The sequence below is a fragment of the Calypte anna genome, chromosome 3 (genome assembly GCF_003957555.1).
Source record: "Calypte anna isolate BGI_N300 chromosome 3, bCalAnn1_v1.p, whole genome shotgun sequence".
NCBI lineage: Eukaryota > Metazoa > Chordata > Aves > Apodiformes > Trochilidae > Calypte > Calypte anna.
The window spans coordinates 53,932,971-54,077,149 of record NC_044246.1 but is presented as its reverse complement, the minus strand read 5'-3'; the positions used below and the strand labels follow the sequence as shown (position 1 = coordinate 54,077,149).

The 144,179-nt window shown below is 41.7% G+C and overlaps 4 protein-coding genes across 5 annotated transcripts in view; 1 reads left to right on the top strand and 3 right to left on the bottom strand.

The window, feature by feature from the left end:
* ACBD3 (acyl-CoA binding domain containing 3) overlaps nucleotides 1-15,687 on the bottom strand; it is an 18,772-nt gene extending 3,085 nt beyond the window's left edge. The window contains exons 1-7 of the mRNA XM_030447790.1: nucleotides 15,659-15,687; nucleotides 15,279-15,553; nucleotides 7,070-7,211; nucleotides 6,282-6,422; nucleotides 5,456-5,614; nucleotides 3,183-3,357; nucleotides 843-1,035 (exon numbers count right to left, since the gene is read on the bottom strand). Of these exons, the coding sequence (XP_030303650.1) occupies nucleotides 843-1,035; nucleotides 3,183-3,357; nucleotides 5,456-5,614; nucleotides 6,282-6,422; nucleotides 7,070-7,211; nucleotides 15,279-15,537 (1,069 nt within the window). The 5' untranslated portion in view covers nucleotides 15,538-15,553; nucleotides 15,659-15,687. The remainder of the gene's footprint in view (nucleotides 1-842; nucleotides 1,036-3,182; nucleotides 3,358-5,455; nucleotides 5,615-6,281; nucleotides 6,423-7,069; nucleotides 7,212-15,278; nucleotides 15,554-15,658) is intronic.
* Nucleotides 15,688-40,373: 24,686 nt separating this feature from the next.
* MIXL1 (Mix paired-like homeobox) lies at nucleotides 40,374-41,329 on the top strand. The gene is made up of 2 exons (XM_030447791.1): nucleotides 40,374-40,687; nucleotides 40,769-41,329. Exons 1-2 carry the CDS (start codon nucleotides 40,382-40,384, stop codon nucleotides 41,207-41,209), a joined length of 747 nt encoding a protein of 248 aa, XP_030303651.1. The 5' UTR covers nucleotides 40,374-40,381; the 3' UTR covers nucleotides 41,210-41,329.
* Nucleotides 41,330-44,056: 2,727 nt separating this feature from the next.
* LIN9 (lin-9 DREAM MuvB core complex component) lies at nucleotides 44,057-91,046 on the bottom strand. Its single transcript, XM_008501137.2, has 15 exons — nucleotides 90,953-91,046; nucleotides 81,093-81,125; nucleotides 79,357-79,451; nucleotides 75,897-76,001; nucleotides 73,912-74,045; nucleotides 71,344-71,469; nucleotides 61,534-61,691; nucleotides 59,736-59,869; nucleotides 58,676-58,795; nucleotides 58,404-58,505; nucleotides 50,780-50,860; nucleotides 47,883-48,008; nucleotides 47,345-47,527; nucleotides 47,142-47,239; nucleotides 44,057-45,203 (listed from the first exon to the last, which is right to left on the bottom strand). The coding sequence occupies exons 1-15, from the start codon at nucleotides 91,029-91,031 to the stop codon at nucleotides 45,098-45,100; spliced, it is 1,680 nt and encodes a 559-aa protein (XP_008499359.1). The 5' UTR covers nucleotides 91,032-91,046; the 3' UTR covers nucleotides 44,057-45,097.
* Nucleotides 91,047-96,591: 5,545 nt separating this feature from the next.
* On the bottom strand, nucleotides 96,592-136,638 carry PARP1 (poly(ADP-ribose) polymerase 1). Of its 2 annotated transcripts, XM_030447057.1 has the most exons (23): nucleotides 136,387-136,638; nucleotides 132,394-132,556; nucleotides 131,409-131,527; nucleotides 130,215-130,429; nucleotides 124,497-124,587; nucleotides 122,754-122,870; nucleotides 121,667-121,843; nucleotides 117,387-117,528; nucleotides 114,920-115,060; nucleotides 113,977-114,219; nucleotides 112,895-112,963; nucleotides 112,019-112,151; nucleotides 110,423-110,618; nucleotides 108,985-109,113; nucleotides 104,655-104,738; nucleotides 103,781-103,903; nucleotides 103,251-103,379; nucleotides 102,409-102,507; nucleotides 101,708-101,860; nucleotides 101,384-101,511; nucleotides 100,885-100,946; nucleotides 98,924-99,038; nucleotides 96,592-97,428 (listed from the first exon to the last, which is right to left on the bottom strand). In XM_030447057.1, exons 1-23 carry the CDS (start codon nucleotides 136,627-136,629, stop codon nucleotides 97,347-97,349), a joined length of 3,153 nt encoding a protein of 1,050 aa, XP_030302917.1. In that variant the 5' UTR covers nucleotides 136,630-136,638; the 3' UTR covers nucleotides 96,592-97,346. The 2 variants fall into 2 exon arrangements, with proteins under 2 accessions (XP_030302917.1, XP_030302919.1); XM_030447059.1 differs by lacking the exon at nucleotides 131,409-131,527 and having other exon boundaries at nucleotides 97,057-97,428; nucleotides 136,387-136,559.
* Nucleotides 136,639-144,179: the final 7,541 nt, after the last annotated feature.

Genomic DNA, 144,179 nt, shown 5'->3' with positions numbered 1-144,179 from the left:
TTGAAATGCAGTGCAACTTTAGATACTGCACTCTTAAATCCTAGCACTTCATCCATCTGCCACATTTAGGCCAACAGTGCTTATGCAGAAAAGATTCAGAAGACAGATATACAGGTGAAAGGGTTACATTGCACAGAATCTTTAACTGAAAGGATCTGTAACATGACAGAACTAGAGGTTTTAAATTAGTCTAGAAATTGTCAAGTATTGACAAAAATTCTGAACACCTCATGCCGACAGGGACCGTACTAGTGGTGGTTACATACATGGATCCAAGCAAGTGTTTTGATGACTACTGATTGTGGATAAAAGTATAGAGGAAACAGCCAGAAACACCATCAAGGAGAGCTGCTGGGAAGTTAGTTTTACTGATCCACTTCCACAGCTTCCTAGAAGCTGTCTGAGGAAGTCCAGGCTGCATATAAGAGAGGACTAAGCCACAGATAGGGCAGCATTCAGAAAGACTAAGAAGAATTTGGCTTTATCTTAAGCTGCAAGTTTTTACCTGAATTCAGATAAGACTGGACATATTTCTACACAAAACAGCTTTCTGCAGGAGCTTTTATGCTCCTTTCCTTTAAGTCAAGAACGAAAGATAATTCTGGATTCCACCCACTTTGCCTGAAATGCTTTTGCTGCTTCCTCTCTTCCTCCCCTCAAAGCTGCATTTTGCCTGTGCAATGTCATACTCCCTTGAAAGAAACTGGACCCAGGAATCAAATCTAGCTCTTGCATAGCTCAGTGAATCCAAGGAAAGAGCCACATAACCTTATTTAAGACAGCTGAATCCTAAAAAAAATTCCTTAATTAAAAATAAACAGTGAAAGCCTAGCTAGTCCTACCTTTTGGTCCATTCTCCAGTGCTTCTTCCAAAGCTTCTGGATCCAGCTCTTTTTCAGGGCTGTCTGCATGGGCACTGGCCTGCCCATTAATGGAGACGTTGTCCCCTGGGGCAGGTACGTTCACCTTTGATGCAGTAGTCGGAGGTGTCCCTGTTGCTGCCACAGTAACCTCCTGTTGTTTTTGTAAGGCTGCCTAAAAAGACAGAAATCAAGCCAAGTAAACCCAAAACCTTCCAAGATATCTCCTTCTTTCAGCAAAAGATATATGCTTTAAAGGAAAAAAAAAAATCCTCTCCCCCCTGCACCCTATAAGGAGGCTTGACACAAAAGACCAGAAGCAGTGAACATTAACAAGTGAGAATTACATGTACTTCACAACAGGGGAAATGTAGGCACTTGGTTCTAGGTTGGTGGATACAACCTGAACAAAATGATTAAATTTACAAGTTAGTTAGGGCAGGTCCAAACTTTTGCTCTTAACTACAGGAGTTCTGCATTTCAGTAATCCTTGTAACATTTTTTTAAAAACTGAAAGTAATGACTTGTTTGTTGGTGTTTACTAGTGGGCTGAAAGTGTTCTAGCTTGAGTTCATCCAGGTCTAAAAAGAGCTGGAAGTACCTCAGGTCTATTAAGCACTAGCCAGTTCATGATTTAACTTGCTCAACAGGGCTCTCCATCAAATCCACAGAATTTATCATTCTGTCCTTGTGCAAAGAATGAAATACATCTAAAATAAGATTATACAAGGTAACAACCATCCTGCTTTCCCTGGGCCCTGGAGGGCATTACTTTTCTGTACATAGAAAGCAGACAGCCACAACTGCAACAAGCAGTGCTGACAGCATTAAAGAAAACTGGCAGCAGCCACAATTAGAAGGAGCAGTGCTGATAGCATTGAAGAAAATGAGCAGCAGCATCTCTTGACACCTCAGTCTCAAGGAAGTAGTATCAACTACAGAAGGCATTGAGGACAAGACTGATGAGGCTATAGCTTTTGTTTACGACAACCAAATCAAAGGTGTTACTAAGCTTCAAGAGTAACTGTAAGAGGGCAGGAAGTCTCTGACTTCCCTATACGACTTCACCAAATCATGCTGTAACAGGTCCATGCCTTTCTTGTACTGGGGATACCAGAGCAGGTTATAGTACTCCAGGTGGGGTCTCATGAGATAGAGGAATAGAGGGGCAGAGTCACATCCCTTAACCTGCTGGCCACACATCTTTTTACATAGCCCAGGTACAGATGGCCTTCTGGGCTGCAAGAGTCCATTGCCAGTTGACAACAGTGTCCCCAAGACCATGTCTGATGGGCTCTCTCAATCCATTCAGCCCTCCCCCCAGTCTGTACTGATATTAAGGACTGCCCCACCTAGGTGCAGAACCTTGCACTTGGCCTTATTGAACTTCATGAGGTTCACATGGTTTTCTTCTTCAGATAGAAGGGGATCAGCTTTGTCAAAATACAAATAACAGGAAATCAGTTACTAAATTTTAAGTCTTAACCTCATGAACAATAGACCTCAAGCTAGCAGTTATAGGCTATATGATTCAGGTTCTGCTCAGATGTACTAAAGTCTGGCTTACAGCTTTTTAAGACAGTTACAGTTGGACATACTTGAACTTTAGAATAGCCTGAGATGTGAACACAGCAAGATTGCTCTAAACAGAGAAGTAGCCTTTCAAGCCCAGGCACAAAACACTTACAATTAAGTAACGTACTATACCGCCCATTGCTAACAGAAATATGAAAGTCTGTTGCGACAGAAATCATGAGTAGTCTCTTGCAGGCAAGCAACTTAATGATTCTTATGTCAGACAATAGATGCAAAAGGAGAGAAGTGAGTGGTACACAAGTTGACAGGGAGAAGCAATCTCAAATGCAGAAGTGATGTGTCAGTGCTCCATGCATGTTCAGCTGGAAACATATGGCTCACCAAAGCCTCCTGCCCTGCACAGACCCTCATGTGTGATACCTACATGAGGAGTCACTTGAATAGGATTTTTTCAAGCTCAAATGCACTGGTATGTACACCCATTAAATTACACTCACAAAAGATGCTGCAGCAGAGTGCTTCACCTATGATTTCCAAGAACAACACTGAACGAAGTAATTAGTGAAGAATGCTTACAATTTTCTTAAAGAACAGCTGCTTCAGAAAACTACTCAAAAAGATTAAATTAAGTGGGTTTGGGTATTTGAATCTGAAGTTCCATTAGTCACTAGGACATATCTCTCCTTGTAGCAATTGTCTTTTCAAGGAGACAACAGCAGACATGTTAATATCTCCCAAAGACAGCCTGGGACATGACATCTAAGTTTCTCAGCTGGCTGGCCATACCTGTTGCTGTGCAAGTTGGACTTGATACAACTGCTGCATGTATTGTTGATAATGCTGTTCCTGGAGCTGCCGAATTAGGATTTGCTGCTGTTCATAGTTGCCTGGATACTGCTGGGCTGCATACTGCTGGAACTGAATGGCAGTTTGGGAGTTCAGTGCTGCCATTATCTGTTGCCTAGATTGGTGGGAAGAGAGCACGAAGAGGGTATTAAGGAAATCCCTGTACTTTAGTGATTTAAGTGGCCTCAAAGACAGTTAATTCCTGTGGAAAAAAATTAAAACAAATCTATGTAACAGAGGAGAGCCCAGAGGCAATGTAAATGTGAATTTTGCCTAAAAATATACTGAGAATATAAAGAAGGCAGCAACATTTTCTTCCCAATGTTTAAAAAACATCAAGTGGTAAAAAACCCAAGAGCTTTTATGAAGTTCTCAATTTGTAACCTGATAAGGATGTAGGGCTAGAAAAAAACCAAGACTGAATTTCTCAAGCAAGTAAGGGGAAAAAACCCACACCTGGTTCTGGTTTCTTTCAGGAAACAAGCAGAAATCATCCTCCTATCAGCCCTTCTACAACTATTGCCAAGTACACACCTGCTATGGTACAGCGTGGCAGTGCTTCCTGGTAAACCTAAGAACATACTACATCACTACCTCGATTTCCCAGAACACTATGCAAAGATATGAAAAGCATGACTGCAGCATGATTCAGGAACAAAATAATGCTGCCAAATAGGATATCTGTGCCTTCAATAAACTCAACTGATGAAATTTTAGTAGGAATGCACGGGTAACTTATGCAAAAGGTCAGTTCTCTTCCTCTCTCCAGAGAGCCAACAGAAGCTATATAGAAAAAACAACAACAACAACAACAAAAAAAAAAAAAAAAAAAAAAAAAACAAAACAAAAAAAAAACCCAAACAAACCAACAAAAAAAACAACAAAAAAACCACACCAACCAAAACAAACAAAAAACACACAAAAAACACACAAAAAACCACAAACAAAAAAACAAAACAAAAAAATCAACCAACCAACCAAAAAAAAAAAAAAACCCAAAAACCAAAGCACAACAACCCCAAACTAGATCCACAATTCATTTTGTCTCTTGTTACATCCATTAGTGACCAGCAATCCATGCTTCAGAAGAGGAAAGTAATATCACCCATTAGCAGAAGTCATTCTTTGATTCCTGCCCTTCTTTCTTCCTCCAAAATCACCCTCTTAAAGCTCCAGTATTAGACTGGTTTGTATCCTACAGTGCAAGACCTACTATTTCAGCAAAAGTGTGACTTTAGATATGCTTGGGCTGTATATATATATCCACATTATATTTCTGTATAAATTCTTTGTAGCCAGTTACAACCACTTAACATATAACTGCTATTTGGTTAAAAACTCATCTCTTAAATTTCATTGCATACCACACTTGTTACTTTGCAACATTTTTCTATTGTATTCTCTGTTCATTTAAGTCTGTATGTTAAGACTCTTCTGGCTCTCACAGTGTTAACAAACAATAAACCTTGTGGATTAGTCATTTGCTCCCTCTCAAAGCAACTACATAGCAAGTGTAAGTCCCACTTCACACACAGCCCCTGCAAAGAAATTATTATGGAAAATGGTTGCTGACTGATGTGGAACAGCTCTGATGATTTACTGTTCTCAAATACTATGGGCGCAAAAGTAGATCCATGTTTTCTGCATCTGGATGTGATGGGAACAATGAAATATAACTAGAGCTGTATATCTGAGCTGAAGAATGTGCTTCAGACTACAATCAGTGCCATTTCAACATGAATTTTGTACTGCTTTTAGAAAGTTTCTAAAATCCAGTGATTGCCAGAGTACAAATAAGATGTGCAGATGCTTTACACGTTCTCTTTTTAGTGCTAGACTACCAAGTTAGAAAAATTTCAGCCATGCATTCCAAACACCCCACTCAACTGCAGTTATCCCTTGTCAAGGCTCTGCCTTCTGTTTAAGGATAAAAATTCTCAAGTCACAGTTAAAAAAAACACTTCCAGGACACTTAACTCTCCTCAGTTAAGCACAGCAATCAACATTTAAGAAGCAGAGACAAGTTTTCATAAGGTGCAGCCTTCCCTTTAAACAAAGCCTCCCTGGCACTTTCACCTGAGGGGGCTGCATACATTGTTCTCTGCAAACTGTGTCCCTCTGAAATAAGAATGCAAATGTCCCTGCCGGACTCCAGCACTCTGAACTTCAGGTATTCGGTTCTAGCATATAAAGTACTTGTGTCAGGTACTCACTTCTGTTGCTCCATCCGAAGTCGTTCTTCCTCTATTCTCCTCCTCTCTTCTTCTTCTCTTCTCAGTCTTTCCTCTTCTTCTTGCCGACGTTTTTCTTCTTCTTTCTGTAAACGCTCACGCTCCTCTTCCTCACGCTGCCTCCGTTCTTCCTCTTCTCTTCTGCAACAGCCACTCAATAAGCTATTTCAGCATTCCTACAATCCTAGGGTGAGTTATTTTCAACATGCTACAACCTGCCTTTCGCCTGCACAGTAAGGCTTTTTGTCTGGTCACTTCAAGCTGGAGAAGTGTTTTATTGGATACAAGAAGAAAACTTACTATTTAGTTTAACTGCACTGTGCAGCGTGACAAGTGTAAATTCACCGTTATAATTTGATATGCATTCTAACCTGTTACTTCACTATCCTCAGTAGACAACAGTAGAAAAAAATTGTCTGGAAATCTTAAAAACAACTTCCAAGCTTTAACATATGTTCAATAATTACATGAATACTGTATTTTAATAATCACATTAATGTAAACAATAGTAGAAGACAGCCCAAGTTGCTAACCCATACCAGTTTAAAGCATACAAGTTTAATGCACCTGAAAGCATGTATTTCTTCAACAGATGACAGTATCAGAAAAAATTAAAAATCCTTATATTCCACTTGCAAAAAAGCCATTCTTTACAGACCAAGCAAAAAGGCTTAAGGAGATTAAATGATACTACAGCTACCTAAACTTGAAGCATTTCTGTTTCCCAAGACAACTTCAATCTAAGCTGGCTGTGACACTGTCCACAGGTCAACTTGTACACTACAACAACAAAGGACTCAAACACTACCTTTTCTTTTCTTGTTCTTCTTTCTCTATCTTGTGGGAAGTCACATATGTTGAAAACAAGTGGCAGCATCTATTCAGAAGCTTAACAAATTCTGTCATAGCTTTTGGCTTTGACATGTTTCCAAGGGCAGCCCATTCCTTCCTAAGAGAGAACAGACAGCTGAAATAACAGAATACTCAACTGTTTTCAATTCAGTAGGGAACTCTGAGAACCCAGCAAAGGAAAAAGAAATAATTGAGAGACCAGGGGCCAAATTTATCCTGTGCAGTTTCAGAGGACCAACATGAATTGCACAGAGGACACATGAATTGCAAGCAATACAAGAGACATGTCTGAGACTGCCCAGCTCTCATTAAAATTTACTGGGTTTGCATACATCAGATATTCAATTTCAGAAGTTATCCTCAGTATTAACAAAAGCTATGGTGAATGCTGTTACCACTGGCAAAAAGCTTGCCCTGTTGTAACCCTAGTGTGGAGTTAGGATGAAACACAGACCTGCTCATTATTGCAGCACTAAACAAATCTTAAACTGCTTTGGGAAACTACACTCCAGGCACAGAAGCTTTTCCTAATGTTGTCTGAAAAAACCCCAATATTCTTGTAGCTCCTTTACTTAATTGTAACTCAGATTTCTAAGATGCATTTGAAGAGGCCACTCACTTTCCACTACCATACACATACATTGACACAACCCCATATACTTTTCTTCTTACTATGGAAATTGCATGATATTTTCTTTGGACAAGAAAAGCAGAGTTAAGACCAACAAGAGTACCAGTCTTTACCTTCTATCATTACCCAGCACATCAAAGAATCCAACTTCAGGGCAAGTGTCAGGGTTGTAAGGCCCCAGCAGAACCTGCTTGTGCAGTGCCACAAGTTTGAGTTTTTCTTCATATGTTGGATGAAAGGCTTTGCCATCTTTTTCTGCAGAAGAAAATTTCACTGTTATGATTAATTGGTTAAGCACAGGATGGCAAAGAGCATTTTGTATCACTACTATCATGAATTTCTAATGTGCCTGACAAGTCAATTGTGGTGTGGATAGGAAGGATTTTCCACAAAGATGTGATCTTACCTTTATAGATTACTCTCCTTTCACACTCTTCATGTTGATGAAAGACATGAAAATACACAGAGCAAAAATCAGAATTAAGAGAAAGTTTTCCTTGAGGCAATTTGATTGCTGCACTTAACCAAGGCAGCTGGAATAACCCCTCACAACAAAGTTTTAGAGGTGACTGTCACACCAATGCATACAGAGATCCCTGGCCATGTGATGCAGGCAATGCAAGCCTGAACCTAATCAGAATTCCAATGACTCCACAAGAACACCTTCTGGAACAGTCCCAGTTAGATCCTGTGATGCATTCAGCAGTAAGAAGATATTTAAGATGATACATGAATTAGTCAGCTAGGAATTACCTCAGCACACTTAAACAGTCAGAATCAAAGAAACAGGTATTGCTATATGTAATAACACTGTTATTATATAAAGATATATTTTTCTTGAGCACAAAAACAAGTAAGTAGGCACCATCTCCTTATGCATGGGCTGAAATGAGGAAGCCATTATTGAATTTAAGCAGACATTTCACATAACCGTAACACTAACACCCCTCCATGTAGCCAGGAACTACAGGCAGAGTCTGCTGGTAGTTTCTCTCCTAGTACAGTGAAAGTTACTTTGTAACGAGTTGATCACAGGCCTGAACTGAACAGTACAATTCACACCTAAATTTTAGAGCTATTTGCATATTGCAAAATTGCTCAGCTAATGTTTGTGAACAGTTACTAACAGGAAAAGAAGCAAATCTCAGAACTATAGAGGTAGGATAACTTACTGGAAGAATTAGAACAAATGCTTCTGCAAATTAAGAATCTGAGACAAACCAAGAGGGCAAGTGCTTGCCAGTCACAGCATGAAGCCCTATTTTTTTATAGACTAAGTTCAACACATTACTGGACTGAACATCAGAAGAAACAAGGAACCAGTACATACATGCTATTAATTTTGAAGACAGAATCAAAACATTAGGAAGGTAAATATTTAATCATTTATTATCCATGCCTACAGGTCCACTTCACTCTTCCAGAATTTCACATATTTGCTCTTCTTGCAGTATTGCACAACTTTACAGCAAGTATCTCTTCCACCTATTTCCAAGAATACCTGTTGGGAGTGGAGAAAACGGGGTTGTAAAGTCAGAACCAGAGTCTACTCAGTGGTATCCAGGGAAAGGACACAAACTGAAATACAGGAAATTCCACTTAAGCCTAGGAGGTGTGGGGCTTGGGGTGGGTTTGTTTTGGGTTTTTTAATCTTCTTTTTAAATCTTCCTTCTTCTTTGTATTTTTTTTACTGTGAGAGTGCAACAGGTTGCCCAGAAAAACTCAAAGGTACACAGTCCTGAGAAACTGGATCTGAACAGATGACCCCAGAGATCCCTTCTAACCCCAACAAGTCTGGGATCCTTAAGAGATGCAAAGCAGCACACCTAGTATGCTCTTGCACTGGGTCTCAGATCTCCTGCTCTCAGGCATTTCTTTGGCTTTTCCTCAATACTTCACATTTAACTTTCTTATTAGGTGGCAAGTACTTCTATTAGCCTCAGTGAACAGCACACACATCGAAATCATACTTAATATCCTGGAGTGGCACTTTTAAAAAGCAAATCAGTTGACTACACTGAAATTTTGTCAAGCTTCTGAGGAAAGTATGCTTCTCAAGGCAATGCTAAGACACAGCTTACCTTGCACAGCCTGTACACCTACAGCTGTGTAAGCTTTTAAAAAGAGCCCTCAATAAAACCTCTATGCTGGACTTCCAGAGGGAAGATTTTGGCCTATTAAGAAGACTAGTTCAGAGTCTACCCTGGGAAACAACCCCTGAAAACAAAGGGGTCCAGGAGGGATGGACGTACTTCAAGGAGCAACTTTTGAATACACAGGACCAGGCTGCCCCAGTGTGCCAAAATGAAAGCTGGCGGGGAAGACAACTGATCTGGATGAACAGGAAATTCGGGTTAAAAAGAGACTACAGAAAAAAGGGCTGGCTACTCAGGAAGAGCTTAGGAATATAGTTAGGTCATGTAGAAAGAAAGAAAATTAGAGAGATGAAAGCACAATTCAAACCTTAACTTGCCACTTCTGTTAAGGATAACAAGAAGTCTTTCTAGGGATCCATCAACAGCAAAAGAAGGGGCAAGGAAAACCTCCACTCTACATTGGACATTGGGGGAAACATAGTTACCAAAGATGAGGAAAAGGCTGAGGTATTTAACTCTTTATCTCAGTTTTGAACAATAAGACAAGTTGTCCTGAGGACAGATGGCTTCTGGAGCTTGTAGAGAGAAATAAGAAGCTGAATAGGCCCCCTGTAATCCTGGAGGGAACAGCTAGCAACCTGCTGAGCCAATTGGTTCCTCACAGGTCTATGGGACCAGAGGGGATCCACCCAAGGGTGATGAGGGAGCTGGTGGAAGAGCTCACCAAGCTGCTCTCCATCATTTACCAACAGTCCTGGATCACTGGAGAGGTCCCAGGTGATTGGAAGTTGGGGAATGTCACGCCAATCCACAGAAAGGGCAGGATAAGTGCAAGAAACCACAGGCCCGTCAGCCTGACCTCAGTGCCTGACAGGGTTATGGAGCAGATCATCCTGGGGGCAATCACACAGCACCTAAAGGATGGACAGGGGATCAGACCCAGCCAGCACGGGGTTAGGAAGGGCAGGTCGTGCCTGACCAACCTGATCTCCTTTCATGATCGGGTGACTCGCCTGGGGGATGAGAGGAAGGCTGTGAATGGAGTCTACCTGGACTTTAGAAAAGCCTTTGACACCGTCTCCCATAGCATTCTCCTGGAAAAGCTGTCAGCCCAGGGCTCAGACAGGAGCACAACATGTTCTTTTCCATGCTATATGCAGCACGCCTGCATTTTCACAGAACAGACAAGTCTGACCTCAAACCCTAACTATCAAGGGAAGCTAGAAGTGGCATTTATGAAAAATGGTGAGCCAAGGGAGGAACAAACAAGCTTAAATGACAGAGGAAAACTTATAGATGAGAAATATATGACAGGCCTTTAACGACTTGTAGATAGTGCAGATTAGAAACAAACTCTCAATGAAGTATTTGGAGCCATTCAAGAGCTACTTTTCAAGTGAATTCTTCAGCATAAACTACAATGTATAATTATCCCAAAGATTTGGAATGTTTGTCATTACACTGAACAAGAGAACCTGAAGCTATCTATAGAATCAAATATGCTAAAAAGGAGCATTAGCGAGTCCAGACAAGTACCAAATTTATTCAAGCATCCATGAATGTACCATTTAGATAGGTATTACCCACACATCTAACAAAGCTGTCAGGAAGCTGAAAAACAAAGAGCTCCAGGAAATACACTGAGAAATCAAAAGCATGTGCACAGCAGAAGTACAGAAACTATATAGCCTTCGTCATGCCACTGGTATGCATAACCCAGCCAGGCCAGAGAAGAGCTCAGCTTTCTTACAGATGATTAGAATTCTTTCCTGATCATGCTTCAAACCATCACTCACCTGGAACAGGAATTTCTCAACTAAATGTTACACTTCAGCAGGGGCCACTGGAAGATCAAACTCAAGCAGTGTTTAAGGGGATGATTCCATGAATAAGGCAGGCTACTTAGGGACTTACAGAGAATGCTTTGGGCATTCTCCAGTAAGGGCCCACACATACACACACGTGCATGTACTTCACTGACTACATGAAGTAGTTTACCAAGGACACAAAGACTGGCTCCCACTTACTGCAAGCTCAGGCCTCACTGATGTCTGCCATAAAACCCCAACACACTGTCACTGTGATGTGACCCCTGGAAAGGTAATTCCTGCACATAAAATATCAGCTCTTCAGACTAACCCTCTCCTTGGTAGTGCCTACCTTCAACGGGGTCCCAGTTCTGCAGGCAACTTGGTTAAATACTCCAGAAAACAAATACTTTGAGCACTAATGACCCTCCTTTGCACTACAGGTGCACTACAGGCGCATGCTTGAAGATCACTGTGCTGGGATGCAAACACAACAGAAAGGTGAAGCTGTAACTAGTAATGAAAATCAAATAAAATGGAGGCTTATGTTGTCACTACATAGCACTGCACCACTGATACCAATAAAACTGCAATTTCAGACTCAAGGCAGATTAAGAAAAAACTGCATAATGCAAGATACTGTCACTCCAAAGAACTTCAGATTATTTATTTTCCTGTAAGAAACATGGCACAACATACTGCAGCTTTCACTCCAACTTCACCTACTGCACTCATTCTAAATGCCCAATTCCCATGAAACAGCATTCAGTCGAGTCACGTAGAAGAAGCTAGAAAAGTTTTTATAGAGCAATTTTTCACCTCACAGCTTTTAAAAGCAGAAGTCACGTATGTTAATGCTATTCATTTGCAAAGTTTTAATGAGCAAGACCAAACCAGAAAAGCAGAATTGCTGCCTGCAGATCACAGTATGCACTCTTACACTTTTAATTCTCCTCTCCTGAAGATGATCTGCATCAACAGAAGAGCTGCCAGTGTGCCCTTCCAAAACATGACCAAATGCAGATATAAGGGTTTCCATATTCTTCAGAACAAGAGCCTACTTAACCTATTAATCACAATGATGCCATCAAGTTAGCCCTCTAAAAAGTAGTAAAACTATTAATATAGATTGATGTATTGCTGAGGTGGAAGACATTCTTATCAGGGTAAGGGGAAATAACTTGAAGCAATCAAACAAAATTAGAGTACTTAACATACCAGGAGAATTTTCAGATAGCAAAATTTCAGTATGGTTTGTATACCATACTCAGATGTACAGCACTGCAAACCACTTTAGGCAGTGCATGAACACATCCGAGTCTGTCATATACTGAAGGTTGGGTACAATGGTATTTCAATAACAGGATGTGGAAAACCATAAAACCATAAAGGTTGATAATGGAAGAGACTTGCTGGCAGAGCTACGCAAGCCACCCCCTTCTACTGCAGGACACAAGTTACCTTGACTAGCATTGCTTAGAGCAGCTCAATAAACAAAATAAGCTGCCAGAGACAACTTTTACTCTGCTAGCTGCCCCAGATGAAAAATAAACACAGACAGATCAAGAGATTAAGAAAAATACCCATTTCATTAATGTGACTGTGCTCTTCACTGTAGAGCAAAGAAACTTCTTAATACAGCCATAATGCTGGCTGACCTGAACAAGGCTCAGCAGAGCAGTAAAGGAAAAATTATGTATTGTGAGGAAGGGTCTCGTTTCTCACAGAAAAACGGACTGGAACACTGTTAAACACCTATTTTCTATGCCTGTTACTCTGAAAAGCTTTCTTCAGAAACTATTATGGATGCTAAAAAAACCCAAAACAACTAGCACACATCTGCACAGCCCAGGGCCTGACAGTTGAAGTGACTTATGGTCAAGCACTTTAGATCTGCTTCTGTCTTTATGAGAGACAGACTAAACTAGCTTTTGAATCTCTTTAAGATAGCCTAGTTTCAGTTGCACATTTTTCACATTGTTTAAATGCGCTTCCACTGTTTTGTGTTCAAGCAAATAATTCTGTTACAAGCAATATGCCACCAGACAAGTGTTAGCAGTAGCAAACTCAAAGTATTTCTATTAAAGTTTTCTAGGAAGAACATACATCATGTATTACAACCAGATAACTCAGTTTGCACACTGAAGCAGATAGGAAGCTTCTTAACTGGCAACTGCTGCTTACCCTTTGACCTCACCCAGGGACAACTCCAGCAACCCAAGTTGAGCTCCTTCCATCCCAATAACCACAGTTAATCCCAATATCATAATTTTAAAAAAAAAGTGCTGCCTTGAATCACTTTTTTGTTCTATGGTTGCTGTGTGAGTAGCGAATATACACTGTAGCATGGTTAAAAACTGGCTTTAAGAAAGACAGTTTTTCAAAGACATTCTCTACCTGCAAATCACTGTAGTTTTTAGAAGAACAAGATCTCAACATTGACCTTCAGATGCCTTGTACATTGATCCTTGAAGTAAAGGAGGAAACTATTTGTTCCTTGGCATCTACAAGGCTGCTATACAACCATGCCTCCTCCTCCAGCTATTTTGACAGTGGATACATAGAAATAAGTTGGAAACAAAAGCAATTATTTTTAAGCGACAGGGATACAGAGCAAGCTGGCAGAATCAGTAATCCAAGCTCCTGCAAATCACCATCACATCTATAAATAAACCCCCTCATATCACTTTCAGCAAAAAACTACAGAGGAAAATGAACAGTGACTTCATGTGACTTTTATTGTAGCTGTAAGGATAGAGGAACAAGGCCTTAATTTGGAAAGTCTGACAACTCTATACAATGTGAAAAATTTTCCTTTTATGAGCAAAACTATGTGTTGCAAGAAATTGCATTAGGTTAAAAAGAAGAAGAGGACTAGTAAGATGAAACATGATCAAATTAAGTTTTTAATAAAAGGAAGGCAACAACAAATGCACCGATGAGACAACACAAGCTGGAACCTAGATTCCATTGACTTATCACTATCCAAGAGAAAGCACTAATATCATTAAAAGCTGAGACATAATAGACTCAGGTTATAAATAAGGTAGATAAGCTCATTCATAGTGTGTAATTTTTATACTGTCAATACCAGTTCCAGTAGAATATTAAACCAAATACAAAATGAGACCATGGCTGACTGAGCCAAAGATCTCCAAGTGCAGAGACATTTCTTTCTGCATCATGTTTTAAGATCACTCATTAAACCATACCAAAACCCTTTCAAGCAGTTTGGTTTACAGAAAATGTGGAGAGACAAGAGTTACAATGCTTCCAACCTGACACCTGGTTGCAGCACATTCTGACACAAGTTAAAAAAATTTAAAAATCAACACCCTTGTGATCCCTTATGGTTCTTAAGAAAACAAACCCCAAACCAAAACCAAATAAAAAAAAAAAAAAAACCAAAAAAACCCAAACAAGAAAAAACAACTTTGTGGAAGGGTATCATAAGAGGGTCAAAGAACCAGAGCTCAAGAAAGCTGCTTAGAGCTTAACAGAGCTTAAAGTTCCTAACAACTATCAGGGTGCAAGGGTGCAAGTCAGCCAAAATGAACACAACAGACAACTTTGCCCTTCCAGCACAATTTCCAGCTGCCAGTATTCGTGCCCTCAGAAATGGCAGCTTTCCTGGGGAGTCTAATAACAACTGACCGCCACAAGACTGACTTTTGCAAGACTGACTAGCTTTCCTAGAGCAGGCTGGACTCCCTGCTCTGTGCCTGATGTTAAAAGCAGCCACCTGAAATCCACCACAGACACACATTGCTACAAGGTGCACAAACACAACGCTACAGAGAGCACAGCTTTTTCTACAAAAACACATGGTAGACTTTCTCCTCCTGAGGACGAAGAGTGTGCCAAGGTACCTTTGGCTTCCTGCAGAACCAAACCTGGCTCCAAGGCTACACCCTGGGTATTTCACGGCTCGAGTCACGGCGGCAGAGGAACCGGCAAAGCCAGACTCGAAGATACCATCCCGCGGAGAGGGCACGGCATCTCACGCCAGCAAGGGGCTTTCAGCGGACTCGACACCATTCAAGACTCTCCTACGTCTGCACGCTTTTTCTTTGCAAGAGGGTTTTGGGTATTTACGCCATTTCTAAACGGGGTGGTGCAAACCCTCGGAAGTGATCTCCCGGCCCCATGAAGGGGACACACCATGGACCAGGACAGCTTCCCGGCTCCTCACCGCTCCCCCGCCCCAACTCACCCCCCGAGGGATCTAGGAGAAGCGTAGCCCCACCAGCCACCACCGACTGCCATGCCACGGTGCTGGCCTCTGCTCCCTGCCGCGACTGGAGCCCTAGGAGCCAGGCCACAGCGCCGCTCCCCCTCGGTCCTCAAGGGATCCGCAGCTTCACCTGCGTCCCAAAGTCGGGGTCGCCGGGGAGGCGGCCGATGCCGGACACTCTCACCTTTGAAGAAGCGGAGCGCCAGGCCGTAGAGCTCCTCCAGCGCGAAGCCCCAGCGCCGCTCCGGACTCAGGGCGGCCGCCGCCTCCTCCTCCTCCGCCGCCGGGGCCTCCCTCTGGCCCGGGGAACCAGGGGCCGCTCGGCTCCGCCCCGCAGCGGGCTCCCCCGGCTCACAGGGCGGCACCTCGGCATTGGGGCTCAGTGTCAGCCCGTCGACTGAGACCTCGAACCGGTCTGCATTCAGCAGCACTGCCGCTGCCATCCTCCTCCTCCTCCTCCTCCTCCTCCTCCTCCTCCTCCGCCTCCTTCTCCTTCTCCTCCTTCTCCTCCTCCTCCTTCTTCTTCTTCTTCTTCTTCTTCTCCTCCTCCTCCTCCTCTTCTTCTTCTTCTTCTTCCTCCTCTGCCTTTTCTTCTTCCTCCTCCCCCTCCTCCTTCGCTGCGGCAGCCACGTCCCGACTTCCCGTCCCCTCCGACCCGGAACTTCCGTCCGCGATGGCGGGCCCGCCCCTCCCAACACAACACACCCCGCCCCTATTCCTGCTGCCTCTGGAGTGTTTTACAGCCGCGGCTCGGCTGGTGGTGGGTCGCGTTTTCTAGGGCAGGCTCGTTCCCAGCGAGAAGGATCAGGCGCCCCGACCCAGCCCAAAACAGGCGGCAGTGTCCGCTTGGGCCTCCTTGCCTTACAGCTCTTTTCCGCTGGAGCCCGCTGCTGTTCCTCGCAGCCGCTCCTTGCAGACCCCGTCTTCTTTTTGCCGCCCTCTCGGGGCCGTGAACCGTACGGAGTGGTCCCGTGGCATTTATTCCCAGTGCCCCTCGGGACTGGGAATAAGTTTCGTACCCATCCCCCGGGCAGGTAGGGCAGCCTCGGCCGCAAATCCCGGGGTGTAAGAGGTTATATTGGAGACTGGGCAATCTTTTAGGTTGCTGTATAAAAGGGAATGATGATTTTTCAACATCTTTATGCCACAAATTGAAAGCCTTCTGCTCTGGCTGCCACTGTGTGGAGTCTGCCACTGACCCCTCATTCCTTTCTCAGGAAATGTCGTTCAGGCCTCACACAGGAAAGAAATGAGCTAGATGTAAGAGTACAAGGCAATTATTTCTCTAAGAGCTGTATCTGCAATTAGCTCACTCCCTTGTGACCATGAAACACTGTTAGCAATAATACTGTGGCCATGTGCTATGCAAGGAGGGAGCTGCTCCTGTGCACAGCTGAGGAGGTTTGTTCGCAGCACAAGCCATGGTTTCCACAGAACTTCACTGCTGGGACTGATCAGCCTGGAGAAGGCTTTGAGGACACCTTATTGTGTCCTTTCAATACTTAAAGGGGGCATACAAAAGAGATGGGGACAGGACTTGTAGTGCCAGGGCAAGGGGTAATTGTTTTAAACTTAAAGAGGATAGATTCCACCTAAATACAAGGAAGAAATTTTTTACAATGAGGGTGATGAAACACTGGAACAGGGTGTCTAGAGAGGTGGTAGGTGCCCCATCCCTGGAAATATTCAAGGTCAGATTGGATGGGCTCTGAGCAGCCTGTTCTAGTTGAAGATGTTTCTGCTCAGTGCAGGGGGTTGGATTAGATGACCTTTAAAGGCCTCTTTCAGCGCAAATAATTCATAAGTAGTATGTTGGTCATGTTTCTCACACAAGCCAAAAAGCATACTGCAGGGCATCCCTGTCTGGTGGTTCATAAAGCCGATGCAAAGGAAGAGAACTACACAGCTCCGTAAGCTCCTGAAACCCAGGGGTGCTTATGGGAGTGTCCCTTCTCCCTGTCCCCAGGGCTCTGCTGAAGACTGCTGCTCATTTCTGAGGAGGTCGTCCTCTGAAGTCAGTTCTGCTGCCTAGGTGTAACCATTCAAGTTAGTGCCATTTAGTGCCACCTGCTGATCTCTCAGGAATGCTGAAGAGATTTTACTGTCACAGAAAGTGCTTTGGAGCCTTTGGGTGAAAGGAAGAAGAAATGTAAAGCTTTAATTTAAAGTACTTTGTTTCCAGTTAGTATTTTTGGGACAGTGAATGCCACTCGGGGCGCTATTTACTTCATATAAGGCAGAATTGAGATTATGAGTCACATCAGTTTTCAAAAGTTTTTATAACCAATTGGAAATCCTTTAACCAATTGGAAAGCCTCTTCCTTTTTTTTTTTTTTTTTTTTTTTAAATTGAGGATCAAGCACTTTACTGATCAAATCACTATATTGTTTGCTTTTTGCTGTTAAATACTGCAGAACAGGGGTGTACCATTCTCTTTTGATGGCTAGAGTTCTCCAAGCACACAGAGCTCTGTAGTCATTGGTACTATCTCATGGACCAGGCTAGCAGCAGAACAGATTATTTTACCTGCACTCTGCTCTACAGGTCTGTCACTTCAGCATCAGTTCCAACTTCAGTTTCTTAGTGTGTTTATAATATCACTTGTGTTGAAATGCTTGTTTTCAAAGTTTTGATCTGACACATTTCGTGCTTGTCTGGCAGTTTGCGCTTCGTAAATATTTTCCTGTGGCAACAGTTGTACAGTTTAATTTGTAGTGAGGATGTATTTCCAAAAGGGTTGTTAGAAAGAATTCTCAGTAGGTTAAATATTTGAGAAAACCTGTATTACTTGTTTATCCACGTGTCATATATCTGTGGAGAAAGATAAGCCCACTCAAGATTTTATGTTTCTGCTTTTCAGTTAAGCAAGAGACCATTTTGAATCCATGCCTGCAAGACCTCCAACATGGCCTCCTCTGGAAGGAATAGTTTCAGTTTTTCTAAGAACTATTGAAACCTCCAAAAAACAGAGAGACAAAACAAAACAAAACTATAAAGGTAATTTTGCAAGTAGAAATCTATACACTATTTCCAAATAGAAACATGTATACAATTTGAGTTGATGTCTGAAATTAACAAGAATTCCATTTTCTTTTTCCTTCAAAAGTTCTCCTCAAAATCATGGGCTAATCTTGCCTTGCACTGAGGAGCAAACAGTGCTATGTGCTTGATAACCTGTTAGATGACCCAGAAAGACAGCAATACATTACAAATCTGTTCCCTTCACTCTGCGGGCTGATTTACAGCAGGGTGGATAAGAGTTGCCTCTGCTTTGAAGCTAACACTTCACTGTGCTGCTGCTTTCATTTATGTAGTAATTTGTTGTGATATTCACAACACACAGATATAATAAATTATTACACACAGATATAATAAATAATGTCTACAATAACAGTTCTAATCACTGCAGAAAACTCTGCTCTAGCAGAGTCCTAGAGCAGCTCCTGAGGATATATGCATGTGCTAAAGTCTATCTTCACTAAATATTCCTATTTTGACAGCAAAAATCCTGTAGCATGGACACAGCTATACCAGCAACAGGAGATAATGGAAGAACAGTCTGGTCTAATCATCCATCAATAAACCATCAATACTGGTTTAATGTACCTTATGCTGATACAATTGCATCTGCAGCAGTTAACTGTGTAAATGATCATACCTCTTCCAGGCATGTGAGCTTAAGGAAGTAGTACAGCACTTTTATCTAGAAATCATTGCTGAACAAGATATGGCTGGGAATTTGTGTACCAGCTCCACCAATAAAGTGATTTTACAGAGGAGAGAGTATGGAAATTGATGAAATTTGCAATTGCATTTTTGGTTATCTGCCCAGAAAAAAAAAAGGTGAATTAACAGCCAGATGAATGGTTTCCATCCATGTAAATTCAGAGTACATACAGATTTCTCTTTGAAAACACCTCAAGGAAGAAATCCCTCTGGGTCAGGGTTTGACCGCAGCCAGCACATCCTCTCATAGCTTAGTTTGGGAGGACCAAAAACCAGAGGACAGAATTTCTACTATTCCTCCACCACCTTCCCATGGGAAGACTAAAGAGGAATAAGGACAAGAGACTTAAAAGTTGGAAATTAAATCTCAAACAGGCTTACTATAACAGGGGAAAGGCATTAAGACATGGGATAAGGAACAAATATATAAATATATATATGACTTGATCTCAGTGATCACAGGGATAGGTGCCTGAGGACTCCTTGTGGCAGGGACAACTCAGGAGAGGGTTCCCATCACCCGATTTCTGAAGAGCACATGGTGATCTGATGGAAAAAGAGTGCAAGGAAACAGCAGTGAAGCAAGGAGCAGGTGAAAGAGACCAGGGCTTCTGGTCTGCCTGACCTTTATAGAGTATGGACAGGAAATGGGAGGGAATATTGAGCCCTCTGTGTTCCACTCCTCACAGAATCTTAATGCCCTCCTTCTTTAGTTCCTTGCACTCAAATTTTGAGATGTCCTCAAAGGGGAAAGAAATCACACACCCTTGTCCCTGCCCTCTGATGTTCCAGACATATCATCCTCTGCACTGCCTTACACACTTCTTTCCTCCTGTGGCCCTTCCTTTTGGCTTACAAATGAATCATACCTGCCTTTGGGTCTCTAAGCAGCCCAATGGCATAGGAGATGTTAAGTCTTCTGTAAAACTGTTTTCTGGCTCCCCTGTCTGTCTCTTGAGAAGAGCAAGGCTTTCTCTGCAATATGTAGGGCTATTCAGGTTGCTCTTTGCTTTAAGCAAACAGAAGCATAACATACCTTTTAAAAACATGCATTACCCCCATCCTCCTTCATCTAATTATCAGATGTGCTCATTTTAATAGAGAGCTTGCAGCTGGTTCCCATCTGCTCAGCTGTGGCTCACTTTTATATTGATGTTTGGGGGGTTTTTTTTCCTACTTTGGGGTTAAATTGAGAACAAGGTTTCCTGAAATGGCTATCAGAAGTAGCTGCCTGGGTCTGCTCCCAGACACATAGCACAGACTCACATCAGTGTCCTTATTGCAAGCTCTTAGACATATGAGATGTCTCAATAATCCCCTTTGCTTCATCAAGAAGACAGAAAACTGTTTTGCTTCCTAGGTGCTGGGGTAGTTCTCGGCTCAAAATGCTGGCTTGGTTCACTATGGCATTAGAAATCACTGTCAGCAAGTAGGAACTTTCTGCTGGGAGCAGAGAGGGGATGATTGGACCAGGCTGCCCTTTCAGAGTCAGCTTGCAGCTAGAGCCATGACCTCACGCCAAATAGCAGAGATTGCACTCCACCACTGCTCCCAGCTGTGTTCTCCTGGCCTATTCTTTGCACAGAATCTAGCAATGGAGTGGCTTCAGGGTGGGTTGATTCAGATGGCTGATCTGGTTGAAAATGACTCTTTGCCACTGTTATCAGCCAGATAAACACATTTGGCCTGTGGGCACACAGACACCAAATGCAGTTTAAGGAAAACAACACAAACAGGACACATGGACAGCAACTAGATTGTACATCATCTTGGCTGTAATACCAAACTACACTCTAAGAAGAAGCTACACCAATCCAGCTATCTGACTGTTAATGGAATAGTGAGATCACAAGTTTGCTTCCCTACCCATCCCCTTCTGCTCTAATGAACATACTTTCAGTGAGGGAAGAGTATTTTTATCTCCCTTATTCTGTGTGAATAGAATTGCACTCCAGCAGGCAATTTGTGGACTGATTGGTGGATTGCAAATAGAGAAGCAGATCCTGCACCGTGGGACTATGTCTATTGACTTCCATTGCTTTTTGGCTTCTGGAGACCTTGGAAGTTGTTCACAGTGGCAGCACCAGAGACTTGAAGTCTACTATGCAGCAGAACTGCTAAGAGTCACACCTGTCCCATCAGACTGGAAATAGTCTGAACTCATCAAGAGATGATGAAATAAAATCAGAGCAGATTATTCTGTGCAAGGCTGGTGAACAAAGATGAAAACTTTGAGCTAAACTTCCTCACTCTGATTTCCTAATGGGCAGCACAGGACAAAATTGCTGAGAGAGAACTTCTTATTCACTTTGTCTGTGAGTAGACTGCCCTCAAAGACAAGCAGTTAGGATCCTTTCTTAGAAAAGTAATAAAAGATCCTTTGTTGCAAGGGAGACTCACAAATCTAAGCTTTTATATGGGCTGCACGCAGCAGTGCCTTTTCTTGTCTTGCAGATATTCCTCCTGGAGAAACTGGCTCCTCTCTGTCACAGGAGAAGGCTGTGATTTGGTACAATAGGGTTTTAGTGGCAATACTGTCTTGTAGTGAAATGCGGCCTCCTGTCTTCTAGCTCACCCTCTGTCTCTCTTTTTAAGCTGACTTTCTTCCCAGGTCTGGTTCACAGACAAGCTCCCTAAATGACTGAGTCAGTACAATTGTCAGGTTGAAGGGCTGCAAGAGGAAGAGTGTAAATGAGGGAGATGGCAAAGAAAGGGGAAAAGACAGGATTTCCTTAAGGTAACAGACTTTCCTTTTTTATCGAGTTTGAGTTCAAGACTGGCACATTTCGTACACCCATAATCTGACCCAGCCTTTGGCTTAACATGTCTGTGGTTTATTTAGATACATTCTGATCTATATCTTGCCCATGCCCAAGAAGAATAGCTTCTGGGTCATATGTTTTTACTCTTAAATACAGAGAGACATGAATCCTCTTCCTTTCACATACTTTTCTGCAAGATAGCCAAATCTGTGAATGAGGAAGGGAACAACATATTAATATTTAATTTGAAGTAGTAATGGAGTCATCCACTGGGGACCTTGTCATGTATCTCATGTAAACAGGGTCCAGGATGGCTGGGACTTTCGTCAAGAAAAACAGGACAAGAGTTCTCAAAGTAAAAGCTTAACCGCAGTGATTATGCCTTACATCCATATTTTTGAATAACGTTCCCAGGAGAGAAGTATCTGAATGCCTGGTTCAGTGGTGATGCCCTCCTATACACTAGTCCTAACAGAAAAGGTTAACAACACTCAAAATGTCAGCACCAGGCCCCTGAGGTGAAATGCTGTCCTGATGAAAGGAGCGATTCTCTTGCTTCCTTTCATCTGCAGAATCTGTATAATCTTAAAGAGCTCTCCACTTGAAGAGCCTTACTAGTGCAATTATGAGAGTTAAGAGCTGGGTCTTTTGTTGACAGTTATGCTGATAAAAGCCCTCTTTTAGATGTAGCTGTACAGGCATAAGAAGAGCAAAAAATTTAAAAAATCTCTAGTACAGACAAGCCCTTAGGCTCAAAAATATGTGAATATATCTTTTTGTGTCTTGCTTTTATTACAGGATGCCATAGAGTGTTTATTATTGTAATAATTGTCTGACAGCAAAACAGTATTTTCTAGCTAGAGAACAAGCTCTGATATTTGCAACAGCAACAGGCATTTCTTTCCAGATCAAAACCTGGGGATGGAAATTCATTTCCAGACAGAGTCCCCACAATCACTAGTGGTGTACTCAGTACCTCCCAGTAACCTCTTAGCCATGACAAGCTGACCCTTGCTAATTGTTTCTATTCAAAAGAGGGCATTAACAATCTTTGCTGATTGAACCTTATCATGGTCTAAAGTTCCACATTTAGGTCAGAGGGTATTTGCTCCAGCCCCCTCACTGCATTTTGCAATCAAAATGTAATCTCACTGTTGAGCACTTTAATAGAACAATCCAGTCCTAAGGCTTTTTTTGTCCCAGAAGGGGCTGGTTTTGATTAGGACTCCCAAAGCCCACAGAGTAAGTAGCAGTATCCAATGCAACTATTTTGATGAAAATAATATTTAGAGGCAAGTACTTTAATGCACTACAAAATATCTAAAAATTTTGATCTGAAGATAAAAACAGTCACCTAGGAGTCAGCAGAAATACTCTTCAGAACTGAAGATCCAAAGAAGAAAATGTCTCTAGCCACAAGTGAAAGAAATAAGATATCTTTAGCTCTTGTTTTGTTCACTGGAAAAGGATACAAATTTTCAATTAATTTGCTTTTTTGAAAGAGCTTCCTCAACTTCATAAAGACATAACTCAAAAAATTTCCTCAACTTGTAAAATACATTAGATTAAAAATATCTGAAAGAAGTTTGTTGTTTCTTTGGATGGTTGGTTGGTTGTTTTTTTCTCCAGTGACACATTGCAAGATCGTGCCTTCTAATAGCTTGCAGGAGTTAGTTTGATGATTCCTACTGACACCCTAAAGCTCCAGACTCTACAAAGAAGCAGTGAAAGGATTAAATACATTATTTGGCCACTGTGGAAAAACATAGCCAGGGAGTCAGAACACCATGAACCCGAGGTTTCTATGGCTATTGTACAAGACAGAGAGCTTCATCTTGTCACCATGTGAATTGCAGGTCTATTTTCTTTTCTTCTTTGAATGGACTCATGGCCAATGACTTACTGGTCTGATTTCTAGAAGTGTGGAAGGGACGTAGTCATTGCAAAGTCTCAGAGAAAGGCAAACAAAAAGCTTTGCAAAAAGTCCGTATTTAAAATGGAGGCTGCTCACTCATATCTAAGAACTGCACTCTTAGTTACCAAGGGATATAGTAAAGTCTTAAATAATCTGCAGATTATTAGAGGCCAAATAAGGGTTCTGTCTGAGAAGTTACTGAATGTTCAAGGATTTCCAGTATCCTGTTTCTTAGGTGCCATTAATAACCCACAACCTTAAGTTCTGCAGCAACTCAGCTCCTCCTGTGATGCCGTTATGGATACGTAGCTGGACAGAAAAAATGTGCCAGCTCTCACCTGACAGCATATTGCTACACACTGTAGCATGTAAATTAATCTCTGTCTGCTGGCACAAGTCACCCTTGTTCATCATCACTTTTTTTAAACAACTGTACAGTGTGCATTTGCATGTGTGTAGGTACATAGAAGAGACCAGCTCCCCCAGCCAGCTTCTCCTCCTGCTAAGACTGCTCATGCTGAGCCATAGTCAGCAGCCAAGCGTCTGGAAAGGAGGGGGAGCCTGAGGAGTTTCACAGAGCCAGCGGGAACGATGGTCCTGCATCCGCAGCACCTTGCCCAGACACCAGTGCTGCTCCCTGGCTCCCTCTCTAGTTTCCCGTGAGAATAGAGGCTACTTGTTTTCTTTTCTTAGCACCTTAGATGCCCTCGTAGATGAAACATCTCTAGTTAGGAGCTGGGTGCAGCCAGTGCTCAAAGACATGGTCAAACCCATCCTGTGGAGTGCATGTTTCCATCTCAGTGGCTTTGTCTGATGCCAAATCACTCCTCACATTGCCTAACTGTCCTGTCACCTTTGATAAGAGCTGCGTTTGGCAGATGACCATTTCTTTGCAGAGTGGTGAGCTGACTGCCACTTCAGACTTGTGTCAGAGAAGTTTACAGTCACTTAGGAACAAGTTGCTCTTCACCCATACTACAAAGGCCTGATCTGCACTACAAAACAAAATCAACCTGCCTGTACCACTGCAGCCACTTTGCAATGCACAGAGATACAGAAGGGACCTTGAGTTTCTGCTGATCCCCACAGCTCTGCAAGGCAGGAGGGTGCAGTCCCCTAGCCCAATGCAAACTGGGCACTCATGATTTTTGCTGAAACTTTTCCTTGTCCTTTTTTATGTAGCTGTTGCTTCCAGGACTCCTGTAATTTGAGCTGTCTCATTTGGTTGCAGAAAATTGAATTGGATGGATTGCTGGTAATGTCAGCTCACCAGACAGCAGGCCCAACAACTCCAGGGAAGGGGGAAAGCAGAACCTGAAAAGCCAGGCTCTTCTTGGCCGGCCACTCATCAGCTTTCACACCACTACTGGCAGGTCACTCCACCTCTCCATGTCTTAGTAAAACAGAGACACATCCCTGGAATATGTATACAGGTCTTCAACAGAAGGAAGACGTGTAGTGAAATGCAGGGATTGCATCTGAATGTTCATTGTTCAAATTTTAGAGAATAATAAGCTTTATTACAGGATCCACAGTATCAGGACTGTCCTTAACAGAGACCCAGTCAAGACCCCATCTCCAATACTGTCATGGTATGTAGTCTTAGCACAATTCCAGTCATTCACTTCTCTGCCTTCATTCTAGATTAATGAATCCTGCTTTCTCAGAAATTTCTGCTTACATGGGAATTTTTGGCCTGGTTAGTGCATTTTCAAATAAATGTGACCACATCCAGTGAAGGACAAAAATAGGTTTCATACGTTGGATAATATATTGCTGGACTTGCCCAGTGAAAGACCTCAGTTTATAACTGTATGTGAACACTGTCCAGCAAAACCTCCCAAACGAAAGGTTTGTTGCTCTGTTGTCATGATGTGGGGATGGCTGCTACCACATAGCAAGTGCCAGGTATAGTCAGGCTACATGCAAAGCTGGATAAAATTACCTTTCTGTTAACAAGCTTTGCAGTTCATTTAACCTTGAATTCTTCTTGGTTTCTGAGGAGTTTATGTCCCAGATTCCTTAAACTACATAATAAAATGATTGCTCTAATAGTTGATCTTGGTTTTGTGCCCAGGAAATAGAGTGGATCAGTAATACACCAGAGACTGTGTGAAACATTTTGGCTGCAGTTGACATCATGTGTCATCTCCTCTTGCTCTAAAGTATATTCTACCCACCTTATGCAACCTTAAAGCTATGTGTTGGTGGGAGGTGACTGGGTCACAGTAAGCAATGCAGTACCAACATGGAAGTAGAATCCTGGGGATGTGTTTTTTAGTTTTTTCCTGCATCCATTAGAACAAATGCTCTTGAAAGACTTCTTCAGGAAGAGCAGCTGACTCTGGAGAGGAATGACAGGGTGAAACATCTCATCTTGGGATCCAGTGTTCAAATCTGGCACCAGTCAGCAGTGACTGGCAGCTGTAGTGACCTAACAAGCAGGTAGCTCTCAGATGACTGTCCAGACTAAAAGAAGCTAAAATCACGGTTGCTGCTTTTGAACTGTGCCACTATGATGCTGCTGGAAACTGGGTAAAAACAGCTGCACATTAAAAACTGAGGAGCATCACACACCCAAGCCCCTTTATGAACTGGATCAGAAGCTTTCAGATATTTCAGGAGAGTGCTTTGCACCATACTTCCTATTAAAATAATAACAAAGCTGTTTGGGGAAAGCTTATCCAGAGCTCGAGAGTACTGAAGATAATGGACCCCAAGGGTTGCAACACAGACTTCCTGAACAGAACTGCTGCACTGCTTTAAATCCTCCCACACTGCTGCTCTGAGGACCTCCTACAGTAGCATGAGGGGACGCAGTCTGGGGAAAAGTCCCACAAACCTCAAGAGCACCTCCTGCCTGTACTCTGCAATCTCGGTAGCCAGCACAAGGGATGTTTGGCCCAGGCCTCCATACTGCAATGTTCCACAAACTTACCTGGCCTGTGAAAGGCCAGACACTTCCTCCACGTGTCAGGGAAATATGTTGTGAGATACATTATGTGCTTCTTCCCTATGCCTGCCTGGCATTTCTGTCTGGTTAGCAATGATGCCAGACAGGGGGGTCTGAATTTACACATGCTAATCAAGTATTTTTTTCACAAAGTATCCTAATTTTTGCCCTGGTTCCTTCCAGTCTCCCTTTTCTCTTTGATGTTACAAGAATAGGAGCAGCTGCTTTTACTGCTGTATGAAACTGGTTCTCCTCCATGTGGGGTATTTGGAAGACAGGGAACTACCCATGTGATACAAAACATGCCAGCGAGGGTACAAGAAAATAGAGGAGGTTGAAATGCTTCTCAATAAAGGTTTAGTGCAGAGGTTTCACCAGTGCTGACTGTATGAAGTCTAGCCCTCAAAACTTCCAAATCCACTCTGTGTTTGCACATGTCTGAATATCTACACTACATGTAATGGTTTAGGCCGATCTGGTATCAACCAGGCATCCACTTGCTCACCTCCTATACCCCACCATGGGACAGAGAGGAAAAAATCCACTCAAAAGCTCTTTAATTGAGGCAAGAATGGGGAGGTTTTAACTCCCTGGTTACTGTAATGGGCAAAACCAGTTTCTCTTCACAACTTGGGAGGAGAAAAACCCCCTAATTTAATCTACCAGGAAAAAGAAAAAACATAACCAGACCTACTCCCCACGCCTCCATTCTTCCTGGGGCTGAATCGCTTCACTCCTACCTCCCTCACAGAGGGAGACAGGGAGAGGGGGTTTAGGATCAGTTCATCAGTTGGTTTTGCCACTGCTTCCTCCAGAGGGGGAGGACTCCTCACATTCTTCCCCCAGTCCAGGTGAGCTCCCCCTCATGGTAGAGAGTCCTTTACGAACCTCTCCAATGTGAGTTCCTCCCATCAGGTGCAGTTCCTCCCATCAGGTGCAGTTCCTCAAGAACAACCTGCTCCAGTGCAGGCTGCACACAGAGTCACCTCCCCTGCTTCAGGAACAGTCACCTCCCCTGGCACAGGATCTTCCATGGCTGCAGATCCACATCTGCACACCTTTAACACTTCAGGATTTATTTCACCATGGTCCTTTTGGGACTGCTCCATCATGATCCTCCATGGGCTACAGGGGAACAGCCTGCCAACTCACCACAGGCTACAAGGAAATCTCATCTCCTCCTCACCTCTGCAGGTCTTTAAAATTTTTTTTTTGCGGTTACTTTTTCCTTTTTTTGAATATGTTACTTGCAGCTCACCCAGCTTCCCATATCTGCTCAGCTGTGGCCAGAGGTGGGGCCAGAACTGGAACTGAGGGAGCTCCAGAAGCTTCTCACATGAGCCACTCCTGTGCACACCTGCCACCCACCCCCTTCTCCTTCCAAAACACCTCAGCACTAACCCAAGACACTACCATATTGCTGGAGATATTAATTGTGAGCGGCCTGGGTTTCCTGAGCTACCTTTCACAGCCTTTACACACACTTCACCTCCCCTCTGAGTCTGTGGCTGAAGATCTGTTAGTTATTAAGTATGTTTTCCTCTGAGATCCTAAAAGACCTTGTAGGGAAATGTTGATGTCTTACTCCTTCCTCTGTTTCATCTTGCAGGGACTCATCATCCTGTGAAGAAATCCATTTAAAGGCAAAGCTGGGGACATCTTCACCAGGAAAGGCTGTGGAATGTGAGGAGATGACACAACATCACAGTCTGAAAGCCACCCCACTCTGTCCTTGAATAGATGGTGTGCCAAAAAATCTCATGCGTAAGAGTTACTGGTGCAACCCTTTTCACAATCTGCCATTGTTTACTGTATCAAGAGTGTGATGGCACAATTTGATATTAAAACTGCACAGACATAAGGATTCTATATGCTGGAAAAATGTAGCCAAGTGCACAAGCACATAAGCAGCACAGCAGCCAGGAATGATTAGCATGTTAGCATTAGAATGTTTTCCTCCATCCAAAATGTTAAATGAATGTCTCCTTAAATGTGTGGTACCAGCAACCACAGAAGTCATCTCCAGCCTCACCACAAGGTTGTTGCTGCCCTCTTTATGCTGTGCTCCCACCTGGCACTACAGGAAGGGAACAGCAGAGTGTCCCACTATCTCCTTGTCAAGGCACAGGTAGCCTTTGTACTCCACACAGGACAACTGAGAGTGGTGCCCTACAGCATCCCCATAACATTACCATTGCTGCCCTCTGCTCTTCTGCACCATCTTGAAACACAGTTCTAACAGCAAAGTCTCAATTTCTACAAACACTGCATGTTTTCTTCAAGAAGGAGGCTATATAACAAAATCACACTAGGAATATTTTGCTAATGTAGTCCACCAATAAATAGGTCTAATGGAGGCATTTCCTCACCAAAAAAGTGCAACCGAAAGCAAATACATCCCTTGCTTATTTCTACTGCATCTATTGGAGGGACTGCTTGCAAAGATACTTCCACTTAGCTATCCTCTTCCTATTTATACTATGCTTAATGGTCAATCCCCAAGTAGCACAACTTGACCCCGTAAAAAATAATTGCAAATATCTAAACTATGGCTTTTCTGCAAGTACTTCAAAGATCATTTAATGATTTTTTTTTCCATGAATCCTGCATGCTTTCCTAGGGAAAATCAAAAAGAGGATTTTACGGCAGTCATTCCTCTTTTTCTGTAATAAGTGTTCCCTACCGTGTGATGTGTTCCATGGTTTCTTCATCTGGTAAAAACACCAGAGTTTGAGAAATGTCCCTGTGAAATGTGTGCAGTAAAAAGAAGTCAGGCAGATCTGCAGTGTCTGGTCTTCCGCAGCTCTTTATGGGTATGCATTTTACATGGTCCTAAGTAAAATTCCCATCTGAAACCAGCTTTTCCACTTTGGTTAGCCAAAAGAATATGGTAAAGCTGCATTGTTGCAAGGTGAGAGAAAGGTCTGGAGAGCAGGAAACAGGCACTCATCCTGCTCTGGAACAGGAACAATCCCATGTATCTCTGCCAGTGTGCCATGCTCCTTTCCTGAAGCAGTGGAGCCACAGACGAGTTGCAGTGACATTTGATTTATAAATTTGGACAGCCCAGACTTGGCTGATTGCTGTTAATGGCAACCTGCTGCTGTTGAAAGATGAAATACAAAGACCTCTTTGAAATGAAGGAGGTCAGTGGTCACACACATAGTCTGGACACTTTGTTAAGATGAGGAAAGAGCACAACATATTTCATTGTATGGGCACCTGTGTGGGTCTTCTCACCTCACAGCTGGAAATGATCCTGGTCTCTCAGACAGGAGCCTGCTCCATGCAGCTAGTGGAAAGACCACCATTTGTATGAAGAGATGCAAAATCAAGCTCTGCGGACAGGGAGGATCAGTTTTCTGTTGGTCAGGATTTCCAGAGTCAATAGGTTCCCTGTTTCTTCTGGATTGCACTGTACATGCCAGTACTCCAGCTACTTTATCTGATAAGAAAAACAAAACACAGGGAAAGTGTTGTCCTGAAAGTGGGGTCCATTACCAGGTATGCAATAAGCTAGTCCACATACAGAGTCGAGATACTTGCTTTAATACCCATTTCTGCACAGAAAGGGGAGCAGGGTGGGATTCCACACAGCAAGCTCAATTTCTTGAAATGCAAGTCCTACTTTTATACCCAAAAACATGAGAAAGAGCTTTATCTCTAACATTATTCTATAATTTGCACCCATGACTGTTTAAGTAATTCCTTCTATTTAAAGTGGCAATGCTCAAAAATTTTACTACGCATCCCTCTAGCCTTTGGCTGGGTACTTTAGTATGCTAATAGCTCATTAATATGTCAGCGGTACCTAAATACAGTGAATCCGATTACTCAATGTTTTTCTACCCTGTGCTCATGGCTGTAACCATGATAAGTTGTGGGGATTTGTGGGAAGTATTCCTTCCCATCCCTTTCATCTGTCTGGCAGATGCCTTTCAGCCCTGTCTCAAGGCTGGGCTGTTGACTACTTGGGATGTGTTTTTCTCTAATTGGAACCTGGTTTGGTCTAATTCTTATTGTTTCACCCTTATGTAAACCCTATTTTTATTCTGCCTGTTTTTTGTTCTCTTTTATGTAGTTTTCCCCAAATACTATTTTTTCCCTAGAATTTTACTTATTTGAATTAATAACTGACATCAGTTCAACCAAGAGAGATTAATCAAAGGAAACTCCTTATCTTCTCACTTTTGCTCTTTGGAAGACCCTAACTTTTTTGATCCTGTCAAGATTTGAGAGAAACACAGACTTTTTGTAATGCTAGAAAACAAGGAATGCTGTTATGCTGACACTTACCAAGATACATATGATGTCAAATATACAGGTGGTGCTGTGATTGAAGTGACATTGTGCCCATTTTTGAAATTTCCAGCCAGACTTGGTCTACAGTCATGCTTCAGGCATTGACAGTGACATGAGGGCAATGACCAAAGAGGATAGCAGCAGTGGAACTGCAAATACAAACCTATACTACAGTGCTGCTGCACCCTTTTCTGATTGTTCAGCCTTGCAGCAAACTCGTCAGTCCTTTATACCTTCTCTTACCTCAAAAACCTTAAGACAGACTCACAGATATGATGATATGACAGCAAAAACCAAATATGTGATCTTACAAGGATATTGGGTATGGCTTGGATGGCTATCGCTGCCACCTGGAGTCACTCTCCATCTGGAATTGCTGTTGCCTTATTTGGAGAAATAAATGTCTTTGATCTTTGACATATGTCCAGTGGTATGGAGAAAATTCTGAGGAGCAGGGAAGAAAAGCTGTTGAGGAGAAAATTCTTAAAACACCAAAGTAATATCTATAAGACAGGCTTGGTCAAATGCAAAAGAGAGTGGAAAGAACTAAGGGGACTAAAAGATAATGGAAAAAGAAGTAAAAATACCAATAAAGGGAAAGAGAGGAAGATTTTCACAAGTCAACAAGAAGGGGACTGGACTAAAAAGGTGACAAGGGCACACCCTTGCCAAAGGGGGACGAAGTCAAACAGAAAAATAATACTGCAAGAAATAAAAGCAGAGGAGCTACACTTGAATAATTGAAGAAAAAAAGCGGATGTCTTAGTAAATGGGGATGAGAGAACAGAAGAAAAGCGGATGTCTTAGGAAATGGGGTTGAGAGAACAAGAGGTATTTTGAAGGTCTGATGCAGGAACTATCTGAACAAAGTAGCCCAGGGGTGATGGGCATACAGGGTGGAGGGCAGAGACGTGCCCCAGAGTGAGTTTCAGAGTACAGTGAACATGCAAGATGTAATCTGATGGTTTATCTGGGGTGGCTGAGGCAGGAGGATAGCATAGTGGGTAAGGAAGATGCAGATACTTCTCTATGCAAATGTGTGGAGCCTCTGTGTGAATCAGGAACCAGAAAATTGTGCTGTGGGCTTATGAAAACCTGGATAACTGACAGCAAAAATGACTACTGGTTTCATTGTGAGGTATTTTATTTTTTCAGTGTGATTTTAAATAATAAAGAAATATGAGTCAATTCATACATGGAAGAGAACTACTTTATCAAGTAGCATAGAAACTGCTGCACTCTCCAAATGATTACCCAGAACTTCTGATTTAATGATTAACTGTAAGTTCCCAACTTAGGTGGAACTTCTTAGCCTTCAAGTGGATCCTTGTTTGTATACTATCAGGCATCCTTACCAAGAAAGCTCTGGTTCTGTGTATTGCCTTCTAGTTCTGAACTATTTTTCTAAGCAAAAATAGTTTTACATTTGGATCCTTTTCTCAATCACCACAAGACATAAGCTTTGACAAAAGAAAACAAACAAAATCATTTTATCATTAAATATATTCATTTCAGTAGCTCACGCACTGAGGCAGATATCAAACACTGCAAGACAGAAACCATAAACAGAATCTTGTGACTGTCATTTGCTAAGTCAAGGTAGAAAGAAGACATTACCAGGACCAGGGGATGATGATAAGTGTTTAGGAGTCTGCCACAAAAAGGGTTCAAAACAATGCTTCAGCATTACTTGCTAAGCCCAAGGAACCTGAAAAAGGAAGAAAGGAGTTTGGGAGTTTTTCTTTCTGTTATTCAGTGCAATTAAAGAGGATGTGACCTCTCTGCTATGTATCACCCTGCCTTCCCCTGCCAGCCCTGATGTATATTTGTATATTCTAACTGCACCCTGGAAGGCTGCCTCTCCTAAGTAGGTGCTGTATGCAAAGGAGGTAAACAGAGTCCTGCCTTTGTCCTTAGTTCTTCTTATCTTTTTCTTTCTTTGTTGTGGGTTGTTTTTGTTGTGGTTTGTCTGGGGCTTTGTGGTTGGTTTTTGGGTTGTTGGGTTTGTTTGTTTGGTGTTTTTTTTGTTTCGGTTTTGTTTTTTACATATGCAGAGAAAGTCCTTTTTCTTTTGCCTGCACAGTGAATAATTAAAAATTATTGGGAGTTGAGATAACTCAGTAACATATATACAACCACCTGCATCAACAGTTATTATGAAACTCTTCATCAAGGAAAATATCTCTAAGAATGGGGTATGACCTTGTTCAGAGCATGCGAATAAGCAAAGCGATATGATGAGCTCAATTAAATAGCAGCTTTATGTGCTGTCACAGTACCCACATGCTATAAAATCAGAGAGGGCACACAGCTAAATTGCAACAAGGAATTGTTTAAGCCCAGCGCTTGCTGCCACAGCAATCTTTGTTGGACTGCCCACTCACTGTGGAAGCAACAGTGAGAGTCAGATACACACATTCTACTATTCTTAGGGTATCTCAAAAATCAAAGTCAGGCTGAAGTTTAACAGTGTCTAAATTCAACCCGAAATATCCCGTCCTTTCAACCAGCCTCTCCTGCATCTAGGTAGCTTCCTCCCTATTCCCCTTTCCTTTCCTTCTTCCCAGCCCCACTATCAGCTCTCATTTTCTTCCCACTCCCAAATCCTTGATCTTCTTCTCCCTCTGAAGATAGGGAGCCAGATGGCAGCCATCAGACATACTCTGCCCTTGTCCTTTAGCTTCATCTCAGTCCCCTCTGAACCTGGGCATCTCACCCCAAATCTGTTCCTGTTGAGATTTAGCAAATGCAGCCCCTTGATCTTTTCATATGCATTTGCTAGGTTCTTACACCTCCTCCACATCCACTTCCTTCAAGGATTTCTGTGTCTGTATGTCTAAAGCTCTTATCAACTCCTTGGAACAGAATACACGAATGGCACCACCAGGTACTGAAGTCATGTCTCACACTTCTCAGAAAATGGTTTACCCCAAGTCACATCCTCCTCCTAAGCACAGGGCTAAAGTAACAAGATAATACTAGTTCCTTGTGGCCAAAAACAGAGAGAGAAAGAAGTTTAATTTTCAAAGGAATACAGATCATGCATATATAGATGTAACCAGATCCTAGCCAAGCAGGACAGTTATATTTCAGAGACAACATACCCACTTGTCACACCACAGTTATTTTAACCTTGTGGAAGCTCTATGCTGCTGGGTAAGACTGGGCCTTTACTTTGTGATCTGAAATAGCTGGTGCTCTTCAGCTGGGCTGGGCTACACTAGCAGTGTCCTGCATTGGGAACTGATGTCACCAGGCTCTGATATCATTCTGGTTCTCCAGTGTGATGGGGTCCATTACATATTTCTTACCTGTAGGTACAAAAGCCCTCAGAAGGGTTCAGCCCAGCCCCTTGGTCACAGGTCACTATTCAGGATGCTGTGGACACACGGACAGAGATCAAACTATCAGCCACACCACAAGGACAGCACTGCTTCCCTTTTCACTCCCCAGCCCCTGTATCCCAGTGCCTGCTGCCAAACAGGACATCCTGGGGATAGGCTGGAGTGTGGCCAAGTCATGCATTTGAGTCATGCTAGAAGTAAGACACTGGATCCATCTTACTGTCTCACAGGTGGATGTGACCCTGAGGGTCGAAGACAAATACAGTAATTTCAGTTTTACGAAGTGTGAAGCTGAGGCTCAGAAATCAGCATTTTGCCTGGGACCACACAAGAAACCACGAGGGATTGTGAATGCAATAGTGGCATCTTAAGCCTATGGTGCTTTTCAGATTGTCAAAAAAAAAAGTCAAAACTGAAAAAAGTCACTGCTGAGCACCTCCACCACACACATGCAATGTGAATAGCACAGCTGAAAGGATGAATGTACCATCTCCCAACCTGTTCAGTGGCAGTAGGAGTCCTCTACATCTAACACACTTCCTGGACTGACCAGGAAGGCAACCCCCTCTTTGTAGAGTACTGTAGAGTACTTAAGGGAGGCTGGGACCTGTTCTAGAACTCCCCTAGGAGAGAATGATGTGCAGGGTGAGGCAGTGAGGACATCCTCAGCACCTTGCTGGGGCTCTGGCAAGAAGGAGCTCTAAGGAACACAGCTGAAGCTCCAAGATGGACAAGCAGCTCAGGTCTCTCAAGAATACTCTTCAAAATATCCACAAAATATGCCAAAATGAGGACTATACAGAGTCCACCTTCTCAAGCTCTTCCTTGTTATAGCCATGAGACTTAAAACCACAAAAACTACAAAATCACAACTTTAAATTAAAACCTTGACATCACTGTGAGATCTCAGAACTTTTCCTAAAAGCTTAGACGTGCCTTTGTATATAGGTCTCAGTGTATGTACATTGGGAAGATGTTATAAACCTCTAAAGGCATTCAGAGGCTGTGAAGAGTTTTGTCACAGTGACTAGAAGCAACTGGAAGGAAATTACGCATTCATCTAAAGATTTCCTCTTATTCAGAATGAAAAAAATACTAAAAACCTAAGCCTGGCACGCATTAATGATTTTAGCTCAAGGCCCTGCTACAGAAGCTGGCATTTATATGGCATTTTCATGACAGCAGAAGCTCTAGAGCAAACATGGTTATGTATGCAACCATAAATATGTGTCAAGTCTACAATTTGTGAGATAGTTATACAGGCATTCCTTCTTCAGTATAGTTTAAACTTAAGAAAGTGCAAAAGTGTGTTTTTTTCTGAAACTTTACCTAAGTTAATTAAGTCAGGTTTGTGTGAGGAGCCAAGGCTGTATTTTTCACAAATCACTGCATGGCAAACCCCATTGTGTTTCAATCCCTCCAGGACAGAGCAGCAGCCCTGCTCACGTGTTAGTTATCAAAAGCAATGCATTTATTTTGGTAACAAAAACATGATTGAATGTCACACTGACACCTACTCTTGCTGTGTATTCTGGGATGCTTCCCAAGACCCAGATCCTCAAGTCATGTAAGGCAGGATCTTAAACTGCACATTTAAAAGATGACTGTGTGATCCTTAACAGCTTGAGAGAACCTCCCCAGCTTGATGTACAAAAGACTGAAAAGAGCAGGTTAGCAAACCCTGCACATGGCCCATATCTCCCTCCCTCTCCAAAATCTCAGTGTTTCAGAGCCTGTCTTATCCTTGCTGGATGCTTGGAATCGGTAGCAGTGACATGATAGCATGTTCTCCATGTGAAACTTAGATATTTTTATTACAGATATGGGGCTATTTTGTATTGCGAGAGTCCCTTCATTACAAGTACCTCAGTGCAGCGATACTCACGGTATGGGCAAAAGCATAAGGAGTTTCACTCTTGACCAGATATGGTGAAGATTAATGTGATCAGCCTCTGAAGCAGGCTGTAATCTGTTATCTACACAAGGCAACCTGCTTTACCTGTTGAAATAGCTATCTCAGTTTTAGCCATCTTTATTTTAGTCAAGCCACTTCTGGACTTACCTCATAGCTTCTGGATCTTGAGGGAAGAAATCCACCTTTGCACCTGTACCTCACTGGCACTGCTTTCAGCACATCTGTGGGATGAGACTCTGTGGGAGCTGTGGAGAGGTGTCCTCATGTTGGGAGGGCAGAAGAAACCAAAGACCTGTGTATCATGCCATCCTGCTTGCCTAGGAGGAGCCTACTCTGATTTCCCCCTTACAGCACATTCCTTTACAGATAGACCACTGTCCTCCTTTTTCAATCTTGGATCCCTTTCAAGCCATGCAAATACAGAAGGGTGGCCACAAGGATCCTGCAGAGGAAATTAGCATGTAACACTTTGAGCAATGGGAAGGGGAAAATTCAATTCCTGTGCTTTGGTTTTGCCTCAGAGTTGGATTTTGCATCCAGTAAATACCGGTACATGGAAGAAGAGTCATTACCAACATACCTCACTGTGCTGGTATTGGCCAGTTAGCTCAGAGAAGGAAACTGAGGCAGAGAGTGGGGGAGTATACAAAGGACAGCAGCAAAGAAGTACACCCAGTATACACAGGCAGTGCAAACAGACCTACCTAGAGCAGCCTAAGCCACTCACAGGTAAGCTGTAGGACCATCTGCTGGGAAATACAATAGTCTGCAGAGAGGTGAGTCTCTGGGTGTGAGGCCCATACCCTGCAGCCTGTGTGTGTAATACTGGGCTATACTAAGGGCACTTTGCCCACATGATTCAATCATGGAAGCCCAGGTGCACCCTATCTGTTTTTTTGTAGGTGCAAAACACAGGTGTCCTACTCTGTATTGCAGAACCAATGGGCAGAATGCACAGCTATAAAAGACCTAATGCAACAAAGCCGCTCTTACAAGATAGTTATTGGCACACACCTGGTACCACAAAGCACAAAGGTAACTGAGGAGGCTTTTGGCCTGAAGGATATCACAGCAGTGATCAACGACTAAGCCTGTTTCCAAATTTATGAGCTGGAAATAGATCTGCTAGCTCCCAGTACTCCTTCGTGAGTATGTATTCAAAGTACTTGATAGTCATCTTAAAGGTCAGTCTGACACTAAAGCCCACCACTCAGGAAAGTGTCAGTGTCTCAGTTTTGTCCTCTTCTAGCTCAGCATCCGATTCATGTGGTGGCAGTCCTAGGAGTATGCACAGATGGGATCCCCTCATTTACCCCCTGCTCCACCTGGCAGTTGTTAACACTGACTCGATGTTTCAACAGTAAAACTTTTTATTGAGAGAGATGTAAGTAAAGCAGCGCGGCGGCCGAGAAGGCGCAGCCCCACCCACGGCTCCTAAATTCAATAATGGAAGACCGTTTTTTCGTAAACCCCTTTCCCCTTAGTCTCTTATCAGTTTATCATTGGTTCTTGTTTCGCGGGCTTCGCTCTGTTGCTGAGGGGAATGGTCACGTGACATTACTGTTTCGCAGGCCCCCGCGGTCGGCCCCTTCTCCTGTTTTCCTGACTTTTTTTACTTGTAAGTACGCTTGAACATACACTTTAAAATAACAGGATATAACATGCTACCTCAACAAACAGTCCAAGCGAACATTATTAAATTGAAAAATACACTCAACAAAACAATAAATTACTATTTTAATAGTAATTAAAAATTTTTTTTACAGCAGTGTCCTTTTATTTGTACAGCTGTCCCAGGGGCTGCTGGTGACCCATGGGTGAGGAATCCCTGCTGTCTATGCACAGTTAATTTATGTTGGGTTAGTTCCCTGTTTTGGGCTAGTGCAGTGGTGTTCTGGAAATGGGGGGGGGGGGCGGGGGGGGCACAGGGGTGGCTCCTGTGAGAAGCTGCTGGAAGCTCCCCCCATTCCAATGCTGGCCCTGCCTCTGGCCAAGGCTGAGCAGACATGGGAACCTAGATGCACCCCTGCAAGCAACAGATTCAAGAAAGGGGAACAGAAACTGCAAAAAAAAAAAAAAAAAACACAAAGACATGGAGAGCAGAGGCAAGGAGGAGATGAGAGCAATGCCACAGCAAACACAACACGGTTAGTGAAGAAGGAGGGGGAGAAGGTGCCTGAGAAATTATTTCCCTGCAGGCTGTATTGAGGTAGCAGCCTGTCCCCCAGCAGCCCATGCAGAACCGTGGTGGAGGTGGAACAATGAGGCAGACGTGGATTTTGTAGACTCTCTCCCATGAGAGGGACCCCACTTTGGACCAGAGGAAGCATGTGAGGAGTCCTTCCCCTGAGAAGGAAGGAGCAGCAGGAACAACGTGTGGGGAACTGACCCTAAACCTCCATTCCCTGTCACCCTGTGCTGCTAAGGAGGAAGCAGGAGTGAAGCAGTTCAGACCCAGGAAGAAGGGAGGGGTGTGGCAAACGTATTAAGATCTAGTCATGTTTTCTCTTTTTCCAGGTAGATTAAATTAGGGATTTTTTTTTTTCTCTTCCCAAGTTGGGTCTCTGGTTTTGCCTATTGCCGTAATTGGGGAGTGAAATCTTCCTATCCTTGTCTCAATTAATGAGCTTTTGGGCAGATTTTCTCCTCTCTGTCCCATGGTGGGGGGTGAGTGAGCAGAGGCCTGGTTCATACCAGACGGGCTTAAACAGTGGAATTCCCTGATCTCACACACACACACATCTTAGCAACCCACTCATATAAAGGGAAAATAGCAGGATGGTGGTTGACAGTGGGGGACTGCAGCGCCAGCAGTTACCCAAGCCTAGGCTGCTGCTGCCGAAAGAAAAACACATATATACCTGTGTGAAGAAACACATTTCCCTGTAACTGCTGCTTTCTTTGTCTGGTGCACTTAATCCACCTTAGCTGAATCCTAGACACTTAAATTAATATCCCTATAAATAGGGATATATAAATATATATCCCTATAAATAGGGATATTAGGACAATTCAAAGCAGGATCTAATCCTTTAGAAACCCGAAGGATGTCACATCTCTATTCTGAATTGCACGGGAAACAAATCTCTGCTGAAATTTTTCAGCAAATGTTATTTGATGTAAGATACAGTAAGATATTAATCATGTAAGTGTAATACGGAGTAATTCCCTCTTGGTGCCACCTGTGGCATCTGCACAGAATCTGCAGAGTAGTTCAAAACTTCCCATGTATTTTATTAAAAACCTAAAATACTACTGTCCGTGCTTCTTGGATCACTACTCACCATGCCCTCGTTACACTCCTAATTGAGAACGCTGTACTAGCCTCACTTTTCCACTGTCTGCAGACTGCAGTCCTTGATATCAGGAACAAACGACCTGGAAACTTCATTAATAAAAGCACCTGGATTGCTGCGGCGTAAAAGCACAGAGATACTTTAGGAATATAACTTCCAAAAATGACTTTTAACAATCAAAACACAAGCCTTTCCAACAAAGTACCTTTTCATATGACACAGCCCTATATGGACAAATGCTTCTTAAAGCACCTTGGTGAGGGGTCAGGCACTGCCTGTTGCCTGTTGGAGTGTGCGGGTAAGGTTTCAGTGCAAGACCTCTCCAGCTGGGAAACATTTATCACAGAAGTGCATGGTCTGCCTGAGCAGGAGCACAAAGGCACTAGCAAATGGATGAAAAAGGTGATGACACCAGTATCTGTCTTTGCTCTGTCTGTTGGGGCCCTCCAGGTGCATTTAATTTGCATCTTAAAAGGAAAAAAAAGTTTTTGCAAAAGGCACAGCGGGAAGCTGTCCTCTGGCTGCACAGCTCATCGCAAGGCGCTGCAAAGAGAGTAGCTAATTGTTTGAGTCTCACATCATGCGAGATCACTCACTCGCCAAATCGAAGGCCTGCTGGCAAACACCCATGTCCAGGCCAGCAGCTGTAGAGAGCAAACTCCGTATCTGCACCAGCTCTAGTGTTGTATCAGAAATAACCTACCAGGACTATGCCCTACCTGGGGATCCAACTGCACAGCACCACGTTATTTTGACCACTGAGGGCAGATAAAAACCTTGCTCCAGTCTCACTTTTGCTCCCCGTGTTTCGTTCATTGAGTGAAGCCACCCCTCGCCCACCCCCTCGGACACGGTGCCAAGGCCCGTGGGCTGAGCAAGGCAAGGGAGCCCCGGCCAGACATCCCACCAAGGACCCGGGGGTGAGGGCCAGGCGGCTCGGCGGGGTGCCAAGACCTCCGCGACCATCTTCCCCACGGAGCTTTGCCCCACCCGCCAAACCCCCACCCCTGCCGAGCCCCTTCCCTGGCTATAAAGGGTGGCGGTACGGCCCAAACACCCTCCTAGCCCGCTGCCATGTCCGCGCTGCCCTTCGGGGAGTCCTCAGCGGAGCCGCCTGCCTTCCCTACAGAGCGGTGGGCGGGCGGCGGGCCCGGAATGGCCTCGCCCACCCTCAGGGCTCTTCCCTTGTTGGAGCAGGGTCAGCGGTCGGCGGAGTCGTCGGAGGGAGCGCCGACGGTCTCGCAGCGTCGGAAGCGGACCAGTTTCACGGCGGCGCAGCTCGAGACGCTGGAGCTGGTCTTCCAGGACACCATGTACCCCGATATCTACCTTCGGGAGAAGCTCGCTGACGCCACTCAGATCCCCGAGTCCCGCATCCAGGTGAGGAGCGCCGGCCGTACCGCACCGCCCAGGGCCGCGCCCGGCCTCCCGCACTCCCTTACTGCCGCCCTCTCTCCCCAGGTCTGGTTCCAGAACAGGAGAGCCAAGTCCCGGCGTCAGCGGGGCTCGCCCCGCCCCGGCTCCACCGCCGAGCCGCCGCTAGACTACCCGCGGCAGCCACGCTTAGCCGCCCTGCGTCCCCCGGAGCGTCTCCGCTACGCTCTCTCCGGCCTGTCCCACATCGTACAGAGCGAGGAGGGGGGTTCTGCCCCCTACGAGTGGCCGCCGGCCCCTGCCTTCCCTCCCAGCCTCGAAGGCTTCCCGCCCAGCCAGCCCCGACGAGCCGGGGCCGCCTCCTTCGCGGGGCCGGCGGCGATGAGCAGCGTGGCCGGACCCTACCCGCCGGCTCGCCCCTTCTGCGGGCAGTACTCTCCTGTCTCGGACGCCGAAGACACCAGCTGCTACTCGGAGTCGGGATTGGTGTGGGAGGAGAACGCCCTGGCCGCCTTCCGCACCCTCTGAGTGCTGCCGTGGGAGGGACGCGGCCCGGGAGGTCAATTCTCCGGACTGGATGCGATGTCCTGTGCCAAACCCCATCCTGGGGTAAGCGGGTCAGGGGAAAGCTCGCATCCCTGTGCTACCTCACCCTTCTGCACTTTATCCAGTAGTAAATGATGTTACCTATTTATTTAAGAAAAATACGGGTCAGCTCTGTCATCTGAGAGCACCTTTTTACACTGTATTTAAAGATTTCTCTTAACATGTTTTGTTTTCTTATATAACCTTCTTTAGCAAAAAAGCTAACAAATTCAACTGTATTTTGAATACTGGGGACTGATCTTAAAAGAGTAGAAGAGTGGAGCTGGTTTGTTGGGAGTTTTTGACAGTGGAAAAAAATAACGGTTTAAATTTTTGCCCTGGGTGTATGGCTGGGGCACAGACAGGTTATCTTACCTTGCCTTATGTGGTACAGAAGCAGAGGTGGTGGACATCCTAGCTGCAGGCTTTTCCCAAGTCCTGAGAGCCAGGGCTGCTGTTCAGGTATGAACAGAGACCCAAGAGGCCTGAAGGACAGATTACAAAAAGTGCCATAAAACCTTTTTGTCAGTATTTGCTTTAGATCTGCTCTAAGCAACCACCCCTAAAAAAAATTTAAATTTATCTTCCAAGTAATACACCCTCAAATCATTGTCCTGCTCAAAGGCCCACCACTTAAGCCAAGGTTAATGTTTTATTACAGAAAAGTCAGAGAAGTCATTTTGTGAAGACTCTAAGAGCTCTTTAAGCTTTGAATTTCAATACTAGTCTGTGCTAGGGACAAGACAGAAGCTGTTCATGTGATGGGTGTTGGCCTGAATGACTGCACTGGGAAAATCAAAATTAGTAGCAACAGAAGCCTCTCCTGTAATTTATCCAGTTTATTAAAGACTTAGTGTATGTGCATAGAAGATAATGCCAGTTCTTCCTGCCTGTAAAGCTACACTTGTAAGCCTTGTAGACAAAATTGTAAGACTCCAATTATGAATGAGCACCTGAATGCCACGAGGGTCTGCTAGTTTGAGAGCACAAAAAAGGACAGTAACCTGCATCCTGCTGGCAGAAATACTCTGTATCAGGAATTGTGCTCCATTAGAATAAGGTCACCAAGGAACAAAATGTTTCAGTGTTGCCCTGTAACTGCAAGATCTGGGACAGCCAAACTAGTCAAGCTAAGCAGCACAGCTCAGAAAAACTGTCCCTGAAAAAATGAAGCAAAAACCAAAATCAGATGTGGTCTGCCCTGAGTGTATGCCTAAGGAGCTGCTAAGTTCACGGTCAGAAAGACTCAAGAAAAGATGTACTTGAAGGAGGGGACTGAAAATAAGCCAGTCAGTTTTTGGGCCGAGGCAAGGTGAATGAATATTCAACTGTAAGAAACCAAACTACTAAGTTCTGCTCCTTGAGACTTAAGTTATAGTATTTGTAGTGAGCTCTTGAGATTCTTACTGTGCTTAGGTCACATTTAGCTGAAACAGTCATTTTTGTATTTCACCAAAACTCACATAACCAAGAAGAAAAATGCAGCCTCTCCAACAAGAGGTACAGGTGTTTACATTGGTTATGTGAGTTAGTCAAATGTCACATTAAAGTGCATGGATATGCTTATCACAAATTATGTATCTTCCTATTATACTACTCTGCTGTAAGGATTAAAAAAACAAAACAAAGCAAAACCAACGAACCACATCAACATTAAACATGTTGGAAACAGAACGTTTAATAGTCCACGTGTAAAACCCATTGTACCAATGGAATCAGAGCTAATTGTGGTGGTTGTTATAAAGCATTCTGTATCTTGAAAGAAATGCATTTGCCACGAAAAGCAGGTTCCCAAATTCTCTTTGCTGAACTACATTTTTGGCAGTGGCAACTATAAGTGCCTACAATTTCTCTTCCCCTCAGTTTAGTACTTGCTATCACCAGGGCAAAGTTAGCCTCTTTATGTTTCTCTTGCCAGAAGTGCTAGTCCACAAGAGCATGCATGTGCCTAACTTTTAAGTATGCAAGCAGCATCTGTCGGGGCAGTAAGGGATTTTAGAGTTTGGTATGGAAATGCTGCTGCTGGAAATGGTAGTCCTTGCCTTTTCCTTGTGCTGGCACCAGCACCCAGCTCAGCTGGTTCTGTGTTCTGAAACAGCAGGACACTGGACAAAAAGGGTGACCTGTTCTTCAGCAGTGTATCTCCCTGAATGAGCACTACCACAGGTTTTATAAGCAGCAAATGAAAACTACAGGGGTGTGAGCTGCTTTTTACCGAGTTAGCAACAAATCATGTTAGTTACTGCCAGACTAAATCTACATGCTGTGAAGTCAGGCTTTGCCACTTTTTTTTGTTTAAATTAAAAGGGTGGTGGAGGGCACATTTCCATCTTCTCTACTAAACAGACAGTAATAGCACAAAATAACAGGTAATGTAATTACAAAAGCGATTGCAGGGACCTTAACAATGTTCTATTGCATTATGAAGGTGAAGCTCCACAGATAACTCAACAAAGCTAGTGTTCAGTATTATTTTGCAATATTTTGTAAGTTTTCTAAATATCTTTTAAAACACCAGCTCACCTTGTCCTTCTTTTTAATTTTCAGCAATTAACTTCCCTTAAAAAAAAGACCTGAGACCATCTGCAAAAAAGTTTGCATTTTTGTGAAATATATCAACTCTTATAGGTCAATTTATTCAGTTACAAATTTCATTAAGAATAAAAGATTTATACATTTCTCTTAATTAACAGAACAAGTTTAGCTAAATATAAACTCTGCACTAAAGTTTTGCAGTGGCACAATACCAACACAGAATACAGAAGCATTTTAAACTATACAAGATTTAAAAATTGAAAATAATCCTGTTTACATATTCTTTATACATTAACATATAAAAGACCTCATTTAATGAGGCATCTAAAAGAATCAAAAACATCTCTACAGCTATCTCTGAAAATTAATTTTTGGAAGTAATTCATTACACAGAAGCTTTACAAGACTATTTAAACAAACCAATACACACTTTATACAAGATTAACATTCCAAAAGATACTCATAGGCAGGTTGTCACTTTTTATTTTTGCAATTTAGCTCACTGGTCATCTTTAATTATAAAAATCTTCACATGTATATATGTTGAGTATTGTTGGATAACCAGTAATCTAATCTAAAAGTTGTGCAAAACAAAAAATTTGGAAAAACAGTAAGTTTAACCAGTTGTTTATATAAAACACCAAGTAAAGCATTTTTGTCCCATGGGGAGGGAACAAAAAGTCATAACCAATCTCTTCCTGAAAAGCACATTTTAATTTTCCTTCATCAGACTCCTATAAATTATAAATTACAAGTTCCAACAAGACACTGACTGATAACAGACCTGCCCAACAACAAGTCTACAGCTTCTGTCCACGATTCATATCCTGCTGCTGCTCCTTCAAATCAGGAACACTCAGCCCACACTGTCACCAGGCTATCTGAAGGCTGAAAGAGCAACTCTCAATACCTACAAAGAAGAGTAGCTTTATGTAACAAAGACTTGCCATGTGGCTACTAATTTGAGCCAACAGCAAGAGGTCTACAGAATTCATCTGAATTTTTAAAAATTAAGTTCAAATTATATGGAAGTATGTTTCCAACTTTATTATAATAAATGCAATTACTAAGATATTACCAGTTAGTAAAACTACCATATGTGAATAACAAATGGAGAAATCTAATGTAATGCTGGCCAGTAATGCTGGTTTTCTTAAGAAGCAGATAGGATATACTTCATAGGGTCCTTTCCAAGTTTTCTTTTGCCTTATCTTCTGGCAGTTAGGATATTTGGTGAAGCCTATATAAAGGAAGAGGATTTTCCAGAACAACTTGCTGTACACTTGAAAGAAAAATTCAGTCTCTGTTGGTGTTATTAGCTGCAAAAGCGTGTAAATTTCCCATCTGGCTCAGACCACTCTGAATATGTGCAACATGGATCTCAACGTTATTCTGAAAACAACTAAAGAAAAGAAAAAGAAAGAATGTTAACTCCATAGTTAATAGCTGTGTCTGGATATTGGTACTATGAAAGTCAAGGAACATGTCCAATACAAAATGAATCAGAGAGTAGTACATACTAATGCAACTTGAGAGAGACATGTGAAAATAGCATTTGCAACTACAGCTGCATAGAATCAAGTGTTACTGACTTGGGTGAAAACTTGAACATGGTCAGAGTTAATATAACAAAAATAGTATGAAGAGATGCTAAAATACCCAAAACAATTACAGTGAAATGGAAACATCACCATGTTATTCGCATTTAGTTGAATGCATTCCCATGTGCAACTTGCGGTGTTGTTCATGGAGAAGTTTCACTGTAGCGGGAAGTACCTTTCTTGCTCCTGAGGCTCGACAAGCTGCTGGCTTCTCCATTGCCTCTTACAAGAGTGAGCTGAGCTGCCTCTGTGGGTGTGTGTCCCACCTTAATTGGCCCCCTGGTCTTGCTCATGCCCAATAGGGGGCCTGTCCTAATCAGGCACAGGTGGACTCACACCCACTCTTTGGCAACTCGAGGCACCTGGTTTATCTTGTTTCTCTACATTTCACATATATTTGGGGTTTATTTTTGTTTTTACTAATGAAAAATGCTATAAAGCAGCATTTCTCAATAATTATTTTTAATTCAAAAGGCCATTCTACTATCTTTGCAAAGAAAGAAAGTTTCATAGAATCATCATAGAATGGGTAAGGTTGGAAAGCACCTTAAATATCATCAGGATCCAAACTACCTGCATGGGCAGGGACACCTCCCACTAGACCAGGCTGCACAAAGCCTCCATCCAGCCTGGCCTTCAACACTTCCAGGGAGGGGGCATCAACAACCTCCCTAGGCAACCTATTCCAATATCTTACTACCCTCATGGTGAAGAAATTTCCCTAATATCTAACCTAAATCTATCCTCTTTCAGCTTAAAACCATTACCCCTTGTCCTATCACTACCCTCTGTGGTGAAAAGCCCACCTTAGCTTTCTTGTAGGCCCCTTCATGGACTGGAAGGCTGCTATAAGGTCTCCCCAGAGCTTTTTCTTCTCCATGCTGAATAGCTCCAACTCTCTCTGTCTGTTTTCATAGCAGAGGTGCTTCAGCCCTCTGGTCATCTTTGTGGCCCTTCTCTGGACCCTCCCCAACAAGTCTATGTGTGTAGCTTCCCATCATTATGTAGCAATACAAGTGTGGAGGGTATAAAGAAATACTTAGCATTCAAGTATATTTTTCTAAATCATATAATTTAGCAGCATTGTAAAAAAAACCTGGTTGCAAATTGCTGGAGGCTGCGGTGTATTGCAGACAAGTATCACCACTTTCTTGCTATTCCAGTAATGTATTCTTAGGCACCTGATTGTGACAGCTGCTAATAAATGGCCCATGTAGACTAGATAGGCCTTTGATCTGGCACAATTTAGTTGTTTTTCTGTTTCTTGGTTTAAATATTACTCATGGAAGCTGGTTGGAAGCTGCAATTGTCTCATATGCCACCTTTTGATATTTACAGATAAGAGATTGGGTTAACTATGCAAAAAGAATACTGAACTTTACTGTTCTGTGGTTTAAAGAACTTGCAATACATTTTTAGTAGTACGATTTTGAAGTCTGAAACCGTTCTAAAATAACTTACTTGTTCTTATACACTAATGAAGAGCAAGAAAGTCTAGGTGTTGCTTCATCGATTTAGCATGTTTTTTCTTTTTTAAATCAGGTAATTTCCCTGAAAGGTTCAAACAGAAAAATGCTAATTTCACGCTCCCTTAAAGAAGCCCCCTTTTACATGGGGCATTCCTCTAAGTTACCAGATTAAAACCCTTAACTATAATCACTGTTCAATTCTAAATACAGAAAGAATTGCTTGCAGGCACAAAACATGTAATTAAGAATTAAATATTCAAAAAGTAATACCTGATATTTGAAGTGTCTATTGAATTCTTAATGTCATTTAATGAATCTGTTAGTGATTTAAATTCAAAGGAATTCAGGTCACCTCCTTCTGCTAGACACTGTGGGAGAAGAAAACAAAATATCTTTCGTAGTTCGCACAAAGAAACTGACAGCTTTAATGCTATGCATTTTATGACAAAAACAATTTTTTGCAAACATTTTACCTTAATCTGCAGTAATATTGCTGTAAGTCTAGAGATAAGATCAGTTAAATTTTCACTTTCAACACAAAGCTGTCCTGCTGTTGAGGAATTTGCTTGCCTGACAATCTCTTGAGCCTCCTCTTCACACCTACGCCTCAGATCTGTTGGTTGGTCTGCAGGCTGGAGGCCTTGGTCAGGAGCAAGCTGCATAGATGAAAAGAAATTAAGAATTAGTCTCCTTTGCATTTGGTAAATGTGAAGTGACAAATTATTTCCAAGTGTGCTCACAGGTATATAGCACTCAATATCTTCCCTATCAATTATGTACATGCATGCTTATTTCAAAACTGGTTACTGGCATCAGCAAAAGCATCTGCATTCTGGTGAAAGAAACAGAGACAGACAAAGGCAGAGACAGAGAGAGAAGGAATCCAATATAGCTGCAAATAGTTTCATTCCACAGTGACCCCCAGCCTATGCGCTATTTCCTGAAAATTCTAATAGGTTTTTTTTTCTAGACAAAACCAACTAATACATACAGATACCAGCACAATCTTACCTCATAACAGTACTGTTGAACTTTATGCAAAACTTTATTTAAGTCTTTGTTTAGTTGTTCCAGATCTAGAACAATAGTTGCATATCTCCTCTGAAAATCAATGCCTATTGGCATAGAATAGGATTTCTGTGGAAAAGACAAAGCATATGAAAGCTAATGCAATACTGTATATTTGTATCTTATGAACTCACCCAAATGTATTTTCACTTGAAAATAAGAGATATTTGAAATCCCAGTTTAGCAGAAAATTGTCAACATACATAACATTAAACACTAGTATTGCTGTTTAAAACTTCAAGTGACAACTCTCTAGTAGCTACCATGCTTTTATTCTTTTCATGAAGTACTACAATAATCTGTTGTGGTAAATACTACAGTGACAATCTTCCATCCTGCTAATTTCTCCAATAATTTCGTACAGCTTCTCTCTACTGCAGAAAACTATCCTGTCAGTAGAACAATACAGGACAATATGGCCACAAGCACCTATGCTGCAGAACCCACGGGTGTCTAGTAAGTTAGTGGTCACCTAAGATGACTCAGTGCTATGTATCTGTTAACAACCAACAGTTCTGCCAAAGAAAGTTACTAGAGCTTATATTTGGTGACAGGTATTTCAGGTTAGCAGTTTTCCACAAAAAAACCCCCAAAACAACAGGACATGATACTTTTTTCTTATACTGTTTTAAGATTGTTTTTTCACATAGGGTGATATTTATGAAATTGAAACAAAACATACAATGTGTTGTAAGATTTCCTCCACAAATGGCCACTTGCAAGATGAACTCGATTATTTGCACTGCTCCTCAGCCACAGGCAAGCCTGAGATACAAGTACCTCATAAAATCAAACCTGCACCTCTAGATTTTACACTGAGAGATAAAGCAAATTGCAAAGTCAAGAGCCTTCATCAGGAAGATCCAAGACAAAAACTCAAGATCAAGGTTTCAGTTATCATTTCAACATTCCTCATTAATCACTGAAATTAACTCCAAGGATTTACAAGTTTAAATATCAAATTAATAGGGCTTTAAACCAACACTGTAACTGTAGAATTCACTTAAGAGCAAACTGCAAACAAAAATAAATTTTACATATTTTCTGCATCTCTGGAACATTAAGAAAAATTTGTTACTTTCAGACCTTCTTCACTGACCAGCCTAGTCCAGGTTAGCGTTGAAAGCCACAGACTTCCCCACCAGAGAGGAAAGGCTAAAGCTATTCTATGCTAGTGACGATGAAAGAAATATTTCTCATCAGCAGCACTGTTTCTGATATGAGAGCAATCCAAGATGTGGAAACTGACAAACAGCTGACGTAGCAGACAAAAGATGGATGGCTTGCAGTAGATGGAAGCAGATAACATCCCTGTTACTAAGGATCCATGTTCTTCTCTGGAATGATGAGCATCACCTTTACCTTGTCTTTATTGCACGTCAAGTGAAAAAATGAATTTATCATAATTTTTAATTTGTTTATTCAAATGGCTATCAGGAAAATTTTTACAGTTCTATTTGCATGGTAACTTGTTTATGGTCTGCAGTTTACAATACTGATATCATGATTAATAAGATGTGCATATGTATGTATCAATACCTCCTCTGTTCTCTCACTTCATGTACTTTTAAAAAATGATTACTGCCAGATAATAATGGACCATATTCAGTACCAGTTCTGATTTTGGTCAGTTCTGTTTATTTCTGGATTCACCAGTCATAGAAGGACTGCTTTTAAATCAAACAGTAGTGTTAGTCTAACAATTATCAAATCACAATTGTATGAATTATCAAAGTTTGACCTTTGAACTATACCTAAATGAACGCAAAGGATTCTATTTTATTTGCACTAAGGTATGTTACTGATATTCAAGTGGACTGGTGCTGGACAAAGATTCTTCAAATACATTTTAAAGGCCAAACAACAGCTATTCAGTGGCACAAATATAGATGGTATTACCAGGGGACAAAAAGGATTAGAAGACAGACTAAGAATATGACCCAACAGGAAGGTAATATGTCCTCTACTTTTATCAGGAAAGCCTTGAATAGTAATGGAAGCTGCTGGTTTACAAAGGGAACAGCACAAGGGAAGAATTTCAGAAGTATCTTAAAGTCTTAATCTAGGCTACAACTGAGCTAAATTCCCACAATAATAAAATTCTTCAACATTCAAATATTTTATATGAAAAAAATCAGTCTTTTTTATTTCAAGAAATCAAAAGAATCCTCTTCCTTTCCACAAACCTTTAGCCTTCTGTCTGTATGCTGTAGAAACAAATGTCTGAATGGATGCTAGGAGAAAGTTGAGGCTGATAGCTTTCAACTTTCAAGTTGACCGATAGCCGTGGGTAGTAGAAGAGGCATTTTTTGGATTTTGATTTACTGATAGATTACATAAAACCTATCAAGAAAAAACAATTCTGCTGCTGCTAATTATGCTGTAGCTGCTCTGGTATTGTAATTTAAAACACCAAACAAGGCCAATCAGAGCTCTGAACCAAGTTACTGTTTTAGCCAGAGAGCTAAATAAATGCCTACTAACTGCAAAATAAATTATTAATATCTTATCATATAAACTTGTACCCAACATTCTGAAAGTACGTATTATTTATTTCCTTACTTTATGTCAATTGACATTTGCTAACCCAACGTTAACATTAATCAGTATCCAAAACATTCAAAAAGCTTTGAAAAAAAAAAAAAAAGCATCCAAAGCTTTCAAAAAGGGAATATTTGAAACAACTAACCTCTCTGAAATTGTCTTTTTTTTTTTTAAATTTCATATTATAGAAGGAGATAAAATATAGATTCTATCCTAGACTCTAGATTTAATTGTACCTACCTGCACTAGCTGTTAAAGCATATCCTTTTTTAAAACTGAAAAGAAAACATTCTCACCAGCTTTTCTGCTTCTGTATTCATCTCTCTCAATTGTTTGATGTGTTCCTTCTTGATCATAAGGATTTTTGATAACCTGGTCTAAAAAAAAGGAACTATTTTTAGAATTAATAGGTCAGGTCCTTAAGCATTTTTCAAATGTCACAAAAATTCAACATTTTGTGTTTCTTTCATAATTTAAAAATACATTTCTCAGTTGTTCATCAACTTATGATGCAGAAATAAAAAAAAATAAAATTAAATTGTGGATTTTCCATATATTTTAAAAGCATTTTAAAGTACCCTAGATTGGAGAATGATAAAATCCATCAGATCATGTTCCCTATAGGAAAACAAATATAATTTATAGCTAGCAGGAAGCTGAAGAATTAAGAAACTTTTTTTTTTTCAGCTGTTCTCAGCTGTGCCCTTAACTCAGTACCAGCCCTTTGTGTACAGTCTTGCAGTAAAACCTCATGAAGAATGCATCTACTTTATATAGAGCATCTCTGGACTTTCCATTTCCCTCTTTCATAAGAATACCGTTTCTGCTGCACTTAGGACCTAGCAGGCTGAAGCTGAAATCACTCCTAAAACTATTCACTCTCTCTAGGGCCCTAAGAGAAATTCTGGCTCAGCTACAACCAGCAACAGTTTTATTACTGATGTAAACAGAGCCAAAATGTCAAGTGTTATAAATTGCAAAGGGGTTAACTTCATCCTACTGGTGGAACATGGAACTGGGAGAAAAAGGGATTCCTAATTCAGCATACATCTGCTCTTTTATATCCTTTTTTGATTTTTCGAGTTCAGTCTTAAAGCAGCAAGGTTTGCTACCCTGACAAAACCTAATGGAAAATTGTTCCAGGACCTCTTCCAGCTAATTATGAATATTCTTGGAATTTCCACATTAAATGCATCCTTGTTCTCTTGATAGAAATTTTTTCTGCCAAAGCTGTTTTTCAGCTAAATATAGGCTCTCTATCCCAGTTTATTCATACACAGTAAAATCATGTTTTCTCCACTGTTCTTTCACAAAAACAATGAAAACCCAAGCCTTTCCAGTCTCCTCTCTTATAAAAGGCTCTTTATCTCTGAAACTTTTGTGTCCCTCTGTATCTTTTTTCAATTCACTGTTATCTTTCCTGAACATGAGCAACAGGAAGCCTATACCTGTGTTCTAATTAACAGACCTGTAAACCACACCTGTAAAACATTATCAATACTTCTCTCTACCACAAATACACAGCTAGATCTATCTTATAACTGGATGGCAACAGATGGTCAGACACAAAGATAATACTGCATCAGTTATCACACTTCCAATTCTAGCTGCTCATTTCTGTCCTTCTGCTGTCCTCCAACGCCCATGCTAATCCAGCATTTAAAGTTCTGCAGTGATGTGAAAAAATCGGGGAACTAATGGTAACAAATTCAGAAAACGCAGGGGAACATATAAGTTTAAAATTTGTAACTTGTGAGTTGTATAAGCTCTCTGATCTAGTTTCTAACACACCACACAGATGCTAATATTGGCAAAAATCATGTAGAATATTTAAGGATACATATTACATGTAAGGTTTTTTTTTTATTTATTACTTGTTTCTTGTTGACTTTACTCTTAATAATTTTATTTTTCAAGCCATTTTTCTCCTGATATGCATGTATTTGCTGACAGTAAAAACCACAAAGAATCAGTAGAACTTGTGACTAAACAGTGTAATTAAAACAGTAACTGTAATTAAGTTAGTTCTCCCCAGTCCCAGTGTTTGCTTGTATCATAGTTTGAACACGATGAACTAAAGCAGGAGGGCTTTCAGACTCTGAGCAGGGCGGAACACATCGGGCTCTATTCCCTCCCATTTCTTGCCCAAATTCTGTAACAGGCAGACCGGAAGCTCGCTCGCCCGCTCCTCGCTTCGCCGCTGTTTCCCTGCACTCTTTCAGCATCACCTCCTCAGGTGCTCTCGGGAATCCGCATCCATCGGTGCTGGGAAGAGCCGTGGAGCCCCCGTCCTGAGTCGGCCCTGCCGCAAGGGGGCCTCAGGCACCTATCCCTGCCGGCATCGAGATCGGGTTGTATACATATTTGAATACATTTGTATTTTTGTTCTTTTCCCGTGTGTTACTGCCTTTCCTCTGCTCTTGAAGATCTGTTTCAGTTTTAATTTCCAACCTACAGTCTCTCGTTCTTCTTTCCCTTTTATCTTCCCCTGAGAGGGTGAAGGGGGAGGGCAGTAATAGAATTCTGTCCTCTGATTTTGGTCAGCCCAAACTGCTAAGCCGTGACAGTTTACAACTGTAAGTCACACATAAAGAGTGTGACATTTATTAAACATTTATAAACATTTATTTATCCGTGTCTGCATGTAATTTTGGCTGTACTTCCTGTTCAAAATCTATTTCAGAACCCGTAAAAAAGTGGCTGTGTTGAAATCTAATTGAAGGTGTGATGCGTTACTTCTGTTTTGCCGAGAAGAAAGTTTTTCCATTGTTTATTCATGGTGTGACAAATAATTGTCTGGCAATAGCTGTCCAGTAAGTTTTATTTATTTTCATCAAAAATTTTGTGATCATTTAATTTCTGAATCACTATTAAATCAGAATGAAGGCTTTTATATGTTACCTTTTTACTCTACCAGTGCATAGTTTGAACATATGTAATGGTCACCTTTAACATAAAAATACCTGTGGACTGATGAAAGCAGAGCATCAGTAGTCTGTATTCACTAGTTTCACATATTTCTCAACACTGAATTTCAACACTATTCCTAAGTTTCTAACAAAAATACTTAAAATGTTTGAAATGGTAAGTGTAAAAATAACGCACAGTCCCTCAACAAGTTATCTTTTAAGCCTTGTGATTCTTTATAAAAAACCTGGGTAAAGTATTAGGTTGTTCAGATACACAAATGCCAAAAATCTGTAGCTTTATTTGTTCAAAACCTTCTGAGAGTCCTAAATTTAAAAATACTTATTAATACACGGTCTCTGTCAAATGCCACGGTTAGTAATACAAGAGGTGTATACTTTTAAAACTTTTTTGGCCACAAGTAATAATGTACCAACAAAAATGAGTGAGAAATCACACATTTTAAGATTTAAATTATGTAAACAATAACAGATAATTTAACAAACTAAACAGTTGTAAAATTCAAAACACCTTAGTTTCATTGATCATACTTGGTGACAGAAGTAGGAGGGATTGGTGCACATACAGTTTAGCAGCATAAACAAAGACTATCTTCTATAGATTTCAATTTTAATCATTAATGAGATAATTAATTTTTAAAATTTTTATTTTTAAATTCTTAAAGTTTTCTTAGCTAAACCAGTTGCCAACCCATCTTTTTCAAGACTGTGTTAGTACAATGTTTCCCCTAAAAAACCTCGGCAGATTATTGTCTCAAATAAAATTCACTGTTAAATGGTGAAAATATTCATCTCATGTAAGCTACAGATAAAACTTGATTCATTTGACAAATTTCATACACTCTAAAATATGAGACGCATTTAACAATGTTATTTCTCTGTTCTTAGTAGTTTAAACACAGATCATTCCAACCTCCTTTACCATGTTTGTAACAGCTTTCATTGTTCAGGTACTCAATTGTGTATCTTAAGGTAAGCCAACATAAGCAATTATATTCTTCCATCATCCTCAAGAACTTGCTTCAATGAGTTTTGACATTCAAAGAATCTCAGCTGCCTAATTAACATTTGGACATCTGTGCTCTTCTAAACTGGTGTACAATAAATATTTTCTGAGGAATTATTTCATAACAGTGAAGACAAAAACCAGCTTTCTTATCTGCAGCATGTATGCTTGCTTTCATGGAAAAGGAGGCTGCTTCTCCAAGAGGGCAGGACTTTATATAATGTAAAATACAGTAGTATCCAATAAATGGTTAACGCACATGGGCAAATGTTGCATAATGCAAGCTGTCCTGGTTTGGGCCAGAATAAAACCAATTTTCTGTCTAGTAATTTTACTTTCAGCTAAGTCTCTTCTAAGCAGATGCACTTGCTGAAATTAACAGCAAGTCTCTGCTTCTAGGTCTGATAACACTTGATGTTTATAGATACGGCTAGAGAATGGTACGTAGAACCAAGGCCACTGCTTGGTTCTGAGATACATCTTGTGCTCTGGAAAAGGAAAGGGAGTAAAGGGGTCACGCCTGCAACCCACCTTTAGAGAACAGCAGAACACAGAGGTGACCAAAATTGACAAAATGGAGTAGCCCATCCCATATGCATCATACTCAGTGTAAATTTGAAGGATCACAAGGGTCAACTTTTTCTTTGTCCATGGGCAGCATCCTGGAAGGATTCTGTCAATTCATCTGCCTTTGATCCTGATCCGTGTCCTCCTGAATTCATGTGTTCTTAGGGGGAGGGGAGCAGGAATAGGATATCACTTTTGTATATGTATCTGTATATTCTTAATAATTTTCATCATTATTAAAGCTGTGTAGTTTAGTTTTCAGTCCATAAGTTTCTCTCCCCTATTGTCTCTCCTTTCTCTGTCAGGAAGGGGTATTAATAGAGAACATCTGTCATTCATTTAATTGCTGGCCCAGTGTTATACTGTGACAGATTTATGGTGCCAAATATTTCTTAAACTCATTAGCTCAAGCCCAGGTTCAAATTCAGACTAATTTGCCTGAATAGTTTGAATTCCAACTCCAGTGGGAGGATACCCAGATGGCTCCACTGAGAGGGAATCAGATTTTTACCTGGAAATTCCACAGGGTGGAAATTGAATTTATCATGCTATACCTGTGGTATTTAGGGTATGTAATATGCAGCTTTGCAGCGGGGATTAGCATCAATATGTGGTTTACTTTTGGTAAGCACTGCTTAAGAACTGTACTTGTGATTTCGTCTTTAATACCGATATTCAGTGTGGTACATTGTGCTTCCTACAGATGTAGAAAACTTTGTTGGTAATTATGCTTTCAGTTTTAACTTGGGAAATTATACCACTCTATTTTGTGTTGGGTTGGGTCCACCAGACTTTGGTGAAAAGAACATTATGTTTCTGAATTTCCTGCTGGGTGTTATTAATGTTTCTCATGTACTGGGGACAACTATCCCCACTGTGAGTGAGCACATCTGTTCAGAGACTGAGACCTGCCCCTCGTAAAGAGAGCACTGCTGCTTTTGCCTCTGCAGCTGTCCTATCCATGCAAGGCCATGACTGATACAGCTGGCAAGAATTGCCAGCATTGCTGCTACAGCTTCAGCTGCTTCTTCACCCCCACGCTCAAGATGCTGCTGCTATTTCAATTAAAAAAGAGAGTCCTGCAGCTGCTACAGCTGCAGACACTACAGCCACTCCCACTCAATCCACACCACTACTTGTCTACCCTGTGGCTAGGAGCAAAACAAAGAAACAGTCAGGTCCTGGCCTTTATCCTCATGCAAAATCTCCAAAATTTGCACGTGATCAGGGAGCAGGTCCTTCTCAGGCAGTCATTTGAGGAAGAGGACTCAGAATCTGAAGGGGTTTTCTTATCCTATTCAATGAGGGACTCCTGTACTCTGAGACTTTAGCTGTATGGCAGGTGAACCACTTCTTACTTGGTTACTCAGACACTGGAATGATGGGGCTGATACCATGCCATTAGATGAGAAGCCAAGCAGTTGGGATCCCTGGCCAAAGATGCAGGTATTGACCAGATGATTGTGAAAGATACAGGAACTATCAGCCTATGGAGGCAACTCTTGTCAGCTGTAAAGAAGTACTCATGTAAAGATTGCTCACAAATCAGGGCAGTCATGTTTGACAAAGCTATCAAGTATCTGAAAGAACTGGGTGTACGAAATGTAATTTAATGATTTTTTAAATGATGATCAGATTATAGATCCTTATCAAATGCCTTGCCCTAAGTCTATGCTGCAAAAGTTTGTGCATGCTGCAACACCCCTATTTATCCATATGCTGTCAGTAATGTTATGGGTTCCTGGAGACCTTGAACCAACTGTGAATGATACGCTTAGACAAGTACAAGAGTATACAGATGCTGTCATTACTCCCCATCGGGCCTGGATCCCAGCTGTAGAGGAACTGTGTAAACCCTGTTCTTCCCCAACAGGAGAAGGGGACCACATTGCAGCCACTAGGAAGAGATGCCCTCCTATGAGACTGAATCAAGAGAAACAGAATACAGTAAGAGGTATCCTATGGTGTCTCCTGCATGATTATGGAGAGGAGATTAAAAGCTGTGATAAGAAAGCTACTGCTGGCCTACAGGCATGAGTACATGAGCTGCTAGGTACAGCAAATACAAGAGAAAGTATATATATCCTCCTTCTAGAAGGATGGCTGCTGAAGTCTCCAGTGTGAGGTTACCCAGTCAGAGGATATGGGTGACTCAAGATTTCTGTATATCAGGTATGAGTAATGGAGATACAAGCCTCTGTAACCCACTTGCTGACACTACTGCATACACTCAAGCTTAGAGGGTGCCCAGCCTCCAGTCAGGAGGCGGAAAGGGACAACTTGGCATAGACTGCCTCAAGGGAGGTGACTTCAAGGACCAAAAAGGGTATTGGTGGGCCTTTGGAATAGCAGTTGCAGAGATCAAGATAACAGGACAGCTGCATACTTTTTCCAGCCTTTCAGATGACCCTTCTGCAGTGGGGTTGCTGAAAGTTGAAAACCAGTGGATGTCAATTGCTGCTTCAGTAGTGCATTGACAACAATATTGCACCAACTGAGATGCTGGGATTCCCAAGGGCCAAGACATACTTGGTGGGTGATGATGGAGAATGGAGAAGTACAATGTATATACCTCAAGGGAATCTAACACTGGGTAAGAATACCTAAATTTGCCTGACTAGCAGAATCAGGGAGGATGGAATTTTAGGGGTCATGGATTCGAGCCCCACTTTAATTGCTGTTATGTGACATGTTGCATAATACTACATAAAATAGTACCTTAAGTATTTTAGTAAGTGCTTTTCAGGATAATGTAGTGATGAAAACAGACCTAGGTTCATCGACTGGCATCCAGTAACTTCCTCAAAGCTGACATTAATAACCTGTAACCCATGGACAGGAACAGTGACAACTGTTCCTTGTCCTGAGAGACTGCTATAATAGATGGCTGCAGTCATGGACTAAATGAACTCAGTGGGTTTCGGTATTGAAAGATGGTAATAATCTGTGTATATCTGTATGTGGGGACAAGAGATAGTGATTTCAGCATGATGCAAATGATACGGAATAAGGGGTTTAATTGACAGCTCAGTGTAAACTGTTAGACAAGTACATTTTAAGTTTTTTTAAAAAGTCTTAGCACAGTGGAAAGTTTGCAGGTAGAAATAGTATCTTTTTTTACACCAAGTGGTAGGGGTGGGAAAAATAAGACATGCTTCTGGAGACATAAGGCCCTACACTGTGGCTTGAAGGGATGTATATTTCAAAGTTTATGAAAAAGTGGGAAAAAAAGGATAAGGGAAGGGGGATTTTGAGGGCTAGGGAGCATGAAGAAAACAAGTATTAACATTTTTTCAAAAGCTGATTTGTATATCACCATATCTGTCATAAATCAACAGGTCATTTAAGTGCAGAAAAACTTGAAGAATAAACACAAAAGGACAACACACAACAAAATTAAGACTTGCAGTTAACACTTACCACTTGAATGAGGAATTCTACGGGAAAGCCTCCTAGTGTTTCACTATCTGTGCCTGAAATTTTGTTTTTCCAGGAAGATTGTCCTAATAAAGGATCACTGTCCTATAGAAGAAAGAATATTTTATTTAATAGCTTATTTTTAGAGGTATTTGCTAGAATTTTTATCTTGCTGGATAACCTCAGATACTAATCTCAGAAACTGTTTAAGGCAATAGCTTCAACACTTATTAGTGTTTATCAGAATTTAATACTACATTGCAAAAGTAACTTACTGTAAGTGGAGACTGGAGTGAAGATGTATATTGTAATCGGGGAGGGGTCATAAGGAACCTTGAAGGGCGTTGTTTCTGCCCAAAGGCAGCAATTGGCATGGTTTCATGAGGCTCATTACTCTATAAAAGACAAAAGGATATGCTTTAGCTGTGAGATTCATTAATTTTACACACCTGCTGAAAAACAACTTATTTCTGGAATCTGGACTAGCCATATTCATCCACGCCCCAAACCCAACAGTTAAAAGATTAACAGTTTGCTTTTGGGCTAGCAGAAGCTTCAAAATGGTATTCCATTTCTGGAGTTTTCAAAGTTACAGCACTGCATCAAATAAAATCTGCAAGGATATTTCTAAAAATTCTGTTGGCAAGTTGCAGACAAATCATAACTGGAGTTCAGCAGAAGCTCCCAACTTGGATCATGACAGATACTAGTTCTTAGACAAATTAAGGGCCCTTAGTAGATTCAACACTACAGAAGATTCAAAGGAACCTGGGTCCTCTAAAAACCTTGCAGTCTAGGTCAGTCTTTGGCAGGAACAATCCCTGGAAGCAACATCCCCACAGGTAGCTTCATTACTATAAGAAGTTTTCATATGATGTTCAATGAACTTGTAATACTTGCTTGTGACTATCAGAGGCCTTTCCAGACTTTGGCAAATGACAAAGGCTCAGATTTTCTTGAACATTTTCTACAAATCCTCCCAGGACCCCACAGCAGAACTTTCTATGTGATATTACACTATTTCTTATGTTTCTTCATATTAAACTCAGGCTATTATAACAATTTGCAATAGTAGGTCTAGTAAATTATTTCAGCCTGAGTCATCATGGTTTTGTCATAGAGGGTTATACTGTTCTATAAAACCTTAAACAGTAGAAGCTCATTCCCTTTGAATTTCCCATGTATCTGTTATGCTTATTTCTACTTTATGACAATACCACCTGCATGTAATATTTTAAATTTTCTTTTGATTAAACCATGCAATTGTAGATTTTAAAAAAATACATATTTTTTTTGTTGTTACAACTGTTTTAAGAATTTGTCGTTAATACTTACAAGAACTTCATAATCTGGGACTGTGTGTGTTCCAAGACCTGCCCTGTCAAAAGTCACCCTGTATGTAGCATTAAGAGTATCTACAGCGTCTATTTGTCCAGTAAACAGCCCATCATGGACACCTCGCAAACGTGCTTAAGGGAAAAAAAAGAGAACAACAAACCAAACATTGTAATATTCAGATGCTGTTGAGAAAACCAGACATCTTTTGCAAGTAACTCTTCATATGTATGTTTTAAAACCCATCAATTAAATAAAAATAAAAGTAAACCCAGAAAAAGAACTGTGTGCAATAGAAATACTAGCCAAATTTTATCAAATTTATCTTTGCCAGTCAAGTGTTTCCAAAATTTAATCCTTTGCACTACACTTAGGTCTAAAGAAAACAATACTTAATATGAAATACTTTCTGACAGATACATTTTACAGGCAAAAGTCAGTTTCTGGATGATTTTTGTATACCATTTCTCTTTGACCACTTCAGTGATGACTGCATTTTTAGCAAAAGACACTGAAGAATGCATCTCAAGGACACAGCTCTCCTAATTGAGGAGAAGCAGTGTTGTGCCTCCTCTGCTATAAGAATTAAGGGCAGTGCTGCTGAAGAATGCAAAAAGCAATGAATGGTAGTGGGAGATCCCATTTTAAAGTGAAAAGCATCTGATCACAGACGGATAGGATGGAGGAATTAAAGTTTTTACAGAGTAGACAAAATGTGTGGAATATTTTTAACAGTACTCCTTCAGTTATGCGTAAGTTTTTCCAGTAAGGTAATGCCATGGTTACATGTCCAACTACACTGCAGTATCAGTTGTGTATGTTTCAAACCAGATATATTTATAGAAAAATAAAGCTCAATTTTTATATTAGATTGTATTTTAAGCCTTCAGACAACATCCAGCTCTTTGCATTTAAGCATCTTGTTCTCCAAGATTCATTAGATACATCATACATGAAAAAAACCCACAACAAACCTACAATTTGAAAAGCAAAAATAAACTATACTGTATTTACCATAGAATGGTTAGGGTTGGAAGGGACCTTAAAGGTAATCTAGTTCCAACCCCCCCTGCATAGGCAGGGACACCTTCCACTAGACCGGTTTGCTCAGAGCCCCATCCAACCTGGCCTTGAACACTTACAGGGAAGGGGCAGCCACAGCTTCCTTGGGCAAGCTGTTCCAGCATGTCACCACCCTCACAGGTAAGAATTTATTCCTAATATCTAACCTAAATCGTCCCTCTTCAAGTTTTAAACCATTTTCCCATGTCCTCTCACTACACACTCGTGTAAAAAGCCCTACCCCAGCTTTCTTGTTGTCTCTCTTCAGATACTGGAAGCTTGCTATAAGGTGACCTCGGAGCCCCCTCTAGCCTGAACAACCCCAACTTCTTTAGCTTGTCTTCTCAGGGGAGGTGCTCCAGCCCTCTGATCATTTTAGTGTCTCTCCTTTAGACATGTTCCAGGAGCTTTATGTCCTTCTTGTGTTGAGGACTCCAGAACACTCCAGGTGGGGTCTTACAAGAGCACAGTAGAGAGGGAGAATCCCCTCCCTCAGCTGGCTGTCTATGCTTGTTTTGAAGCAGCCCAGGACCCAGCTGGCTTTCTGGGCTGCAAATTTGTACCTCAAAACTGTATCAGTTTTAAAAATATCAGCTAATCCTCACAAGCACTTTCTTAATGGGCTAAAAATAAAACCCGTACAATTGTTCATGTTTTAAATTTAAATATGTGCACTAAGCATAAGTTTTACTATAATCTTTACAAACCGTTTGGCCATTTGTTTTAAAGAATTTACCTGTAACTTTTGTTCCTATTACAAGAGGTAATGGAATTTCTTCTGGAAGATCTTTGAACTGTGAAATATCTGCAACTTTCCGCTGTTGCAGAAGTCTTATTTTCTGCCGTTTCTGTTTTAATGCTGATCTCTCTTCCTCAAAGAACGCAGAGGAACATCTATAATGCAATTAGGTAAAACCATACTTAAATTGAGCACTGAAAACATATACATATGTCAAAACATATCAAATAAATAGGCACAGTTTATAAACCACAGATAGTAAAAGTTTGGGCAAAGTGAAGAGGAAATCTGTTGAATGATGTAGAAAGTGTTATTCTTCAGAATTATCACTCTTAAAAGTATTCTTTGGAAATAATACTCAAGAATGCAAGCTGTTTGCATCAGTATATCATAAAAGTACAACTTTTTATGACTTTTTCTGTCTACAGGGATCCACTGGCTGTCACAACAAAGCTAAAGTAGGTTCCATCTCCAGTCTACTCTGAGTACTAGTTCAATCCCTTTCACCTGTGATCATTAGCTCTATTAAACTAACTTAGCTTTAAAGGGCACCAGACTCTGAACATAAAATTGCATTTTGCTGTGTCTTGACCTCTGCACACATGCAAGCAAAACTCACCACAAAATCTCTGTTCTGCAGATGAATTTTTCTGAACAGAAGTACAAATTTGTTTGAAATTGGGGATATTGTGTAAAAATCAGATAGTCTCCCCATTTTGTATGTGTGTGTGTCTTAAAAAGTAATCTAGAAGATTAAAAAGACTTACTCCCAAGGCCCTTACTTGATTTTATTCATTTTTTTTTTCACTTCTAACCTACTGAATAGGCATGATCCATAGCTGCTGTATGTGTGCTGCTTAATTGCCCCAGCATTTATTTATCGAATTATTTATCACCTTTATTAATTGCTTTATATAGTCAAATGTAATTTATACATTTCCTGTGGAACTCTGACAATTATATATTTACCACCAATCAAGAAAAAGTCATATTTTATGGGGTTATTTTAGAAGACAGTTAACACCACTGGGGTCCTGCTCTATACTGCAAATTGTTATCTGTTTTAAATCCCTTCAAAATCTTCCTCAGCTATTTATCTCTAACTCAATACTAACCAACCATCTCCTACTTCCAGGGCTGCTTTTACTATTCTCCTACTTTATGCTGAAATATTCTTATGTTTCTTTTTTATACCCTCCCACTTGCAGAGTTCCAGAAAGCCATTTCACTATTGTTAAAAATTTCTTTTCCCTGCAACATATCTGAGATCATTAGAAACTAAGCTGCCAGTGTGCTGAGACTTTGATAGTTAGCAGTAGTTTCACACTCACTTGTCTATATGCATGCATCATTTGCCTTTCATCTTATACGTGGTTTCTATGTTATATGGCGCACGGACCCTCTGTTCTGTTCAGAGTGTACAGTGTGAACATAATGTGATCTTAGTCCTAAGCAAGGTATTTAAGAAAATAAAAATAAAAATAATGAACAAGAGTGAAATAAAGCTGCGATGAACTTCTGCCAGCTTCGTGTAGTAATGCATTGCACTGAAGCTTCCTTTACTTGGCTTTCCAGTCATTATCACCACAGAACTTGTCACTGCTCTTTCTGTAGTCCAGAAAATACACTGTAGATTAAAGAACTGTAGCTGTGAAAAGCAGAATGCATTTATGTGGAACTGAGTATTGCCTAACGATTAGGAATTCAAAATATCTGGAAAGGAATATGCCAGTGGAAGAGATGGTGGTTGGGAGACCTATGCAAAGCTTATTTGGGTAGTCTCATTTAGGAGTTCCCATTTGCCTTATATTGACTACTTGCAGTGGGCTGCAAATATGAAGTAGCAAAATGGAGGTGAGACCTTTTCAATTTCGTTGAGTATGAGAATAAATAAATAAATAAGCTCCTATGTCCCCCAAAAAAGTCTCTTCCAACCAAATGCTTTAGGTCATGGGGGTAGAAAGTATTTCCAATGTATTTCTGGCTTCTGTTACTGGAAACCTCTAACCCCATGCCCACCCCCCCAAGTATATTTAATAATGGTTGTCCCACCTTCATGCCATTCCTATGAAAAAATTAAGAGGAAAACTGTGGTACAGATCACACTGAAAACTACTTTTCTCTAGAGGCTTTTTAAGAGGTCAAACATTCTTCTCAGTTTCTACCTCAGTCATGAGAACCAACAGACAAGCATATCTGAACTTAATTCATATCCATTGCTATTTCACAAACCCAATGAAGTTTATACAGATTACACAAGACTAACTATTACCTCTTCCTTTTCTTGGAGCATATCTTTCCCCACAGTCTACTGGAATCTTACAAGCTCTGCAGGTCCCCATGAAGAATACTGTTGTGTCAACCACACTGTTGATGGTGTGATAGGACATTTAAAGAAGCAGCAGACATGAGAATATATAACAATATATCTAAAACAAAGTTAAAAAATGATAACCACATAGAGACACTCTTACCCTCTGCCATCAACACTGTGGATGCAACATCTTATTTTTTCTCCTCCCCCAAGGGGAGATATTGGTACTAATGTGGTATTTAGCTTACTTGCACACAGTAAGGACAGATAAAGAGATTTCTAACAGACGAGTTATGCTGAAAAGTTTTGCTCTAGAACTAGATGAGAATTATCTTTAAAAATATTCAAATCACTTAGAGTAATTAAGGAACTTTTAGAACAGAGCCCAAGGGTCACTCTTTTTATGTTGTTAAAAAGCAAGATACCAAACTTTTCGTTGACAAACAAAACCAAATGTTATATTCAGTCAAATACTTGTACTTCAGAATTCACATAAATTCACATAAAACAACTTCCTGCCTACTTAGACTTGGGGTTACTTAGGCATGAGTCTCTCTTTTTAAAAAACTCATTATATCATAACTTAACAAAAACCCCGAACTCAAAAAACCACCACCACCCACTCTTTTCCCCAGAAAGTCAAAACAAAACCAAAAATCAACTAATAAACAGGAAAAATAGGAAGTTGTCACAAGGGTCCAACAAACTGCTTGAATGAGGTAAGCTGACCTTCGCTAGCGGTACCTACTTTGGGCAGAAATGAAAAGCAACAAATAATAATTTAACCTCCAAACACACCAGTTCTCTCTCAGTGGAAAGCATGGTGACAGAGGAACTTAAAGGTTATTTTATTGCTAAGCTCAAATGATATGAGCACCTTTCCAAAAGGAGCGGCTTTTAAGCAGGCTATGCTGCTTCCTTGGACTGTCAATTTTTAGTTATGTAAAGCTCTTTATAGGTAAGGAAGATGAAACAGCCTCCATCACACTAAATATGATATGACTCAGTGCAGTGGATCTATGAATTGGATTCAGTGCTTTAGTATTTATATTCAGTATTTATACTTTTGTAAATAAACAAGTAATTTATTTTTATAATACTACTTATGTATTTTTCTCCCAATCTTACAGAATCACAGAATGGTTGAGTTTGTGAAGGATCTCTGGAGGTCACCTGCTCCAATCACTCCAAGCAGAGTCACCCACAGGAGGCTGCTCAGTACCATATGCAGATGACCTTTGAGAACCCTAAGGAAGGAGATTCTGTCACCTCTCTGAGCAACCTGTGCCAGTGTTCAGTCACGCTCACAGAAGAAAAGTGTTTCCTTATCTTAAGACTAAACCTGCTGTGTTTCAGTTTGTGCCCATTGCATCTTATCTCCAGACAACACTGAAGAGTCTGGTGCTGTGTTCTCTAGCCCTTCAGATATTTGTACACAGAGATGAGATCTTTCCTAAGCTTTCCCTATCTAGTCTAAATTGTATAGGTTACGTGAAAAGGCTGAACTGAATCAGTGGATTTAATAATTCTAAACCAGAGAAAAACTGCGCTCTTCATTAAATTTGGATTTTTCTCTAAAACATCTACTACTTTATGGGTGAATTTCTCCTCTCTCTGCTTTGGTAACAAGGCCAGTAAAAGTTAAGGATCTATAAAATGGTTTAAAAAGAATAAAACAAATGAGATAGAAATGTGCACTCCTTTTTCCCATTATAAGCTTAGTTATAGCCAGAACAAAAATTAGTGAAAAATTTGCCTGTGCTTCCAGAAAGCACCTGTCACTGTTTGAACAGGACAAACTAAAGAAGAAGGGCTTTTCAGACTCTGAGAGGGGCTGAATGCAGAGGGAGGGATCTATAACCTCCCATTTCCTGCCATAACTCTATAAAAGATCACAAAGTCAGCAGCTTCCCCCTCTTATTCCTCCTGCTGACTGTGCTGCTGTTTGTTACCACTAGCTAGCCACCTGCTATCTATCGGGTTGTATATATTTGTATTTTTTGTTACTTTACCCTTTATGTTATTACCTTTCACTTGTATTAGTAAAATCTGTATCTAATTGTCTTCAGTTTCCAACTTAAGGTGTCCAGTCTTTTATTGCCCTTTTATCTTCCCTTTGTGTGTGTGGGGGGAATAGAGAGGAATTCTGCCCTAGGTTTGTAGCTCACCCAAACTGCTAAACCATGACAGAATAATTGTTGCCCAACGTGGGGCTTGAATTTAATTTTGTCTTTTAACTGTAAATGCTTTAAGTTGGAAATTGAAAAAAGAAAAATGGCTTTAAAAATGGCATGGGTGAAAGACTTGTTAAATACTGCCATTTTGTATTTACTCATTCGTGCATGTTGTTTTATATGGTTCCCTGTCCTAGACATGATAATTTACTATGCTGTTAAAACAGGGACTTCTGTGGGAATGAAATCAGTTGGGAATTTAACTGGGGAGTTTAGGGATTCTTTGGTGAATGCATTCACTATGCAAAATTATTCTGTTCCTTTCTCTGCCGAGTTTGATCCGCCAGAGTTTCAAGGCCTTGGTGATAGTTGGTGATACTTGTTTTGGTTATCATTGTGCCTAAAAACGCTCCAGGAGCGGTTCAATGTCCAACATTTGTGCTGAGCAGCGAGAGTCGGCCTGAGGCAGGAACAACCCAGGAGAGTGATTCGGAACCTAAGATAATTGTCCAATCCATGTCTCTGAAAGAGACATGAAATTTAAGAAAGGATTATGCTCCCGATGAAGGTCAATCACTGACTGCTTGGATGCTGTGGTGCTGGGACAAGGGAGCGGATATAGCAGACCTGGAGGGCAGAGACGCTTGGCAGCTGGGATCCATTAGCCAGAGATAGGAGCACTGGTAAGGTAAATGGGAGAACAGAGGTACTTACAGTCTTTGGAAACACCAAACACTGTGGAAAGAGGCATCAGATATCTGAGGGAGCTGGCATTTTAGGAGGTCATCCGTGGTGATGGGGAAGCACCTGAGGATCCTGACGAAATTCCATGCAGGAGGCTTCTGCTTAAAAAGCTTACAGAGAGTGCCCCTGCTTCGTACTCCCACGAAGGGAGGGGGGGGAAGGGTCGTTGGGGGAGATAATGAAACACCACTGATTGTCGGTGAATTTATTAGCCAGCTAAGACGGTGAGAAGACAGTGTCTCTAACCCCTTACAGGCTCATGTCTCAGCTGTGGAAAAATGGCTCGGGAGTTCAAAACTATGGCTGAGGAGTTAAAAACCTCTTTTGAGAAGCTGCATGATAAGTTACCCATGATGGAGACAGAGAGTAACCCTCACTGTTCTTCTGAATGGATTCATGAATCAGCTATCAAAACCAGGCGCTTCCCTAGGCCAGCTCAGGGTAGGCAGACCTCAACTCGCAGTTCACTGTGGTCAACTCTATGTAAACTTGGTGAAAACATGAGTATATGGGATGGCAAACCCACTGCTACCCTGTGTGCCCGAGTTCACAGGAGCTGCAAGGTAATACCAGCAGGGGTAGTGTTTCCAGAATGATGGCCACTCCAGACTCCCAAGGAATACCCATTGCTGGCCCCAACAGATGGGTCTCCAACCCAACTATGAGTAAAGGAAGTAACAGTGAGGGTCCAGTTTGCCACACAAACCCTTCTGGTTCAATGTGGGTGCTGTACTCAGCAGTAGAGGGGCGCTGCCTCCAGCCAGGTGGAGGAGAGGGATAACTGAGTTTACTGGATGGTGTGGATTTGGTGGCCTGGCACAGCAGAACCACAGAGATACAGTGCCCTGGTAGACACTGGTGCACAGTGCACTTTGCTACCATCAAATCACAAAGGAGCAGACTGTTACCATCTCTGGAGTCACAGGAGGGTCTCAAGAACTCACTGTAGTGCAGGCTGCACTGAGCCTGACAAGTAATGACTGGGAGACCCACCATATAGTGGCTGGCCCAGATGGTCTGTGCATCTTTGGTATAGACTTCCTTTGATGTAGCAGCTGTGGAAACTGAGGGCATTGACCGATTGTCTGACAATTGTTGTCTGACCCTTGTGTGGTGGGCCTGATGAGGGTAGAGCAACAGCAGGTACCAACTGCAGCTATCACAGTACATCAGTGGCAGCACCATACCAACAGACTCCCTGCTTCCCATACAAAATCTTCTTTGATAGTTGGAGATCCAAGGGGTGATCAGCAAGACTCACTCATCTTTCAATAGTCCTATATGGCCAGTGTGGAAGCCTGATGAAGGATGGAGATTAACTGTGGATTATCATGGTGTAAATGAAGTTACACCATCAATGAGTGCTGCTGGTGCAGATATGTTGGAGCTTCAATATGAACTGGAGTCTAAGGCAGCCAAATGGTATGTAACTACTGACATGGATAACGTGTTCTTCATTCCTATAGCAGCAGAGTACAGGCCCCAATTTGCTTTCACCTGGAGGGGCTTCCAGTACACCTGGAGACGACTGCCTCAGGGATGGAAGCATAGTCCCACCATCTGCCATGGACTGATCCACAAGGCGCTGGAGAAGGGTGGAGCTCCAGCTCATCTGCAGTACATTGATGATATTGTTGTATGGGGTCATACCGCTGAAGAAGTCTTTGAAAAAGGCAGGAAAGTAATCTGCATACTACTAGAAGCTGGTTTTGCTATAAAGAAAAGCAAGGTCAAGGGATCTGCCAGAGTCCCAGTTCCTGGAAGTTAGATGGCAAGATGGGTGCCAGCACATCCCTATGGATGTGGTCAGCAAAACTAACCATGTTGTCAACCACTAATAAGAAAGAGACGCAGACCTTCTTGGGTACGGTGGGATTTTGGAGGATGCACATTCCTGGGTACACTCAGACTGTAAAACCCCCTTATGACATCACCCGAAAGAAAAAAGTGTTTTACATGGGGCCCTGAACAGCAACAGGCCTTTGAACAGATAAAATGAGAGAGAGTCCATGCTGTGGCCCTGGGACCTGTCTGAACAGGACAGGAGATTAAAAATGTGCTCTACACTGCAGCTGGTGATAATGGTCCCATCTGGAGCCTCTGACAGAAAGCACCTGATGAGACTCAAGGTTGACCCCTAGGGTTTTGGAGTCAGCAGTCTAAAGGTTCAGAGGCCAATTACACTCCAACTGAAAGAAATATTGGCTGCTTATGAAGGAGTTCGAGCCACTTCAGAAGTGACTGGTACTGAGGCAATGCTCCTCCTGGTACCCCAGTTCTGAAGTGGATGTTCAAGGGGAGGATCTCATCTACACACCATGCCACTGATGCCACCTGGAGTAAGTGGATTGCCTTGATAACACAGTGAGGTCAAACAGGGGGATGTGATAGTCCAGACATTGTGGAGGTGATTACAAACTGGCCAGAGGGTAAAGATTTTGGAATGCCACCAGATGAGACAGTGAACTGTGCTGAGGAAGCCCCTCCATATAATGAACTTTCAGATTATGAGAGGTTTGCTCTCTACACTGATGGATCCTGCCATCTTGTAGGAAGTCAGCAGAGGTGGAAAGCAGCAATTTGGAGTCCCACAAGACAAGTCATTCAAGCAGCTGAGGGGGACGGTGAATCCAGCCAGTTTGCAGAGGTAATAGCCATGCAGCTGGCCCTGGACATTGCTGAACAGGAAAAATGGCCATTGCTTTACCTCTACACTGACTCATGGATGGCAGCAAATGCCTTGCTGAAGGGATGGAAACGGGACAACTGGCATCACAGGGGGAAGCCTTTTTGGGCTGCCACTCTGTGACAAGTTATCACTGCCTGGTTAGAGACACTAATGGTAAGGGTATGTCACATGGACACCCATGTACCTAAGAATGGGACCAGTGAAGAACACCAGCAAAACCATCAGACAGACCAGGCAGCTAAAGTGTTTCAAACAGATTTAGACTGGGAGCACAGAAGTGAACCGTTCTTAGCTCTCTGAGCCCATGACACTTCAGGTCACCAAGGGCAAGATGCAACATACCAATGGGCCCATGACCCAGGGGTGTATTTAACTTTAGACATTATTACACCAGTAATTCATGATTGATATATGTTCAGCAATCAAAGAAGCTAAACCTTTAAAACCTCTGTGGTAGAGGGGACGTTGGTGTAAATACAAGTCTGGAGAGGCCTGGCAGATTTATGCCATCACACTCCCTCAGACTCGCCAGAGTAAGCGCTCTGTGCTCACAATGGTTGAAGCAAGCACTGGTTGGTTGGAAACATTCCTGTGCCTCATGGCACTGCCCCTAACACTGTTCTGGGGCTTGAGAGGCAAGTGTTTTGGTGGATCGAGTCAGACAATGGGACTCATTGCAAAAACCATCTCATAGACAACTGGGCTAAAGAGCATGGTGTAGAGTGGATACCATATTCACTACCATGGACCAGCATCAGGAAAAAATGAATGCTACAATGGCTTGCTGAAAAACACCCTGAAAGCAATGGGTGGTGGGACTTTAAAAACTGGGATATACGTTTGGCAGAAGCCACCTGGCTAGTTAACACTGGTGGAATCTATCAATCGAGCTGGTCCTGCTCAATCAGACTGTCTACATACAGTGGATGGGGATAAAGCCCCTGTTGTGTGTGAAAAGAATCTGTTGGGAAAAACTGTTTGGGTCTATCCTGCTTTGGGCAAAGAGAAACCTGTCCATGGGGTTGTTTCTGCTCAACGTCCAGGGCACGCTTGGTGGCTTATGCAGGAGGATGGGGAAGTCCACTGTATACCATAGGGGAACCTAACTCTAGCCAAGAGCATCTAATTTCACTTTGTAAGTAATTAGTTGTATTAAGTGTTTTTTCCTCAGGATAATGCAGTGGTGTCCCAGAGTCTCAGGAAGAGTTCACAGCATGTGAGGGCATGAACCCTGCAGACCCTGTACCATCTGTTTTGCTTTGAGAAGCTGCCATGATGAGCACCTGCAGCCTGGAATTAACAAAAATCTTCTTTAAAGACAGAGGAGCGCCAGGTGAATGAGTATGGAGAGAAATGGAATGGAATAACGGGTGGAATGTCACCGTTTGAACAGGCAGAACCAAAGCAGGAGGGCTTTCAGACTCTGAGAGGGGTGGAACACAAAGGGAGGGATCAATTCCCTCCCATTTCCTGCCATGCTCAATAATAAAGATCAGAAAGTCAGCAGCTCCTCCCTCTTTTTCCTCCTGCTTCCTGCTGGCTGTGCTGCTGTTTGTTACCACCAGCTAGACACCTGCTATCTATCAGCTTGTGTGTGTGTATATATATATGTATTTGTATTTTTTGTTATTTTACCCTTTATGTTACCTTTCCCTTGTGTTAGTAAAATCTGTATCTAATTGTTTTCAGTTTCCAACTTAAGGTCTCCAGTCCTTATTGCTCTTTTATCTTCCCTTTGTGTAGGGAGAGAATAGAGGAATTGTGTCATATGTTTGCCATCTGCCCAAACTGCTAAAGCATGACAGTACTGAAAAATAAAGGAAAAAAAAAACACGACAAAAAAACCAACCAACAAACAACAAAAAAACACACAACACCAAAATTACCTCCGTGGTTTTCCCATTAATCGTCTGATTTTCCCCCACTCTACTCTTGTCAATTTTCTTGTTTTCAGATTTGGAAAAGATTCCTTCAGACATATACAGAAGTCATTATCTCCTTCAAATAGTGGTCTGTTGAAACATAATTGGTTCTTATTTAACTACACATAGTAAACCACAAGATTCCACAAGACAGCCATCATAAGAAATACATTGAAAACAAAAAGTATAATTTAGTCATATAATAAGATTGTCCTACTCCAAAGGACAAATTTAACCTGAAATAAACTCAACTGAAAACAAAGATAGTTTCATGGTCTATTGTTCTACTTGAGCCTTACTATCAGCAATGTTTAAAAATGTTACTCTCTCTTGTTAATACAGCAAAATATATGCACTCATCCTGCTTTGTAATGTACATAAAGGGACCAAATGAAACTTCAGCCAAGCCAATGCAGTGTCATCAGGATGTTGCAAAACAGTGAAGGAAACCATAAAGATATGGTGAAGTATTAAGAATAAAGAGAGAGACAATGCGATACTGAGAAATAAACAGTACCTTTTTCATTAATTCATTCAGTTATAACCCAAATTCTCACAACAGAGGGTTCAAAAAACACAGGAAATCAACCCAGCTTGTCATTTCCTACAACTATACAGGTGAGAGTTCTATTATCTCACACCATGACCTCAAGATGAAGTGACAGTTCAGAGAACCTACCTACAAAACTTAGGAATTTCTCATGGATTCTATGACCTCTCTGTATCTGTGTTTTATCACTGCCATATTCTTCTTGGGCTCAAGAGATAAGTGAGTAGGAATCGATATGTTGGTCTAATGGCAGGTTAATCATTAAAGACTATGCAACTAAAATAGATCTCACCTGATGAGAACAAAATAAGTGCATGCTAGATAAAGCAACTTTTCTCCACTGTCTACAGGACACTGGCATTTGGAGAAGAATATCCCCAAGCACAGAACAAAGAGCAACACTGCTTTTAAGTATGTGGGGTAGCAGGAGAGAAGACAGGTGTATAGAGGGGAAACCTGGGCAATAATGAATGAGAATATTGTTGCAGTAGAAGATTTGTGACATGAAGGAAAAAGGAAAGCATGAAGGATGATTAATGAGGCTCAGAAAACAGATAAGGAAGTCTATAAAACAGAGTTTTATTTTATCCAGATTTACTGCTACTAATATCTATGTGTTTTGACGTGTTTGGGGGCTTTTTGGGGAGAAAGAGAATCCCTGCTTGATTGTTTTTACTTTTGCTTGTCCCCAAGCAGGAAAACTGTAGATCCACAGTACCAACAGGACTGGAAGCTCTGGGAAATGGTGTAAGCACACTACAGCTGCATCTGTTTCTGAGGGCCCATGATCACTGTAGTAGTATGCAGCTCTTCAGAACCCTCTCTGTGTCAAAACTCAATTGGATTTTACAAAAAACAGTCCTCTGCAGTAGCAGAGAGAGAATCCAACAAACAGCTTTGATAATCCAATAACCACAAATGATGGTTCAAAAGATTAAAATATTTCAAAAAATTATAACAGACTTGACATTTAAACTGACAATTTCAATTCTGGACAAGACAATTTGATTAAAATGTGTTAAGACTTGTACAGTGAGCCAATGACAACTGACTATTGCCTTAAACCTCTTTAAGCTTCTCATTAAGTCGAGATCTATCACTCAAAACAATATGCATGAAAATTCTTCTTCCAAAGGTATGTAGTTTCTTAGTAAAATATGCTACAGACTAACATGATCATATTTTACTAGCATTACAAGCATACATTGATAACTATTGATGAGATTTTCAGAATTATCTGATAAACTAAAATTCTAGTCTTCTGATAGACTGATAGACTTGTTCCTTTGACAATTCTTTGAGAATAAGCTAGAAGCTCTTGGACTGTTGTAAAAATAATAATTTTAAGTGTCACATATTAAATTGACTACTAGGGGCAAGTAGGGTTTAGGATTTTTTTTTTTCATGTAAGGGGAAAAATAAGCCATGTAAGAGATTACTTCTTTTGAAGGAATGAAATACTACAGATGATGACTTTAAAACTAGGGAAAATGGACAAGCAATTTTTCTGTTCGTAATGAACACATCCTAAAATGTTTTTCTGTTGCCATGTCTGCCTTCTGTTAGGGAAAAAAGCCACAGCAATAATAAATTACGAAGTAAAAGCAATTAAAAAAATCAATAATGATTTTTGCTTTTCAAAATTAAGTTTTCATTATTAGGAGCCAAATATAAATAGTTATTTAAACAATTCACCCAACCTTGCTAGTGGTGTTAAAAGAAAAAGTGGCAATGACTGAGGTACAAATTGCAGAGAGAGCCTAGAAGATAGGAGATCCAAGAAGGAGGCTAATATCTGGACAACAGACGAGTATTCACAGCCTGAAGCTCTGTTAGTGATCACAATAAAAACAGGATGATGAGGAACAATTAACTTAAATCAACATCTACATGAAGAAGCAGCTCGGTTTCAGAAAACGACTTGTTTCTATACTAATAAGATAAAATTATACAACTTATAGAATTATATAAAACAAACATACTTATCTATATTCGAATAGAACCATTCATATATGCACCACTTGTGAGCTTTGGGAAGTTTCAGCAGGTTACGAAGCCGTAAACCAATCTTTTGTGATACTTTCTTGTCTGGTGTTGGCATTGTTGTATTAAACTTCTATATAATAAAATAATGGAAAAAGATAAATACACTCTAAAGTTCTTCATTATTTGAATAATGAAAATAAATTTTATTGAAAAACGTTTGCACATTAATAATAGTTACGTTTTAATTGAACATGTTGTTTAATTATTTTTTTGTTATATCAGCAATGCAATCAAATGTAGCAAGATGGCAACCTTCAGTAGAATCAATACAAATTCTCTCCACACAAAGCTCTTCTAAAAGAAACACCTTGCAACACTTAAGCTACATTAGTGGTAACAATAGCATAGTACTAAAACACACACACTTCATAAGGTTGGGGCACCACTGAACACTGCCTTATGATGCCACAGGTGATGTGGCTCAGATGCCAGCAATGCCTCATTTGCATTCATGCTTTTACTCTTACTAACTGTTCTTCAGCTGAGAATGAAAGCTAGCACAGGAATGTCATACAGCAAAAGTGTCCACTTTTTAGAAAACTGCAAACTGCAGGTGTAACTAGTGTGGACAAAAGCAATCAAGTTTTAACTACATTTGAAAGCTATTTTGTAAATTGCAAAAAAACATACTCCTAGATAACATGCATAATACATAGATCTGTGTTTAAACAAGACAGAAGAAAAATAATTGTGTAATTGTGTTCCAGGGATGGCTGTCTTAACTGACAGAAAGAAAGAAAAACTTGCTTGCAAAAAAACCCCAAAACAATAGCTTTCTGAGAATATGTACCCATGCCATAATCAGCTGGTATTCTTTCTCAAATGGTTGAAAGTATTTTGGCCTTTAGTAGCACCACTAAAACATAAGGTAGACCTTTCTGGCTCTTCTCTTGCTGCACTTCATCACTACCTTCTGAATACAGGTCCCCTTTCTCCCACTGGAACTCAAGGAAACAAAGCCTAGCACACCAGCAAGATCTATGAGCTACAGAAGCTGTGATCTCTTAGAAATGTTGGTCTAGTAATCACTAGACCTCCTCAACCAGACATCTAAGTAGAAACCAAGCAGGCTTAGAACATTATCCAAGAGTCTCTACTGTTAGAAATCATGGCAAGAAATACAGATAAATGTCCTAAACAGTGACAAAATGGAGCCAGCAAAACAGCAACTCCTAAGTCTTCCCTGTTTGACACTGCACACTGTAGTTCAGAAGACAAATAAGACCAGTTTTGTAACAATTCACTTTTCAGTGTGACAAATTAAGGCTTGTAAGGTGATGGTACAGAAAAATGATTTGGATACAAATTCTTTTGAGATTTTGCCCTACAGATTTTGCCCTGTCTAATGTAGCACATAAAGGCTTAAGAGAAATTACAGCTGCTCTTTCATGCTATATCAAGGTGTAGACAGTCAAGTGGAGGAGTAGAAAAACAAACTGCTTGGCCTGGAGAATGTTATCATTACAGGATCAAGAAGGTGCAGATGGCCATGAATATATTTAGGCTACAAACCTAGAACAAGTTCCTAACTATTAGAATACATTAAGTTCCATTGCACCCTTCTAAATTATGTAGTCAGTGCAAGAAATCTAGTCAGTTTTTAACTAAATTTATGTAGAGTGCAGGATATGATGGTTTGTGGGAGCAAGATAGGCGATTAGTCTGGAATCCTTTGTAGCTCTGTATGCTTATGTCCAGAATTAAAAAGAACAGGTACACATGTAAACAAACTGAGGAACCCAGTTTGCAAGGAAGTGAAACGTGTGCTTTGAATTGTGGCTTACTCCTAGAAACAGCTTTCCTGACAAGAATATTCATAAATTGATAATGCAACTTAAAAAACAAGAGTATTCTAACTTCCAGTTAACACAGATAGGTTTCTATCCTTTTTTGCTAAAAATATCTGCATACACGTAGGTACCTGTGGAACCATCGCAACCTTCTGATTTCTTTTGGGTGACCTTGTGTTTATTTGTCTGTCATCTTCTTCAGAGTAGAGTCGACTCCGTTTTGAATTTCTGAAGGGCTGCATGTACCAAAATTAAAAATGAATTACAAGAAAAAAAGTCTGATTTCTCTGCTCATGCACAGAATTCAGCAAGAGAAACGGCCCTTTCTCTAGCCACCTATTAGTTTTAAGACACGACACACAGTAAATAGTGCCTCCTAGCAGTTACAAATGCAAGGGCTGAGAGAAGAGAAGAAGGAATTGAAGATCCCAGGTTTTCCAATGCTAACTATAATGCATTACTATACTGCTGGCCCTGTGCCACAGAAGTATTTAGACTCTAACTCCGACTTGTTTCCAGAGGAGTCAGGTGTCTAAACACTTGTGTATCTGAGCTTAAAATAGACCTTGCTTTGGCTACTGGCACCTTTGATAAACAGTTTGTTCTGAATTTTGGGTTAAAAAAAAAAAAGTTAATTCAAATAGAGTATTTGTTTTGGTATGTTCTCAATAAAAACACTAACTGGATATATTTTGCAAGGATTTTTTATGAGTCTAAGCAAGTGCTGTGAGTTTGCTCTTTTGTTAACTCACTGCAAAACACTAAGAAGCTTAAGTCTGAAGAACTTAAAGATTGAATAAGTTATATGAAAATATCAGAAAATTTAGAATTTATGCTAACTAAAATTTGTGTGTAAATATATTATAGCTCAAAGAATTAGAAGGCTGACTAAAAACAAGAAACCACGTTGCATATGCAAGTATGAAAAAAATGCTTTCATTTACATATCCCTCAACATTTTACCCTATGACAAAAAAACTCATGCTTTGAATGGGGACAAAACAGTAAGCTAAGAGTGGCTGTTCAATGCTGAGAGCAAGAAGCTTTTCCTTTCACAAAGACTTTGAGATCCTGCACAGGAGCCAGCCACAACAGAAATGTGTCTCCGTTGCAGAATACCAAGACTGCACCCTGTAATGTGCCTTGTACCTCAAATTATTTACAAAGATGATGAATAAGTGCAGAACAAATGCAGATTTCCATTCTTTCAATAGAGATTGTGAAATTAAACCAAATTGATATGGGTATGAAATCTACAACATCCACAATGGGAAAAAAATTATGACAAAGATAAGCCCTTAATAAGAGCCAGAAACAAATCAACAAAGCAAAATATAACTTCAGTAATAACCATTCACACTTGAGAAAAAGAAGTTTGTGACTGATTAAAGTAGCTGTTTGAAAAGTGATACTCTCTATTAGTTGTAGAAAAAAAAAAAAATCTGTCTTCCCGTGCCATGAGAACAGCTAAAGCTTTACCAGCGAAATGTGCCTTTCTTATTCCAAATTATATATATATTTCATAAATATAACTACATAAGTATATTTAAGTAACAGTAGTTCCCTGTTGGAAGAGCACAGCACATTCAGCACAATGAGCAAAACATCCATTCCTTGTAGATGTTACAAACCAGGAGAGAAATACACACTGAACAGAGAGACCATATATTGGCAAGGTAATTAGATGGTGCCCAAATAGTATTAACACAGTAATTAGCTTACCATATTAGCTATTATGATTGTATGTCTCTCTTCACATCTTTCAATTCACTAAACCTTAAGAATAATTTAAAATTGCAAGTACAATACCTTCTTTACACAGTTCCTGATTTTCTGATGCTATAACTGATGAGAAGCATGTCCCATCACAGTAAGCCATATGCTAAAACAACCTAGACAAAACTTAAGAGTGCCATCAGCCTTATGCTAAGGCTATGATCCAGATCAAGAGAACTGTTTGCAAACCTCAAAAGAAGCTTCCAAATTCTGTTCCAAGGAACTATCCAAAATGATAGGAGTGTTTCAGCACTCCTGATTGCCTTTGCCTCACACAAGAATGAAGTAACAAGTATTGCAAAGAGGTATTTAAACAGGTTAGGCATTTTTGGAAACATTCTTTAACCAACAGTACAACACATCTGTAAACAACTTCCACTGTTCAGGGAATTCAAACTAGTACAAAAGATGGCATCAAATCTCAGCAACATGAGTCACTGCTAACACATCAGAATCTCATGTGATCTTGCTTCTAGCTTTCTAAAGAAAGCTAGACTCCTTGTTTTTAATATCTACAGCCAGCATACCTGAAGATTGTCAAAGTTTTTGTAAAAATGGCTAGTGAATTCAGTTCTTTAGCATATGTTCTCTTCTCATTTACCAGTAAGGCTTGTTTTTGTCAGAAGATTAACCTTCCTAGGGAACAGCTGAAAATTGTGACATCAACTGCAGGAATCAAGGGCCATCACATGGTTCTGGTGATTATGGAACTGCATTTCGTAGGCCTTATGTTCTCCAGCATGAGCAACATGTATGTATATATACTTAGGTGAATCCAAGCAAAATAAATACTCTCTGTAAGCTTCCCTCTAAAGGTTCAAGATCACAGAATAAGCTACTTATGACAGATGTTAGCCATGTTGCTCAATGCACTACTGGATGCTGCTCAGATAACATTATAGATGAGCAGAGCAGGATCATGTGAGTTTTCAAATGTAAAGTTTCTCTTCCAGTAAGCAAACAGTTCATAAAATACAATGATTTGAATAAAAAAGAGGTGACAGCTGGCAAGTTCGTCACAATTACTGCAGAAGAAGGTGGCACAAGAAGAGTATTGGAGAAAGATTTCCCTAGCATTTGAGACAAATATTTCATATACTCTCCAGGGTGTAGTAAAGAGCACACACAAAATTACAAATGTAGACAAACAAGGCACTGCGTGACATATAGCTAGTGGTAAAACCAAACCAACATCACTTGATTCAGTAAAGTAGAGGAGGTTGACAGTAATCAAGAAATGCTCAAAGGGGAAAGAAACAATATTTCAGAAAAGAGAGAAATATGGTCAACCCAAACACTAGACACATGACCTCAGACACTGCAGGAGCATTACCTTTCATTTCTTTAATGCAAGATCTCTTGTAAGACCTCTCAGAATATTGTCTGATCTTTCAATGACATTCCTTTATTTTTATTAAAACCTACCAACCCAAAGGCAGAATGATGGAAGTCCAGTATGACATTTTCCCTTACTTTTCTGTAAGCTTTGCCACTCAGACATAGTTAGAAGTGACATAATACATGGGATAAAACAAAAGGTTTATCAAAAATGGCAGTTCCTAAGTTCAAGGTGGGGGATACAGCACAAACATTTCACACAGTACTTGCTTTATAGAAATAAGAGAAAACTATTACAAGCTATCTTTAACAGGGTAAGCAATTTAATCTGTTTGATTATTAACTTATAAAATGTTTTATGTTGTATTCAAATTTTAATGTAAAGGACACAGTTATATACAAAATAATTTTCTGATCCTTAGATTTGATCCACTTTATGATATTTCAGCAATCCTGAAACTGTCTTTTATTGCTTACCATTTCCACTGAAGAACCAGCATTCTTGCTTTTCCAAATGGGTGTTTTCTGCAGAGAATTATACTTTTCATTCCATGAACTGGATAAACTTCCCTCTGTTGTGAAAAAATGTCATAATTACACATATACATGTGTGTTATAATATAACTACAATCCAAGAGCTAGTATGACACCATCAACTACTACTACATTTTTGTTACTTGCAAATCTTTGAGTTTATTTACAAATGGATTTTAAATTCTCTAATTTTTATCAAAGTGTTCTGAACTCTAATTAAAAAAAACATTAGTACAAGGAAAAACATGAAAAAAAATTTTTTACTCCTGACAACATTCAGATTTCTTGATACCTCCTTTTCCACCATCAGTTACTCCCACAGCCAGCTAAACACAAAGCTAGACAGCTGTACTGTGGCTGTAACTGCAACTTGGAGGAGCTAAAGCTCTGCAAGAGCTTACTGAAGTCTGGTTCTAAAAAATTGCTAACTGGGTGCTCACATACAAGTAAGTAAAATTATACTCTATTAGTTACAATGTATTCAACAGAGCATGCTTTCTTGCTTCTGGAACAGAAGCCTTGTAATACATAAAGAAACATTTATTGTTGGGCAATATCATCCCAGAATAGTATTGGTTGGAACAAAATCAGAGCGGTTGTCCCCAAGGGTAACCTTACACTAGGCATCTGTTACTGACCCCCAGACCAAGATGATGTGACCAATGAAGCAATATTTGTATCAATCAGGCAAGCTTTAAGTCAACAAAAAGTGGCCCTTATGGTAGACTAGCTACCCAGGCATTTGTTGGAAGAGCTACACTTCAGCTCAACTAACACCAATCAAGTTCCTTGAATATGTAGAATACTGCTTCCTCACACAAGTGTTGCATGTGCCAACCAGGCACAGCTGGACTTACTACTCACTAACCAAGAAAACTTGCTTGGTTACTGACAGACTTGGCTGCACTGACCACAGTATTGTAGAGTTTGTGATATTGCTGAGCATAATGAAGGTTAAGTCAAGAACAAAGGTTTTAGATTTTAAAAGAGCAAACTTCAGCTCCCTTGGGCCCCATTTGGAAGGGATCCCATGGGAAGCTTCCATGGAGCGTAAGGAAGACGCTGGGAGTTTTTCAAGAACATTCTCCTAATTAACCAATACCAGTGACAAGTAGGTTGGCACTGGGACTATTGCTCTTTAACATCTTTGCCAGACACGGACACTACTTGTCACTGTTCTTGGACATCAAGATGTTGACCACTACTCATATAAGTATTCTGAATTTTATATAAATATTAGGAATATTTCAAAGAAGAATATATAAGAAACAGAATTTTTATTTAGGCCACAACATACTGACATAAAACACAAGGAGACTGAAATTCCTTCCCAAGGTAAATTCTGACATATTTACAGGTCTTGCTAAGAATCCTTCTCCTGTCTCATCTTCAATAGAGGAAAAATTGCCTCAAGCTTCTCATCAAACCTAATGCCTAGGCAGTACTTTGAAATTAAAAACACATTTCAGGAATTTCACTTGGAAGAGCAGTGTCAAAATACACATCAACACATATAGTTAGCTTCAGCCACTAAGGATTATTAATCTAAAGAACATACACAATAAAACAACATTTCAACAAAAAACCTCCTTCAGTGCTATTTTATTGCATTTCCTGAATCTAGAAATTACATATGAAAGTCAGACTGGGTACAAGTAAATTACACATTAATTGCTTACCTTTCAAGCTCACAAGTGCTTTCGCTGAAGAACCTGCAAAAATGATCAAAAGTTCACATAAATCATAAGCTATTTTAAACCATATAACCTATACAGAGTCTTCTAAGTTAGTTCTTATGGAGGAAGTAGAATTGTAGTAATAAATGTTTCACAGCTAAATGAGTGAATCCTCTGTGTCCTGTGCCCTTCATGGCACTAAGTATAGCATTATATATTATCCAGTAGATCTTGAAAGCATATATTCATGTTTTGTTTTTTTCCTTTAATTTCAAATCTACAAAACAGCCCCAGATGCCAAGCACTTTTGTTAAACACAGCAAATTCTGAACAAGCTTTAAATCTACATACTTCCATACAGATGCATGTTTGGTGCAGCTGCAAATGTATTATACAACTGACAAGGAGACATTAACACTTTAAAAAAATCATTTCTACCAATCCAGAATTCTTCAATGTCAAAAATTTACACAAAAGCACTAGTTTATGTTCTGTAAGTCTGGTTCACAAGTACAGAGATGGATAGTTCATTGCCCCCCACTGGAACCTCTTTAATTCATAAAGGCAGCAGACTGAGATACTATAAATGCAGACTGGATTCTTAGTTTGCTTGAACTACTGAAACTGGGGCCAGAAAAGACAAATTTGGGTCTGAATGGTGCCTTCAAGTTCTGGAATTATCAGATGTCTCTAAGAATTTGAAGCAATTACACTATATTTCTGCATGAAAATGCTTCAACAGATTCATGCTTTCCTCTCAAATTTATTTTTCTCTTTCTCTTTATTTTTCCAGTTATGTTCCAGCATTGCAAGCAGTCCTTGCATTGAACCCTCTTCTTCTTCTCATTTTCCCTGCTCTCTCCCTTCAGCTTCTCTTAAGAACAGCTGTTCTAAAAACATTTCCAACTCCAAAGGTCTGGTAATCCCTTTTCACAAGAAACTGAACTGTATTTAGGTCCTAATACCATAAACTTCACAGTGACAGATATCCTTGACACTATGAGGATGCATTCCAATGAGTATCACAGAGCCAAAAAATGAACGTCCCCTTTATAGGAGAACAGAGTATTTTGGTTTGGGGTGCTCTGTTGAAGAGAATACAGGTGCAGCAATGGCAAAAACACCCAAGGTACTTATTTTTTCAGCATACTATTTTTGTTTCTGATCCACAGTGAATTCAGCTCTTGTAAGCAAGTTGTCACAGGATTATTTTTTTTTTTTAATTTCCTACTAATAATCAGATACTACACACTGTGCTTGCATACAGGGATGCCCTGTTATCAGCCAAGAATGCTGTTCTTAAAATTAACAGGAAGGACTAGCAGGCCCTCCTAAGTAACATAAGGGACAGTGAGAAATGCATGCAGGAATTAATAAATTAAGAACAGTTTAAGAACATGAGGAAAATACACATCATAGGGGAAGAAGATGCAGAAGCAGAGTCATCAGGAGTGTCAAATGAAGGAGATGCTGGCTTTTCAGAACTGATCACTATTCCAAAAGATCTAGGGCATTTCATCTGTAAGACCGAATGTAAAATCATCATCCACTTTATCTGACCATCTCACTCAAGTGAATCAGGTTCAACCAATTAAGTCATGGGTGAGTAGACCAACAACTGAAATGAAACAACTTGGAAAGAGGCAACAAATCTTATATATTTTAAAAAATCTTTATATTGGGGTTGATGTCATTCTCATAGCTGAAATTGCCAAGATCCTTTACTAACCATTAAGCTGATGGGTCTGCAGAGCAGGGCAGTAGATGAAGTGAGGGACAGCAGAATGTTACTGTGCTACCTTCTGGCTTCATAATACTACCACTCCAAAACAGCATTAGTTGCCAGGGACTTTTCCACATAGGACAGTTAACCCACAACAGATGCATGCTAGAATAAGGCTGCTCATTTCTTTTCACTTAACCTGCAACTAAAGAAATGTAACTGGAAAAGGGCAGCTTTATTTAAGAATACAAGTTCCAAGTTAAACTAAATTATTTTAATGTAACAAGATGCAAAAAACTATTAACACCAATGCTTCTGTAGCTTAAAGCATTAGAATACATGTAGGATATAAAAATTACAAACACCCATACACTTAATTTTACCTTAAAGGCAATATAATATGACAGATGAGTTTTCTTGTCAATTTCTTCTATATTCATTTTAGGGACTACCTGCAACACCACCAAACTTCAAGGAATATGGTACATCTCCCTACTTTTTCCATTTAGTTTAACTACATACTTCCAGGGCCACAAACTGAGAAACTAGGATAATCATCTAAGCAACAATGTGTTACAATAAAAAGTAACTGACATTTAATACAATAAAAGCATTTCAAAGCTATAAAAATTGCAAAGTAACTCAGGGTAGATTAAGTTTATTAAACCAAACAAAATTTTTAGTTTAAATTATTAGCCCAGCCTCACATTAAATGGCAGTAGTTTTATACACTCCTGTTCTGAACAACAAATATATAATCACTGGCAGTCTTTTTAACCAGCACTCTAATTATAAACTTGAATCTGTAAGTAGAACAAACACACATGCTTGAATATTAACATCTGTTATGACAATGACACAGATGTCATTTCTACAAATATCAAATACTTAAAAGATAAATGGGTGGAAAGGAAGAAATAAGGCCTATTACAACCAGAATCTACTTCCCAGCTCCTCCAGGTTCAGCAAAATATGGATGTGACTTTCTTTATACTAAATACACAACCTCAACCTAGGAAGGAAATACAAGCCAGCTCACCACATCAGTGGTTCAGAAATTAGAAGGCCTGCTTGCAGTAGCTTACATTGGCATATTATTCCAATGCAAACTCCATGATTGGCTCAGTTTCATCTTAGTATCCTACCGAGTAATGCTTTGTGTAGGTTTTTAGTAAATTAATTACTGGAACACAGTGTTCTCACTTGCCTAGGTCTGAAAAAATCAGGAAAGGATTCAGAAGAGAGCTTGAAGAAAGATTTGAAGATCTAAAAACATACCTTATTGTGAGAAAGTCAAGACACTCCAGTCTTGTTCTTCTCAAAGAAGATCAAGATTTGCACTGATCATAAGTATTTACAAAGGAAGATAATTCAGAGAGTAAATAGTTCTGCAACCTTCTTTTACAAGGAAAGGCATGACTAGACCCTTTTGTCAAAAAATTGTATTGGGTAAGTCCAGGTTAACAATGAATGTTAAGTGTAACAGATTTCCTATAGCTATACTAAGAAAGGGCATGTTGGGCTCCCTACCATTCAAAGTCTTTAAATCGAATTTACCTGTATTTTAAAGAGAAATCTATAGCTAAAAAGGAAACATGGATTCTTCAGAAATTCCAAACACAAGTATAATAGCATGCTTAATGAAGAATGTAAGTTGGTTATAATGGCCTTTTCTGGCCCTAGAAAAAACACACCTGTGAAATGGGTGTGCAGTAAAAATAACTGTGTTCTAGATTGAGGCATTTAAAAGTATGATAACAGGAAGCTCATTAAGCAACTAGAAGTCAGGACTAATTATATTTATGTGTTTTATAACACTTGCAAGAAGTGATCTGCAGGAAGTCCACATAAAAATAACTTTGAAAAAAATAAATCAACACCAAAATAACCTCCAGTCTACTAAGTTTAGCACAATAAGCACCCTGATGTTTTCATGCTAGGCTAGCTAGAAGACTGGTTGGCTGCTGATTTGTTATCTGGCTGATGGACAGGTCCCCAAGACCTGAGCCAACACCCTCTCTGGACCTGGTTTCCACCAGGAATTTCTCCTCTAGCCCCAGCCTCCTTTCCCCAGCACTGAGGAGCACGTACAGAGGATTAACATAAAAAGAACCATACACAACCTCTGAATGTTCTGCAAGCAGTATGAAAAGACTTCACAAGGAACTCAGATGGTGTGCCCTCCAAAAAGTATTTTTGATGTGGACATGGACTTTGAAGGATGAGGAAAAAAAAGCACAAAATCTTCTCTCCTTTTCAAAAATTAAAGTTGGGTTTAAGTTTAAAAAATAAGCATCAATTCCATCCCCTCATTAAAACATACCACACAAAAGAGGTGGAATATGACTGCAATTCAATACAGGCAGTTGTAGATAGCCTGGTATATATTTTTAGTACTCAAGTGAAGCAAATCAGTTTAAATACAGCTTGTCAACAGTTGATTTTAAAATTTAAAACAGAAACACAAACACATTACATTTGTGAAAGTGTTTTCATACTTTCTTTGTAATTAATTTGTAACAGCTGATTACAATTTTGAATAAAAAGGTTAGAAGCAACCAAAGGGATGTTCCATAACTACGGATTTGACTAATGTAAAAAAGGAGTATATATAAATCAATATAGAAAATTCTATTATCCACTTAAGCAATTACATAATGTAAAACCTTTCCTCTCCAGATTGTTACACAGGTGAGCAGCTTAACATTCATGACTACCTCAAAAACCTTTGTAATTAAACTACATCACCAGCACTAAAAATGGCATGATGGAGGAAAATAATTGAGAAGAAGGAAAAAACACAAGACTTTATTACAGATCAAGTCACTAACCCTCCAAGAGATCATTCATCCACACAAGCACAGTATAAGTTGTTTCAGCAGAGGAAACATCTCAGAAAATTTGCCATTGAAAGGATAGATTATTCAGGAAAGCTTGGAAAACATGCATCAGAGGAAAAAGTGGCTTTGGGTAGCTTGTTGAGGCCCCCCCAGAACTCTGGGCTTGTTGAAGAGGTAAATAAATAAATGAACAATAACTTTTCACTTAAAGCATGAATGAGTATTTCCCTCATGTCATGAGCCTACGAATAAACTGACATTTGTGTACTTCCAAATCCTAATTTAACTACTAGATGGAAGTCAGTTTTTCAGCTATGTGAACTCTCTTACAGGACTTGTGCAGACAGTAAGCACAATACCAAAGCCCCCTTTTTTAAACACTGCATTCTCACAATGGACAATATGCTGATACCATAGTAACACAAAAGTGGATACTATTTAGCAGCCACAAACTAACCCTGAGCCTTCTCACAAATGCTGTAATTTCATATAGTTCTAGTGACTTTTTGCCTCAAATGTCCAGAGCACAGTGGTACTAGGCTCACAGCACCTTTGGACTGGAAAATGATAGTAGCAATAGGTATTCCTCATCCTTTCTCTAGCCATCCAAGAGCACTGGCTATGCAGAAGCAGGGTGCCTGTGAACCACAGCATAAGATTGCGCTAGGGGTAAAAACAATTTCTGCAGGAAGTGCTGCCCTTATGCTGCAGTCTCCATCCATAGCGTAAAAGGCAATGCAGAAAGATCCTTGTTCTGCTTTCCCTTCTTCTGCCTGTCCTAAAACACAAGCCCCTAGAAGCATTTACCACCGATGTCTCCAAAAATATGATATTCAACAATATACTGTTTTCGGTATTTGTACTGTAAAAAGTTAACATTTTGACACCCATCACTAGTACAGTCTGGCTTCTTTCTGTGACTCACTTGCCACTTGTTTGTCTATCTACAGCACAGAAACACTGTGCCCAGATGCAACTCAGTAGTTCACTCCTGACAAGCAGCCCCATACTGACGGCAATTTAGTTAATTAAGCATGCTTCGACTTCTACCAAAAATGGCATCTCCCACTTCTACAGAGCTGTTTCCAGGCATTCTCGCTTGCACAAAAGAACACATCAAGATCCAGCTCTTGTCTCTGCTGTGCTAGAAGAGCTGTGCCTCTAGCACGACTAGGACAGGTTTTTAGCCACATTTTCACATGTTGTCTGTTTTGTTAAAAGTCTTACTTCAGCTTTAGTGTGTGCGCTTTATAACTGAGTAATCCACAAATAAGATTACTATGACTAGCAGCAAAAGTCAGGGCAGCATTATGCACACTCCAATACAATAATCAACTGCTTTCCTCTGCTGAGACAGAGATAGCCAGCCATCTCACCTGCAGAAGTAAAACTGCCCATCACCTAACCTCCACTGCAAAATTAACAGGTGGTGAGGAAGAGGGGGGAATGTATTCACTAAACTTAGCCACTCATCAGGCACCAACACAACAGTCTGAAGAAACCAATTTTGTCTCCAAGATATAAATCAAATTATTATAAGTACTTCTGCAGTTGGGACCCTCAATATTCTGGAATTTCTCAGGTAGAGGATTTGCCACAAAACTGCTCTTTCTTCACAACACTTTGCTCCATCCTAGGTTACTATACTCCTCCCTCTCCATTGGCAACAATAGTCAGAAAAGGCCTGAACTACAAGAAATGCAGGTAAACTTATGCACTGACATCATCTTCATTTTGTTAAGTTGTTAGTGTGAACCCTCCTATCCATGTCAAAAGGAGAGACTGTCAGCTTTAGAATGGGACAAAAGTAAGTTTAGCAGAAAAAAAAAAAAAGAGTACATATTGTAAGAGACAACTATGAACATCACATTTATCTAATTCCTGGGCTAAGGAATATTCACTGGCCAACTGCAATACAGTACTTGCCATAGGGCAAGTAGGTGCTACCAGAATACTCCAGGACAAACTCCACTTAATCAGATTCTCTATTTGAAAGTGAAACTGCATAGTTCTTACCATCACCAAGAATGCTGTGCTCACTTACAGCTCTTATGTGAAAATTAAGTTCTGGTCTTCTACTTTACTATAAAATATGCAGGAGAAAATTCACAAGAGCATATATATATATATATATATATATGAAAGTCTGGTAGTCATGAACTATTATAACTTTTTTAGCAACTTATTTTTACATCATCATGGAAGAGTCCAAAACCAATTTTGCAATGCTTACAGTTATTATCCCTTATAAATTAAGTTGCAAACTAAAAGCCACATTAGGTCAGTATTATATCAATTAGAACTAAGTTTATACCTTCATTTTAAGTATAGGAACAGAAATGAAAGAACTCTCTGTGGTGACTGCTACAGTGTAATTTGAAAACATCCACTCCACTAAAATTGCAAAGAATAGGAATAGAAACACAAGGCAAACCCTCTGAAACTCTGACTGAGACACACACCCTTCTCTAGTAAATGTTACAAGCAAAGCAATGGACCTGTCAAATGTTACTCATGCCACTGTAGGCGATATAAAGGCGGCCAAAAGATGAAAAATTTATTTTTCACACTTTGTGTTATCTTGAAACACATGGTGTCTTCTCTGGAAGATGGGCAAGGAAAATCAGGAACAATAACTTAAACACTGTCCATTATAGTGAAGAAGGAAATTAGATCAAATAAGGAATAAAATGCTGCTAATTATTAATTACATTTATCTCAGTTGGTCCATGACTTATATTAATCAGATTCTAATATGGTACAGCATTACATGACTGAGGTGTACTAAACTGAGACTGTCAGTTCTATCCTAAATTTACAATGACCCTTCATAAATCTGTTTGATTAAAAGAATGACACCAGCCATGTAGGGATATTGACCATTTTCTTTCCTGAGAGTTGTTGGAGCTGTAATGAAGATCAACATACTGCCATCAAAAATAAGAGTTCAAGTTACTTCTCTCTCATAATCTTATAAAGAATAGTTGATATGTTCATGAGTTTACCTAGTGATGCACAAAACAGTGTCACCAAATATATGTCTACTCTCATGCATGTATGTTTACTAAAACTACTAGATGCCTCAGTTTAACTTGGCATGTATTAATAGTTTCATCTAAAGTTTTACAATGCTTTAGGTAAAACCAATTCTGCTAGAGCTGTACATAGAACAACAGATAGTAACAGATGCTGAAAGAAATGTAAAGCTTCTAGCATGTTCCACAAGTAAATATTCTTTTTAAGTAGCAGTCATAATAACTTTGAAAAATAAATGGTTATTAGTGTATATATTTTCCTAAATTGCTAAATAATTTAGTAAAAACTCAGAGTAATTTTCTATGAGGGCTTAAAACCACTAAATTGAAACACTGTCAAAATTCAACTACATCATGACTATTGCCAATTTAATCTACAAGGCTACAGAGTGAAGCCATCAAGGAAAAAAACCCCTTCATTAATTCCTTTTTGTGTTCTTATCAAGTGATTTACAATGGATTTCACATACGGATCAATACAAGAAAATCTCCATGGAAAGAAAATAAAATTCTTTTTCCCCTCAGAAGAGTTGAGCCCATACTACCTACACATGGCAGAGACTTTTCTCTACCAATCTTACTCTACTGTGCAAGTCACTTCCAATAAGAGATATCGCTCTCCACCGAACTCGTGAATGTACAGACGTATATCTAAGCAATACCTTCACACTGGCTCAATACTTCCCACCTCTTTCATTCTTTGCACCTTGTGTACCCTTCTCTGTGATGAAAGCCACTTCAGACAAATTGCCTCATACAACATCCATCCTTTTTTCTGTCATCCTCTAGATCTCCCTTGGTTAGACACAGTCTTCAGCAATAAGTATTAACCTTAAAGCAATGATTATGAGAGCTTGATAGATATCAGTTGCAGATTTGATGGTCTTCTCTGTCCTGTGGTTTCTCAAACTGAGAATCACTACTGCTGCTTAGTGTATCACTAGAAGCAAAAGGAGTAATAGGAGCAAGATAGAAGTACAAAAAAGGATAAAAACATTACTTTTTAAAAAAAACAGTATCATCCCACTCTGTTCTGTCACTGATAATTAACAAGAAATCCTTGATTTTTTTCTTCCAGGAAGCAGCTTATGTGTCTTGCGGTACATGGTCATGACTAATCTAGAATCCACAGTACACAGAAAATGTCCCACCACTAACTTCCAGTGCTGCTAAAGAGCACAAAGAAAATACGTAAGAACACGACCAGTTTCTCCTCTATGTGCCCGTACTGCCCTTCGTGCTCTCTGTCTCTGACATACAACTACCTTCAATTATTAACTTGTAAAACTGGGTATTACTAAGTTCTATTGCATTCTTTGTAAGAAGACATATCGATGTAGTGCATAGACACATTTGACATTAAATAATGCTCTCTTCTATAATACAAAAGTACCTTGTGCACAAATCCATATATACAGCAGTGTGTGCATATTTCTCATTTAAGTTTTAACTTAATACTCACATATGTTGAACATTTACACACACCCTGTGTAGCTGTAGAAGTATGCATGCAAGCATGTATTTTTGTTCTGTCTTCATCTGATTTTCATCTACTGACACATGATCTTTGAACTCTTCCCTCTGCGTCTATCAGTGCCCCATAGATGCAGTATGTATAGCCCTGTCGTTCTTCAAGTCCCTCAGAAGTTCTCACACTGTACACAACACACGCTATGAATACCTAGGTTCTTCTTTAACTCCTAGGACGACAGGTAGAAGAGCACCAGGTTACTCGGCCCTTCCCCTGCACCGCGCTCACCCCTACAGCCAGGACAGGCTGTCAGGTGTACCCCGCATACTCCTTCACACCTTCCCCTCCACGCCCCAAGTCCCGGCTTCCGCGCCCCCGCACCGCGCCGCGCCCGGCAGGTGACGCCGGCCATCCCCGCCGCCTCACTCGGGCGGGGCAGGGTATCCAGCCTCGGCACCCTCGAGGTCAACGGGGGTCGCACCCTCGGGAGGAAGCTCATCGCCCTCCGCCCTCCCCACGCCAACAAACGGGGCACGGCTTCGCACCGGAGGGGCAGCGGCAGGGAAAAGGAAGGAGGTGGCGGAGGGGTGGGGAGGCGGGAGACGGAGGGGGAGAGGGGGGGAGAGGCTGGGCCGGCCCGGTTGCCAGGGAGGAAGCTCCTGCTCCGGCCCTGCACAGCGCCCACGACGAATAGGAGGGAGGCGGGCTAGAGGCAGGGCGCAGCGCGTGTGTCCCGCAGAGAACAGGGGAGGGGGAGGCGGAGGCGAGCAGGGGGTGAACGGGGCGCTACTCACTCTCATCAGGCAGCTGATCGAGCTCCGCCATCTTGAACGAGCCGCGCCGCTTTTTCAAAGGCTGCCTAGCGCGGTGCATTCTGGGGGAGGAGAAGGGGGACTGCGCAAGGCGGTGCTGCCGTGAGGGGATGGCGCGAGCGGGAGGGCGGGCGCGTGCGTCCGTCCGTACGTGGGGAGGGTACCGGGTAAAGCGTGTGGGGCAGAGCGGAGGCGCCGGGAGGAGGCGGAGGAGGGTGCGTCCTGCCCGGGCTGCTTCAGGGCGGTGGAAGGAGCGACAAAGTACGTCACGGAGCCCGTAGGGTCCATCCAAGGGCCTGCCGTAGACTGGCACGATGACGGCGGCTGTCACTTGGTCCCAAGTGACGATTCACCCGACCCTTTAGACATGCATGTTACACCCATCTTCCTTCACTAAACGATTGTTAAAAATGACCGAGACTCAATATTCTGATAATGGCCTTAATTTAATTAATAAAATTGCAACAAGCAAAACAGCGCTGGGTGCATGGGGAGTCTCCGCTCCACTCACACGCACGACCCCTAAAACTCTGGAATTACCTCTTACTGATTACAGTTCTATGCATATTCAAAAGAAGGTGGGTTGACGTACATATTCATAGCATAACATCATATCATTATAATATTTATGATAGGCGGAGTCTGGGCGGAGTCCTCTTTTGGGGAGATATCCGGGGGTCGTCAGGGGGTCTTTGGATGAAGTAAGAGGTCTTCCTCAAGCTTGAACTTTTTACCTTTCTCGATTTCACTGACTTTATTATATTGTTACAAGGTGATATCAGACCCTAGCCATAGTTAGCCTTGGCAGTGTCTTGTTTTAAGAACAGGACCTACACTGTTAATTATCTTCGAGACAGAAGTTAGCCTCGTTAGGGCCTTGTATTGTTCACACTGTTTCAGTGGAAAATTACATGTCTCAACTGCTTTGTCTATCCCCCTATTCACTTCTTTCTCAGTCCAATTCTTTCCTGAATTTTACTGGTTAGGAATCCAAATTCATTACCACATATTACATGATTTTTATTTTTTTGCTGAAATCTACTTATTTTCCGTGTGTCTGCTTTTCATTGTTATCTGTCCCACACCTAGCAAAAATGCTTGCAAAGGTGAGACTTGAGGAGGAGTGGTAAGAATAAAAGCCCCTCCAAAATCATTCCTGGCTGTGCAGTCGTGATCTGTGGTACTCTTCCTGAAAAGTCGACAGAAATGCTCACCAAATTCAAGGGCTGAAGGTCAAGGTCTCACTTTTTTCCATCTGGTGTGTGTGAGAGCCAACACTAATCTAATGCAGTCCCCAACCATCACAACTGAAACCTTTCTGCAAGCAGCAGAGGTGGTTTCCCTGGGTAGTTCCCTTAGGGTCTCTGCACTAAGGTGAATTTTAAAGAAGATTCTTCTGCAGGAAGAAGCCTAAGCACCAAGATAGTATTGTAAGCCACAAGCACCTTATATGCTTATGGACCAGACTCTGCACCTGGGTTAGGCTTTGACAACAGTACCTAATGCTACTCAAACCAATTAAAATAAATTTCCTTTTTAAAAAATATATGAAAATACAAAAATTTAAGTTCAAAGGATGAGTCAGTATCACATCTTAAGCATACTACCAACAGCACCATGATGTAATGCAAAATGGACACTATTCCTGTTTGTATCTCTTAAAAAGCATCTAGGTGAAACCAAGGGTTTTACAAAACACAGAAAATGCATATCTTGGGATATTAGAATAAGAGTTTTTAATCTGTGTTCTTAATATTCAAATGAGCTCAGATGACAAGGCACTCTAGCAGGCTGAGGGAGGCTGGACAGAAGTCATGTTATGAAACATTTAAAATATATATTAAAAATCCCAATGTTGCCCTTGTGCTTAAGAGGAAAAAAGTGAGTTTCTAGGAGTTTCTATGATTCTATGTACATTGTAGTAGAGTTTAAAAAAAAAAAAAAAAAGAAAAAAGAAAAAAAGAAAAGGTTAAAAACAAAATGCAAATCATAGCATGTAGTTCCATGCCCTTCATTTTGAAAGGCTTTTAAAACAGCCTTCCTTCCCCAAAGGGCCTAAGACACTTCAGTGAGCACTTTCACTACTGCATCACACAAAACAAGCAACTACAGCAGAGAGATGCAAAGCAGTGTAGGCATAACACTTAACAATAATAAAGAAGCAACAAAATTGTCTGTAATCTGTACTATTTGAAAGGCAAAAAGCCACACAGTATCAAATCCTGTACAATGTTTCACTTCAATGAAACAGCTCCACCACCCCAAAGGCCTGACATGGCCTAACCAGACCTTCCAGGCTTGAGTGAAGTATGTGTTAATGACATTAGCATTTTTGTTGTATTTCAGATAGATTGCCCACCCCATTCCAAGGGTTGTATGTTAATACTCAGCTAAAAATGGTAACACTGATACTTTCCACAACCAACAGAAGGCACTTTCCACCACCAAGATTTTTACTTCTGTGCTTTGTAAACTTTGTCATCACATCTCATTGTATTGAAAGCAGCAGTTGCCCAGCACCAGCTTGATGCTAGAGCTTTCACCTGGCAAGGGATTTTCAGAGAAGGAGAAGAAAAGTTTTCTACAATACAGTTACATTTTGCAGTCATCAGGGCCTGGGTTTCTAGAAGGGAAAGCAAAGAGAAAAACAAACAAAAATCCCAGTGCCTTTCAGGCATTTTCTAAATCTAGAAAACAGATGGAAAAGACAAAAAAGATTTCCCCCCGCCCCAAACATGTCCTGCAGATCACCTTAAAAATTACCAGGTCAGATGGTATAATTCAGCTCCTAATACCACGATGCTGGGTATTCCTTCATGTCATTCCAACAACTGCATTTGGAAAATGTTTAGCAATAGCTATTACCATTCACTGTGATGAAAGGGCAACTGTTAGTGACACTGTATTATGTGTATTCCTAATACAAGCAACCTTTTATATCTTTCTCTTTTATGAATGCTGTGTTATCTTTGTCTTGTAGTTTTTAATTTCTCCCATGCATGCTGTTTCCAAGCCACAAAACTGCAACCCAGTTTGATAAAGCCACAGCCATTGCTATCTGACAGTATGCAAACATACTTGTTTTCAGTTTGTCCTTTTACAAATCTCACAAATTTGAGGTTTGCACTTTGGTCATGTGGAAATGACACAACGGTTCTGACAGACTGGAATGGTGACTGAGAACATATATTTAATTGAATATTTAATTGAATCATCATGGTTGGAAAAGACCTTCAAGATCATCAAGTCCAACCATTAGTCCTACACCACCGTAACCATTTGTGAAGAATTTGCCATCAGGTACTGCTGACTCAACTGCCTCACAGAGGGAGATCTTTAAGGTGGCTTTACTCATGCCATTCTCTTCCCCAGAGGGTCATGTTTGGCAACCTGCTCCTACTGCTGCATGCTGAAAATGCTGCAGATGCATGTACTGTACAACAGTGAAAACTTAATTTTTCATGGGCGTAGCAGAAGTGAGAGTATAATTGAGAAAGTTACAGGCCTCACTACGCATACAAAAGCAATCGAAACAAAATACTTATTAGTGGGATATAAACTGGCCACAAAAACACTCCACCAGAACTCATAACAGGTCTGGAACTGTCTTTCAGATAGAAAGCTGGAACCAAGGGAAGCAAAGACCTCAGTAGTTACAACCACAGCATGACTCATTTAAGATCACAAGTACAACTTTATGGTATCAAGAAAGTTTGATGTGTCCAGAAGTCTTTTTAAATCTATAAATTATTTGGTTGTGGGTTTGGTTTTTTTCCTTCCCCTCTGACTAGAAACATAAGTGGGAAGGATTTCATTGAAGGCTGTACCAACTGATTTAGAGATTGGTTTATGGCTAAAGTACTGGACTGGGTAACCTATGCTCTTTTTTTTTTTACTAGTCATCCACTTCTTTCTTGCACGAACTTGGGCAAGTCACAAACAATTTACACTGACTGCCAATCAGTAAGCCAAGGCTGGTTTTCTTCAGTTTACCCAACTCATATAAGCTGCACCAACTATCTTAATATTTGCAAGCCATTGTGTAACAAGAGCCTCCAGCCATGCTAAATATATTAGTTAAATATTTACGAATTCCTGCTTTTTGTAGTTTAACATTTATATCAGAAATCATTTCTCAACATCTCTCCTCTGAAAAAAGCACAGGATGTCATGGGACCTCGTGTCTTGACAGCTCACTCCTTTCAAGCAGTTTTGACAGAAATGGACAACATATTCATCCAGCTCTGTTTCAGGCACATACTGCAAAAGCAATTCCTTCAGCGGTTGTCACTGTCCTTGCTCTGCTTAGCCTGATCCTGGAGAGAACTGGGTCACAGTGGCACCAGCACCTGCTTTCAGGAGAAACAGGTCCACTTTGCTGCTGGATAAGCTGTCAGCAGAAGCAGCACCTAAATTAACACAAGATTCCACTGTGATACAGTCACACCCAGACTCTCCTACAGTCCCCAGAGGGCACCTGCTGCATCTTCAGAAAGTATTGTTCCAATGTGTATTTTAGCACTGTATTTGTCAGGTTAGAAAGAGCTTGGGCTATACTTGGTTGTGCTGCAATTGTAACTGAGCACTACATACACATCATAAAGCATGCATTACACTGCTTGGGTTGGAGCAACAGGGAACTTTGAGCCACCTCTGGTACAGGTGACAGAGGCAACATCTAAAGTCTCTACCTTGTCTAAATTGTCCAAAACTCTAACCTCTAAGCTGGGCATGGCTTTTTGGCTTTTTTTTTTTTTTTTTTCTTTCTTTCTTCCCCAAGCATGGGGGGGAAGATGTGTGTGTAATAAATTTGTCTTGCAACTAAACTGTATCAGTTCTTGTGTTTGATTTCAGAGACTGGCAAGATTGTATTTTGATGACTCACCAAATGTTTCTGTTGGAAGCAAAACTATGATCAGACACTGGTTATGTTATTGAAGAACTGTAAGGTAAGGGCCACTCTTTTCCTCTCCAATCCATTAACATCAACCTAAGTCGATTCTCTCATGCTGAATTGTCCTCAAGCCATATGACAAGTCGCTCCTTCCACATTTCCTTCTCTCCCTCACAGCAACCTAGTTTTCCATCTACTACTCCTCATCCTCCTTTCCTTCAGGGGTCCTGAAGGAAGTATCTGAGTTATACAGCAACAGGCTGTATACAACAGCCTGCAACAAAGGCTTCAAAATCCTTTTTCAAAAAGCACTGGGACATGACATTTTAGGAAATTAATCTGCCATTTCCACGTAGATTACTAAAGATTGAAACTGCAACCATCAAAATGAGATGGAACTGTTAGCAAAGGAGATATGAATGTATTGTCAGTGCAGAGCTGTCCCTGTGGAGCTCGGGGAAAGCAGTAATTTTTTAAGAGAAAATACTGACATTGTTCTACAGTCAAGTACTCCCATGTTGCTCAATGACTTACTGACAGCAGGAAGTAACAAACATCACTGAAATTATTAGTTTATATTGGTGTTTTGTGACAGGGAATTCAAGACTACCCACAAAGTGCAAAAAACCTTACTCCAGCTCATGATGAGTGAAGCTTGAGCTCAAACTCAACTTACAGCTTTGTAAGGACTCCAGTCTACAACAACCAACTAACATCACATTGAAGGTAGGTATTTAAAGTTTTATTGGGGCTAATACTAAATTCAAACAACAAGTTCATTTTTCATGTTTACCACACCAACTGTTGACAAATGAAACCCCAGTGGAAGTCCAAATTTTAATTTTACCACAGCTTCCTGGAAGGTGACTACAGATTTCAGTATTTGGTATTTGACCTTCAGAGAGACCTACCATGTTTAAGAATATTCTACCAAATACATTTAAAATCATGACTCAAAACCAAAATAGTTGGGAAGTTTTGAAACAAAGTTGTTAGTATGAAACTAGCTTTTATTTTTTACCTCAAAATAAATGCACATTTATCATTTATTCAAATGAAAACTGAAAAAGAGTACCTTAAACAAGGGGGAACCTTAACAGAACAAATATTGTAAAAATCCTCAAGTTCTTTTTTCTGCTACTGCCCAACTATTTTTCGCTAAAAACACAAGCGTGATTTTTTTGTTGTTGTCGTTTATTGGTTTGTCAGCTTAGATAATGAAAAGAAACATTTGAAAGCCCCCAAATTAGAAGTGGTATAAAATAAACTCAGGTACTCATCCTCATCAGAATTCAGGCCCATGTGTTGCCACACATTTACATAAACTTTCACTAACTGTTGTCCTAAAGAGGATTTTTCTTAACTCTTCTTCTCCAGGTTAACTTTAGATATCTTGGTAAAAGAAGTCAATGTGTAAGCATGTCAGCATTCAACACTATAGTGTAACTACAGTATAACTCTAGCAGGGCTTCTAATTACTGTTCACCAAAGTGATGTCTTATAGTTGAATTTCAGTTTCAGCAGGTACTTCAGATTCACCTGAGCAACATCATACACAATATATCTGGGAAGAATGTTAAGGAATAATTGCAGTTTTTGATATTAGTATCACAGAAGAACTTCAAAACACAGTCAAACTTCACCTTTGAACTTATTTTATACAGATGCCTGCATGATTAAGCAGTTCTAACAGCTTACAACAGAAATGATCAAATTTGACTTCTCTTTGAAACTGAAAATGTTTTATACAATAGTTAGAAACAAGCAAGTCATATGGAGAATTAATGAGAGTGCAGCAGGAATCCTGAGTGACAGACAGGTGAAATGACAGATACAGGGCTGCAGCTCTTACAGATCATTTTTTGTCAGCCAGTGCCATCAAACTCAGTATCTTTCTCACTATCTAAACAGTGGAGCAACATAGACTAGATGTGATCTGCAGTTAGACATGGCTCTACAAATATAACTGTAAGTCTATTGCTACCTTCCAGCACAAAGTCATTAATGCCCTCTTAATTTCTCACTAAAAAACCCAAACTGGAATGACAGAGAAGAGCTCTACAATGGCTGGGAATGCTTACATATTCTATAACTGCACTGCACCATTTTATTTTTTTCAGAAGACAGACCCTGCCCACCTATTTGTTTCTCAATGCTTTAGGCCTCAAACTTACCCCCAGTCCCCATTTTAGGTGAAATATAGCCCCATTAAACAGTGTAAACCAAAATTAACATATATCGTATTACCTCAGTTAGCTAATATTAACTATACTTTATCATCTGACCAAGATGGATGCTGTGCTTTAAAAAACTCAAGATAAACCCTGTATTGCCATGAGTTCTGTTGCCAAGATTGCTTGTAAGAGTAAGAGCTTTCCAAGAAATAGGAGTTTCTGCCCAACTCGGAGTTTGTATTAATGGGTTACTTGCTTCACTAACAGTGACTGATCTGGGACCTTAAACATCACTTATTCTTATGACCTCTTGTCAATGGTGAGCACACATTCATTTAGGGCCACTTGTGCCTAGAAAGAGGCTTAATGGCTCCATCTCTGATGGGTATCTGAGGTTTACCTCAATACTCACAAAGGGTCTGGGGAACATGATTGAAGCTGTGTGAGGAGAGCCTCCAAACCACAGAGCTGGCTCCCCCACCTACTCCTGCCCAAGCTGGCCAGCCGTAACACTATGAGGAAGTAACCAGACTGGAGTGATGTGAAACCACATACTGTATTCCCCTCCCCTGGCCTGTCTCTGGGCAAGACACTTCTGAGCGGTGTTGCCTAACCACTACAATGCCTTCAGGTATTAAGTCCTGTTGGGGCAACAGCTATTTGCTATGTGTATTGCTTCCTTTTTTTGCAGAATGACAACTTAAGTGTGAGAACTGTAAAATCATCCCCCTTAGAGAACTAACTCCAAATTGTCTATGAGTACTCCAAAGTAGATCTAAAAGAAACTAAACGGTATTTCAGAACTCGTGACTGACATTAGCAAGTTCCTGCTTAACTCAGCAACATCCAAACACAGCATGCTGCCAACAGCATAGCAAAGGATACTCATTATACAGAAGACAGGTATCATTAATTCCTGTTGAGATTCCACTCCCTAAAGGAACCTCTACACCACCAAGGGTAGTAGTGGCTGTGGGATCAGGTGCAGTTTTGCCCAAACCTAGAAAGGAAGAAAACATTAGTTAGAAATCTAATTAGTTAGAAGGCATACACAGACTTTGCACATAAAAAAATTACTTAACCAGCCAACTATTACTTCACATATACTTTCACATGTTGAATAAGTGCGAAAATATCTTCAAATGAGCAGAAAGGATACAGTATGTATCAATGTACAATTCAGCATGACCTATGGTACTTGTACTCTGCTACATCAGAAATGAGAATTGTAGACGTTTGGCTGCTACTTGTCTAATCTGTATGATAAAGCTAAACTAGACCAGACTTAAAGTTAGCATATGCTAGGTCCATTAATGAAAATGCACACATTGTAGCATTTTCAGAGAACTATAAGAAAGCAATTCTTGTTCTCTTTAAACTCTTCAATGCAAATGTGATTTGACATCAAGAATAGTGGGAGTAGTATGTATTGAAAAAGATACACATTTAATTCAATTTTACACAGATGATTTCTTTAAGCCTCTCAAAATGAATAGTTTTTAAAAAGCCATTTATTGCTAAATGCTACTGTTCTCCACTCTCCCATTTCAGTATAGAAGACAGTCATGATTGCCACTTCCTTTGGTTGAATTAGAGAGCTATGTCTTTTCGCTCATCTTTTTCAGTTCAATATTACCAATACTTTTCCCAGATAGATATGCAATGAGAACAGCTGTTCCATTTGAACTTTTACTCTCCCTTATTAGTTTTCCTGTTGCACGATGGCTTCCAGCTCCTCCTGTTTGTTGCCCATGCTGCGTGCATTGGTGTGCATGCACTTCAGCTGGACTGCTGGTTTGTCTCTTCACTTGCGCTGTCCACCCTTGGGCTCCTTTCTGGAGAGCTGTTTCAACCCCTTCCCCCTTCAAACCCAGTTTAAAGCCCTCCTTATCAGCCCTGCCAATTTATGGGCTAGAGTCCTTTTTCCCCTGTTAGATAGATGCAGCCCATCTGGTATGCTGAAATGTGGCCCATAGTCAAAAAACCCAAAGTTCCTCCGGTGGCACCAATCCCTTAGCCACCTATTGGTGAGACAGGTTTTCCTATTCCTCTCCTCATTCATCTTCTCTACTGCAGGAACTGAGGTGAACACCACCTGTGCTCCTGTCCCATCAACCAATCAACCCAGGGCCTTGAAGTCCTTTTTAATCACCCTGGTACTTCTTCCATTGATATCATCACTGCCAGCCTGGACTACCAGCAGTAGGTAATAAACAGAGAGCCGGATGAGCTGAGGGAGTCTCCTACTGATATCCCTCACCCAGGCCCCAGGAAGGCAGCAAGAAAAAAAACGAGTGGGGGAGCTGCCTTTTTTTTAATTTTTTTCCCTCCCACTCGGGGGCGTGGCTGTGGTTCTGGGTGTGTCGGTGTTCGCAGTCCGAGCCCATCCCGAGGTTTGCCCTGGAGGCACGAACCGGGGCCGCCCCTGCTTAGCCCAGGGTTCCAAGGCATTGGCCGTTCCACTGAGCCACGCAGCTCCCCTTCCTTCAACTTATAAGGCACTTTGAAAGCTAAATCATTATGATCAACCTCTCATCTTTCTTCTAAAATACATAGTATTTTTATGAATAAATTGAGTAAGAAGTTGGAGAACACACCTTGCATTTTCTCTTGTACAATATAATACAGAAGTTTCTTCCTGAACTTCAGGCAACATGTTAACTTCAGTCTTACTATTAGAAGTGCATTAACTACCATCTCAAAACACCGTATACACATACACAGATGCAACTATAAGACAACATTTTGCAAACTCAAGGAAGGGAAATTACTGTAGTTCTCTTTCCTAAGCACAGAGTGTGTTCATCAAAAATAACAGATTACTAATGACAATTATTAATACTTACCTTTCACACTGTGTTTTCCCTTTGGCAATTTTGTTATGTGAGAAGCGTTCTTTAGCTCATACCTGGACAGCACAGAGAACATGTAAATACCATTTTACATTCACCTTAAATACCTTAATGAAAAAAAATTTTTTTTTTTGGGTTTCATTTATTTGGTTGGTTCATTTTGGTGTTTTTGTTTGTTTGGTTTTTTTCCCAGGCTTCACTTTACAGTTAATAAGTTAATCTAGAGTTTACTATTCTGGAATTCAACTGCCCTCCTCTTTTCTCAGTCAGTAATTTTTATTATATTGGCACTTAACAGAAGATTCTAGACCTGCAACTCTATTTTCTTTTCTTAAAATCACCTATTTAGTGGGATAAAAAAGAAATAAATATTTTTTCTAAAAAAATACAAAGTGCTCTTTCGTCACTCTGAAGAAAAGGCTTGCAATTTTAACATCACCTTCTACCATGATATATTAAGCACATTTAGCAAATAGTCTTTTAAGTTACTTACATATTTCCAAGGGCAACTTCTCCCAGTAGTATTAAGCCTATGGGATCAGCTTGAGATGTGTGACAATAGTTGGCACTCTTGGATACCATGTCTGCGAAGTAGATGCCCTTCCCAAACATGTAGCCAGTCTACAAGCAGGAAAAAAAAAAAACAACAAAAAACCCCCTAAAACAAACACAGAAAAGAAATAGATTGGGACAGTAACAATAATAGCAGTATTGAGTCCACCTGGCTGGGCTTTCAGAAGATCAAAGCCCGTGTCGACACCAGTCAGCAACCCCCTCTGGATACACAATGTTCAGTCAGAGGAGCTGTTTAACATACCACGGGAGCTTCGGGAGGAGCTATCCGGAGACCCTGTGAGAGGATACCAGCAAAGTTGGTGGTGCGGGAACCATGCCACAGCAGCTGGCGGTTGTGAAGGTGTTTAAAGGGCTTGTAACGCTGACTCTCTCCTTCACGCTCAATTCTGAAGATCTTCCATTCAAAAAGGGATAGGAGAAAAAAAACAACAACCAAGAGAATAAAACATTACCCTCATGCAACTAATCAGATGGGGAAAAAAAAGTCATCACTCAGAATATACTGTAATCTGCTAGGAAAATTCATCTGGATGGTTTTTGGTATTTGCATTGTGCTATGTCATGCTAGTAAAAAGGAAGCAGCATTGATCACACAATACGTACTACTGATTACCTCTCCACCTTCCATTCCCCATTTTCATAAGATCATAATTTTCTGAAAAATCATTCAATGAACTAAGACTCAGTTTTAGAATAAGATTACTCCTCCATCTCATTTTTGAGGCCAATTAAAGTAGAGACACACAAACCCATCTCAGTAAACTTATGAGTCCTCTATGCCTAGACTTTTGCTATTCTATTAAAGCAATTGGTCTCTCAAACAATCTCTTCGATAAAGGAAAATAGATAAGCTAATAAAAAATAAAAGGACGCTGCAAACAAGGAAGTTGACTTAGAAGAGTCCATATTCACAAACTTAAGCCCCAATATTGCCCAGCTTACATCCACAACTTTGAGATCATATGCGTTGTGAGTAGCAGCATGAGTATTTTTCACGTATTGTTTAATAATCTTGGCTTCTTCTGAATCTTTGTCAACAACCTGCAAAGAAGCAAGTAAGAAGTTTCTTCAGCATATAAACTATCAGGAATCTTATAACATGATATCTACCATATGCTTGCAACTCTCCAGCTTAAGCCTCCTTTGCCACTTAGGTGAAAACTATTCCCAGCTAAAGATGATGTTCAGGTATACTGACAGCACCTAGTTCATAAATGGCTGAAAGGGGAGGGCAGCTCTGGAAACTGATATGATTTCCAACTTCCCTGCTCAAAGCAGGGTCAGCTGGAGGATGCTGCCAAGGGCTGAATCCAGTCAGGCTTTCAAAACCTCCAAGAAGGGGACCTCCACAGCCTCATTGGGCACACTTTTCCAGTGTTTCACCACCTTCACAGTAAACAAACAAACAAAAAACTGCAACCAAACACCACCAACCATAAAAGCTTTTTCTTTTCTTTAAATACAATTTCTTGCGTTTCAATTTGTGCCCACTGTCTCTTGTGACAAGACACTACCAAAAAGTCTGTCTCCATCTTCTTTATTCCCTTCCTCCATCAGTTGCCCATAGACAGTGGTAAGATGTCCCCTGACCCTTCTTTCTCCTGGGGTAAAAAGCTCCACCTCTTCCAGCCTCTCCACATACCACATGCTCCAATCTCTCAACTGTCTCAGCGGCCCTTCACTGAACTCATGCCAATACATCTGTCCAGTTACAATTCAGGTCATATTCTGAATGAAAAGGACATCAGCTTGCATTCAGTCACTCCTTTCTTTACTTCCTTTACCTTAATATCAGTTCGAAGTTTTTCATAGTTGATGTCAATTGGGTCTTTATCTCCATCCTCATTTCCACCTCTGAGAAGGCTGTAAGCAACCTCAATATCAAGCAAGTTGTCCAACATCTGCACTTTAGCCTGAAGAATTTAAACAGGTTATTTTACTTGTGCCTTTGACATATTCAGAATAACTCTGAAATAACCCAATAGAAAAGAGTGTGTGAATCTTTGGTCACACACTGACAACTAACAGCACTGCCTTTTCTTTTTTTAAATATTTACTTAAATATACTAAAAAATATACCCACATATATAAAAACAGACAATATTATAGAGCATATATATATCTTCTAATACCTTGTATATATAATTATTTGCATACACATGTATGCACACAAACAAAGCTATATTCTGAAGGAAAACAAGCTTAAACTTGTTAAAGTAAGTTTGTTAAGTAAGGCCTAAAACTATATTCTCTGTGTTAGCTGCCTGGTATTAGACCCGTTGCCTGCTAACAGCATACTTTTTCCAGTCAATACCTGAATGTATTCCAAGTTATTTAGGAGTGGTGGTTTCTTCATCCCAAAGTCATGAGGAATCAGAGTATAGAAGCGGTTGGAGAGGTCCAAGATCTGGGATTCTGAACCACTGTCAGAAACTGCCTGGACAACAAGCACCAAAGAAAAATACAAAGTAAGATTAAGTCTCCATAGCAGTATACATACACAAGATATTTGAGGACTAATACACAGAAGCAGCAATACAAGTGGTGTTAATGGTGAAGCTCACAGAACTAAAGAGGATAATTCTATTAAGTTGTTTTGCATGTAGTAAGTCTCAAAACTGGCTAAGAAATATGCAGAATTTTTGTATGAGGAAAATCTAATGGAGATTGTTTCTGGAAGGTAACATAAAAGCTTCTGGATACAGAAGGAATGCATGTTCTTGGCAAGGTTCTGGTCTATTCTAACAGTTGAAATAAAACTTTTCATGCTTTGCAAGGGAGCCCATGACAAAAAATGCTGGTATGCTTTTGCAAGCTGTTTATGCAATTTTTACAGTGATTCTTGGGATGGTCTAGATCATGATGTGTAAATACAGTAATGTTACGAAACCAGACCCTTTCCTTTGTCAATATAACCTTTATTCTCATCCTCAAAGAGACTTGTCTGGGATGGAGACACCAGCTTGCTACTAGGTCAGACACGAGTGTTTGTGCCACAAAAGCGTGAAAGATACAAGTACTGCCCAAACTGGTACAACAGTGAAGAGAGCTACCCATGGAAGCCACATTCCCTTCTCCAGTACAAGAGAGCAAGTATCTCTATATAGATAGCTCCCTGCTACACCCCACTCTGAACCCAGAACAACTTCTCAATTCCCCTCTTGCTCCAACATCCCTTTCATGCTCACCTGCTGAACCTCATTAAGAATGGAGTATGCACTCTGGATCTGTCGCTTGCTCAGTTTTCCCAGTGGCATCTTCTGCAGGTCAATCTAATGAAGATTTATACAAATAAAATAGGATTTTACTACAATGAAACCAATGCAGCACTCTCCCTCTAGGGAACAAATCTCTACATCATGGTAGGATTGACCACATGAAGAATGGAAACATTGCAGACTTAGTATTAATCTCTGTGGATCAAGGAATGATGTCAGAAGGACAGTGCAGAGCATGCTACAGAAAATGTTCTATAATCAAAGGAATACTGTAATAGGAAACAAAGCATGCACGCCAGGGCAATACAAAAATAGGGTACTAAGCATTTGGCTAGAATATTGACCTGGTGTCATGTGCATTCCTCCATCACTTCAATAATTATACATTTCAGGTTGTCAAAGAAGCAAATTGAATTAAATAATTCTCTTTGGAAGATCATCTAGTACAACCTAGGCACCTTCTTCCAACTTGACCCTACAACTATGAAGGGTCAGATGCAAAGAGATTATAAGAGGCTTTGAATTCATTAATGAAACAAACACAAAACCACAAGTAAGTTAAAAGCAATGCCTTTGTTGTCTGCATTTATTGACTGATTCAATGCATATGTTGCTTTTGTTTTTGTATTGACTGATTTTGGGAGAGTTTTGGATTTGGGTTGCAAGATAAATCTTTGAATAATTAAAGACCATCTAAACACAAAAAAGTTCAATGAAAGTAAGTGCAATGGACTCTTTTACAAAGAACATCCATACACCCTCTGGACTCTAGACAGTACCCACTGTACACACTGCAGGTCAGTCTAGCTTTTATTTTACTTGATGGGTTTAAGATTCAGCACAGGGACAGAAGATCCTATGAAACTGCATATCACATACTGTCTGGGTAAGTTCTACCTCATTAATTCATTATGGATGTAGGAGACCCAGCTTTATGCAGATCTCTGAAAGTCAAATTTTGAAGGTTCTTCAAAGCTTCAAACTGGTGTGAAGGCCCTGAAGTGATTTCATATGAAGATTTCCACCCTGTACTGGGATTAGGAATACTTTCACCTTTAACTGTAGCTAAGTTTGTATAATGCCAGATATTAAGAAAAGCCAGGATGGACTGCAAGAGAGAAGACAGACTTCAAAACTGATAATGTCTTTGGGACATGAAACTTGCAAAGCCAAGATTAATAGCCTAATGAAAATCAACTTGCAATAGATTTCTATCTCCTGACTTTTGGGGACAACACTTTCTTGTTGAGTACCATCCATATAATCTAATTATTAACAGAAAAATCATGAAGGACACAAAGGTGAAATGGGCTGGATAACCTGAATAGCTGTGCATACCTACCACTAACTATGTAACACTATACTTCCAGTACCTGAAGGGGGCCTGCAGAAAAGCTGGAGATGGACTTTTTACAGGGGCATGTAGTGACAGGATGAGGGAGAACAGTTTCAAACTGGAAGAAGGTAGATTTAGGTTAGATATTAAGAAAAATATTTTCACTATGAGGGTGCTAAGACACTGGCACATGTTGACCAGGGAAGTGGCAGGTGCCTCCTCCCTGTAAGTGTTCAAGGCCAGGTTGGATGGGGCTTTGACATACCTGGTCTAGTGGGAGGTGTCCCTGCTCATGGCAGAGGATTTAAAACTAGGTGATCTTTGAGGTCCCTTACAACCCGAACTGTTTTATGACAATAACTGTGATACAGATCTATAAACTAACACATTAACAGTAACACCTATAAACAAACACATCCCCAACCAGGTGACCAAGTAATGTATCTCTTAGAGAGCCCACATACAGCCCAAGAGCTGAATTTTGTGTCTCCTGAGAGTCATGGAGATGAGCATACGCCTGCAGAGCTAATGTAAACCTAAACTGCATCCAAAACTTTATCCTTACAGGCATCAAAAGAACACAGCAGCTACAGGGGTGGGTCTAAAACTGCACTGTGAATACTGTGCACTGAATATAATGTGAACAATTAGCAACACATCACAGATGCGTGCACCAAGACTGTGAGAGGCAGGGAAGATGTTTCTCTTCCACACAGGCAAAAGAGGACACATCACTAGAACAGACTCAGTCCTCTGAGGCCCTTCATGTTAAGACAACGACATAGATAACTGTAATAAACTCCTGAGATAAAATTCTTGATAGCTAAATTAGAAGCAGGAGGAGAAAATAAATATATTTCTATATAAATACATAACTCTATTGTTGTGTAGCAGAAAGACTAAGAATTTGCTACAGTTTTGGCAGAGCAAGGATGCCTAGATGGAATGGCATGCTTGAGATCAGTCTGATTAAAGCAACAAAGCAGCCATTTTCAGAGGATGCACAGAAACCTCTAACTAGAAAAAAAAAATCTCCTCTAACGGAAAACAGCTGTTTGGCAGCTTACAGGAAGATTAATAGGAACACAGGCCCATCTGGACTCCCAGGTCTCCTACAGATCTGCAGCTGCTGTGAATAGTTTCAACAGAGTTCTACAAAGCCAGAAGATGTCAAATAATGATCAGTTCAGAGCCTTTAGCCAGTTTCAATTACAAAGAATTACTAACATTTTAGAAGACTTTAATGTAAAGAGCCACTGAAGATACAGGAGAATACAATAAGCCCAAAGTACTACAAAACGTTAGGCAAGACACATGAAAGCTTTCAGATAAGCTGTATGAAATGGTGCAAAGCCTGTTCCGAAAAATAGATGCAAAAATACTGATACAGTAGATTAACAGATGATTAAATAACAAGTCTTAGAGCAGGATAACCAAGCTGGTTAGAGAAAACAAAAACTTGTTATTTAGAATTAACCCAGTTTGAATGGCTGGAGTAAAACAAACTGCAGGACTTCTGAACACCAGTAAAAATGCTCCTAGGAAAGGAGAGGGAAATGATCAGATCACTCTCTGAAAGCTTGTTACAAGCACGTGTGAGGTTCAATTCAGCAGAACTGCCACTTGCCAGTTGTCATTTGAGGCAAAGACATGTTGGACATAGACTCTTGATTGTAAAGTGATTGTAAAAGTCAGGTGAGGGGACTCTCACAGATAAAGTCCGCGGTGTGCTGACCCTCCCAGCTAACTGGCTAATAAATTTTGGGCTAGATAATAGCTCCAGTGTGCTTACACTGGGGTGAGAAATGTGGAAGAAGTTTGAATCTGCCACAAAGTTTGAATCTGCCATGAGAACTCCAGGGGTATATAAGGAACGCTGCTGCATTCATTCATTGCCCCCTAGGACTGGACTGCTGGCCTGCCTAGGACTGGCCCACCACCAGGAGGAAGAAGGATCATTGGGATGTCACAGGATCCTTGGGAAGTGAAATTCTTATCTCTCTCTTTCTCTCTGTACAGACTTGCCATATCTTTGCCAGGTTACTTCATATTGCTGTCTACCAAATAAAACTTTCTATTTGCACCCAATCCTTTGTGGTTGGACTTTGTTCTTGTGGAAGAATGGATGAAAACGGAGAACCATTAGAACAAATGAGAATTCATAGAATCATAACTGTTTTGGTTGGAAACAACCTTGAAGATCATTAAGTCCAATCATTAACCCAGAACTGCCAAGTCCATCACTAAGCCATGTCTCCAAGCACCACACCTACACATCTTGTAAATACCTCCAGGGATGGTGACTACACCACTTCCCTGGTCATCCTCTTCCAGTGCCTGACAGCTATTTTGGTGAGGAAATACAACAAAAATATCTTAAGTTTGGCCCTATCCATAAGAGAATCTGGACTTTGTAAAGGCACTTAATTAGTGCACATATAAACCGGCAACATTTCTCAAATCTGAGATGCATATTCACTTGCTACCTAAATTAGTAGTAGGGCTGCCCCCCTCCCTCCTCAAATGTGGTTCACCCCTCATAAAAATAAAAGTGCCTGCAATTGATACATTGGCTGTGTTAGTATTTTATAAACATTCAGTAAACAGCAGTCCCAATGCATGTGTCACTAGGAAAATAAAACTAGAGCCATAATTCATCCCAGGACCAGCAGGTAATTTTCTCATAGGCTTGTTAAGTTGAAGCTGCTGATGTACATGATCACCAAAGAATAAATAATCCACCCATATTTTAAAGACTGCATGCATCATAACAAAGTTACTACTTCCAGTACTTGACAAATTCTTGTCAGACTCCTACCCTTATTTTAAAGATGATCTAAAACTCACACTGATTTGGGGAAGTATGATGCACCCTAATTGCGAAGAACTTGCTTCTGGCTGTATATATAAGATGTTAAGAGAGAAAGGAGAGTTGGAGTGAGAAACACAAACGTGTGTGGTCACCTCAAATTCCACCATTGCTTTCTTCATGCTCTCCACATCAAAGATCATCTTAATAAGGTCTTGTATTGGCTTAGCTAATTTTGACTTGGTCCCAGCACCCACTGTCAGTTTCCTAACAGCTTCTTCATCCTGGAATGTAAAAATAGTATCAGAATTAGCAAAATAACAAAGGATAAAAGTAATATGTTGGATGCCATGGTAACAATTCAAAACCAATTTGGTGTATGATGACTACACCTGACTAGCCTGAAGTTCACAGTGAGTGTGGGATGTTGCTCTGACAATTTGGAACAAAGTGGGTTTAAAAATCCACTTGCTCAGTAATCTGTCAGACATTATTTCAAAAAGTAGCACTGTAAAACCTAAACAGCATTAAGGGAATAGAAACTCTGTGTGCATCTCTGCTTCACCTCAAGCAACAGTATTAATTACCTTTTCTGTAGGCTTTCCACTACAGAGACCTTGATGTGAACAAATGACTGTTTACTTTCTTGCTTTTATGACAAAATAATTTAATAACTGCTTTCACGACAAAATAATTTAATAACTGCTTTCACCAAATTTTTGTAATTAAAAAGTGTCACTGAAGAGCACAGGAATCAACAATTAGCCTCAATTCTACCTGGATGCTTTCACTGATAGCACATCCCACCAACAAAGGTATATGCTGGGTATTTCGGAGTACCACTGTACATTGCAGTGTAACAGACACTTTAATGCTGCAGTATTCAAATTTCCAGAAAAAAACCCTAACTATCAAGTACTCTGCACTGAAGGATGATACACAGTAATATGGCTGCAAAAAAATGCAATGGCTTGAAAATAAGTTTTCTGATACCTTTATAGCTATTAACGGAATTCAATTATTTAATCTGAAAATAGTTTAAATTACAGGTATGCCTTTAGGTAAACATACAAATCCCCACTGGGCCAACAGAAGAGAATTCTTATTTGGCTTAGCTGTCTAAATAGCCAAATCTTACTAGCAATGAATAATTTCTTTCTCAGCCTGCTCAGTATGTGCACTAAGCAGAGTGCTGCATAGGTGTTGCTTTTGGATTTGAGAGGACTTTGGATGCCAAAGACAGATATGTGTCTATTTTAAATAGAAAAGAATGGTGTTTTCAAACAAGAAGTATGTGGAAGGACTGCTGTATTAAGTTCCAATTAACATCCTTAAAATTACAGGGTAAACAGAAGAGTACTAAAGGGACCTCAGACTTGAGCATGCAAACCCTATCTCCCCAATACAGTTTCAATGCATGGCACTCATTGATGTACAGCTCTCTTTAGCATAGAGAAGATGAAGTAGCTGTACCTGAACTGTACTCCTCAGGTCGGTCAAGTGTAAGTGATCCAACACTGAACGCTGAACAGAAAAGTTAGAGGAAAGCAGTTGAGCAATGCTCTACCTGGGAAACAGGAACATTTTGATTACCTGTCCATAATCTATTTCCAGTGGGTAGAATTTTTTTGGATATTTAGTGAAGTTCTTTGAATGCCAAGAATTGCCAGTTTTCTCTTCATACAAATTGAGGAAGTGTTCAACAGCATCTTCTTTTGATGGCATCTGCTCCAGCTTGTTACTCCCAATTACTGTGCCTACACGACCCCAAGATCTGAACACCCAGTATCTAGAGACATGAAATGTGTGAAAAAAAAAAGATAAAAGATACTCCAGCTCTGGATATCCAAATGAAACTGAACCTGCAAGGATCATATAACTGCATGTGAAACAGCCATTTGCTTGCAATTAATTTTACAGAAGAGATTCCCTATTAGTGACTGCAGAACAATGGAAGAGTGAGCACACTGTAAGTCCAAGAAATGGTGTGAAAAGATGCCCAGGACCTACAGCCCTAAGGATAAATGTGTACACCACAGGAAAAGAGAGGCTAATATTCCTTCAGCCTTCATGTCCAACAGTATGTTGGAATATGAATCTTCAAACTACTGGGATCATATATTTGAAAACCAAGCACAATGCATCTTTAAGCCTCAACTCCTAGAGTTCAGATTTTTAGAGAAACTGGAAGTAACTTGGGTATTCATTTCTATTACTGACATCACCTTAGGTGAGCTTCTGTAGTGTTTACAAAATACAATCAACTAACCTTTCCAATGTGCCAGGTACAAAACAGAGGCACTGAGATTACTCCATGTACTGAATCACAGATCCAGATACATACCAAACATACACTGGACCAGGGTTGTTGCTGGTAGCCATCAGCTCCCCTGGATTTCAGCAGCATTCCTGATATACTTGGGATGCAGCTTCATTTTAAAGTATCCTCTCAATTTCATCTGCTCGGTAATGCAATCACAGGACAGGTCTGCCATCCATTTCATGAGACTGGAAAACTAAACAAACCATGGTACTCCAACCACTTCAATGTGATTTTTTTAAGCCTCAGGGAACACAATTCATGACTACCTTGTGGTAGAATAGCCAGAATCTCGTTTTGTTTCCCAAGGTTACAGCTCTGCAATTAGGAGGCAAGAGTAAGTTGGAGAACATGGGAGATTCCCAACATCACTGACTGTATGGGTAGGGTTTTGACGTCAGAATATAGGAACCTCCACCACTTTCTACTTCTGTATTTTTAGGGGCCTCCCTGTTAGCCAATTAACCCATTCTTGAAGACGCCAACCATATGTGCCTTGCTCACCCCAGGATGCAGGAATGAGTACTACCAGCTGTAATTCCGCAAATTTACTCATCTTCCAACTCAGGTTTTGTCAGCAGCACAAAAACATCTCCATGCAGAGCAGAGGCTTTTCCATGGACAGTTTGTTTTGTTTTTCAGTTTTTGGTGGGTTTAGGGATGTCTTTGCCCAAGGTTTTCTTTGTTTTGGTTGTTTTTAAAAAAATATGCCTATCCATATGGATAGGATATGTCATACTGAGAGGAGATACCTAGCTGTATCTCCTCACAAAGACATTCTACTCATATTTTATTTTTGTAGACGCAAAAAATTCAGTATATATAGGAAAAAAGTGAACAAAAGTATGCCTAGGGAAAACTAAACTCACCTGTTCTCTCTGTCATCTTCTAGCAACTGCAGTTTATAATAGGAATTTGTTCCTTTCACAATATCTACTAGGCCTAGGGTTGCACTAAAAATCTTTCCACCTTTTTCGAAGACATGAGCAGAATCCTCCAAACCTACAGAGAAAACCCAATTAGAACACAGAGAAGGTTACCACTTTAGGTCTCATTCCTGCATTTGCATTCACCCAAATGTTTCATGGAATGGTGAGACTCCTAACAAAAATATCACAAAACCAGTGACCATGTGCTCAAAACTACTTGACGCATGATTTCTTTTTAATAAATTTTGAGCATGCACCTTCAGATACGCTGAAGATATACATCAATCCTAACTACAGAAAAAAAATGAGCCTTTTGATAGAAAGACATCTAAAATCTAGTATTTACCACTGTGTGACTGAGTGAAGAAATTCTCAAGAGAGATACAGCTCTGCAGGTGTTAGCAAAATGGACTGGTAAATCAAAGTCTGCCCTTGGATGCAATATGAATTCTTAGAACTACATTCATGTGCTGTAGGTTTGGAAAGCAGCATCAGCTGACCCCTGAAGAGTTTGCTGGCAGATGCTCACACCAGGACGTGGTCCCTGCTAGCTGAGCCTTTATCCACCTCACTAACAGATGCTCCTGAAGCTGAACAGGATGCATAGGATGTGGTACTTCTGAAAGTTACACTACACTAGTTGGAATATCTAGCTTTGGATGTACATTAATATCCTTCCCTTGACAGTAAGAAAAAAATGGTTTAAAAACTCTTTCCTTTTATGGAACCCTTGTCCTTTCCCACAAAAAACATTTTGCAAATGATCACATCTTGAAGACTGTGTGTGGTGCAGGCACAGACATTGTTATCACTCACCAGAATCAGGATCTACTGCTGCTCCACCCTTAACTGTTAGCTTCATTTTCTTTTCAGACTTGCTAGGTCCTGCAGCAAAAAAAGTTAATTTTTTTTTCCAGTCTGATTTGAATCAACACTTAAATTCTCAATTCGCATAATTAACACCCCAAGGAGATTTCAAATCAGATCCCCAGTATATGAACACAATGACTTCAATGGCTTTTTTTTTTTCACCTGGCTTGAACAGGCATTTCACAGCCCCCACCAGACAAATTAAATAAAAGAATAAGAACTCCCCAGATTCTATTTATCTTTTTCCTTCTGGCCCCAAAGGGAGTGCCACATAATTTTTTCCACTGTAAAGCACATAAAATTCACATTTGTGGTTGTGCTTAAGTGGGATTTAAAAACCTCACAGAGTGTGAGGGGTGTTCAGGTTCCCCGAAGACCCTACTGCCATAAATAGTCTGGCAATAACATATGCAATTGTACAGCAGAAACTTACAGATGGAGGACACGCAGAAGAACAAGTTCTGAAAACAGGCAAGGAGATCTGATGGTTTTGTTCACTGCCCAGCATTAATAATGTAATCTCTCTACGGCACTGGTAAGGAATGCCTTTGGAGTTGGACATTTTTCCTCCTCCATTACAAAAATGTTATGTGCTAAAATAAGAACACAGACCCATTGCTCTGGACCCTGGACCTCACTTGCTAACACTCTTGGGGGCCTGCCCCCAAGACACTGTAGTGTCTGCCACATTTTGGTGCCTCACAGCTCTTTGGAGCTGCAACACTGACACAAACTGGCAGAAAAGCTGAGGAGGTTTGTGAGGAAGACTGGATTTATGTTAGCAAGCTAGGGAACATACTAAAAGAAGACTTCTGAAGCATGATTAAACTAAGGGAAGTGAAAGCCAGCTCAGAAAACAGCTTCACATTTACTTATAGCTAGTCTTAACCTTATGTCTCATTATTTAAATTTATTGTGAGAAAAAGGGCAGAGAATTGAAGGAAAGGACAAGGACAAACTATATCCAGGTCTGTTTTATGCATTCACAACACTGAACAGGCCTGTGGAGAAAAAACTGCCTTATTCACCTTGTTCTTCTTTGACTTTCCCAGCACTCTTCATACTTGAGGCCTTTCTACATTTCCCATCCACAGCCATTTCTTCATGCTCCATTTTCACATCTGCACCCCAAGGTGAAAGTACACGCAGAGCCACAAGCTCCTGGATGTCCGTGCTGGAGGATGTCACATCCTGAAGAAACTCCTCTGAGACCACACGGACTTTGGCTTCCTTCACTTCTTCCATCTTCTTGCTCATTTTCTCCACATCTTCTGCAGAGGCAGGGTGGGAAACAGAAAGAAAAAGTATCAGTGAGGTTTCAGACTTTAGCCCCTCCCTCTGGTCATGATTCAGGGCTCTGTAACACTTCCTGGAACAACAATTCCATCACATTTTGGATTCACCATGTTCTTTACAGAACAAAATCCCCATCAGCTCAAGCTGCAGCTTGGGCTAGAGCAGAAACACTCATGTTTTGTCTGTCTGGTCCAGAGTGTTCCAGATCTGGGCTGGGGCTTTACAGTTCCCCTTGGACCTCCTGGTAGGTGGGAGCAAGTCTTCTACCTCAGCAGCCAGTGTGCACCTCAAATCCAACTGGGAACAAGAGCAGACCCTAAACTGCCAGCAGAGAAAACATCTGTCCTCAGGAACCAACAGTCAGCTCTGCAACTTCTCCAAGGCACGAATGGACACAGTCCTGAGCACCTTTCATCCCAACAGGGGTACCTCACACCCCACCATGGTCTGCATTTAGACCTGATCTTTAAGTGCTGTGAACCCAGCAGAGCCTTACAGCACAACATTCAGGGTTATCATGCTAGGTAAAATAAAACTCAAACACTGTCTTTAGTTTTCCAAGCCCACTAAGACCATGTGCACATACAAGACACTCCCTCTAATCTAAACACATCCCTCTGTAATCTGCTCAGCTCTGTTACCAGTGGTGCCAGTAACCAAGGCATGCGTGCTCACTCTGTGTGCTGATGCATAGGGTGGCCTTGCTAGCTGTTGTTGTCATCTTTCCTCCAAGCTCTTCCACAATGCTCTTCACCTCCTCCTTGTTCTTTGACAGCTTTCCAAGAACCAGGATTTTCATGTTGGTCAGTGGCTTGTCTAGAGGTTGAGAAGTAACACAGCATGTTAGGAAGAGCCACAAATCCCCCTAGACAAAATAATAGGCACATAAAACCAGCATCCCCCCACACTCAGGACAATCAGCCCCACTGACGAGGAGACAAGGGTCCAAGCAGGTCTGACCTGCACCAAGCAAGTAACAGGAAGCTCCCCTTCACCTAGGAGTGGCAACAGAGCTCTCCACCTACCTCACCAAACAGAAGAGATAAAAGACAGAGAAGACATATATAGGCAAATTATTTGCTTGTCCTGTCCCGCGCCCCCCCTCCCACCCCCGACCCTCCCCCATCCCCTTGGGTAGCAGGGAGGGGCCCCAGAGGTGGCTCCTGTAAGAAGCTGCTGAAAGCTTCCCTGGCTACAAAATGTTGGGCCCCACCTCTGGCTAAATTGTGATATGTCTCTGCAATTAACATATTCAAAAAAGGCGAAAAAGCAGCTATAAGACCTCAGGGCAGAGAAACGAGGAGAGAGGAATACCAGGGAAGAGAGTAATAGCAGAGATGAGAGCAATGCCAGAGCAGATACCAAGGTCGGCGAGGAAGGAGGGAGAAGGTGCCTGAACAGAGGTTCCCCTACATCCCATGGTGAGATGGCAGGCTGCCTGCCTGCAGCCCATGGAGGAGTACAGTGGAGCAGATGTGGAATTGCATCCTGTGAAGGATCGTGTTGGAGCAGAAGAGGACCTGCAGCCATGAAGGACCCCAGGTCAGGAGAGATGACTGTTCCTGAAGTTGTGTGTGGCTCTGTGGGCCACCTACACTGGAGCAGTTTGCTCCCGAGGAACTGTGCCATGTGGGAGGGACTCATGTTGGAGGGGTTTGTGAAGGACTCTCTCCCATGGGAAGGACCCCATGTTGGAATAGCAGAAGACTGTGAGTAATCTTTCTCCTTGAGGAGGAAGGAGTGGAGAAAACATTGTGATGAAGGGACCATAAACCCCACTCCCTTGTCCCCCTGTGCCCCTTTGATTTGATTGATAAATTAAACTGATTTTCCCCCAAATGGAATCTGTTTTGCCCATGACTGTAATTTGTGAGTGAAACCCTCCTTGTCTTGACTTATGAAGGTGTAGGTGGATTTCCTCCTCAACTTCCTGAAATGGGAGAGGGGCAGCGAGCTGCCATGGGGTCCTTTGTTTCGGTCTGAGGCCTAAACTATGACATGAGGAAAAAGGATTGTCTCTCAAGAACAGTTGTGTCTACATTACATTGCATTTGAGTCCTGATCTTTCAGACAGTACAAGATTGGATCATGCAAACCCCATAGCAAGCCAGGAGGAAACCTGAAGCTCCATGCTGTCATGTTAATACTTTGCAACGCAGGTACATCCGTGGCATAGACAATGTCTAAGAGCATATTTGCACCCCTGAAGACAAATACTATTAACTCTTATTGACCGAATGATGGTTTTGTTCCATTTTCTTCCCCCACTTAAGTTTGGTTGCTGGTAAACAAAGTAGCCTGGCTTTAAATCTGGTCAATCCTTTGAGTCTACTTTCAGGGCACACTGGAGCTGTAATCAACTTACCAATCAGAAATGAGACCCGAGTTACTTTGTCTTCATTGCTAAAATCACATGATCCAGTTACAATTAGCTGTGCAAAATTACTCCCATCCTTTTTACCAGGTAATAATTGTCTGCTCCCAAAAGTAGGGCCAGAACAAAAAAGGCTGCACAAGAAAGAAGTCACCAAAGCTCTTAGTGTATAGGCTGTATCACCAAAACACACAACTCATTCCAACAGCCTATAGAGAATATCTGGAGTCCAACCTTTTGCCAGCTGGGCAGGAGACAGCATATTTATTTTGTATAAGGAGAGTCAGTGATTGGTAAAGCCAACCACCAACAGAGTTCCAGAAATAAAAATCAAAAGAACTTTTGCTTTTAAACTCAACAAGATGCAGAATATCTGGCATCATCATGGAATATAATGGCATCGTCCCTATGAAACCAAGCAAGAAGACATTTCACATCAGATCTCCCTTGGGACTCATTTTGCAACATAAACCTTGAAGTTTCTGATTCACGGCAAACACATAATTTCATCACAATAAACAAAATACCCAAAATTATTTGTTACAGAACAATCAGGATTTCAAGTCCATGTCCCCAGGCAACTCACCGTATCACAGTCTACTTGTGCAAAGAAAGATGAAACACATGAAACTGCTGTTTATTAGCCGTACAATTCTGCCTGCCTGGGGGCAGGAGAACAGCACACCTGTTCAGGTGGTCATGTTTGGCTAGGAATGGCATTACCCATCATCCTGAATTGCACCAACCCATGCCCAGCCAGCCACTCACCTCTGGGTGTGGACACAGCCTCTGTCAAAGGTGTAGATGTAGAGGGAGGAGGCACAGAGTTCATAATCACAGCATCTGGAGGGAATACCCTGTCCTGCTTCTTACACTTAAATTTCTTCAGGTAAGGAATTTCTCTAAACTCCTGTAAGATGGAAGTGTAATCAGACAGAACTGCAGAATTGTCATGGTTAGTAAGGACCTTTAAGATCACCACATCCAACTGTCAACATCCCCCCCACCCCAATAAAAAGTATATATCAATATCTGTATCACCCACTAGAGCATGTCCTAGAGTGCCCCATCTACATGCTTTTTAAATATTTCCAGAGATGGTGATTCTACCACCTCCTGAGACGGCCCATTCCAATGCCTAACTGCTCTCTCAGTAAAGAAATTCTTCCCCAGATCTAAGCTAAGCCTCCCCTGGTGTAACTTCAGGCCATTTCCTCTAGTCCATTTCCATTTGTTCATTTGAGAGAAGAGGCTAGCCTCTACCTCCCTACAACCTCCTTTCAGTAGCTGTAGAAAGAAATAAGGTCTCCTCTCAGCCTCCAAGTCCCAATTCCCTCAGCCTCTCCTCATAGGACTTGTTCTCCAGACCCTTCACCAGCTTGGTTGACCTTCTCTGAGCTTGCTCCAGCAACTCAGTGTCTTTCTTGTAGTGTGGGGCCCAGAACTGAAACATATTTGAGGTGCGGCCTCACCAGTGCTGAGACCAGAGGCATTATCACTTCCCTTCTCCTGCTGGCCACACTGTTCCTGATGCAAGCCAGGATGTTGGCCTTCTTGACCACTTGGGCACACTGCTGGCTCAAAGTCAGCTGGCTTTTGACCAGCACACCAGGTCCTTTTCTGCCTGGCAGCTTTCCAACCACTCTTCCCCAACCCTGTAGCATTGCATGGGGTTGTTGTGACCAAAGCGCAGGACCTGGCACTTGGCTTTGTTAAACCTCTTTTTATTATACCTTGTCTCACTGGTCTAGCCTGTCCAGGTTCTTTTGAAGAGCCTTACTACCCTCAGATAGATCAACAAGTCCACCCAACTTGCTATCATCAATGTCCTGGTTTGGGCCAGGATAAAGGTGATTTTCTGTCTTACACTTTTCCTTTTAGCTAAGTCTCTTGTAAGTAGTTGCACTTGCTGAAATAAACAGCAAGTTTCTCAGACAGTGTGTGCTTCTAGAACTGGTAACACTTGATGTTTATAGTTACTGCTAGAGACTGGTATGCAGAGCCAAGGACACTGATCAGCTTTGAGGAATATTTTACCCTCCAGAAGAAAGAAAGAGGTCCCACCTGCAGCACTCCTTTGGGGAGGAACGGACAAGACAGATACCAGAATTGACCAAACAGAGTATTCCATCCCATATATGTCATACTCAGTATAAATTTGAGGGATCACAAGGGCCAAGTCAGATTTCCAGCTTCCAGCTGCCTGCCCTTCCTGCCTTTCCTGCTTCCCTTCCTTCACCCGGCATCCTGGAAGGATTCCATCCGTTCACCTGCCTGTGGTCCTGATCCGTGCCAGCCCATATCTGTGTGTTCCTGCCTCCAGTTCCCGACTGCTCCTGACTCCAGGAGTCCAGCCTGGACTTTCCCAAGGCTGCTCTGCAGCCTTGATGGTGACGTGAGAGTTATTGGGGGAAAAGGGGGGAGGAATGTGGTATCCATTTTCCTGTATATTTGTATATATTTAGTAATTTTTCCTATTTATCATTACTGTTCATTACAGTTGTGTAGTTTAGTTTCCAACCCATCAGCCTCTCTCCCTTATTCTCTCTCCTTTCTTTATCAAGGAGGAGAGAGAGATTAATAGAGAGCGTCTGTTATTCGGTTTAATTGCTGGGCCAGTGTTAAAACGTGACAGATTTATTGGCGCCCAACATGGGGCCTGAGCTAATTGGCTCGAGTCCAGTTTAAATTTTGACTAATTTGCCTGAATAGTTTGAATTCCAACTCCAGTGGAAGAATGGCCTTGCCGAGCTGGAATCAGACCTTGTTCTTTGGAAATTTAAACCCATAAGCTGTTTAATCTCCAACCCTGTAAACACTGGCCTGGCAATTAAACCGAGTAACAATCTCCAAACTTACTGAGGAAGCATTCAATAACTTCATCTAGATCATTGATTAAGAAAATGCCCCCAAAACCGAGCCCTGGGGAACTGGCTGTCAACTGGATTTAACTGCACTGACTACAATTCTCTGGACCTGGTGACGCAGACAGTTTTTAACACAGTGAAGAGTAACTTGGCTATGCCATGAGCTGCCAGCTTCTCTAAGAGAATGCTGTGGGAGATGGTGTCAAAGGCTTTACTAAAGACAATGTCCACAGCCTATCCCTCACTCACTAGGTGGATCACCTGGTCACAGAATGAGACCAGGATGGTCAAGCAGGACCTGCCTTCCTGAAGCCATGCTGGCTGTCCCTGCACTTGCCATGTAAGCACACTCAAGATGAACTGCTCTATAATTTTTCCAGGCACCAAGGTCAGGCTGACAGGGCTGTAGTTCCCCAGATCCTTCTTATGGCCCTTTTTGTAGATTTGTGTCAGACTGGCAAACCTCCAGTGATCTGGGATGTCCCCTATTAACCAAGATCTCAGGTAAATGATGGAGAGAGACTGGGTGAGATCCTGTGCCAGCTCTCTCAATACTCTCAGGTAGATCCCATCCAGCCCCATAGACTTTTGAGTGTCCAGGTGCTGTAGCAAGTCATTAACTGCTTCCTCCTGGATGATGGGGGGCTTGTGCTGCTCTCCATCCTCATCTTCCAGCTCAGGGGCCTGAATACCCTGGGAGGGGCTGGTCTGACTAGTGAAGATGGAGGCAATCAAGGCATTAAGTATTTCAGACTTTTCCTCATTTTGCAATGTTTCCTTCTGCATCCAATGAAGTATGGAGATTCTCCCTGGCTCTCTTTTTGTTACTGATGTATTTGTAAAAACTTTTTTTGTTGTGCCTTATGACAGTGGCCAGATTGAGATCCAGCTGGACTTCTACCTTCCTAATTTTTCCTGTACATGACTGAACTAGATCCTTTTATTCATCCTGAGATGTCTGCTCTTTCTTCCAAAGGAGGTAGACTCTCCTTTTTTTTTTTCCCCAATTCCCAGTAATAGCTCCCTGTTCAGCCAGGCTGGTGGTCTTCCCTGGCATCTTGTCTATGGTGCACGGGGACAGCCCATTCCTGTGCTTTTAGGATTTCCTTCTTGAAGAGCTTCCAGCCTTCCTGGACCCCTTTGTCCTTTAGGGCTGTCTCCCAAGGCACTCTCTCAATGTCCTGAACAGGCCAACTTCTGTCCTTTGGAAGTCCATGGTGGAGGTTTTGCTGACCGCCTTCCTTACTTCTCCTAGAATTGGGAACTTCACCATTTTGTGGCTGCTAAGCCCAAGACAGCCCTTGAGATCTAGCAAAGCACTTCCTCTTGTATGCTTTCTTATCAGGTGTGTCAGGAAGTTAATCTTCCATACATCTGAGGAACCTCTTAGCCTGTCTCCTCTCTGCTACGTTATTCTTCCAGTAGACATCTGGCAAGTTGAAGTCCCCCACCAGAACAAGGGCCATCAATTGTGAGATGTCTTATAGACAGCTGCTTGAAGAATGCCTTGTCTGCTTCCTCATCCTGGTTGGGCAGTCTATAATCTTATCACCATCAAGCTCTATGCAACTGAAACACTCCCTCACATATAAAGCCACTACACTGCTTCTGCTCCCATCTATTCTTCCTGAAGAGCCTATAACCATCTAATACATCATTCCCATCATGAAAGTCATCCTACTGGATGTCATGGTGACTACATCACAGCTGTCCTGGTGCACAATGACTTCCAACTCCTCCTGTTTGCTGCCCATGCTGTATGAGTAAGTAGAGTTTAAAAATAACAAATTAAACAGTAAAATTTAAAGGATAATTGAGCACTAGCTAGATGCTGGCATTTACCACACGTCTTGAAAAGGATTTCTGAGACATTCATACTAAGGTGAGCAAATGCTCACTTTATTGATTAAGAAGACAAAGCCAGAAGAGGGTAAATTATTTGTTTCAACAGCAACTTCTCTTTCAATTTAGTCTTACTGGGAAAAATAAAATTTAGTTATGCAGTAGCTCCTACCCTTATAGCGATGTAGCTGTTACAGGTCCTCCCCACTGCCACAGCTGCTCAGCACTGCAGTACACTGCTCTCTGGCAACCAACACTAACAGCACCTTATCCAATATCCTTACAAGAGGTAACATTGGTTAAGTACTTCAGATTATGAAATTTGCAGTCAACACCCACCTTTGGGATGACCCAGTCTTTCCTGTTGGGAATCTGTGTTTTAGCAACACACTTAGTCCAGGCAGTGATATCCCCTGAGCAGTAATATGCATCACTCTTGAACACAAACTGCCCCTTACACGCCTCACAGGGAAGCAGAGCTCCAAATGCCATCCCATCTGCTACTCGGTCCAAAATCTAAAGTAACAAAGAACATAGAACAGGTCATGGCAGAAGGAGGCTGGAAGCCCACATGCTACATTACACTGGGCTGCACAAGAAAGTAACTGTAAGGCTGCTGTCATTAAGATGTAGAAGTTTTCAGCACTTGCTATACATACACTGCACAAAACCAAAGATTCTTGCCAGCTTTGATTAGTTTATGAGGTCTTAAAGACATTGACATGACGTTTTCCTGGCCACACCACAAGAGACACTCGCAGTATCTCCTACCCTGATTCAGCATTCAGGAGAACATACCTACTGCACAGAACCTGACCTGAAAGCCATGCCAGAACTACATCAGAAGACAAGCTACTGCATCTGAGCAGATGAGTAGTTAGGTGGGAATGTCGGCTCAAAAAAGCCCTGGTTTTTTTGATTAGAAAGTACTTCCTTACTATTTTGTGTCTAGAGTCTTCTTATAACTTCCACCCCACACTGCCTACAGTCTTAATAAATACAAATACTTGAAGTGATGAGTGGCTGTGAAAGAGAGAAGCTAAACAGACTTAAAAGTATTTTTAGAAAAGATAGCAGGAAATAATTTGTGCAGTTTTTTTCTTCTTTTTGCATAATTAACAATTAAGGGAGGCAATGCGAAGTGCCATAACCTGCTCTTGAAGAGGCAGCAACAAAAAAAGCATGGACTACTTTGGACATAGCAGAATAAAGGTACATAACTGAGACTAAGCATCTGAATTCAGCATCACACACCACCACATAACCTTTCACAGGCAAGCATAACATCAGAGTCCAAAGACAAAAGCATTTTCAACTTCATTTCTTTCTGCTTCAGACTTGTGGACCTTGCAGCAATATTGGTTTGGATTAGTTTCACTGATTCAAAGGTCTAGTACACATGCAAAGCAACCACGGAGCAACTCACAGCATTCTCTCCTGAGGGAACTTCCTGCTTGTTGGCGATAAGCAGTTCTTTCAGGTCATTAGTGGAGCAGACCTTCCTCAGCTCATCCTTGATGCCCCAGATCAGCTCTGTCTGCTCCTGTTGACAAAACCGAGCAGCTTAGCTACTTGCAATCATTGCTTTCTTAGTTCGTTCCAGAAACCACAGCATGTGGACAAGGTCTTGGCAAGACCATGGTACCTTAAATGCAGACAGTGAAATGAAGACCACCAAGAACCAGCACCTTTACCAAAAGGAAGAGTCACACATTTTACCCAAAATCCTAGCAAAAATCTTTGAAGCCGTGCTTCAGATCTCCATAAGAATACATGAGCATGCTGATGCTTCAGCAAATACTATCTCTTCTCAAGCTGACACATGGAAGGACATCCCTATGGGAGAGTATTAAAAAACTGTACTTGTGCAGAAGGGCCACAGAGTAACTTCTACAACACTACCTACACAAGAAAGTACAAGCATTACTAACAAGATAGCTAGCTTTTAGCTTTTTTTCCATTTTACTTCTACTTGCAGCAAGCTCTCAACAGCCTTTGCAAATACCATCTAACTAGCTGACACTGACAACAGTGGTGTTGTGGCACATGAGCCTTGCATTTATACAAAAATCAGAAATGCTGTTCTTTTAAGTCACCTAAGCATAATAGGAATTTCTATCAGATCAGTAACCTGCAGCAGTGTGTATGTGGAGAAACCTATACATTCTTTTGGACCTTTCTACAAAAGGTGAAAGGGTTGGACAGCAAAAAGATCCTAAAAAATGTCATAGTTTCTGAATGTTATTCACTAGCTACAGTCACTAATACAGTCTGCTTTGGAAGAACTGGTTGACTGTGCTAAGCACTTTCATTTTCAGTGTTTATGACCATAACTGATGAAATGCTGTTTAAAAAAAAGAACCAGTGAGCCCAAGGTTAACCGTGATCCACAAATTACCTTGATCTGTCCTAAACATCTGCAGCAGCAGTAAAGCCTTGATAATGTCTCAGCTAAGTTTCACTGAAAATTAAGGTATTGCCACAGAACAAAGAAGAAAGCTTTTGTTCAAAAGTGGACACACCATTTTTCTACAGTTCCATTAAGACTTCAGTTGCAGTAAAAGCAGCTTGTTATTTTTTTTCTCTTGGAAAGTGCCTATGTCAAACTTTCAATAAATACAAAATTCCTGATGCTCTATGAGGAATCATTCCCATGATATTCTAGAAAGTCAAAGGTAGGAAGCTGTGATCTAGCATACTTTGTTACCCAAGAACTGAACACAGCTGCCCAGAGGATGAAAAAGGCATGATTTCATATTAATCTACAGACTCTAATTATGCTTATTTTCTGCAACTAGCTATCTATTGATTGCCAAGCTCTTCTGCAACAGCACTCAGGCTCAGAGCTTCAGCCACCACAGCTAGAGGATACAGAAAGGGCCACAGAAACAGCCTCCTGGAAAAAGAAGACACTTAACCTAATCTATTTAAATCAAATAAGCCAAGCTCCTAGGGACCTTCCTGTCTTTCAGAAGAAAGCTGTAGGGTGAACTGCCTTCAGTCAAGGCTTAGTGAGCGGGCATTTCCTGACCCAGAACATGAGGACCAGCTGTGCCACAACTATTTTGTCCAGGCAGGAAGTACACACCTCTAGGTGCCACAGACCTTCAGTTAGTGCCTATCACTGCACTCTTATAACAAATAAGTTTTTATTTGAGCTAAAACTCACCTTCAGCAGTTTTTCCTGCTTTGATTCTTTTTCTTTTTTCTGTTTCTTTTTTGCAGTCACATTTCCATCTACCTCTTCTCCTTTTCTCTTTCTAATAGAGAAAAACACACACACGACAGGAAGTTACTTAAAGGCCTATTAAACTGTTAACAAGCTCAGTTTACTGACTGCTGCTATCTGCAGAGGCTTGAATATCATCCATTGTTGCAGGCAAACACATTTTCAAGTGCTGGACTGCAGATATGTACACTGCAATGAGCTCAAGCAGGTTGGGTACACTTCGAGCTTTTCCACAGGGTAGCTGTATGGTCTGGCAGAAGAGCACATGAGACACTGCAACAATTTCAAGCATATCCATCTACTCCTGTGAGAATCCCCAAATATGAGAAGGTGCAGCAATGCATGTTAAAAGATTTTCAGCTGTATCAACTTCTTGATTTCATCTTAAACAGCCCATACATTAATAAAGCAGAGATAATAAGCTAACACACTAAGAAACTAGATATTCCACAGGCAGTTTTTCTTCATATTGGAATTAACTTAGTTCTCTGAAATCATACAGGAAGAAGTTTCTACATGCAAAGTGGCAAAGTGCTCCCAGGCTGCTACTAGTTTTGTGATGTACTACTGTGCAGCTGTGTGGAAATGTATTGTTAGCTAGGACCAAAATGCTGTGCAGGGAGAAGTTACAGCAAATGCTGCTTGCAAAAGGCTGGAAAGAAGAGGAAACCAAATGAAAACCGGGTGATTTTGGCACATTTCAGAACAACAAGGGACCTTAGATCATCTGTTTCCAGAGTCATGTCTGCCTGGCTTCAAAATACAATAATGTATCAATAAATCAAATCAGTGTGTGCTCTCCTCATGAGAAAATAAAAGGGAAATTTTGCCCCACTAGGGGCTGGATGTGCCTACAACACAAAGCATGAACACAGCTTGGATCTTGTATTTCATTATGACAAAGCTGCTACAATTTCAAAACATCTGCCATGTTTATTTTTAGGAAAGCATGTCAACTTTATAAGCTGTGGTTGGTGATTAAGCCATAAAGTTGACAGTCTTGATTGCTCCCCTTCTTAAAATCTTAAACACTTCACTTTCTAATGCTTTGCTACCATTAACCTGTCATAAACCTGTATGAAAGCTTATTGGTATAAAGCAGGATGTCAAAAGGTACTCTTCTCCCAAATACTCACACAAGAGACCTGCTAGTTCAAGTAACTGTCCTGACCCTACAATTGTGCCAGGTTCTCGTATTATTTGCAGTGGCTGCCATTAGCACCTCTGGCCAACCCATGATTAAGAGAACTTTGTAAGACTTCAAGGGGCTGGTTTTGCAGAAGAACTCATCTTTCAGTTGTCCCCCTGCACAGACCTAGTGGTGAAGCTGGGGCTATCCTGTAAGGCACTCTGTGTCAGGGAGGATCACATCTGCACTGTGCTACAGTGATTGTTTGTGTTTCTCAAAAAACCTCCATGCTGTTTGTGAGATCAGGCAAGCAGGAACCAATCTAGCAAGACTGGATACAGTGCATACACACAGCCATGCCTTAAAAAGTCCCCGGGCCTAAGCAAGTCCCCTCTCTTCCCCAGGTGCAGTCCCTGCAAGAGGCAAGACCAGACCATCCACTGAGCCACACCACAATGATAATGACTTCTCTAAGTTTTAACAGCCATGGGCACACAACACAATCTGGGAAAAACATATTAGCTTGAGCACAAAGTGCTCTGATGTACCCTCCCAAGCCAGAGGGTTTAATAATGTAAGTATTTAGGATGGGTGCCCAAACACTGTGAATCTGCAAAGCCTCTCCCTCCAGCAGGCTGACAGGCTGCCTCCACCAGCATTCACTCCTATGCTATAAACTTGTGTCTCAGTCTCCAAAAGGAGGAAAGCCAACACATCAATCACTGGAAGGTAATCACCCTGACAGGAGACCCTGTGACCCAGATGAAGCATACAAATTCCAGCAGGGATGCACACTTTTGGCAGCTTCTCTTTAGAGTCAAGGGAACAGAGGGCTGCTCTCCAGCAAAGAGTATCACTATACCTGTTCCAGACACTTGAACAAATTGTAGAGCAGGAGGGAATCAAACTGATTGCAGAGAGGCATAAAGCTCTCAGTGACCACCTTCTCTTTTGTCCCTGGCTGTGTCTAAGCCTTAGAGCAAACTCAAATCCTCACTTTAGAGGGCCTGGAGATGGAAGGGCCAAGTCGGCATTATCTTGCACTGTCCTAAAACCAGCAAATTTTAGAACAACAGACAAAATACAAACTCACTGAGACACATTTATTTCATCTTCCATCCTCAGAACCAAACACTGTGAGTTGGTAAAAGCAGCTGTGTGATACTCTGTGCACCCTTTCTCCTATTTGTGAACGGACAGTTTTCCCACATTCAACAGGTATGGCTAAACAGCGTGGTCAGGACTGGTACTTACCAACCACTGCAAGACACTTGTTTTCATCCCTTCATGGAACATACGCAATTTCAAGTTTAAACTAATTTTTGAGACAATTAAGAGGGAGGTAAACTGTCACACCCTAGCCTGGCTCTTCCTTACTATCTACTACTTTTCATGGTCCCCTCCCTACACTGAAAATGAAGGGTGGAAAGGACAGTCACAGCAGCCCTGGATAAAGCAAACAGCTGAAGAAGGGAGGAACAAAACTCCCCTCTTCTCCTCCTCCCCATAAGTCACTGCAAGATTGCTGCTGGCCTGAGTACTTGCCCTCTGCCTCAGGCAGCCTCTGTAGTTAATGCTGCATGATATCTCAAGAATGACACTTTGCTCCTATCCTGGGCAGTAATGCTACCCAAACAAGCAAGGCAGAAAATGCGGGGAAGAATTACAACTCGAAACAGGAGGCCAAAACACATCCTATGGATCAGCAGAGTCAAAGGGAGCTTGCAAGTTGCTTCTGTGTTTCCTACATCAGTTCAAGAGCACCCTTTCCACAAGAACATGCTCACAAGGACACAAGATCCTCCTTCCACAGGACTGCAAAATTGGTTATGACCAGCCCATAGACCAGGGGAGGGCTGGCATGTCTCAGAATCACAGAATTGGCTGGGTTGGAAGGGACCTCTGAGATCATCAAGTCCAACCCTTGACCCACTACCACCATGGTTCCCAGACCATGGCACTGAGTGCCACATTCAGTCTCTTCTTAAAAACCTCCAGGGATGGAGAATCCACCACCTCCCTGGGCAGCCCGTTCCAAAGGCTGATCACACTCTCTGTAAAGAATTTCTTCCTAATACCTAACCTAAACCTCCCCTGGCAGAGCTTATAGACTCTTGACTTATTGGTAGCTGCCTGGGAGAAGAGACCAACCCCCACCTGGCTCCAACCTCCTTTCAGGGCATTGTAGAGAGTGATGAGGTCTCCTCTGAGCCTCCTCTTCTCCCAGTTCCCTCAGCCCTTCCTGACAGAACTTGTGCTGGATCCCTTCACAGCCTCCTTGCTCTTCTCTGGACCTGGTCCAGGACCTCAATCTCCTTCCTGAACTGAGGGCCCAGAACTGGACACTGTACTCGAGGTGAGGCCACACCAGTGCTGAGTACAGGGCCGAATCCCTTCCCTGGACCTTTTGACCACGCTGTTCCTGATCCAGGCCAGGATGCCATTGGCCTTCTTGGCCACCTGGGCACACTGCTGGCTCATGTTCAGCTTCCTCAATCCAGACTCCCAGGTCCCTTTCTGTCTGGCTGCTCTCCAGATACTCTGTGCCCTGCCTGTAGCATAGAGTTGGCCAATGAAAGGAGACAGGATCCTTGCAGGAAACCTTCACATCTTTGCCCTTCAGAAGGAAAGGATTTTCCAACCTATTCTTGGTCGCTCTGCTCAGCACATCACTTCTCTTATCTGCAATAGGCACATCACACTGACACCCTTACAGAAAGGGATGACAGGGCAGTCCCACGGCCAAAGCATCTCCTTGGATTTGGGCTAGACATGCAAAAGCAGTACATCACTTTGGATGTGTCACATTTGAATTGCAGAGACTTTCAAGTGAAGGTATAATTTGGATTCAGCACACTTAGAAATATGTTTAGCGAAAATTTTGAGAAATGCTGTAATGCCATTTCTGTGAAATGCTGTTATTAAGATCATGTTACTATACGAGATAAATTACTAGGGGTGAAATCCTGCTGTTCTGGTGTGAGGTCCTGGTTCACATTACCCTACATCATCAGTCTAAGCTTTTTTCCACTGCGGTTCTAGACTTTTACTACCCAATGACTTGGCAAACTACTCTGTGGCCTATCTTTACAAAGCCTTCATATTTTGCATAACATGCCAGTAACGGCCCAGAAAAGCAGTCAGGGCAGACAAGGGAAGCACTTAAAAACTCAGATCTCTAGAGGTTTGCTGAAGACATGGAAGAAAACTACAAACAGCCCTATTAAACTCAGATGCTGTTCTAGGACAAAGTGAAACACACACCTCAGCACAAAATACAAAAGAACTAATTCAAAAGTTGCAAGTGCATTAGAACACTGTACTTCTACTTACATGTCACACACAGAGGTAAAATGCCTGAATGAAAAGACAGCAAGCTGCTGGCTTATCTCAGTGGTTGAGAACAGCACAGGATGTGACAGGACTCTGGCAGGACCACCTGTTCCTGTGGCACTGCAGAAGCCTTCCCACAGCACTTGCACCACCACGGAATGCGTCTGGAGCTTCTGCTTGCCAACCAAGAATAAAGTGTGGAAGTTGCAGCCACTTAACAACACATGAATCAGTTTATGCAAGCTCTGCTCTGCTACATCTAGCCAAAGATGACATCAACATATGCACAAGGCTCTGAACAGCACACAGCATCTACAAGACACATTTCCAGAAGACCAATACTGAAAAAAACTGCATGGATTTGACATGACTATTGCTTCTCATAACCCAACATGAGTCTCACTGGACAGTTTCATGATGAATCCTTGCAAAAGTAAAGCTTAATTCAGCCTACAAGCTTATGTTTCTTACTCCATGGGAACAATGCACCACTGATTTTTTTTATGAAGCATGACTCCATATGAAGTTGCTTCAAAAGTAACAAAAGCCTTAATTAATGGAGAAAGACTGACCAAGCTAGCAAGTCATCTGGAAGCACATCTCCTGTCGAAGTGTAGGTTCTGTCAAAAGCCTCCACTAAAAATTTCAATTCAAGGCAATGAAACTTCATATGTACCATAAAAGACTTAGCAAACAGAAGCATTCAAGTGTAAGCGCTATGCAGCCAAAAACACCATTATCAGATTCAGTGCCTCTTGGAGATCAGCAGCTCATAAATACGAGATGTCAAATCAATTCTCTAACATGTGGTTAGAGCAGAGACATCATCACTGATAACAGCATCACAGAAGGAGGTGCAGACCCCAGTATCCATTTGGATTAAGCATGCATTATTTTATGGTTGAAATCCCTGCATCAGTAATCTGAGCCATAGCTGTTGGTCTCTGCATCTTCTCAAGGCAGTCATGGGGGTAAGTGAACGTTCCCAGGGGCAGGTAATTTGTTGTCATCAGCCTAGGGTCACAGGAAGGACCAAACCCTCCTATAACCAATATTACTTTAACAAAAACAAAAATATCAGAAAATATTTATCATGGATATATCCGAAGACAAGCAATGACTCTTCTAGATTACACAATTTCTTAGAGAACTTTCCCAGTCCTTATGCTTCTATGACTCTTAAAGTGCCCACATACCCTTCACTCTTGGTAGCTGGGAGCTGCTTCTTCAGCGTTTCTTTATCTTCAGCTTTCAAGATGCTGAAGCCCAGGAGCTGGGTGGCCCCATATGCTGGGAGGAAGCCCAGCTCTGCCCGGCGGATCACAAAGCAGTCCGGGTGGTACCAGTTATCTATCATTCCTAGCTGTGGCTTTTCAGGATGCACCATTTTCTTGGAAATCCGGATCTGGCCCTGAGGTAGATTAAAGCAACAGAAGAGCAATTGTCAGGCTACTCTGGAAAGGGCAGGATGTTAATACCTTACCAACATGATACTTTTTAAACACCTGTAAAATAGCAACAGTTACTCTATCAAAGCCTGCAATTTTTTTTCAAGCCCTTTCACTACAGTCCTTCTGCCCTCTTCAATATTCTTTCTATATGGAAACAAACAAACAAGAAAAAACATGACCAAACTCTGTGCAGGCAAATCTAAAAATGAACTTTATGTCCCTATTATTTAAGCATCAGCACTAATATGATCTCACCTAGCCTTACTGCAAATTACTTTTCAGATGTTCAACAAGTAGCTGTTTTTAGGTGCTTCTAGATGGCAATACTTCAAGGAAATGTCTACACAACAGTCACTAATGTTTTTGCAAATACAAACATACCAGCCCTGGTGTTGCCAACTTTACCCATCCAACTGGCAGGTCTATACACATCTATATCAGAGGCTCACAACTTCATTTTGCCAACTGTCTTTGAAAGCAGAACACCCAAACACTTCCAGCTGCACAGCTGTATCTTAATTAGCTGCATTGCTGCTTTTGTTTGCTTTCATGGAATAAATATGGATACAACACACACACAAACAGAACTGGTCTGACTGAGGAGGAGGAAGAGGTTGCACCAGTTGCAGTGCTGCAACAAGCAGGAAAACCTGCAGTTAGTGGAAGCTCTCTTGCCACAGAAATGCTGGCAAGTGACATTCCAGCCTGCTCTAAGACCCAAGTGAAAGGAAGCATCAGGAGGTTTGAAGCCCATACTACTATGACCAAGGTGTACCTTTACTGTCAGCTGTCCCAGGCACAGCTGCTCCTCAAACACAGAAATGCAGCTCTGCAAGTGCTTTCCATATGTAGGACAGACATGAAGCAATTATAAAAGTCACTGAACTGTAACTGGTAGAAGAAGAAATAAGAGATCAAGAACTCTAAAAAGCTTTCTACCTTTTCTATTTTCTGCTCACAGCCTTTGCAAGTACTTCTGTTAGACTTGGCATATTCTGCAGCAAAGTCATTTAGGCTCTTCTCAGCCTTACCCACTCCTTCTTGTTCCCCTCCTTTTCCTGCAGAACAAATCAAATAGAGTTCGGCTTTAATAGGCATTCGCCTATTTTCTTTTTTGTTTGACCCAGATTGGTAGCAGTCTGGATTAATAAACCTGTGTTCCAGAAACTCATCTGTCAAGAACTTGAATAAAGAGTAAGATAAGCAGCCATGCTCAAAATCACTTTTAAAACAGAAAAGTTCTTTAAACAGTCAAGTAACAATTGCACAGGATTGCTTATTAAGCAATTTTTGAAGACATTCAAAGGTGCACAAAACTGACCCTTTTTGTTTCTTTCCTGAAAGTACTGTAAACTGAAATCTTCCTGAAGACCTGATTGTAACAGGAGTCACAAATAGCTCTGCTTCAAAGCAGAACTCTTCCCGTCCACCAGTTTCCTTTTATTTTGTTTTGTAGTACTACATCTCAAAAGGCAGACATCACCTTAAACTGGACAGCATCCTTGGTTTACACAAGAAGTGCTGAATTTAGTTCAGTCTGCAGTTAGACCTTTCTCACTTGCTTCCCTGACTCATTAGTTTATAGTACAACAATTTCAAAGAGCCACCATAACCATCCAATGCAGTTAAGGCTCCATTAAAACAACATACTACAACAACTCTTGTTATTATTAAAGAACTGATAACAAAATATGCCAATATTTGGCATATTTTGGTGATATTTGGTAATACACCTGCCAAATGACTTTGTTCTTCCTTGGTTTACCATGCTGGGTTCTACTGCCTGGTCCTGGAGTACAGATGCCACAGCAATTCTTCCCTTCTTGCTGAAGGGATGCAGCAATCAAATAACCACAATTAACAGCTTGAGAAAAGGAAAGATGGTGACAGCTGAACCTCCAAACTGCATGAGATCTCTGCTTACCTCCTCCAGGACCACCAGTTTCAATGGCTTTCTTGATTTTCTCCTGATCTTCCCATCGGAGCTCAGAGAAGCCGTCAATGTCCACATGGGACACAATCCGAGCCCGCTTCCAGAAACAGCTGTAGTGATGCCAGTGAGGGACTTTGCCATCAAACATTGGTGACTATGGAAAAAGCACATTAGGAGAATATGAAACAAACTGGATAAAATTAATTTTAAAAGTAGCCTCTGGGTAAACAAAAGTGACTTTTTGTTTCCCTTTCTTTCTTTAAATTAAGAAATCGATACTATTTATGACAAAGTCTAAGAAGAGAATCTAATGAGACAGAGAAGTTGCTGAAGAGAATTCCCAAAGGGGACAGACATGGAAGGAGCATTTACCTAGCTTAACCAGTTCAATATCCTGCTGCTTAGGCCACCTGTTGTACTCAAAACAAAAAGGTAACAGTCTCATTGTGGCTACACCAACCCTGAACAGACAAGGAGAGGCTTCTTCCCTATGAGAATCAGACCATCTACTGGTCAAAAAACCACAACCTCAAAACAGAGGTTGTGGAAAAAAAGCAAGTAAAAGCGCACAGCCCATCTTCTCCAACTTCCTCTGAAACCACTGCAGCACAAGAGGTTGTTCTTGTGCTGTGGGACTTCTATGTACAACACACAATCCCATGTCTCAAGCAAGCTATTCATGTGCTGGAAAGCCCATCATGAGGCACAAGACAGGAGGAGCAGCTCCAATGACCATGGCCTTAAGAAAATCCTGAGGTATTGGAAAAATTTAAGAGAAACACCAGAGCCCAATGAAATCTTGCTTCTGGACAGCATCACCCAAGTCTCTCCTAAAGCACTGCGCCAGGGGGAACTAGCCTACTCAAAGAAGGGCTTCACATATTTTTCTGACTCAGACACAGTAGGTACCAACTGGGTATCCTTCTGGTTACCCATCAGACAAAACAGCTGTACAGTTGTTTGGCTCCACATAATGCACTCAAACAACTGCTGTACAACACTTAGCATTGTATAATCGTTATTACTGATGATACAGAATTAATGACCTAGGAAAGCATTCTACAATTCACTCACAAACAGGAAGGAAAGCATTCTACAATTCACTCACAAACAGGAGGGAAATCTCCAAGCTGAAAACAACAGCAGACAGTTTTGTGCATGAGCAGGAAGGAGAAAAGGGCTTTGAATACCACATGGGACCAGGAGAGTTGTGAGCCCCAATTGTGACTAACCATCAACCAAAACTGTATGAGGACATTTACATTTCCAGTTGGACTCTTCCCACAAGCCAGGATTTGGACTACTCAGTTACTCTCACAGCACCAGCTATAGAGCAGCCACTGTGGGGCTCTCAATGTGTCTGGAAGCCACAAGCAGCTCTGCACTGGAAGTTGATCACCCTTAAGAGCCTGTTTTGGAGTTTTACTGGAGGTCTCCTCACGGTTTTGTCCCTAATACAAAGGTTTTGGGGGCATAAGGCACTGAGGTGCATGGGAGAGGGTAGTGCTGGCTTAACCTTAAAGACAACGATGCTAACAATGAGTAGATCTCCTCAATTATGTGGATTTGTGCATTTAGAGCACAACCTCTCTGTGGGAAATGAAACCTCCAGGCAAGACAGACCTTGTTTACACAACTTCCTTCAGCTCACCTATTTCTAGGCCATAGTTTCCTAAATAAACTATGGAAAAAGGAGAGACTGATATGCTTTCACATTGCACATGCAATCAACAGCAACCAATCAGTTTCATATGGAAGCATAACTTGAAGACGTGTTGGTGCTGCAGGGCCAGCCCTGTGTCAAACACAGAGCATCCCACTGTCATTCAGAGCTCTTCACTTGAAAAAGAAACCAAAACAAAACAGTGATTATAGCAGAAATGATACCCACCTAACAACTTTGTCTGGGCATCACTTTAATTTATTCTGCACAGTTTGCAAAACACCTTGGTGCATTGAAAGCAGTGCAGAGGCTGCTCTGTGGGCCATTTCTCCAAGAGGAAACAAAGGGCCTGGGTGTTCTGGTGAGATTTGAGCCCCTGTGCAGGAGGGATGCTTGGCAGCAGGGTGTGAAAAAAATTGCTGGAAAAAAATATCTGGCAGTGGGAATAGGCAGCCCTTTGCAGGAGAGATCAAGCAAATTTAAGAGGTTGTCAGGAAAAAAAGATGACCAGTGGTTGGTGTAAGATGAGTAGTTCTGGGGAGACAGTTGGCTAAAAGGCAGTGGGTCTGTGAGGGCAACAATAGCAGCTGTCCCGTTCCACCTGCCCCCAGGAGATCACACAGTAAACCTAACCCCACAAAACCAAACATACTCCTTGAACTAACTAAGACACACTGCAGTCCCACAGGACCCCACGCTGAGGAAGGCCATGGCTTCAGGCTCATGGGGAAATGCAACACAGGAAGGGAGAACAAATGTGATGGAAGCAGAGAAGTAGCAGGGGAGGAGTGGAGGGAAGCAGACACCTTCAGAGAGGGCAGCAGGAGAAACAAAAGAACAAAGCAGCAGGAACAAGTGCTTGGCACCTCAGGGTCAAACACCCTTCCCAGGGGATGGAGGCTCTGGGGAACAAAAGCAGGGGCAACAGGTCAGAGGCTGCAAGTATTTCCCCTCTGGGAAACCAGCTCCTGCCTCCAAGCTGGGCAATCTAGCTCACCCTGCCCTGAAGCCTGGCATCCTCCGTGGGAGAGCTTGGGCAAGGGGGGATAGTTCCTTCCTCACCTCCCATCTCCAAGTGCAGCCTCTCCTAGGGAGCACAAGTGACTCGGCTGCAAAACACGGCACCTTCTTCAGAAATTACTCCTCCAGTGGCTGGGAGCCACAGCACATATCTGCAGGGTTTTCCTACAGGGTTCGCACCTCACGTCCTTGCTAACCTTTCATAAATACACATACATGCAGTTGATTATCTTTCACCAGACCACCCACCTGCACCACCTGAACGCTGCAGCTGCCTGTTCATCTCCCTTGCAGAGGCAGGCCCAGGGCCTGAGAAGGCAGCTCTTCACCCTCACCCACTACCCAGGAGAGCGGTGTTTGCTTCCCCTATAGAAGCCGATCCTCTCCCCATACTCAGCCAGCGCGGCACAGCAGGTCTGTGAGCAACTCCCAGCCCTCCCACACCAGACGAAGCCCTCCCCTTCATTTCCGTGGGAAGCCGAGTAAGCTTCTTCCCCAAAAGGCAAATAATTTGAGGGCAGCTGACAGCAAGACACGCCTCGGCATTCCGAATGTTTGCTGATTACAGCTCTGTGCGAGGCATCCGCAGGGTATCCGGCCGGACAAGTACCCGCCCCACGCCGCCGGCAGCGCCACTCATGCCGCGAGCCCCGGTGCTGCCCGGGGAAAGCGGAGGGGAAAATACAGGACGGTTCACCCCCTCTAACGAGATGCGAGTCTCTAGTTTTCTTCCTCGTAAGCAAGCACACACTAAGGAGAGGTTTCCACGACCCGGCAGTAAACGTGGCAAGCTTCCCCAACACCGACGCCAAACAGACGCTGTCCAGAACATGGAGAGGCCACGCCGCCGAGCGCACCGCGCTCCTAAGCCCACCTCCGCCTTCCCCCCGCTCCCCGTCCTCCGAATGACAACAAAGAACTTCTGCACGCGCCCTGGGCCGACCCCTCCACCCCCGTAATCCCCTACTAAGGCTCTTAACGTTGGACTTTGTAGCGCTTCCCTTCCATGCGACTTCATAGCAGGGGGAGCGGCAGCACCCGCCCCCGCGGTGAGCAGCTGTGGCCGACCTCCCCCTGGGTGGCAGGAAGAGGCCCGGGCAGGAGAGCTGCTGCAGAGGACCGGGGGGCTGCCAAGGGCGAAGGCACCGCTGCCCCCGCAGCGACGGAGAGCGGCCCGGCCAAGCGGCTCTAGACCGCAGCGGCGAGATCGGGGAGCGACCCAGCCTTGCCCCTGCGGGTAGCGGTGCGGAGCCGACCGCTCAGCCCTCCCGACTGCCAGGCCGGGCCCCACCATGCGGTACCTGCACCATGAGGGCCAGGCGTAGCGAGTCCTTGGCGATACTCTCGCCGCATTTCTTGCAGGAAGCCCGACCGCTCTTCGCATACTCCGCCCGGTACAGCTTATCCACCGGCTCCGCCATCACCGCCGCGCGCCCGCCGTTCCGCGCTCCTCCTGCCGCCGTCAGCCCTGGGGGGGGGGACCTAGAAGAGCGCCGAGCGCCCGCCGCCGTCTCAGTGAGCAGCCGCAGCTGCCGCTCGGGCATCGACTCTTCTTTCCTGGCGGCGCCTTGACCGTTTCGGTTTGCTACGGCGCATCAGTGGGGGGCGGGGAGCGGGGAGCGGCGGCGGGGGCGTCACGTGGTGGTGGAGGCGACCTCGGCCCCTAGGGTACCGCGGTACCGCGGGGATGTGCAAGCGCGATAGGGACTGTCCCTGGGCTTGCCCGCTCTCCACCTAACACCTTGCTCCTCCTCTTCGAAGCGGGGCGGGTGGTTTCCCTTTCCCAAAACAATCATCCCGGGAGGCTCCCTCGGTACCATGGGGTGCAGAGCTGCAACCGGCTTCTCCGATGTCTCTCCTTCCGTTCCATCGCCCTCGTTCTTGGGCTGAGCTCTTCGGGCTCGGCAGTTGATCTCCCCCAGCCGCCACCTCCCGGAGTTGAAAAAAGGGTCGCAGTGAACACCGGGCACGGCCGCCTCCTGGCCTCGGCCAGCACTCGCCACGGGGCGAGGCCGGCCAGGCGCAAAGGCAGCCACGGCTGGTCGCCGCGTGCGGAGCCTCAGCAGGTTCTGCCGAAGGGCCTAAATCTACTCCCCGAGGAAAGGCAGCACCCGGTACGCTGGGAAGATGCCGGCGGGTCCCAGGAAGTCTCTATGGGGCACCAGCCACCCTGCAGCCGCTGAGGAGGCCAGGGAAGTGAAGAAAAATTGGGGGGGGGTTGTGTCCAGACATGCGGGAGATCAGTGGACAACACACAGATTAATGTAATCCAAGTATTGCCGTTTATTGAGAGCAGCAGTAGCCCTTTTATACACAGTCAGGCTGATAACATAATACAAGCATTTTGCCGATTAGTACAACACATTTTTTGTATGCCGCAGTGCATTATCTAACTGGTTAAATACAACTCTTTATGTGTTGTCTATGAGATGATTTCCCAGCCTGTTATTCTTCTTTTCTGCTGCTGACTCCCTTATATTTTGCCCATAGCTGATCTTTCAGCAACCTTGCAGCTGGGCCTCAAGGCCCTTCGCTCACTCTGGTTAAAGCTGAAGTCAGGATTGCTTACATATCCATTTTCTTACAGAAAGTCTCCCAACACAGACAGGCCGGTGCTTCTGCCCTAAGTAGCTGCTGCAGCTAGAGCAAAGCCTGCCGTAGAGAGTGGGTTGCTTTGGATTTGAGGGAACCTCTTCTAAGCAGGCATCCCTCAGCCAAATACTATACTCCCAGTTAGGAGTTTCCTCTAGTCCCTGGAGATAACAGTACAGGTGATGATGAGAGCAGATTAAGACCTCTTCGACTGATTAGTCAAATCTCGGCTTTTTCTTTTTTAATGGAGGTATCACACTCCAGTATCAGCAGAGGGCATCAGTTCTGTAGCTTCACTGGAGAAGGGAAGAGGAAAGCACTGAAGTTATTCCAAACACTTGCTATGAATTTTATCATTACTTTTATAGCAATTCTGGAATTAGCTAAAGCAGGATGTTCAGTCCAAAACGGCTTCACACACCAGTCAGAGTTGGACACCAACAACTCAAAAAGTTGTATCAGTGCACCTCTAATCTCGTGCCTTCCATCTCCCAGGTTGCCACATGCTTGCTATGAATGTATGCAGTGTTTGCTTTCACAGTGAGCCCTCTGACAGTCTATGGACTAGTAGTGTGTCAGAGATGAGAAGATTTCTGGTATAGGTGTACCCTGAGTACATCGCTACAGATTCGGAGGAAAAAAAAATATAACTGCAGAGTACTATATGGTGCTGCACACACAGAGTCAGGTACAGATGCTCAACACAGTGGAGTCCGCACTATTTCCAATACACTTTTTACAGTTCTTGAACCAGATACCAGTGATTCAAGGGCAAATCAGTGCATTTAGTTTCACACTGGAGAAAAATGAAAGACCCAGGAGAGCTCACTAAAATGATCAGACCAGGCTGGAAATGCTTTCTCCCCACATTGCCTGCCTGCAACATCTTCCTTAGGAAAGGAAGGTCCTGACTAATAAATCTCATCTCCTCCTGTGACTGGGTGACTCGCCTAGTGGATGTGGGGAAGGCTGTCAATGTGACCTACCTCAACTTCAGCAAAGCCTTTGACATGGTCTCCCACAGCATTCTCCTGGAAAAGCTGGCAGTACACAGGTTGGATAGGTCTGTCCTTTGCTGAGTTAAAAACTGGTTGGATTGGGGCACAGAGGGTGTTGGTGAATGGTGCTGCATCCTGTTAGTGTCCAGTGACCAGTGGTGCCCCCCAGGAATCAGTATCGGGCCGGCCCAGTTCTATTCAACATCTTTATTGACATCCTGGATGAGGGGACTGAGTCTACCCTTAGTAAATTTGCAGATAATACCAAACTGGGGGGGGAGTTTTGGTCTGCTGGAGGGTAAGAAGATGCTGCAGAGGGACCTGGGCAGGCTCGGTCAATGAGCCAAGGCCAACAGTATGGAGTTCGTGGTTCAAGGGTTGGACTCGATGATCTCTGAGGTCCCTTCCAACCCAGCCAATTCTATGATTCTATGAAGACCAAGTGCATAATCCTAGACTTTGGCCACAATAACCCCATGCAGCACCACACACTGGGGCAAGAGTGGCTGGAGAGCATCCCAGCAGAGAGGGACCTGGGAGTACTGGTTGACAACCAGTTGAACATGAGCCAGCAGGTGGCCCAGAAGGCCAATGGCATCTTGGCTTGTATCAGGAACAGTGTGCCCAGCAGGACTGGGGATGGAATTCTCCCCTTGTACCCAGCACTGGTGAGGCCTCACCTTGAGTTCTGTGTGCAGTTCTGAGCCCCTCACTTCAAGGATATTGAGGTGCTGGGGTGAGTGCAGAGGAGAGCAATGAGGCTGTGAAGGGACTAGGGGGAAAGTCTGATAAGGAGAGGCTGAGGGAGCTGGGGGTGTTTAGCCTGGAGAAGAGGAGACTCAGGGGGGACCTCATCACTCTCTACAGCTCCCTGAAGGAAAGCTGTAGTCAGGTGGGGGTCGGGCTCTTCTTGTTAACAATGGCAGGACAAGAGGGCATGGCCTGAAGCTGCACGAAGGGGAGGTTTAGGTTGGATATCAGAAAGCACTTCCTCATGGAGAGGGACATCAGGCATTGGAATGGACTGCCCAGGGAAGTGGTGGAGTCATCATCCCTGGAGGAGTTTAATGAAAGGCTGGATGTGCTGCTTAGTGCCATGGTCTAGCCAGTGTGGTAGTGCTAGATCATAGGCTGTACTTGATGATCTCAGAAGTCTTTTTAAGCCTCAGTAATTCTGTGATTCTGTGATTCTTTCTGGCACATGGGGGCAAAGAAGTTAATATCCATTTCTGTGCAGAAAGAGGAGCAGGGTGGTATTCCACAAAGCAAGCTCAATTTCCCAAAACACAAGTTTTTGTGAGAAAGATCTTTATCTCTAAAATCATTTTCTCATTCACATGTGGCAATACAGTGCCTGTGACAGAGAAAGAAGTGGTTGCTAGGCCTGAAGGGGTTAAGGATGCTAGTGTCTTCCCCCACCCCCAGGTCTCTGGCCACTGCCTGTGAGACAGGGGGGAAGCTGGTGTCTAAGCTCTTTCCCTACCACCTAGGCACCAGCTCACAGTGCAAACATTTCTTTGTATCTAAATGGAGTATGGAGCCCACTTAGCTCAAGAAGTAGCTTTGCTTTGTGAACCTGACCTTCACATCTGTGATGCACTACTTATGGATGCTGTGCTCTGCACTTTATTTGCTTGTAACACGTGTAATCAAACCACTACTGCTGGCACCAAAACGAGAGATTCTACTTCTCCCGCTAGTGAATCTTGTCCAGAAAACTCACTCCTAATACAGAATTCTCCATTGTTAGATGCAATGTTTTTTGGAGTAAGGAACATAATTGCAACATGTAGAAAAGACAAAGAGAAGGAGGACAGCCTAGGATCCAGAGCTGGGCTGCAGAGTGTCACTTTTCTTACATCTTAAAGACAAATTTGACTTTGGGGCTCAGGCTGTAGTACCTCCTCAAGATCTGAGATCTACATTAATGGCTGGTGATAAGTTTCACAGTAGGCCAAAACAAACTCTACATCTGAATGTAGCTTGACTGTGGAGAAATGTCCCTCTAAGTCCAGACATAAAGCTTGTGGCCTAGACACAATTCTCTTCATGTACTCTGAGAGATATTCTTTTTTTAGTATGAAGCTAATTTCCATTGCTTAACAGTAAAGATCACATGGATTTGTGCCAAACAGACAGGAGAGGAATTGCATAAGGACTGGTTCCTGTGTTCTTCAATTAGTGCTTATTAGCCTTTATCTCAGACTCCTGGAAACATCAGCTTTCTACCAAAAGGAAATGTCATTGCTTTAGCTCAAGAGATTAGTTCAGTGGCATTATACTGAAAATGTACCACACTCAAAAATTAATTCTGCTTTTCTAGTCCTGACTTGTTGTGCAACAATTCTTCACACTCTCTTTACCTCTTCTGTTGCCCCTTGCACCCTCAGGAAGGGTAACGGTCCCTCCTTATCTGGTCACATGTCAGCCATGTAGCACTGGTATCAATAATTTAACATTTCTGTTGCTGCTACATAGGGGCAAAAGTTTTCAAAAATGTGTTTGGTCTGATCAGCTCCTTAAGCTCCCTTGAGCCAACTGGAACATCTCTGGTGTATTGGGGCTGAGTAAAATGCTCACCAGTTCAATTTGGGACTGTGATGAAGCCCAGGAATGGAACGATGCCCCAGAATTGTCATATGTCAATTTTGGGGACAGATGGATCGCCTTTCTTGACCACCTAAAATAACAGACACACATCATAAACATATACAAGTTAAGCATCACTGAGTGTTTCCCTTCAGCTGGGACCTGTTTTGCCCATATTGCCTATTTCCTTCTCCATTTAATACCCTAAAAATACACACCCTTTACAATCCCATCCCGTGTGCTGCATGCTACCAGGCCCCAGTGCAGCATGGACATATGCAGCACCAGCAGAGCTCTGGTCCTGCTACCCTTTAAGACTCCAGCACTGTCTCTCTCTGCACACCAAGGAGCACTGCCTGAGAGTCAGAGGTTTATTTTGCTTGCCAAACAGCATACTGCATCCTCACCAGGGAGTTTATTTAGTTTATCAAAAGAAATTTGATGATTACATAAGATTCCATTAATAAATTATTATGTTCCATCAAGTGATCTCAAAACATTTCTGTCAACATAAACTTCATTTCACATCAGCTGAATGGGAAGGGGAAAAAAAAAAAAAAGAAAAAAAAAGAAAAAAAGGAAAAAAAGGACCTCCTTTGTAGAGAGGAAACCATAACCAAGAGGCCACTGCATGCTGGTGGTAAAAGTCAGGACTCCCCAACTCTGAGTCCCTTGCTCCAACTTCTGGATGATCTTTCTTCTGCTGACAAATCAATTGCATATACACTATACGAGCTGACAGCATTATGTAAGAACAACGTAGTAGTAGAACTGTGGGGAAAGGTATAAAAATCTCCTGTGGAGAGGGGACATTTTGCATTAATCACTCCTTCCCCCACATCCACCTACCAACTGTAGGGATTTTTCAAAGCACTAAAGATGAAATAATTTGCTTGAAAAAAGTAGACACAAAGCAATTAGGGGCTGTGTAACCTGCAAAGGAGCTACAAGTATGTGACAGCATATGTACTTCAGACAACATGGAAGAGACCATAGCTGTCACCTGATGCCTCATTCCTCTCCACTGGTCAATAACTGTGTCAAGTACTAGGACTGTAATTTAAAAGTGACAGAAATTTGAGTGCAAAGTCAAGGTGAGAATCCTGGGAAAGGGTCACAGGAATGGAAGATGAGCTACTGAGATACATATTTCACCAGGGGAAGTGAGGAAAATCAAATTCGGCTCAAGAAGGAAGAAAGTGGGTTAGAGGAATGAAGCTCTGATGCTATTGTAGCACTCTAGAAAAATTCTTGGTACTAGAAGTTAAAGTTGTGAGCCAGATCTTTCTCAAACAGTGAAGATCTCTGGCCCTGTCCTCATTTTTCTCCCAGTCCTTCAAATACTTATTTTCCTGTCCTGGTCCACAAACATGGAGAGGAGGTAACGTGCTGAGGCAGCTCTGTGAGCCAGAAGTGTCAGAGGAGGAAGGGAACAGTGTTCTGGAATTACTCTTTCACAGTGGCTATGGCCAAGGCACAAAGCTGATAGCCTTTGGGCTACTGCTCATCTCTGCTTGTGTCAGGGTTGTTCCTGAAGGCTTCATTCCTGGAGGATATAACACCAGTAGTGTAGAAGAGGGCAAACAAATGCCAAAATGTGGGAGGGAAGCCTGGTTTGCTGCATGCTGTAGTAATCTCTTCTGGGCAATAAATCTATCTCTAATGAATTCCCTGGATCTGCTGAACCTCAAAAATGTGTTTTATTTATCTTGTTCATGGAACAACTATAAGAATAAAAGAAATTCCCTAACAGACATCAAGACCCTCCATCTTGTCTCGTACCATCTGAGCCTGGCCTCTTTCTGCATCCTACTCCCTGCTTAGTCCATCAGGGAGCACAGCTGTTGCTTAGGGATGCAGGTTAGAAAAATCTGTGGAAGCTGCCTCCCCGCTTTCTAGAGAGGTACACATTATTTCTATATGAAAACCATCCCCTACAAGCTTCATCAAGTGCTCCTTAGCTCCAGTACTGTGGGATTTGGTGAATAACAGCTCCGTGTTCAATTTAACACTTGCCTCCACACTGGCCTACCAGGTATGCTGGTGTGACTTTCAGGGATTACTTGTATAAACTGGAGGACATGCTCCCTAAAGAGCAGCTGAAGTCAATGCTGCAGGGCCAGATAAATCTTGTGAACAGGGATGGGTGGGGAAAGGGTGAGCGAATCCCTTGCAGGGTGGTCCAGGACCCACCTGCAAGGGTCCTGGAAAAGACCCTGCTGAAGAAAGATGCTTCGGTAGACACATGCTTGCTTTGAAATCTTTGAGGATTTGTCCCAACTAAGACATTTAGCTAAAGAATGGTGAAGACTAATACCACTAGTTTCCTCATCTTGTCTGTAGCAAGGCTCAGCCAGCCCTATGAGCAAGTTTGTCCATGTCAGATCATTTCAGGGCTCTTTAGAAATCCACTCACTGGAACTCAGTGAATAAACATGGATGGTTTATGCCCATATCCTATGTGGGCAGTGGCATAGGTGTGAAAGGAGTGATTGGTGACAGCCAATGTGGCTTCACTAGGGACAAATCCTGCCTGACAAATTGGGTGGCTTTCTACAATGTGGTTATGGACTTGGTGGATAAGGGAACAGCATCTGATGTCATCTACCTGGTCTTGTGCAAAGCATTCAACACTGTCTCATGACATCCTTGTCTCTAAATTGGAGACACATGGACTTCATGGATGTATCAATGCGTGGATAAGGAAATGTTTGGATGGTGGTCAATGTCCAAGTGGAGATCAGTGATGAGTGATGTTCCTCAAGGGTTGGTACTAGGGCAGGTGCTGTTTAACATCTTTGTCTGTGACATGGAATAGGATTGAATGCACCCTCAGGAAGTTTGCTGTGACCAGCAGGTCAAGGAAGATGACTGTCCTTTTCTATTCCACTCTGGTGAGACCCTCACCTGGTGTA

Excerpts from the sequence above, each read along its gene's own strand:
- MIXL1 (XM_030447791.1), top strand. The coding sequence starts at position 40,382 with ATGTCCGCGCTGCCCTTCGGGGAGTCCTCAGCGGAGCCGCCTGCCTTC. Across the intron at positions 40,688-40,768 it reads TCCCCGAGTCCCGCATCCAG|GTCTGGTTCCAGAACAGGAG; the intron begins GTGAGGAGCGCC and ends CTCTCTCCCCAG.
- LIN9 (XM_008501137.2), bottom strand. The coding sequence starts at position 91,031 with ATGCACCGCGCTAGGCAGCCTTTGAAAAAGCGGCGCGGCTCGTTCAAG. Across the intron at positions 81,126-90,952 it reads CGATCAGCTGCCTGATGAGA|GTTCTTCAGCGAAAGCACTT; the intron begins GTGAGTAGCGCC and ends TCATTTTTGCAG. Across the intron at positions 45,204-47,141 it reads ATAGACACTTCAAATATCAG|TTGTTTTCAGAATAACGTTG; the intron begins GTATTACTTTTT and ends TCTTTTCTTTAG.
- PARP1 (XM_030447057.1), bottom strand. The coding sequence starts at position 136,629 with ATGCCCGAGCGGCAGCTGCGGCTGCTCACTGAGACGGCGGCGGGCGCT. Across the intron at positions 124,588-130,214 it reads CCAGCTACCAAGAGTGAAGG|AAAGAGAAAAGGAGAAGAGG; the intron begins GTATGTGGGCAC and ends TTTCTCTATTAG. Across the intron at positions 100,947-101,383 it reads GAAGTTGCCCTTGGAAATAT|GTATGAGCTAAAGAACGCTT; the intron begins GTAAGTAACTTA and ends TGTGCTGTCCAG.